The 144,179-nt window shown below is 46.2% G+C and overlaps 1 protein-coding gene across 5 annotated transcripts; it reads right to left on the bottom strand.

Annotated features, from left to right (window-relative positions):
• Positions 1-82,691: 82,691 nt before the first annotated feature.
• On the bottom strand, positions 82,692-126,931 carry XPNPEP1 (X-prolyl aminopeptidase 1). 5 transcript variants are annotated; one of them, XM_073354424.1, is made up of 21 exons: positions 126,846-126,931; positions 122,580-122,679; positions 118,697-118,821; positions 113,344-113,407; positions 111,528-111,632; positions 111,111-111,203; positions 110,570-110,713; positions 109,997-110,092; positions 107,548-107,629; positions 105,869-106,079; positions 100,212-100,301; positions 96,011-96,061; positions 94,428-94,486; positions 93,470-93,547; positions 92,506-92,577; positions 90,032-90,092; positions 87,903-87,972; positions 86,021-86,194; positions 85,017-85,093; positions 84,013-84,111; positions 82,692-83,244 (listed from the first exon to the last, which is right to left on the bottom strand). In XM_073354424.1, the coding sequence occupies exons 3-21, from the start codon at positions 118,811-118,813 to the stop codon at positions 83,116-83,118; spliced, it is 1,872 nt and encodes a 623-aa protein (XP_073210525.1). In that variant the 5' UTR covers positions 118,814-118,821; positions 122,580-122,679; positions 126,846-126,931; the 3' UTR covers positions 82,692-83,115. The 5 variants fall into 5 exon arrangements, with proteins under 5 accessions (XP_073210525.1, XP_073210527.1, XP_073210526.1 ...); XM_073354426.1 differs by lacking the exon at positions 126,846-126,931 and adding an exon at positions 126,766-126,787; XM_073354425.1 differs by lacking the exon at positions 126,846-126,931 and adding an exon at positions 126,367-126,494.
• Between the last annotated feature and the right edge of the window lie 17,248 nt (positions 126,932-144,179).

The raw sequence follows: 144,179 nt of genomic DNA, 5'->3' as shown, positions 1-144,179 counted from the left end.
TAGGGCAGGAAGCGGGTGCTTCAAGGCAACACCATGTTTATTCCTCTGAAGTCTGGAGTGTCTTTAGTACCCAGGAAAGTGAAGGACTAATAGCACCAACTACAGCCGGAGGTAGTGTGGACAAGCACTATACAAGCTGACTCTGTATAACTTACCAGTGCACTTCAATCCTTATTTGCGCCATCCATCGTTCTACCTTGGAAACTTGCTGTCTGAAAACTCGGGTCAGTTATGCCACTCTGACACCGTGGTTTTGCAACACGCATAAATGGAAGGGCTAGGGTGAGATCACCTAATTTGTTTCCCAAATCTGACCCCCAGATCTTTGAAAATACAGCAAGATTATCACTGTGCCCTATACTCACCATTTGAAGTCTAATGCTCCACATATAACTTTTGCATTCCAGAGTGCATTTAGTTGACATACAGAATATATTTATTTTACCACAGTGAATAATCAACTGAAAAGCTCACTTTCATTAGCTCTGTCTGTCCATTGTTGGCTTATTTCCTGAAGTTTCCGTACAACATCTGCAAAAGTAATAAACTAATTATGGAAGCCATCTGGAACAAGAACGGAGTGGAATAATTATTTTTTTTAAAAAGCCTTCTCTGAATAACTGGTGCCATAATAGATGGGATGTCAGAAGAACAAAGATGATAACAAACCCAGGATCCTTAAGGAGGGACGCAAGGAGATTTACATCAAGAAAAATTATGAATGCTCATTAGCAGATATCATAGAATCATAGAATATCAGGGTTGGAAGGGACCTCAGGAGGTCATCTAGTCCCACCCCCTGCTCAAAGCAAGACCAATCCCCAACTAAATCATCCCAGCCAGGGCTTTGTCAATCCTGACCTTAAAAACTTCTAAGGAAGGAGATTCCACCACCTCCCTAGGTAACGCATTCCAGTGTTTCACCACCCTCCTAGTGAAAAAGGTTTTCCTAATATCCAACCTAAACCTCCCCCACTGCAACTTGAGACCATTACTCCTTGTTCTGTCATCTGCTACCACTGAGAACAGTCTAGAGCTATCCTCTTTGGAACCCCCTTTCAGGTAGTTGAATGCAGCTATCAAATCCCCCCTCATTCTTCTCTTCCGTAGACTAAACAATCCCAGTTCCCTCCGCCTCTCCTCATAAGTCATGTGTTCCAGTCCCCTAATCATTTTTGTTGCCCTCCGCTGGACTCTTTCCAATTTTTCCACATCCTTCTTTTAGTGTGGGGCCCAAAACTGGACACAGTACTCCAGATGAGGCCACACCAATGTCAAATAGAGGGGAACGATCACGTCCCTCGATGTGCTGGCAATGCCCCTACGTATACATCCCAAAATGCCATTGGCCTTCTTGGCAACAAGGGCACACTGCTGACTCATATCCAGCTTCTCATCCACTGTAACCCCTAGGTCCTTTTCTGCCAAACTGCTGTCTAGCCACTCGGTCCCTAGTCTGTACTGGTGCATGCGATTCTTCCATCCTAAGTGCAGGACTCTGCACTTGTCCTTGTTGAACCTCATCAGATTTCTTTTGGCCCAATCCTCTAATTTGTCTAGGGCCCTTTGTATCCTATCCCTACCCTCCAGTGTATCTACCTCTCCTCCCAGTTTAGTGTCATCTGCAAGTATGCAGATATGTGGTGGAGAGGCATTATGATCCATTTTTGAAACAGTATAGGCACTGAAGTGGAAGTTCTACCTGAGATGGAAAGCTGCTACTCTTTCATCACATATAGCCCAGCAAGCAACATAGAGTGGGAGCAAATGTTGCTTCACCCAGCTTCCCAGAATTCTCTACATCACAGTGCACTTGGACTAAATGGGAATGGGCACCTTGGGATAGGATGGATGGAAAGATCAACAACAGTCTCTTCCTGATCCCCCTACACTTGTATACCTATTGTTTATTATGTGTATTATGGTTGCAGCTGCAGGCCCCAAAAGAGATCAGGACACCATTGTGGTAGGTGCTGTACCCAAATATTGTAAGAGACAGTTCCTACCCCTCAAAGCTAAAAAGGTGGTTGGGACTCTTCTGTAGGAATGATTTTTCCAATGGAAAATGCAATTTCTGCAACATCAACATTTTTCCTGGGAAAATCTTGATTTTGCTGAAAAATTATTATTTTTCTGTCAGAAAAATCAAAATGATATTTCATTTTGGGTTGGTTCGACCCCTGTCAGAATATTGGCTTAGTTTCAAATCAGTTCCGTAAAACATTAATTGCATTTTTCTACCATGGCACATTGCCTTATGGGAGTTGTAGTTCTGGCTCACAGTCTCTCCTAGTGCTCAGGCTTCCTAGAGGACTACATATCTGATTGAGCTTCATGGTGCATCATGGGAGTCACATGACTCTGGGTGTATTAAGGGAGATGTATTCCAGCCAGGCAGCCTGGCCACTAGGGCGGAATGGCGTCTTCTGGCTCCCGAGCTACAAATTCCATGAGGCAAACAAACCATCTTGGGTTATTTCAACAAACTGAAATGAAACATTTCAGTTTTGTGGATGTTGAAATGTTTTGTTTGAATTGAAAATATCTCCGTGAAATGTTCTGATATGGCCAAATGAAACTTTTTCAAAATATCCATTACGTGGAAAATTTCAAAATGCCTGTCTGGGAACAAAAACAAATGTTGACAAATCAGAATTTTCTGCAGGATGGATTCTGACTTTCACTCAGCCCTAATAAATACCATGATGATAGCACCTTAGAAGTATGATACTTAGATTGATTGCAAGCATTACGTATTTCACCACCATCCACATACACTTGGATACCTTAGAAGTATGACAGATTGCCAATGATCTCTCCCTGATCACCTTATACTGTCCTCAGCATTCTAAATGCTCTGGGACTTGCTATTTAAGAGACTGTAAGTACCTGGGGTGGGAGAGGCAATCAACAAAGGTGCTGTAACTGAAGCCCCTTAGTATAAATAAGAGGCTGCTGTTGGCAACACATGTTCTTGAAGGACCCTTGATTCTGGGATTCTGCCAAAGATCATAACTCCTAACCTTCAGGACATGACACAAGCCTTAGATATCCCCCACACTTTCTGATAAGTGTTGGGTTGGAGACTGATAGGACTTGAAGGGGGTTATAGTTTTTTCTGCTATTATTTATTATTCTGGGGTGGTTATTTTGATGGCAAGATTCCTGACTGGTTTATTTGCTTAGCATGTGGCTGGTTTGTAATGGTGTTTTGAGGATTGCTCCCATTTCATTTTTGAACAGCAGCTTGAGCATGCATTTGTGTGCATAAACCTTTGGTGTAATAGTGCACAGCAATCTGGCCCTAAATATTATCACCACACTGGATTTTTTTTCCAATGGTCCAATGAGGTGATTAGTGGTACTCATGTATCCATTTCAGGGAAACAAATATGCACCTGCAAGTAACATGGATCTATCAAAACATGGAGGTCTTTCCACAATGTAGCTCAGGGAATTGCACACATCTTGAGAGATCTGAGCCATTATATAAGAACGGCCATACTAGGTCAGACCAATGGTCCCTCTAGCTCAACAATGGCTATGTCAGATGCTTCTGAGGGAATGAACAGAACAGGGCAATTATCAAGTGATCTTGTTGTTCAGTCCCAGCTTAGACTGGAGCCAGAGGCTTAGACTGGGGCACGGGGTTGCACCCCTGGCCATCTTGGCTACAGCCATTGATGGACCAATCCTCCATAAACTTTATCTCATTCTTTTTTGAACCCAGTTATACTTTTGGCACTCACAACATCCCCTGGCAATGAGTTCCACAGATTGACTAGGTGTTGTGTGAAGAAGTACTTCCTTATGTTTTTTTTAAACCTGCTGCCTATTAATTTAATTGGGTACCTCTCGGTTCTTGTATTATGTGAAGGGGTAAATAACATTTCCTTATTCACTGTCTCCACACCATTCACAATTTTGTAGCCCTATATCATATCCCCCCTTAGCTGTCTCTTTTCGAAGCTGAAAAGTCCTAGTCATTTTAAGCTGTCCTCATCTCGCTGGCTGGGATGATTTAGTTGGGATTGGTCCTGCTTTGAGCAGGGGGTTGGACTAGATGACCTCCTGAAGTCTCTTCCAACCCTAATCTTCTATGATTCTATGATTTGATATGGAAGCTGTTCCATACCCCTAATCATTTTGTTTTGTATTTCAGCCAGATGTCAAAGCCATTACTTCTCACTGCTATTTGATTACCCTCTATTCTTAACATATATCATAATGCAGAGTATCACTCAGCTGTGGTTCTCCCTCTTATTAGACCTGTTTTAGTATCACTGCTACTAGAAGTCAGCTAGACTTTCAGCCTTACCTGACAATCTCCCTTGGAGTCATCATAAAGGGAGATGTAAGGAGGTTCATAAAAGAGACCGTGATTGACTTTAAGCATCCTTGGAATTCTCTACATCAAGTTCAGGATACTTCACACTCATGCACGATGATACAGTGCTTCACTTTGGTAGGATCCTGAAGTTACCCCATATCATAGCTCTCTGAACTGCCTTACTTTTACCACCTCTGCTGGAAAATTTTGTGTTAAAATGCCTTAAGAAAGGGTGTCCCTCCAAACTTGGAGGCTTTTATTTAGCCACCAAAATCAGTGGCCTGATTTTTTTTCAGGGATGGTGGTGAGTTCTGGTGGGCACATTGTTGGGCCGGGACTAAGAAGAGCTGGGTTCTAATCCCAGCACTGCCACTAATCAGATGTGTGAATTTGGGCAAATCCCTGTGCTTCACTGTTTCCCTTCCTACTATTTGTTTGCCTTATCTACTTGGACTGTATGCTCTTCAGGGTGCAGGCTGTCCCTCAGTATGTGTTTGTACAGTTATGTACGTAGGATTTGTAGATGCTCTGCTAATCATGCCACTGATTGAGGTGGCTAAATTCAGATTTGGGTGCCTCAGGCTTGAAAACTTTGGCCCCTAACCACCATCTAAAGAGGTGAATGAGCAAGCTGGCCACAATGTCATACATGTGAAGGGATAAGCCAAGGTGGGGATGAAATTAGAAGGTAGAAATATTTGTGGGTAACAAATCAGGGTGTAGAAGGAAGGTCAGTCCTGTGCTAAAGTAGGGGACTGGGTGTGAGGGTCTGTTCTCAGCTCTGTCATTGACTCACTAGATGACTCTGGGCAAGTCAGTTAATCTATCTAGACCTCAGTTTCCCCACCTATAAACTGGGGAATAATAGCACCAATCTCACAGGGGAAGGAGGTGAGAATGAATGAACTAACGTTTGTGAAATGACTTGAGAGCCAGGCACTGTAGGAATGCCCCATATTTGCTGTTACAGTAGCATGATAACAAAGAGCCCTCCCATTGCTTCATCACTGGAGCTCTGGGCTAGCCCCTGAAACTCTTCTGCAACTTGACTAGGAAGATCAATATTTCAAAAGCTTCTAATTGAACAGGAAAACAAATATGCCAGCCATTTTTTGTCATAAGACTCACTTCAGAAGCGTAAATGATAGATGCAGCCTGGAAGGCATTATCATAATTATCCCTCCAAATAAATTTTTCAGAAATGAAGTTGAGATGCGGAAAACACATTCAGTGCTGAGCTACTTGCTAACCACATTAATATGTATTATCCCTATTGCAATGGACTGATATACTTTAGACGAAAAAGACCATGACCAGGTGAAGGAGGCATGGAGCTACCTCAAGCACAAGGAAAATATGGAATTAGCAATGCTCTTTGCTCTGTGCACCAAGCACATAGTTCCACAATAAATATCTATGTGAGCCCATACAGCCAGCAACTCCCACAGGAAGTTTCAGCAGATGAAGTAAGCAATTGGTCCAGCTATCAATGAACAGCAGATGTTTGTTGGTGTATCGGACAGGTAGTTCTTAATTCCCAGAGCAAAATGATCCAGTGGAGCTGAAAAGAGCAGCAAATGATCAGCTGCCTTTGTCAAGTCATTCTGAAACAGTGTTGTAACAGTGTGTTGAAGCAGATTCCGCCTTGGTGCTGCAACGCGAGGCCTGTAATTCACTTAGGCTATGTCTATACTACAGAGCTTACAGCTGTAACACTGCAGCTACACCTCTTTGAGGTCTCCTGTGTAGCCGCTCTATGCCGGCGGGCGAGAGCTCTCCTGTCGGCATAATTAAACCACCCCCAATGAGCGGCAGTAGCTATGTCGGCTTGAGAGCAACTCCCGCCAACGTAATGCTGTTCACACCAGCATGAACTGAAACATGTCGGTCGTGGGGGGGGGAGGGTGTCACACCCTGACCGACCGAAGTTTTATCGACAAAAGTGCTAGTGTAGACAAAGCCTCCGTGCTTGGGGAGGAGCCTTCACAGAAAGGGATTTTTATTTTTGTAATGGCAAAATTGTTTTGCTAGAGATGGGCCAGAGCTGTATTACTCTGACCAACCCAAGTGTGCAACTTTCCCACTGTATCTCTGGTATGGGATCAGATCATTATAGGGGCAGCTGTGAAGCAGGATCCAAATCCTGATGTGATTTTTCCCCATTGCTTTGTGGGGTGGTTGGCTCTGGGGTTTTGCTTGGGTACCAAATGCAGTTTGGGAATTACATTACTTATTGCAGGAGATCATTTTCTCAGCCAGCTTTACTCTAAGGTTTGGGGCAGGGTATTTGCCATTAATTTTTTTTTCCAGAAATTGATTTTTCTACCAAAAAAATAAAAGCTGAAAAAATGGAAAATAACTTTTTTCCTTGAAAATGTATATTAAAAAAGGTTATTTTTCATCAAGAAATCGGAAAATATTCCCCCGATCTTATTTATGAGTCCTCCAGACTAAGCAACTCCTTGATGGTCCCTTTTGCGTTGGATTTCAGTGTAGATTTATTTCAAGAAAAGTGTGTTGAATAAATTACTGCACATCTACCAATGTGATATATGCCATCATGTGCCAGCAATGCCCCTCTGCCATGTACATTGGGCAAACTGGATGGTCTCTACGTAAAAGAATAAATGGACACAAATCAGATGTCAAGAATTATAACATTCATAAACCAGTCGGAGAACACTTCAATCTCTCTGGTCACTCGATTTCTGATCTCAAAGTGACTATCCTTCAACAAAAAAACTTCAAAAACAGACTCCAACGAGAGACTGCTGAATTGGAATTAATTTGCAAATTGGATACAATTAACTTAGGCTTGAATAGACACTGGGAATGGTTGATTCATTATAAAAAGTAACCTATTTCCCCTTGCTTATTCCTTTCCCCCGCAACTGTTCCTCAGACGTTCTTGTTAAACCCTGGATTTGTGCTGGAAATGGCCCACCTTGATTATCATACACATTGTAAGGAGAGTGATCACTTTAGATAAGCTATTACCAGCAGGAGAGTGGGGTGGGGGAAGAGAATCATTTTTTCATGGTCTGTGTGTATAAAAACATCTTCTGTATTTTCCACAGTATGCATCCGATGAAGTGAGCTGTAGCTCACAAAAGCTTGTGCTCAAATAAATTGGTTAGTCTCTAAGGTGCCACAAGTTCTCCTTTTCTAGTTACTAATTAGTCACTCAACTCTACAAATAAATGCACAAGCACCTATTTGTATAGACACATATTAGGGCTTCCAATATATTTATTATATCACCATTCTATTTAAGCATAACCCATCTAGTGACGTTTTGCCACCTGCCATAAAATATCCAAGTATGTTACCATTTTCCTTAGTTATACAGTGCTTTTTTTTCCCTCATCACTCATATAAAAACTGGTATGATAGAAAGGAGGATTGTGAGATGTAACATAAAAGCAAAGGCCGATAAACTCTTCTATTCCATACAAGTTGTATTTATCTCAAATAGAAAAATAATGTCACCCACTTCTCTGCATTTTACTGTTTGTATATAGCCCTTCCAAGCAGCAATCTATCATCAGGGGTGAGAGTCTGATGTTAATTCCCATGGTTGCTCAGTACTCATTTTTGAATAAATCTTCCATCGCCTTTTTATCACTTACACAGCAAAGGTGAAACAGGGAATAATACAAGCTAAATAAACATACAAGAGGACATCAGATAACCCTGGAGAGAACTGGACAAATGAGTTTTCCTGTGAATAGTTGTGGTTGGTTTGTTTGTTTGTCTGAAGACTGGGTTCTTCTTTTTTCCTCTTTTATCTCAGAAAAATATATACCATTTTATGCTGCCAGCAGCCAGTCACAAAGCAAAACTGAAAATTAAAAACAAGGACACAACTGCTAAGAAGCTCGTTGTTTGGAGCCTTCAAAGGTCCTATTAAATTGTTTGACATTCCTCCTCTGCCTTACAGGAGGAAGTAAGAATTAAGTCTCTCCCCCAGCCCAATGAAAGCATTGTAAGTTGTCCTTCCAGTCCTGAAAATAGGATGGCATGATTATCATTATCAAGGTGGAAATTAAGAGTTAATCTTCTAGCAGTTCCGGGTTCTTCTTCACTGCATGGTTCTTGCCCCCTCATAACCTTCTTGCTTTGTAGAACAGAATGGTTTTCTTAACTTACATTCCTCACGCTTGATAACCAGTTTGTACTGCATTTTGGCCCCAGATTCCCAAGTTCTGTCAAGATGCACTTGGTACAATTCCAGCAGGGGGAGTGAGCACGGGTGAGTCTGATCTATTTTTATGGACCCTTAATCTTGGGACCAGCTGTGGCCAGCTGAATCTTCTGTGTAAGTGTTGGGGGGTGCCTGTGTGCCCCAGGCCAGCAGTACCGCCGGTGGCAAGTGTCCAGGGCTGCTCTGCCCAGCTCAGTCTTGGGATCCCCCCTGGCTTCCTCCTAGATTCATCTCTGGAGCCCCTTGCCCGGTGACAACGAGGCGTCGCCCTGGGCTCCCACGGTCAAAGGGCTTCCAGTGGCCTGTCTAGGAGGTTCAGGCCCAGGGGGTTGGAGTTCTGGCAGCTTCTCAGCACAGGCTGCTGCACACAACAGCTCCCCTCCTCAGTCAGCCCTGGCTGAGTTGAGCTGCACCCTTTGAATGCTCCCACCACTGGGAGCATGCCCAGCCAAGGCGAGGGGGCATGGCTCCTCCTGGGTCCAGAGCTGCTCCTTAACCCTCGCCTCACCAGTGTGGGGTCGATACACCCTGTCACATACCCTCCCCCTCAGGTTAGGACCCGGCAGTGCTCCATCCTCCGGTTCTCTCCCTCCCACTCATGATAAGAAATCGGCATTGATGTGTGCCTTCCCTAGGCATGGGAGTATTTGAAAATCATATGGTTGCAGGGAGAGTGATTCCAGCCCTCAAGGAGGCAGCAGGGGTGCTGGAACCATTTTTAGAGTGGGGGGGGGTGAGAGACATTGAACCAAACTGTCAACCCTGGATATAATGGAAACCACTTCAAGGCAGGGGATGCTGCAGCACCCCCTGCACTCCTAGTCCCAGCACCTATGGGAGGCAGGACTGACAGCAAACCTGGTCTGCTTTGGTTTCTGGGGGATGGTTGCTGCTCCTGGGCTTCAGGATCTCCCCAAACCATCTCCAGTCCTGCCCCAGGATTACAGAGTAGGCTAGGGTGATTACCAGGCACATGGCATGTTTTCGCATGGTCCTCCACTTTGAGCTGTATCTTGGCAGCCAGGTAAGGCCATAAATCCCTGTGGATACATTGGAGGTAGGTGGGGGCCCCCTGCCATATCCAGGGACTCCACCAGATACGTCCGGACAATAGTCTGGCTGCCCTTGGAGTCCACTAGGCCCGTTACCTGGGTGCTCTTGACCCACACTGGGAGCAGTAGCTTGGCCAGGCCCCATTTCTGAGTTTAGGGGCCTGTAGTCCATGGCTACAGTTCATAAGGGACGCTCCCACCTGAAATGCCCCTCCCGTCCAAGCTCGAAGCATTGGTCCATCAGAGTCCCATCAGCAGACTATTTCCTTGGATGGTGGGACTTCCAGTGGTATGTATTCCTCTCCTCAGTGTTCTTGGTCTCCCGCTTCGTATCACGTCGGTACTCAGGTTCTTCCCTTTGGCTGGGGATACTTCCCACAGAGTTGGTCAGATCAGTGGTCCCCATTCTTCTTTCCTCACCCAGCCTCAGCTGCAATTCTGGACCTTACTTCTGGAGCTTTCTGGTCTCAGTGCCTGAGGAGCCAGGTCCTCAGCAGCCATGTAATCCTGCATGAGCGACACTGCCTCTGACAGGTTCAACAGCCACTGGTGCTTCACCCACTCCCTTCCTCTGGCTGGGAGAATCTGGATGAACAGTTCTAGCACAGTCCTCTCTACTACTGTACCCCAGTCTGTCTCTCGTGGTTTAGCCAGTGTCAGCAGTGGTCCCACAGACATTGGGTTATCACTCGAGGCTGGACTCCATGTAGACACTCCTCCTGAGGAAACTTCTATCAGAACATCTCGAGGCTTATGGCCAGGTGGTCAAGTTTGGCCATAGCCATGAATTTTTGGTGTGGGTCTATTTCCTTTTCTTCTAAAGGCAAACCTTGTCTTGGACAACCCTTTGAACTATGAAAATCAGAAACAAATGCTCCTGAAATCTCTCTCTCATCCCCAGAAATGGCCCCACCAATGCAAGCCTGACTAAGCAACAAATGAACTTGAATACTATTGCCTTTTTAAGAGCATAAGAATGGCCATACTGGGTCAGACCAAAGGTCCATCCAGCCCAGTATCCTGTCTGCCGACTGTGGCCAATGCTAGGTGCCCCAGAGGGAGTGAACCTAACAGGTAATGATCAAGTGATCTCTCTCCTGCCATCCATCTCCACCCTCTGACAAACAGAGGATTGGGAGACCATTCCTTACCAATCCTGGCTAATAGCCATTAATGGACTTAACCTCCATGAATTTATCCAGTTCTTTTTTAAACCCAGTTATAGTCCTAGCCTTCACAATCTCCTCAGGCAAGGAGTTCCACAGGTTGACTATGCACTGCGTGAAGAAGAACTTCCTTTTATTTGTTTTAAACCTGCTGCCCATTAATTTCATTTGGTGGCCCCTAGTTCTTATATTATGGGAGCAAGTAAATAACTTTTCCTTATTCACTTTCTCCACACCAGTCATGATTTCATATACCTCTATTGATATGCCTCTATAGATATATGTATATATATTGGTATATTTTATATACCTCTATTGATATATATATTGATATATTAGTTGTTATCTCTGTTTAAAGGAGAGAAACCCATGCCTTGCCAGCTACTAAGTTAGCTAATGCCACTCTAACATAGCATGGCTAAACTTCCTTTTAAGCATTTTTGCTATGTGTTAATGCGTGCAGATTCAGCAATTTGTCTAAGTAGTTTCTCTCTGTTGTATTTAGCACTGCAGATTTCCCCCTGGGCTGCTGGTCTTATCTGACTAATTGACTTTGGCTAATGGTCCAGTGGCTTAGCCTCTGACTTCTGCATCATAAGTGGGGCAATCAGTAAGTTAGAGAGCAACAAGTTAGCTTCCATGGCAGAACCAAATAAAGCTGCCAAAGCAATTCATATTGAGCTGACTAAGAAGAATTTTTAATTTCCCTAACACAAGAGACTTCAGAGGGACTTTAACACTTTAGACCCCAGTCCTAAACCACCTCTCCTAGGATCAGATTAAAGCAATATCGTGCCCTAGGCATATTATTATGTTCACAGCATCCACACAAGGAAGTTAGATACAAACATTAATATACCTGCTGGAAGGTTGCTAGGTATCACTATATTGCGTATGATTTGGAACAATAACACACCAGAACCCAAAAAAAAGAGAGAGAAAGCAGTCTGCTCCTAAAGCAGAGAGTACAACTCACTTTCTAGGTTTCAGAGTAGCAGCCGTGTTAGTCTGTATCTGCAAAAAGAAAAGGAGTACTTGTGGCACCTTAGAGACTAACCAATTTATTTGAGCATAAGCTTTCGTGAGCTACAGCTCACTTCATCGGATGCATTCTAGGGTGGCTCTTTTCAAAATGACTCTGCTGAAGCTCTCTTTGCTATAGAGTCCCCTAGCCCTCAAGCTGGACCAGGGACTCCCCCACCCCCGACAAACACTCTTAATGTGCTACACTGCAATTCCAACACTCCACGATGCACCATGACCCTGCCTCTTCCATTTACAATGGCAATCTCCCTTGTCCCTACTCACCTCCATGACAAGCAGGGACAGTGGTCCCCTTCTCCCCCAAGGGTGACAGCAGAGTCCACTTCCTCTCAGGAGCAGCCAGTGGTCTCCTCTCCCAACTAGAAATACTAGCTGGCAGCAACCTCACCCCCTTATTCACCCCAGTAGCCATGGTGCAATTGGTTGGCTTAGGGGTGGGGGTTGGGCCTGCTGCATTGTTCTCAATCTGCCACACACATAACTCTGTGCTGGCAGGGATCCCCAGAGCATTGGTCTTGGTGTTAATACCCATGAAAATTCATGGAGCAGTCCACCCCTCTCAGAGATATTGTATCAAGTTGCCTTCAAACTCAGGCAAATATTGCAGCTTTGGATGCATTCAGGTCACACTTTCAAGACTGTCTTCATGCCCATGCAGTTGAACCAATGAAAGTCACTCTTTCCTTTAGGAGCTGTTCCACTTTGTATAAATACTTAGTCATTGAGCCAAAGAGAAACTCTTCTAGGATGTAGGAAATTCCCTAATTTGAAGCAGGGCTTTGAACCTGTGTCTCCCATATCCCAGAATAGTGTCCTAATCTATCATGGACCTGAGAAACCTTCCCGATTACACCAATACATTTCCATGAAAAGTTTTGGTGTCGATGAATCAGAACATTTTGTCAGAAAATTCCCATTCAGTGTTCTCATCTAGCGCATGAGAGATGAGAAAATAATCAGGATAGTTCGTGTAATATAGACTAAAAAATTCATCAGAGAGTGTGTGTGTGTGTGTGTGTGTTAGACTCCATTTCCGTCCATGAAAGTGGGGTGGTTAAAACCAAGCATGCCTTTTAGAAAGCATTCTTCATGCAGGCTAATATTCCTTAATTTATGCAAAATATACATTACAGGGAGGGAAAACAAAAATAAGGATCAAGAAAAAATATCAAGGCAAAAGGAAGAAAAGGGGCAGAGCTTTCTTGGTTTGTTCCATCTAATCTTTAGAGATTATTTTTCTTCTAGATTAAAATAATTTTCTGACTACATGTCCTAAACAAACAGCTCCAGATTTCAAAACGTGTCCACTTAGAGCGGTAGCCTGAATGTTAGAGCTGCAAAGTTCAGAACCAATTCCAAATTCCCCAGAAGCCAACACATTAAGAGCTGGAGCTTTGGTTTGGGTTCATCCGTGCTTCCTGTCTACCTATGAATTTTAGGGCTTGTGTACTGGGCTCCAGGACTGCAGGGAAATTAATATGTATTTACTAAAAGTGTGAAGTTGAAGTGAATTGGTTAAATTGCATTAAATCCCTGTGTGGATGCTGTTGTTCAGAATTCAAGTGACCTTAATTCAGTTTAGCTTAATTCACTTTAGAAGTCACCACTTTCCTGGATGTAGCCATGTAGACAAGCCCTTAGCATTTTATATTGCTGCCCATCACTGTAGTATCTTCTATACAAAATGTATAGAAATGTATCATGTTTCCTAGTACATAGAATGACTCCATTGACTTGAATAGTCTTTGGTTCAGGCTCCTAATTTCGGGTATAACTCCATTCATCTCAGGGAATGAATTTGGCTCTTTGAGTTTAATAGTCCACTCCTCTTATCCAAGACCTTCCTCCAAATGATGCTTCTTTGCAAGCCCATGGCACTTGAATATATATGTTCCAGGCTGATGGGGAAAATGCCAGGATAAGATGGAAATCTTAAACTCTCAGCCATCCGGCATGACTGACCCAAGATTTTTTAAATGTGTCCTTGCAAAACTTTACTTCTGGAGTAAAGAGAATTCACCCTGGTCTGTCTTGAATCACGGACTAGCTTTGTGCTGAAATCTATTAACCAATAGGACAAGGACATTGCTTTCCTTCCACTGTTAGCAGAATAGTCCCCAAACTAGTCTGCTTAGTGTAAGGAAGGTGAGGAGCAAGATCTCCTCATTACTCTTGGAGATTGGCCAGGAGGCTGGTTTCTCCAGATGAGAGCTGGGGCACACTGATGGTTTGCAGTGGGAGAAATATGCACTCCCACTACCTGAGCTGTACCTGTTTTGGGAATAAACAGAGAAATCTGGGCGCTCAGACTGTCACCATTATTACTATTTACATTACAGTAGTGGCTAGCCACCTCAAATGTAACTGGGACCCCATTAGGCCGGAAGCTGCAAAGATAAGAGAGAGTCCCTGAGCTTGCATTCTAACAGACAAGACATATAAAAGGGAGCCTGATTATCCCCCTTTTACAGATGGGAAACTCTCTGTGACTCAGTTCAAATGACTTGCCCAAGGTAACCCAGAAAAATCACTGGCAGAGCCAAGAGGTGAATCACAATCTCCTGAGTCTCAGTCCAGTGTCTTAACCACAAGACCATCCTTCCTTTCACGTTTCATTTTGATTCCGCTAAATAGGTTGACTGTGTCCCCAAAGTCCAGAATCTTTTGATGTGTACATTGAGATTTCTTGGGCCAAATTCATCTTTGGTGTAACTCCATAAAGGGATGAATTTAGACTCTGGGGTTTTCCTTACATAAGAATGGCCATAGTGGGTGAAACCGATGGTCCATTTAGCCCAGCATCCTGTCTTCCAAGAGTGGCCTATGCCAGATGCTGCAAAAGAAATGAACAGAACGGGGCAATGTATTGAGTGATCCATTCCTTGTCGTCCAGTCCCAACTTCTGGCAGTCAGAGGTTTAGGGACATCCAAAGCATGGCATTGCATCCCTGACCATCTTGACTAATAGCCAGCAATGGACCTATCCTCCATGAATTTATCTAATTCTTTTCTGAACCCAGTTATACTTTTGGCCTTCACAACATCCCTCGCTTGGAGAAGAAACTCAATGAAGAGATGAGCAAAGAGAGGGCTTGCTTCCCAGCAGTCTTTGCACGCTTCCTAGCTCAACTTCCAATAACAGCAACAGAAAAACAGACTTTGACTTTTTGTATTCTAAGCACTGAAGTTAAAGAAGCAGGGCCAGATCCTCAACTGGTGTAAATCCATGTGGCTTGACTGAAATCATTGGGGATATACTGATTTACACCAGCCAATGATTTGACCTTCAGTGTATCAAAAGGAACCGTAATAGAGAGAGTTTTCTTCGGTGTTACTTCCTCCCCTCTTATGATCCCTTACAAGAAAAGCAGAAGCTGCACTGAGCCCTAAGGAACATTTGAGACTGCACCTTTCATGTCTCTCAAACTGAAAAGTTTTAGCACTTTGTTGTCTGAAGCTGTAAGTTAAGCTGTGCACAAATGCTCCTACTATAAGTAAAAAACGATATGCAAATGACTTCCTTCAACTGCTGCAAGGCTTGGGATTCTTTCTTTTGCCCCCTCTGGCTGAAAGGAACATGCTACCGCTCATTCATCTGTTGCTTTTGAACTCAAAACCAGGATCTCTGTGTGAAAATCTTTCCCCATTAGATGAGATGTTAACACTCAAGCAGGAGCAAACTTTAAAGTACTGGTCTTTGCTTCGTTTGGTAGGAATTTTGAAAGCTTGAATTGTACAGGTCTACTGATTCCTAGGGTGCTCACTAGGGGAAATCTCTATCAGAACAAAATATTTTCCCAGTGTAACTACGAAAAGCTATTTTTTTCCTTTGCGTAACACAAAGATTTTTCTGCCCATGCCAAATAGATGTGTACTGTACATGAAGCACACTCCACAGCACTGAAAGGTCTCTAGCAACATACTAAGTGCTAATGTCACCACAGCTCAGCTCTTTGGTGTGGTCGGTGAGAAATGGGGGAGTTGGTTGGTTGTCAAGACCAGTCCCTAGTAATGCTGAGACTCCTGATCTCGGAGGAAGTTCTGATTGATTCCAGACTTTGCAGTTGGATCTGTCTGGGTGGGTTGTCCACATCCCAAAAAGCGTCTCTCCTTTGGGATCCTTATAGACATTCTCAGCTGATAAATCAAGAACTAAGGAGACCACAGATACTGAATCCCTTCTTAGACAAGTTAAAAGAAGATTATTCTTTTCTATCAGGTTTACTTCGCACTGCCAGCTACCTTGGGCAAACCCAGTGAACCAATTTTTTTGACCTCCGGGCCTGATCTTCAAGCCTAGAATGCATGTGTCAGAGCCTCAGCAGGCATAAATTGGGGGTAGCTTCATTGAAGTCAATGGAACTATGTGGACATATACCAGCTTAGGATCTGGCCTCATTTTTATCAGAGCTCAGTTTGATCCAGAGGCTGTGGCAACATACCTGTCACAGGGTGACTGGCCCTTGTAAATAAAGTAGGTAAATAAAGTAGGTCCCAATAAAGCAGGTGGCTGGCCCCTGTTAATAAAGTAGGCCAGCAGAGCCAGCAGGCCAGTAGACTGTTAGAGGGCTTATTCCTTCACCTTCTTACTTCCGTGGTCCTTCTCGCATGAACAGAGAGCAACAATACCCGAAGTCCAAAGGTGCAAACAGTTCAATGTTTATTGGGGTGAACTTCCAGCAAGCATGATTCCAGTTTCCTTCCTTAGTGTCCCCCTTCCCAGCTCTGATGCCACAGAGCCTTGCCTGTGTCCCTGTTCCCATTCCCACCCTTAGCGAAACATAATTCCAATTCCCCCATTCCCTGTTCCCATTCCCCTATCTACTTCCTGATTGACTGCAGCCTATATAGTAAAACTTGAGTTCTGCTTAGCTATACCTTAACCAATCATTTTACTAAAATTTAACTAACCAATCCTACCATATTGTAACATGATTATCTAACCAATTATATCCCACCACCTTAATTAGTTTACACCCAGCAAAATTAATTATACAGCAGACAGAAACAATCACAGAACCAGACAGAGATTATACACACAAACAACAGGGAAGTGGAGACTACAATGATAGAACAAAGAAATGAGGATTTCACACTCCTGCTATTGATAATTGAGTTCTTGCCAGACAGGATGCTATCAAACTAAGTTTTCTTTAAATCTTCTAGGCTCTTCCCTTTCTCTGGAGGTGATTGGCATTGTCAGGACAGGATTGTATTCCTAAAGGCCCAATAGCACCTTCTTTCAGTGTGACTGGTGAGGACGTGACCCTTCGCTTCCCTGCTTATGGCTGCCTCTGCTGCTTAGTCAAAGGCCTTAGCCTACAAACAGGGCCTCAGACTGTCACAGTAAGAGAAGGCCCTTACACCGGCAGACAGTGATTTTGATTCTTTCTTTTATACCTCTATAACTAGCTAAGTGATAAGAATACACCTAAATTCTTAAAGTATAGGCTTTTACAGACAGGCCTGAATATCTATATCCTAACATAGGCCGGCAGGGTCAGTAGGCCAGTCCCTGTAAATAAAGTAGGTAAATAAAGTAGGTCCAAATAGAGCAGGTGCTCCCATTTGGCCAATTAAGAGGGTGTGGCAGCACCTGAGGCTATAAAGGATCGGGAAGACCTGGTGAAAGTTAATCAGGAAAAGTCAGGAGACTGAAGGAAGTCTCTGGGGAAAGCTGCACAGAGCAGAAAGCTTGCTGTAGGTCCTCCTGGGAAATGGGGAGGAAATAGTGGAGAGGCTAGCCTGCTACCTTGTAAGATCCAGAACTAGTGATAAGAGGTTGAACAGGACAGAGGGCTAGTAAGCCAGTGGATGGGGCTAGCTGGGGCCTACTGAGGAATGCTGAGGCTATGCAGGAGAGCCAGGGTGGGGCGAGAGTTGGCGGAGCTGTATTGCCTGGATTATGGTGTCTGAGATTGGTTATGTGCACAGGGTTTTCTTCTATAATAAATTAACTCCACACAGGCTATTTGCACTAAGATAGACAGTTGGGACGGTTTCAGGGAACTCTGAAAGGAGAAACTGAGGCAAATGTGACTGTCATTCGGCAGCCTGCCTCAGAAGTGTGCTCCAGGCAGGGGCCACCCTATGAGAGTGCCATTCCTGGCTGTTAAGTGCACTGATTGGCACTCAGCTTGCTGATCCTGAAGGCAACTTCAGAGATCTGATTTTAAAAGCAGTTTGGAAGGGATTGAAACCTCCCTGCCTCAGGGTACAAGCCAATCTCTAACTGGGGTTAGGGAGAAATGTTCTAGAGGGGGAGGTCCTCCCTTAATTGCCCACTTCAGGGTTTCTTGCACCTTCCTCTGACACAGCTGCTACTGGTGTGATCCAGTATGGCAGTGCCTAGGCTCCTTATGCCACAACCTGTCTCACCAATAGCCAAGAGGAGAGAGAAGTCAAGTAACCTCCTTCACCCAGCCGTTGAGAGGGGGAGAACTAAATAGCCAAGTTCTGGGATTTGGGAAGGGGCTATGCCGTAACAAAAGGAATGTGGCTTTGCGGGAAGGGCCAGCAGCAGTGTTTAGTTTCCTTTTCAGCCTGCCTGAAGTTGGCAACCCTAGGAACCAATTAAAACCAATTGCCTTCATTCATTTGGGAGTTTGCCAGAATAAGGACTTCGGAATAAGGATATTAAAGGTTCTACAGGCAGAGGGATGATATATGTGTCACATCCAGAACACACGATGGCGTAGTAAAGTCAAAAAGTTTCCTTGGCATTTGTTTGGAATGGCCTATATAGCTCAGCAGTGTCTCGTGACCAGTCCCAAACTCATGGTGATAAATGCTGGGATTTCCAGAGGAAACCTATGGGAATTAGGCACTGGAATCCCATGAACTTTCAATGAGAATGGGATATCTAGCTCCTTTTAAAGTCTCATCCAAAACCGCTATGCCACACGACAATGTCAGGCACTCTAGAGCAGGACATGAGCTTTTCTCACCCAAGGCCTCTAAAGGCTGTAAAACAGGGCAGCATGTGTGGGGACCAAATGGACCCTGATGGGCTCATATCAGGAAGCCATGGAGCATAACCCATGGAAAGATTTTGCTGTTACTTACCAGCCAGGGCCAACTTAGCTTTCAAGAGCTGCTACGAGTGCAGCTAAGTCCCAGTGGTACCCACGGTATTCTTATTTGTGTTAAAGGGATGGCCTGTCAATTTTCCCCCTTTGAAGTCTCTACTGGGTTTGGTCTTTACTGCTTCAGAAGGAGAAACTCACATGCTTAGAGAAGGGAGCCTCATTCTACTTCATGGTGTGGACCATATCCTGATAGATAGATTGGCCAAAGGACCCCATCCCCTCTTGATCCCATAGATCAGCTCCCCTCCCATTTGCTACTACATCATGGCCTCACAGCAACAGCAGCCATTGCTTACACGGAACTATTGTAATAGGAAAGTGTTTCAGGTATATAATGCCTTTGGATACAATACAGCAGCTGGAAATGTGAAGATGGGGAGCCAGCATCCTGGCACAGATTCACAGATCAACAGCACGTGCTCCACAGCCCACTGTTTAAAAACCACTGACCTATAGAGGAAATACAGCCAGACAGAGAGAAAAGGTGTTACAGGAGTGCTGTGCCAAAAGAGACATACGAGTTTTTACTGGTGTATGTAGATAGTTAATAGGGTACATCTACTGGTGCATAAGAACACGTAGAATTGTTCTTAGGTTAATAGGCTCTTTCCAGTTGTTGTTGTTTATGCAGGTGAATGGCTTCCTGAGTCTAGCTCTTAAAAATGGAACAGATTCTTACCGTCATTGTTCATTTGATTGGGGTCAGATCCATGCGTTCACAGAGGGATGGTTGCCCTGCGTTGCTCACTGATCAAAGACCTTGCACCATTTACACCTATTTAAAAACGCCAGTCTATCTGAAGCATGCGCTCCCTATCAGGAACACGTGCTGTTGGATGGCAATCCCCTTGTTCAGTCGTCACAGTTGCAGCACTGGCTCTCAGCCAAACAGTAGCAGCAAAGCTAAGTGACCTAGATGGTCCTTGTTCTATAGTCCACCCCAACAAGTTTGCTGCTCCTCAGAGCTTCTGAAGACAAAATCTCACTGCTCCAGTAAACCCAGAAACTGGAATAATTATTAGCACTGCCAGTGTCGGGAACTTTTCACCAAACTAAAGAAGACGGAAAAGAAACCATCGGAAGATCAGAGCTTGAATGTCATTTACACCAGCGTAAACCTGATGTAACCCCATTGAGTTCAGCAGGGTTACTCCTGACGTTCTCCTCTCCCACTCAGAGGAGAAGTTGCATGTATATTTATTATCTCACAAAAGGGAATAAATGAGGCAGACAATAAAGTAGCACTTTTTATCCCCCCAGCCAAAAAGTATTGGTGACATACATATCTAGAAGCCTCCAAGGGCCCAAATTACCATCATGCCTTCTGCAGCTGACTTTCCCCATTGATCAAGCTTGTCTAGTTCCATTTATATTAGCTGGCCTACTTTTCAGTTCCCTTCCTGAAAGGGATACAAAATCCTTTGGAAAACCCAACCCAACCAAAGCCTAACTACACTCAGGAATGCTTTATACAGAATAAATCATTTCTGAACTCTTTGTAACTCCATTAAGGGGAAGCCCCAAGGACAGAACTGTCTCATATTCCCCCATTTTACAATGGGGAAATAAATACTTACCTACCTCTCAGGATGTGGGGGGAAGGAACAGGTTCTTAGGCAAGACCAGTGATGTTTGTTGGTAAACCCCTTTGAAATCTCTGGCTGAAAGGCACTGTCAAGAGTTTTGGGAGGGATTTTCAGTGATGCTGACTTCGGTGGGAGCAGAGTTAGGCCAAGACTTGGTGCTTCTGGAAAACTCACCTTACAATGTGTATTGGAACATTTGCTCTGTGTGCACACCCAGACCGCCTCGGCATGCGTGAGCATGATGGGTTGACTTTTATAGGAGGGTTGGAGGGACTACATAGAAGGGGCCTGCGATGCAGAGAGCAACATGTCCACTACCTGGTGCAAACCTCTCCTGTCTAAACCCAAACTAAATTCATTCAGAGCCAGATTACGCTACCCTTACTCACATTTAGTAGTACCATGCTCCATGAATAGATCTACTGAATTTCCTTTGTCTAAAAAATCAGTTATCTTCTCAAGGAAGGAGATCAGGTTGGACTGGCATTATCTACCTTTTGTAAAACCATTTTGTATTTATCCCAACTACCGTTTACTTCTAGCTCCTTAAATACGTTCTCTCCTCTTTCATAATGTTTACTCTCGGGCCTTTTTTTCCTTTGAAACATGGAGGATGTCACATACTGCATCTTAACAAAACACATCTTGATGTCCTATTTTTCTTTTCTTTTTTTTAAGTAGAGCTTCAGAGTACTTTAATGTCCCCATTTACTGCACTTTTTATTGAATACAGAAATCTATAGTATACCACTGGTCAATAAAGAGCTGTTTATGGAAAGCAAAAGCTTCTCACAGATGCTACAAACAAAAAAAAGGGAATAATTAATACATGGTGAACAATGGCCACTGGGCTGTAACTAATAAGGAGAATGTATCATCTGCTAGAAGAAAGGTTTCATTTCACACCTGCCTTGAGGGCCTGGTGATATTTCTCCTGCTGTCGGCAAATACTGGCCATATTTATACATTATGAAATGGCTGTTTTATCTAAGCATGGAAAACTCTTTTGGCCTCTCTTGAAAGTTAGTTATTGCTTGCATAGTGCATCTGTGCCAGTATCATTTGAGCAATAGCGTTATCTTCTTTCTGCTGCCCACAGGTTCCAGGGGATTCGGAGTCCTCACTTAAATTACCCTCCTCCCCCCATGTCTAAAATTTATTTGCATATTTTGTAACAGATTTATGGCCACTTAGGACGCCACGATCATCTTCTGGCCCATCAAGACTTAGATCTTTCTGCTTTGTAAAGCACAGGCCTTCTCCTACTTAACTTAAAGGACAACAGCTCCTGGCACACAGCTGAGCAGTCCTGGTTCCATCCAGCAGAGGGCAGTGGTGCACATCAGCACGGACTGGTATGTTACGGGTGGAATTTTCAGACGCTCTCAGCACCGGTCTAACTCTGCTTCCATTGGAATCCGCGGTAAAATCCCATCCTATGATGTCCAGCTCCACTGCCGTTACAGAAGTGGATCCGAAAACCTGTGGAAATCAAGGGGAAGGGTGATAGGGGCTAAGGAGCTACGCTCAGGCTCCTGCTCTCTCCTTAGCTCGGCCCCGCTCTGTCTGACCCAGGCAATTCCAGCTCACACCGAGGTCGGGAACACCCTCCGACCCCCCCACCCCGGCCTTCTGACTCCCTCATTAGCCTGCCTGTCCTGTCTATCAGGCTGACCTGGAGCACTGGCCTCTCCCGGTTGTTCCTGGGGACTGTCAGACTCAGGGTCATGATTTCCCATCGCCCCTTCCCCTTTCTTTTGGTACTGGGAGCTAGCCAACCAAAAAAAACCCACTGAGTTTTAGTAAGGACCCAATAGTCCCCTTACATAAAAGCAAAGCTTTAAAAAACCCAGTGTTGGTACAAGCTTGCCACGTCTCGGCATGGCTGGCAAGACTGGTTACAAGGTTACAAGGATTTTTAATGATGTGTTTGCATAGGTATTAAGCAGGCTGAGGTCTCATATACCAAACCAAACCATGTTTCAAACTGTTTAATGTCGGACAGTGACAGGGGCCTGGTAAGACCTTGGACTCTTTGGGTCGGTGACAGCTCACCATCTCTAACACCTTTTTCACTGAGGTTGTTGCAGCATTGGGAAGACCTCAGGCTTTACTGAAGCTAATTAAATAGCTTCTGAGGGGGATTCTGACACTGGAATGGTAATTGTGGGGCTAATTAGGCAATTGGCTCAGTAATTGGGAGGATATATTTGGCAGGAACTGGGAAACAAGGGAGTCAGGGAGAGGAAAGAAAGCTGTGTGGAAGTCTCCACCTGCTATATACCTATGATTTCCCCTATTATGCTTTGAAACTGAAGATTAAATGCACACGTGGTGAAAAGGAAAGGGCCTACGTGTGTTTGTAGCTAGGGGACCACAAGAACAAATGAGGCAGCGGTGCTCACAGGGTAGGTGAAGGGCCCCTTTATTCCATCAAAATTAATACAGTAGGCCCCAATCAGGGTTGGAGCCCCATTGTGCTAGGAACTGGAAAAACACGAAGCCAAAAATTAGCATCTACCCCAAAGAGTTTACAATCTGATTTTTTAAATATCAGATGGAAGCAAAACAAGCCAACGCACGGGCTTTGGAGCCCAAGGCTCTGAGTTTAGAAGGCTGGTTTCAAATTCTTTGCCTTGATGATCAGATTCTAAGGATAAGGTAGGAATGTGAGACTTCGCTTGCTGGGATATGTGAACCCTATGAAATTACCCCCAAAGTAACTATAATAGGCTATTGATCATTTCAAGGTTAATTATGATAGCTCTTTGGGGGAATGGTATTCAAAATGTACGCTGAACAAAACTTCAAAAGAGTAAAGGAGAAAACAAGCAATGGACAAAGCATTTTGACATAGACAGGATGTGTGTGTGTGTGTGTGTGTGCCCGGGTGTGATAACACCCCTCCAAGAAGGATTATCTCATCCCAGCTAAGAGAGGTGGTTGTGTTTATAAAGCTGAGTGTGATCAGAGAAGTGAGATGTCAGAATTAGCTCAATAATTAAATCTGTGGTCAGTGACATCTCTTTTGAAAGACTACTGCTCATTAGACTTTTTCAGATCACTTGCATTAAAATGACAGCATTTTAACATCAAAGTCCGAATGATTCACACCCATCCCCTGCTTTTCTTTGGCCTGTTAGTTTTTATTTTAACCCTCAGCATTGTAGCAGGTTAGCTAGTAGCAGACAAAGGGATGTTCCATCCTCAAACCCACTCCTTAAAATTGAAGTGACATGAAGAAAGACATCAGTAGGTAAACCAACTGACACTTAATCTATGTGTGGTTTAATCTATACACACGCTTCACCAACATGCTTAAATGAAAAATAATTCATGGCAATTTACATTTACAACTTTTTCTGAGATTGCTTTGTCTTTTAACTAATGCTCTTGGACAGCAGCATTGTTGAATTTCATAAAGCAGGGCTGATAGACAGTCTGAGTAACTAAAGAACTGAGGCTTCTTGCTGTACAAAATGAGACCGGGGAGATTTTGTTAGATGAGCAATCGACTGTGGGAATGCTGATAGCAACACTACTAATTTTAAGGCTTAGTCTACACTTAAAATTTAGATTAACATAGCTACATTGCTGAGGGGTGTGAAATAGTCACACCCCGAGCACCGAAGCTAATCTAACCTAAGGTCTGGCGTCTAGACGCAGATAGGTCAACAGAAGAATGCTCAAAAATAATTCCTGATGCTTCCTTTTCAGTGTGTGCATAGTTGCTTTCTGCTTCATTTGAAGCAAAGTCAATTGGCTTCTCTTCTGGACATACTGTGAGAGATAACTCATCCTATCCCAAACATTGAGGCATCATGCAGGCAAATCAAGATCAAAGTGGGTTAATGCCTCTGAGGCCAAATTAAGTAACAAGTCCTTACCCTTTTGAAAAGCTTTGTCATATAGATCTGTCTAAATCCAGGTTTTTCCTTGCCCTACATTATGAAGTGGATTCAGTCTGGTAGCCAGATGAGGAACAAAGGATTCAGAGTGGTTCTGTAATCCCAGGAGAGAATGGAACTTACTTAGTTTTTCTGGGAGGCACTGGAATGTCCATTGGGCCTTGACCTGTACTGGTGCCTTGTGAAGAACTTTGGTATTAATTACATGGTTCATGTCCCCTAAGGACTACTGGAAGAGTGTGGAGAAAGCACATCACAATGAGAAATATAGGACAGAGTGAAAGAGAGCATGAGCCATAGAAAAGACATGAATAAGGTGTTTTTAAGTGTCTAAAAGCCCTAGAGAATTTGCAGCAAGGAGGACAGCAAAGCATCTGAAAGTTGGGAGTGGAAATCTGTATCAGTTCTAACAATGAGGAGTCCTTGTGGCACCTTAGAGACTGACAAATTTATTTGGGCATAAGCTTTTGGGCATAGCACTGCCGCCCCTCCCCACACACACTTGGTAAGGCAACTCCAATCTTTTCATATGCTGTGTATTTATACCTAGGGCACAGGTGGACAAACTACGGCCCGCAGGCCACATCTGGCCCATGAGACCATCCTGCCCGGCCCCTGAGCTCCCGGCTGGGGAGGTTAGCCCCCGGCCCTTCCCCCGCTGTTCCCCCTCCCCCGCAGCTATGCTGCCGCATTGGCAGCTCTGGGCAGTGGGACTGCGCGCTCATGCAGGGCAGCGCAGCAGCATGTCTGGCTCTGGCCAGGCGGCACAATTGCCAGACGTGCTGCTCTGAGTGGCATGATAAGGAGGCCGGGGCTGAGGGGTTGGATAAGGGGCAGAGGGTCCCTGGGGGCAGTCAGGGGACAGGGAGCAGGGGGTGGTTGGATGGGGAAGAGATTTGGGAGGGAAGTGGGGGGTTTTAGATAGGGGGTGAGGTCCCAGGGGGCAGTTAGGGGCAGGGGTCCCGGGAGGGGGCAGTCAGGGGACAAGGAGCAGGTGGCGGGGTTTGGATGGGTCGGGAGGGGGTGGTCAGGGGACAAGGAGCAGGGGGGTTGGATGGGTGGGGGATTCTGAGGGGGACAGTCAGGGGATGGGAAGTGGGAGGAGTCCAGTAGGGGGCAGGGGCCAGGCTGTTTGGGGAGGCACAGCCTTCCCTACCCAGCCCTCCATACAGTTTCACACCCCGATGTGGCCCTCGGGCCAAAAAGTTTGCCCACCCCCGTCCTAGGGAGATGGTTAGCACCCTCAGTGGGAAGCGAGAGCTCTGAGGATCAGGCAAGACTGATCCCACACCACAGCCATTTTCTATCACATATTTATAAAATTTTAAGGCCAGAAGGACCATTATGATCATTGTTTGACCTCCTGCACAGCACAGGTCAGAGAACTTAACTCAGTGATTCCTGCCTGGGTAAACTGGAGCATACCTTTAAGAAAGGGTTCAGAGTAGCAGCCGGGTTAGTCTGTATTCGCAAAAAGAAAAGGAGGACTTGTGGCACCTTAGCAACTAACAAATTTATTTGAGCATAAGCTTTTGTGAGCTACAGCTCACTTCGTTGGATGCATTCAGTAGCCACTGAACGCATCCGATGAAGTGAGCACTGAATGCATCCGATGAAGTGAGCACTGAATGCATCCGATGAAGTGAGCTGTAGCTCACGAAAGCTTATGCTCAAATAAATTTGTTAGTCTCTAAGGTGCCACAAGTACTCCTTACCTTTAAGAAAGGCATTCAGTCGTGATTTAAAAACTCAGCGTGATGGAGATTTATCTTGCTATTAACTTTCACAATTTCTCATTTCTATGGCAGCTAAATGTTTGTTTCCATGCAAACTGAGAAGCAGGCCTCTTGAAATGGAAAGATGCATATATATAAAAGCATAAATCATGACAACTCATATTTAATATCCTTTTGAATCTCTTACACTAATCTAGATGGGGGTGTAACCATTTTAGATCATTATCTAGCTGTGAGATGTTCTTTTTAATCTTAACAATCATATTTATGAAACGCATAAACATATACTTGTCCATATATCTGAACCAGTCATGTAAGATGGTCTAATGGCCATGTTTAGAATGAGACGTAGTTGTCTGCTGTATCTAGGCTATAATTTCCAAACTACTATTTTATTCTGACTGTGTTTATAGGAAGGCTAAAAACAATAAACTCTGGCCCATTTTTGATGAGCTTATCTTTAAAAAAGTAGGAATGCTTTAAATGTGCTTTTGACTCAAAAATCACTAGGAAGACCTGACTGGTAATATTCTAAATATAATTCCTGGACCAAAAATATTAAGATAAAGAGTACATATAAATAACTTAAGAATAAAGCCATTAGAAGAACAAACAATATAAATACCCATTAAAACGCAGGAAATTCAGAGTGAAAGTTAAATTTAAAAGAATCTCAAACTTATGAAGTGATGACAATGCACAGTGAAGGCTTCTAAACAACCTTAATTCTGATGCCATGGCAATACCAGCTACTTATCTTTCCTTCTTTGTTCCTTTCAGACCCACCTTGCAGACACAAGAGTACATTATTATACATAGGTTGCAGTCTTGTTCTAAATTACTGCAAGATAAGCATTGGGAAGCCTTAATGGAAATGTATCAGGGCATGTGGATGTGGTAAGAGAAGAGGCATCTTCAAGCCAAAAGGAATGGAAAAACATGATGGGTATGAAATGATGAGCTAGATGCATATGGGTCAAAGTGGTGGTCTCCCACTGCTCTGCCATGGTGACAGAGTAATACATGGAAGGATGAATGCATAGCGTTGGGATTTAAGAACTCCTGAGTCCTAACCACATCTGTGCCCTGAGTAGCTGTCTGTTAACTTTCTGCCTCAGTTTCCACATCGGTAAAATAACGATAATAATACTTTGAAGGGTTGTTGTGAGCATTATGGGTCTCCTACTCATGTCATGGAGACTTCTCCTAAAGCTCAGATGTGTTAAGCTTTCAGGGGCATCTTTTAGCAACCTTTACCTTACTATCTGACCTTTTGCTGGCTACCACCCCCATAGAATTACTGCAAAGGGATCTCAGATTGGGTTTGTTTGAGATGTATTTGCTAACGTTTTTCTGCGCACCTTCAAAATACATGGTGAATTTGCACAGTGTGTCAAACTGTCATGAAACGACCATTTGGAAGAAGCTGCAAATTTAAGCAGCAAATGAAAAGTTGTTGATTTCCACTGATCATTTGAGAAGGTTTGTGGAGGTTCAAAGACACATGGGGGGCTCACTGGGGGAAACTCAGCACTGAGAATGAATCCCCATCAAAGGAACAGAGCTGTTAAAAAGGTGCATTCTCCTTGCACCACACCATAAAACCCGCTAAAAGGATGGGGGGAGAAGGTGTTAAGCCTTCTAATGCACCAAGATAAAGTGTAAAATGAAATTGAGAAGCCATTTGGAAAAGAATAGATCTATTCAGTGAAGACATTTTGTCAGCACTCTATCAAAATGCCTTTCCTGAGACAGCAGGGCCCTGGGAAATGGAGACCCTTAAAAGGGATATAGACCATTTAGCAGAGTAAAATGTTGGATTATTCATTTAACAGGATTTCACTACACAGAGAAAGCAATATGCATTTACAAAACTAGAGGGTGACTAAGCAACTGATCCAAAGCCCACTGAAGTCAATGGAAAGATTCCTACTTATTTTACTGGGTTTGGGAGTGGGCCCTAAGAAAGTAGTAATAATGACTGACATTTATGCAGCGCCATTCCATTCATAAATTGTAGGGCTGATCTGGCCAGATTCTGAGCAACCTCAATCCCCATTGAATTCAACAGGCCCTTATATACATGTTTCAAGTCACTTATCTCTGCAATGCAGCCTGCTCTGTGGTGCAAGGTAGCTTCTTTTAACCCGCATAGTTGCGGTGGTGCAAAACTATTCAGGGCAGAAAGTGCCGTCAAACACTTGATTGCAAAGAGACAGAAAATCATCTTACCCAGTTGGAAACTAGCCAGGATATTAAAATCCCCTGGGCTTGCAAAAAGACACCTGGGATTTTTAATGACCCCAGGTGTTAGAACAAATGCAAAGAAAGGGTGGTGTCTCCCTAGCATGCCCTACCCAACTGGGACATTGAATACTGATTCAGAGGGCAGCATACAGCCCGTTCAGTCACCAGCCCCACTGCTGCCTACAGCACCCGAGTGCTTCTTGGGAGTCTCCCTGGCTGAGCTGGTTCAATCCTGTTTAGTTTGTGAAATCTGATGGGATCACAGCCCAAGGTCTTACAGCTGCATATAAGAAGCAAAACTTTTGAAGACATTGATCCCTGGAACAGACGGCGCCCACTATATCATGTCATTCCACAGAACTGTCTAAATAGATGACTTCAAAGGATCAATACTAGTAACAGATACAGAGCTGGGGGAAAGGACAGTTTAGAAGCAACAAGCTTATTCTGCCTCAAGGCTCTGATTTGTGCTGTTGATGTCCTTGCTGCTTTCGTTAGACATAAGTGCTGCAGATATTTTACCTGAATAGAAAATTTAGGTGAACCTAAATGATATGAATAGATTTCAACAGCAATTCTAATCTCCACCCCCATTTAATTAAACGCTATCTGTCTCTATCCCCACACTGCTTCATCAGCACACAGTCTTGAACCCAAGATATTCAACTCCAATAGCCTTTACCACTTGAGCTAAAGGAGCAGATCTGATAGCAGTTAGCATTAGTAGGCTTTTATCCCCTCTGTGGGCCACACTGGAAAGAGATACAACACATTTTGCCAGTGTTACCTACTTCGAGAACACCCCCATCTAAGCCCTGAGGGCCTTGATTTCAATGGGCTTGAGATCAGGCTGTAATGCAGTAATTTAGATGTACCAGAAGACATCATAGTAGATGTTCATACGCCTCTTCTCTCCCATGAAGAAGATCCTCCTCCTTGCAGCCTTGTAAAATCTATATGCTGCTAATAATTGAGTCATTAAGAAAGACCATCCAGGCATGCATCTGATGAAGTGGGTTTTAGCCCACGAAAGCTTATGCCCAAATAAATGTGTTAGTCTCTAAGGTGCCACAAGTACTCCTGTTCTTTTTGCGGATACAGACTAACATGGCTGCTACTCTGAAACCTGTCATCCAGCTGTTGAGTCTGTGTCGGAAAGCACTGGAAAACACCATGCTGAGAGTAACTGCTGATTCACTTAAGTGCTACAATGACCTGTGTGTTACCTTCTACTATGAAAAATTCTGGTATGCAAAGCAGGAAAAGAGGAAGAAACCTTCCTAGAAGGAAAGGACAGGACACTGAGGAAAGGACCAGAACTAATAGGCTTAAATTGCAGAAAGGGAGATTTTTGTTAGACTTCCTAACCATCAGGGTAGGTAAGCACCAGAACAAATTACCGGGGGAGGGAGTTGTAGAATCTCCGATGCTGGAGGTTTTTAAGAACAGGCTAGACAAACACCTGTCAGGGATGATCTAGAATCTAGACTCTAGATAATACTTAGTCCTGCCTCAGTGCAGGGGACTGGACTAGATAACTGTCAAGATCCCTTCCAGTCCTAGATTTTTATGAAACAAACATCCTTGAGCCTAATAATCACCTCCCCAGCTGCACCCGCAGGGGAACATAATTAAAGCCATAAAATATTCAAAACTGATTTCTGCGTTTTCAAGCTACACTGGGAACATAATTGATGCGGGTTGCCATCAGCTGCACAGGAAGGGAATTCTCTCTGTAAAAGCTGTCCTCGTGGTGATGGCTATTGAACTCCTCCTCTCCAACCCCGGGTGCACTGAATGTGAATTCTCCAATACAGTTGCCCAAGAGCAGCTCTGTATGATGGTCTAACCAGTCCCAGCATCCATGGTAGTCAGTGAAACTAACTGCTCAGCACCTCCAGGGATCAGTCCTTTTAATCAGTATCACTTTCACCTTTAAGGTTTGAATGGAGCAGTTCCCCTGCAAGCTCTGGGACCTCCTTTTGTCCTCCCTTTCAACAGCTTTATTCAGCACATTGATACATTCTTTCTTTCAAAGCCCTCCCTATGTTAGATCACATTTGTTTGCAGGCAGAGCGCACTGAGACAGCCGCAGCTGGGATCCCTTGATAGAAAAAGGATCAAATGAAAAGTTTCTGTAGCTCACAGGCAAAGAATCATTTTCAAACACTGAGCATCAGAAAACAGAAAAGCAAGGACTTAAATTGGGTGATCACAGCGGCTTTCTGCTGTGCTTTACCTGGGTTTTTTTTATTTTTCAATCCTGTTTTTCCCCCCAGTGCTTTTTGTAGTACTAAAGAAAAATAATTAGAGGACACAATGTCCCTGGGACAGGCTAAATGGGGTGAGTGGGGTCATTCAAACACCCTCTATAGCTTTGTACTACAGCAAACTCGAAAAGGGGCCAAAAATTGGGAACTGGTTGCAAAAAGCATTCGGACCCATTAAACCCCAAATCTTGTTCCCCCTTAGGAAAGGCCTAGTAGCTGAATGCAAACTAGAACTCTCCAGCCTGCCTCCCCCAGTACCTCACCCACATGGCAACGGGTGCGGTCCACTGTAATAATATAGGGGGCTTTAAGTGGTAGGATTGTTCTTCTTTTAATACAAGTTCCAAAGAGACATTTAAGAGAACATGTCAGGATGTGGACTACAGCTTCTCTCAGGTTTTCTGGGCTGGAGGAAGCAGAACTTGTCTGCATATGCAAGCATAAAACTACAGACTTCCTCCTCAGCTGGTGTCAATGTTCTGTAGCTCCACTGAAGTCAATGGGATTATGCCAGTTTGCAGCAGTACCAAGGACTACTAGATGTGATCAACTGGGTGGTTTGCATCAGTTGAAATCTTTACCAGTGCAGGTGACAATGCAACACAGGTAACCTAATTTGGATCGCTGGCCGATCTCGAACGCAATTGTATTTAGAAGATAATTCCAAGGTTTACAGGCTGTTCACAAGTTCCCAGCACCTCCCTTCGTGCTGCAAAGTTTGGGCAACTTCAGGTTGGAGGGGAGATGGGTATTGTGGGCTGGCACAGGTCTTCCTACAGGGGGCACTGTGTTGAACCAACTGGCACTGGTGTCCTTCAGACACGCAGCCATCCCTGACGCCACCACCGTGGGGAGAGGATTCTGGCGTAATGACCTCGTTTCCACTCATTCAATGCGTGAGTCATTTCGAGTTCATCATGTTCCTGTTAAGAGCAACACTGGTGTCCTGATAAATACATGGTACGGCAAGATGTATAGGGCCCCCAGTGAAAAGCCATTAGGCAGTGTTCGTTTGAACAGTGCTGTAAGCTGTACAGTAAATGGAGAGCATCCAGTACTCACAGATCAGCCTTGAGAAGAGACAAACATTTAGACTTTTTAGAGCTCCGATTTTTCTTTCCCCCCGTTTCTACCTCCCCCCATTCCTGCCTCTGCAGTGACAGCTCTGCAAGGACTCACTTTGTCTTATTTCAGGTAATGTTTTCATAACTGGCATTTTCCTTGCAAATTCCAAGCAGGCACTTTCTCATGTGCACTGGTCTGTTAAAAAAGGGGGGGGATGGGCGGGGGGGAGCTGCTCTAGGGCTCCATGCTACAACACCAACAAAAAATAGCACCTCCCAAGGTCTTGTTGATCAAAGTTCTTTGTCGGGAGATACAGAACTTTGCCGAGAGCTCGGAGCCTTCTTATAACCCCACCAGGCACCTCAGGAAAGGCGGGCTTTGGTGTAAAGATCAGATGTGAATGAAAGCTGTAATAATCTGTCAGAGCCATGATTTTCTCTGTGGAGTCTCCAGTTTTGCTATGCTGAAGCTCCCCATGCCAGGAAAGTAATTCCAGGCTGGTGGGGCCACCTGCTAACATCCCAATATCAGGACCAGGGGCTGCACATCTTCATATGTAGAACAGAAGAACCATCCATTCCACTGCAGGAACTGCTGGTTGAAATTGTACAGCGTGTGTTCTGCAGGTTGTCAGGCTGGCCGGTTATAGTGAACTCTTGCGAATCGATGAGCCGTCATCACACCCCATTGTCGGGGACATCTTCTCCTCCCACCACTCGTGTCAGGACCAGTGGGTCTCAATGCCATTCTGCCCCAATGTCAGGGCTGCGACTACATCTCAGCCCCTGTGTCAGGCTAGTGGTAGAATGGGTCTGACAGCCTCTGCCTCTGCCCACCAGGGACCTGGCATGAATATCTATGATCTGGAAAAAAATATAAAATCATTGCTGGTAAATTTTGCAGGGGACACTAACATTGGTGGAGTCTGTAGGTAAGACAAGGGCAGGTCAGTTCTATAGAGCAACCAGGATTGCATGGTAAGCGGTGTTTGAGTACAGTGAAATGCAAGGTCATACATACGCTGGTCATACGCTGGAAGATAGAGGTAAGGTCCAGAGCGACAGAGACAAATTGGAGGATTGGGCCAAAAGAAATCTGATGAGGTTCAACAAGGACAAGTGCAGAGTCCTGCACTTAGGACGGAAGAATCCCATGCACCGCTACAGGCTGGGGACCGACTGGCTCAGCAGCGGTTCTGCAGAAAAGGACCTGGGGATTACAGTGGATGAGAAGCTGGACATGAGTCAGCAGTGTGCCCTCGTTGCCAAGAAGGCTAACAGTATATTGGGCTACATTGCCAGCAGATCGAGGCAAGTGATTATTCCTCTCTATTCGGCACTGGTGAGCCCACATCTGGAATATTGCATCCAGTTTTTTGCCCCCCCACCCACCCAATACACACACACAGAAAGGATGTGGAGAAATTGGAGCGAGTCCCGTGGAGGGCAACGAAAATAATCAAGGGGCTCAGGCACATGACTTACGAGGAGAGGCTGAGGGAACTGGGCTTGTTTAGTCTACAGAAGAGAAGAATGAGGGGGGATTTGATAGCTGCTTTCACCTACCTGAAGGGGGGTTCCAAAGAGGATGGAACGAGGCTGTTCTCAGTGGTGGCAGATGACAGAACAAGGAGTAATGGTCTCAAGTTGCAGTGGGGAAGGTCTAGGTTGGATATCAGGAAACACTATTTCACTAGAAGGGTGGTGAAACATTGGAATGGGTTACCAAGCAAGGTGGTGGAATCTCCATCCTTGGAGGTTTTTAAGGCCTGGCTTGACAAAGCCCTGGCTGGGATGATTTAGTTGGGGATTGGTCCTGCTTTGAGCAGGGGATTGGACTAGATGACCTCCTGAGGTCTCTTCCAACCCTAATCTTCTATGATTCTATGATCTAGGACCCAAAAATGTGGGCCAAACCTGCAGGATGGGGAACAGTATTTTGGAAAACCATGACCCAGCAAGGGGCTTAGGAGTTCTGAAGACTAATCAGCTGGACAGGAACTCACACTGTGATACAGTGGATAAGAGAGCAAATGTGAGCCTTGTACAGTCTGGAGTCACTCGGGTGGCCTATCCACTAGACCTTGCTGCCTCTCACTAGAGCATTCTAACAGGTCAAGCTACATTTAGCTTTCTGGCCCTTCGAACGATTCCTTTAGCACTCCTTTGCACAGCACATCAAATGAGCCCCCCTGCTTTGAAGCCATGATCTGAATGAGAAAGAAAAAAAATCCACCCAGCAAACATCTTGGTTTTGAAAGCCAAAAGCTGTTCTGAATAAAAAATTCATTAATCATCATTGCCCTGTCACCTTATAAATCCATCATCAATTAAGCTTGTAAATTAGTGTACCTTAAAGGACAGGTCAGATCAAAGATATGATGAACCCAGCCTCGGCTGGTCACCTATGAAATGTGAAATCAATATATATATGGCAATCAATATATATATATATGGCAATAATTATGCAACTCATTTTCAGGTATAAATAATTCAACAGGGATGAGATGCAAAACACAGCAGTGCGAGCCATCCTTTGTTTTAACTAATGATAAGGTATGATTCGTCTCTTCCTTTGAATACCAGTAGCACCCAAATTAACCTTTTAAGACAACTTTGGAAAAAGATCTCTTCACAGCAAATCCCCATTTCCAGCTGACATTTGTTTCTTTTTATCTATACATTTGTCTGATTAAGAAGATATACTGCCAGTTTAATTTTCACAAACTCTTAACATCAATGGGGATGCATTCAGCAAACCAAACGAGGATTTATTAAGATAATAATGCAGGCACTTCATAAAAATTTAAATGCCTGCTTCAGAGCATGCCTGACATGGAAATAAGAAGCCAGGGAAATCTCGTAAACTGGGGATATCTGCAAGATTCTCACAGCCTTTGCGAGCCCTTTGCCTTCATGTATGGGCAGGTGTGTGTGTTTCCCCCACATCTGATTGTGTTCCCCATCATGAGGCCTCAGCAGGAGTCAAGAGATGTGCTGGCTTTGCACCTTTTCAAGCACCGGGATGGACTGGTTCAAATTAATTGACTCATTTACAGGGGCCTCGGCAAGGGGAGAAAGTAGATTAGGTTCCCTCACTTGTGCTGCCTCGCCTGTTTATAACAACATAGTTAATCAAAACAAGAGGAGCAGAAGAGCTTTTCTTTGGCCAGGACGGCAGGAAAGAGAGAGATGCCTTAATTGACCCCCTCCGGAGACAGAGTGAAAAGATTTCAGAAGGAGCCTGAATTTTTAACATGGGAGCCCATTTTTCTTTTTAAACTCCAGGTTAGAGATCAAAGGAAGAGAGCTGGTGCCCGGTGACCAGATGTCACAGGTGCAGTTGGCATGCTGCCTCCTTCCCTGAATCATTTAAGAAGCACAATGTGGATATTAATACATTAGAGTAATGCCTGGGAATAATCCCTTAAAGCCCCATGATCCAAAAAAATTTCGCTGCCAGTTAAAGATTTTTGAGTCTAGGGTATAATGTGCTAAACAACGCATAGGATGAAAGAGAAGTCTGAGCTGCTCTACAGCTAAGCCTCATTTGGTTACAGCACCTTCAGAAGGGATGCCGTGCAGAATTCAAATATTCCCATGTCAGCCATGATAACACTACAGTGGCTTTTGCCATCTGGTGGCTAGAACTGAGGAGTGGATTCTTATAAGGCCTTTGCACGTGAGCCTGGTAGGTACTGACGGCACTGGACTCCATCCATCTTATTCCCCTTGGGCTAGGAGACAGCTGGGGGCTGGGGGGGGTTGCATTAAATAAAACACCAGATAAGTAAAATAACCTCACTACAGTAAGATGATTAAAAATTGCTTGAGACTTTTGGAAAAGGGGTAGACGGGAAAGATTGTCTATTGGTATTTAACAGCATTGTCCCAAATACTGGTTCGGTGCCAGAGACTTGACGGGCTAATGGGCTGTGATAGGCACAGTTTGAGCTGGTCAAAATGTGGCTGGATTTTGTAATCTCAATGATATTCCAAAATGAGGAGGGAAAAAACAGGGGGCAAGTTGGAAAACAATTTACAAATATTTCGTCCATGGTTGTCGACCAACCAGGAAGCGGTTCAAAATCCTGCAAATTAAAAAAAAAATGTGCGGGGGTGGGGGGGACGGACAATGTGGAGAATTGCAAAATACTTTCACCCAAAAATGGTTTTTACTTTGTATTCAACCAGCTATAAACACAACCAGTGGGGGAGAGAATGAGAGGGACACAGATCCCGCAAGTTCTTGCTAGCCATTTGATGGCCCCTATAACAGAGTGGTCTGCCCCCTGAAGGGCATGCTGTCTCTCAGCCCCAGCTGGGAATGGGTCAGGTGATGCCTATAAAGAGCTGAGAGAGCTCAGTCGGAGGAGAGTTGCAGGAAGCAGCCTGGCTACCATGACAGGCTGTGGAGGGAAGGGAAAGGCCACGGCAAAAGCCATCATCCCTGCAGCCTGCTGAGGTCCAGGAAATAGCTTTGTTTTGGTGTTGCCTTGTAAAGGAAGGTCCAGAACAGACTCTGGATTTAGTGTTGAATCCTTCCTGGGCTAGGGAGACAGGCCAGCAACCCGGTGGCCTCCTCAGCACACATCCAGGATTCATCCATTTTTCCACTCTTGATCCACTTCCCTTTTCCAGTTTTTTAATGTAGTTACTTTGCTAGCCTGCTACACTATGGGAAATCTTCCCCATCAGGGCATAGCCCTGCAGACTTTAATAGCAAGTCATTATTCAACAGGATTTTTCAGCCAACCCATATAATTGTGTAACAGGCATATAATTCCCTGTTAAACTCTATAGTCTTGCTTACAGGGCTGTGGAAAAGAGACGTTTCTTTCACAGCCTACAGGGGGGGTTGTTTGTTGGTTGAGTAATTCCTACCACACACTTTTTGTAATATTTAATATTCAATTTAATATTGAGTTCTCCAGTCCTTTTCTATAAGAGATGTTCCTGAGTTTTGATAAGCCTTCATTAAGAGCAAACAAAGACCATGTTGCCTTACATGACCACAATTTCTCATAAAAGTTGGAAGAGATAGTACCACCCATTACTTTTTTGGTAGCCATCCCAGAATGAGCCCTTTAAAGTGAGGGCTTTTTTTAAATCAGAACCTCATTAGAAGTTCCAATAGAGAACTGCTGAATCGATCCTGCTATCTATTAGATTCAATAGTCTTTTATCTGACAGACAGTTCTAGTTATCTCTAACAAACCACATTTCCCCCGCTACTTATCATCTCAGCCTGCATGTCGCTGCCTTCAATCAGCAAAAACGATGCCATTAGAAAGCAGCTCTAAACGGTGCTACCACTGCTATGATAATGATAAAGCAGCCGCAGTCACAGGAGATGAAGGAGAAACAAATGCCAACAGTCGACGGCTGTAGGTTTGCCCAGATGTAATAATCATAAGCATTTGAAAGACATCAAAAGGAAAGCAAGCCCGAGACTAACTGATGCTGCACAGTTGGACCCAGAATGTTGACGGGTCCGTTGATATTTGACGCCTGCTACTGATCAGCGTGAAACGTGGTCTCAGCTGAAAGAGGTGCCTGCATCAGTGGAAACTTCAGAGAGGGAACGTTGGTGTTGAAATGTATTTCACTGGCAATGGTAGGAGATGTTGTCTTAACGGCCCTGGAGATGGAAGTCCTCTGTTTATGCACAGGATAGTCCCAGCACAGGTTGGAAAAGGGGAAGCTACTCATATACTCACCCCGCATCCTCAGGACCTGACCAGGAGGAAGAATGTACTGGAGGTTGCTCAGCTTCAAGCTGGAGGCTGGTAGCATCCAAAACTAGGTAGGCAGGACTGATACGTCAGAGATAGTTGACAGCAGCAAGGGAAGAAGGCCACTGTGTCTGACTCAATACAAATTAGCACTAAGCAATGCCTGCCCTGAGTAACCTACACTGTTCACCCCTTCCTTTATACTAAGAGGCAGGGTATTCTAGTGGGTAGGGTGAGGACTGGGAGTCAGGAGACCTGGACTCTAGTCCCAGGTGTGCCTGTGACCTTGAGCAAGTCACCTCATCTCTCTGTGCCTCTTTCCCTTTGTCTGTCTTGCCTGTTTGGACTGGCAGTTCTTCAGGGCAGTAGCTGTCTATTACTATGTAACTATGACCTCTATTCCCATACTACACTGACATAGTGCCTAGTCCAGTGGTGTCCTGACCTAGTGGGATTAACAGCTGGAAGTTGAAGCTAGACAAATTCAGACTGGAAATAAGGTGTAAAATTTTAACAGTCAGGGTAATTAACCATTGGAACTATTTACCAAGGGTCGTGGCGGATTCTCCATCTCATTATCATCATCATGTTCCTATTACACCTCTGGCGATAAGGGCCGTGACAAAGCTCCTCCACTCCTGTCTGTTTCTGGCAAGTCTTTCAGTGGTTCCCCAGCTGTGCCCCAGGTTTTTCAGCTCGGCTTCCACAGCTCTTCACCTTGTTGCTTTCGAGCAGCCTCGTTTTCGCTTGCCTTCAGGCGTCCATCTTATTGCTACTCTGGTGATGGAATCAGTTTCCATCCGAAGCACATGACCCATCCCTCTCCAACACCTCCTGGCAATGATGGTGCTCAGATCCTCTTGGCTGCACTGTGTCAATAGATCTTGGTTGGAGATTGTTCTGGGCCAAAAGATACAGAGGATTTTTCTGAGGCAGGTTGTATGGAATGAAGACAGTTTGGACTCGTCATACTTCCTCATTCCGCAGCATTCTGCACTATAAAGTAGTGTTGAAAGTATGCAGCTCTGATACATCTTGATAAATCTCAAAATACATCAAGACTGGATGTATTTTCTAAAAGATCTGGTCTAATTCAAACAGAAATTATTTCGGGGAAGTTCTACGGCCAGTGACATACAGGAGGTCAGACTAGATGATCACAGTGGTCCCTTCTGCCCGTAGAATCTATTAATCTCTCACTATAATAAAGATAATAATAGTTCTGTAGGAAAAGAAGAAGAAACTGCAATGGGAGTTGTAACTGAGGCAAGAAGGCAGGCATTAGGGCAAGCCCTAAAGTTCCCTCTCCTCCTTAAAGTACCCAATATAAAACCCCGTTAAGATGCATGCTTAGCTGTCTAAGTCAGGGGTTCTCCAAATTTTTTTTCTGGGCACCCTTTGAAAATATTTCAGGCTGTGACGACCCCCCCCTAAAAAAAGTGAGAGCAAATTATTGTACGTACTCATGGGAGCACTAAAGGAAGCATGTAATCATTATCCCTGCAGTCAAAGGCACTGAAGCCTTTCCAAGAGTGTAAAGGAACAGTTTTCAGGAATAAATATGTGGACATTTAAGAAACATGTTTTCTGGGAAAAAAATAGACAAAAGGATACCGTTTGGGGAGCTGGAAGCCTTTTCCAGTGATTGCGCAATGATCATAACATTGTCCAATTTGTGGGAATAATTATAGCATTGTCAAGGATTGTGGCTTTATACACACCTATGTACAAACAAGTAACTGGACCCTTACAGCAAGAGGTGCTGCTGTTTTGAAACACGCCATTTTTTCAATCGCAGCTCCAAGGAACTGAGGCAGACCCTTAAACCATCCTCCACATTCGCTCTCCGGCTGCCCAGCTCTGAGCAGCAGCACAGAAGTAAGGGTGACAATACCATACCAGGCCACCCTTATTTCTCCACTGCCATCAGACCTGAGCGCCCAGCCAGCAGCCACTCCCTACAGTTGCCTTTCGACCCCCTTTTGGGTCCGGGACCCCCAGTTTGAGAAATGCTGAAGTAACCACGACTTGTGTTAATTCCTTTCCTCCCTTCCTTCACCTACCACCTTTACTATTTTTATTTGCTTGCTGCACCATGTCTCCATTTAGATTGCATGCTCTTTGGGGCAGGGCGTGTCTTCTCTACGGCTTAACACATGTAATCATGTCTCCTTCTAGTGGCTGGCCCCAGGGAAGATGTGCCTCTTGCTTGCTAATGGCTAGCTGAGTTGTTTCTTTAGTGAAGTAATAGGGCTTCAGCTTGTGATCCTGAAGGTCTCAAGTTTTATTCCTGTTGATGACCAAGGTGTGTGGAAGTATGTGGCCGTTTTAAAGAGGAAGGTAACAAACTGTTCTCCTTGTCTACTTAAAGTAGGACAAGAAGTAATGGGATTAATCTGCAGCTAGAAAGATTTAGGTTAGATAGTAGGAAAAACTTTCTAACTATAAGGATTATGGTCTGGAATAGGCTCCCAAGGGAGGTTGTGGAATCCGCATCACTGGAAACTTTTAAGAACAAGTTGGACAAACACTTGTCAGGGATGGTCTAGGTCTACTTGGTCCTGCCTCGGAGCAGGGAACTGGACTTCATAATCTCTCGAGGTCCCAAGACCTGTGTGACTGAGGCTGTGTCAACCCTGTGCACTGACTCATGTTGCTAGCAGTTAATTTAGTTCAAGTGCAAAAGCCAAAGCTAGGTAGCAACAGCTGAGGAAAGTAATTGAGTCGTGTAATGTCAATGACCCCACTGAGCTAGTTTTTAACAGAAGACACTGCAAAATGAAGTCTTAGCACCTAGGGCCATACAGGGAGCATCATGGAAAAACCATAACCCGGTGCTGTTATTTTGGGTATTGTATTTTAAGTTACTACTAAACTAGTGTGAGAGGAGTGATGTGACAAGGACTTGAATGTACAGGGTGTCCAATAGGGTTTGAGGTTTATCCCTTCTTTCCTTGCATCAGGTACTGATCCTTCCCAGGCAGACAGGATGCCAGACTAGATGAGCTGATGGTTCAAACCAGGATGAAAAGTCAACATTAAGTAATTAAATTTGTACCTGTTATATGTGAGTTTCTATGGCAACAAACATATAGGGCCTGAGTCCCTTTTCCACCACTCTGGCAATGGTACAGAGATTTACAGAGGGCCACGCAAGGCCCCTTTGCATTAGCAGAGCAGTGTAAATGGGGTGGTGGGGCCAATGCAAATCCAAGCTGGGTATCTGTAGGATATAAGTGAGTTCCTTACAATTTCTTAAAGAAACACCCTCCTTCCTTGATCCCTCTAAATGCATCCAACAATGCAGCTGAAAAGCATCTGCCTGGCTCGTTGCTCTGAGTCCATCACCCCTCCGGTAGCTCCCCATGCCTCACGGCACCAAACACAAATGATGCCTCTTCCCTTCCAAGGCAGAGAAGGGCTTGGATTCTCATTGACCCTCCCCCGCCCCCCTTTACAGCTCTGTGCCAATGTAAAGGGGCCTTCAAGTGGGGGTGACTTGAGTGACCCACTTTAAACCTCCTTAGCATGGCCAGAGTGATACAGAGCTGACGATGCCCACCTCCACTCCAGCAGCAATGCCCGCCTTTATTGGGCGCGAGTCACATTTTCCAACAATCACCTCCCTGTTTTCTCCCAAGACCCGCCCCTCCCTCTTATGCATCGAAGCCGGACCCAGTTCAAAACCCACAAAGCCACTCCTTAGAACTCACTTCTGCCAAGGCCTCTGAAACACTGGACAATGGCCAAGCAGCTGGTACGAGCTCTGCTTGCACTGATCATAAACGCCTCCCCTCGGACTCGCCATCTATCCACATTTTTGGTCTCTTCCCCTGGACCATAAGCTCTTCGGAGCAAGGGCCACTGTCACTGGGGCAGCTGCCTCCTGAACACCCCCTAGGGGCTAGAGGTCATTCTGCAGAGCCCTGCCAATAACCTCTCCCTCAGAGGGCTCTGTACACAAACTCACCGACTTTTCTGATCCATTCACCACCCCTTCTCAGGGGTCCAAGTTCAGTCACAGAAATAAAGCTCCAAAACAAAATGCAGAGTCTCAAACTACAGACCATCAGTTTTACCCTCTTGTTGGGTCACTCACAGACTTTTCCTCCTTGGGTTATCTGCAGGGAAATCCCTCATCCTAGGGCTTTCTGTTGGAGCCTGCTGGAATTCACCCTACTCCCAGGCCTTCTTGCCTGAGAGTTTTCCTGCTTTGGCAGGCGACTCCCAGGCCCTGCTTGGCTGGAGTCTCAGGTTTCTGGCTCTGGCCTCCAGCGTACCCTCTGGTATCAAGCTCTTCCCTGTAGGAGCCTTTCTTATTACCTGACGTTTCATCCATCTGTCCGTCAGTCCAGTCCCCCCTTACTGCAGCCACCTGCTGCCCTTTAGAAGGAATTTTCCTGACTCAGGTGGGACTTGTCCTGTAATCAAGGTTGGCTCAGCCCAAGGCTCCACATCCCAGGGGCAAGCCAACCTGTTAGAGCCATCTTTTCATTACATGTGTTTACAGTGCCAAGCACAATAAGGTTGTAATCCGTGACTGGGGTTTCTAGCCATTGCTGCAATGCAAATCACTATAATAAACATCCCTGGGTACACCCTCAGCTGGAGGGATGGAGATATGACAATTCACACCAGCCAAGGATCTGTCCTCCAGCTTCCCAGGTCTGCCACTCACATCCTGGAGTGAGAGGTGGCCAGCCAGGGGGCAACAGAATGCCTCCAGGAGTGCTTGAAGGGCCCTGTGGAGAGCATTGAATAGTGCATAGGCGCCTACTCCATGCGTGCTCTGGGGCTGGAGCTCCCACAGGGGAAAAATGGTGGGTGCTGAGCACCCACCGGCAGCCCCCCATCAGCCACTCCTCCCTCCCCTGGCACCTCCTGTCTGCCGGCGACCCCACTGATCAGCACCTCCCCCTCCCTCTCCCTGCCTCCCACCTGCCATGATCAGCTGTTTCGCGGCATGCAGGAGGCTCTGGGGAGGAGAGAGGAGGAGTGAGGACACGGTGTGCTTGGGGGAGGGGGCAGAATAGGGTGGGAAGAGGTGGGGTGGGGGCAGGAAGAGGTGGGGACTTGGGGGAAGAGGTGGAGTGGGGCGGGGTCTGGGGCAGAGCCGGGGGCACACTGGAAAGTCGGTGCCTATGTAAGTGGCAACTCTCCTTCCATCCCACAACCAACCTTCACATGCCAATAAGAGGGATAGTACCATGCCCTCAACCTGTCTGATTTTGCCCAGCTTGACTTCTTTACATGGGAAGGAAAACTAACCCAGCCTTCCTTTAATTTTGGAGAAATCATTCGGCTCTGAGTAGGAAGGATTTTCTCCCAAACTGACTGCTTCAATTTGTCACCCCAGCTATTTCACATCTCTAAGCTGAAATGCAAATGCAAGGTATTACCATTGCTATAAGTAGCATGTGCACAGCGAGCTAACAAATAGCTTTTATATTTTTAAACTATGGCTTTGAAGGATGCAATGACCTCAGGGTCGTCCCAAAGGAGCCATCTTAGCCTCCATTGCCATTGGATGAACAGAGCGTCTAGCTGGTGATCAGCATACATATTCACGGCCAACATGAAGCATTCTTGTGACAAAGCTTGAACTTGTCACACGGCGAAATGGAGGTTATTCTGGCATCAGTTGCGCCTGTTAAGCAGATCCACAAAGGGTCAAAGCAACCAATCCTGTGACAGGCGGAATTTTCACGGCGGTACAATTCTGATGGAAAGTTCAAGCTGTGCTGATGAATCAAACTTTACCTTGTTATGTAGCCCAGGGAGACGGCCCGGAGTGTGGTCTAGAGCAGTGGTTCTCAAAGCCAGTCCACTGCTTGTTCAGGGAAAGCCCCTGGCGGGCCGGACCGGTTTGTTTACCTGCCGTGTCCGCAGGTTCGGCCGATCGCGGCTTCCACTGGCCGTGGTTCGCCGCTCCAGGCCAATGGGGGCTGCGGGAAGCGGCGCGGGCCAAGGGACGTGCTGGCCGCCCTTCCCGCAGCCCCCTTTGGCCTGGAGCGGCAAACCTCGGCCAGTGGGAGCCACGATCGGCCGAACCTGCGGACGCGGCAGGTAAACAAACCGGTCCGGCCCGCCAGGGGCTTTCCCTGAACAATCGGCGGACTGGCTTTGAGAACCACTGGTCTATAATACAACTTGTGGGCGGCCTCCTCTTCAATCTAGCAGAGAGCTTCTGGAGCAAAAGTGTCAAAATCCGTATGAAACCAGAGTGAGATCAAAATCAGGCCCAAAATAGTGGGGGAGTGAACCAGATGGGATGAAATGACAGACACATTTGAGGTGCAATGTTTGGTTCTAGATCCCGATCCAAATGTAAACCACGCCAAAGTTCAGGGCTGGTTAGAACTGAGGTTGTGTTTGGCTTGAGCCCTGAGTTGAAATGTTTGGATTGGATCTGGACCAGGATCCGAACCTCCCCAAACTGCCATTCTCTGTAGTACCCAGCATGCGCTGGGAGTATCTGAGGAGGAACAGTTTGCAGCTGTGATCCTGGCAGTGTACTATAACCCAGTCTCAGGGCTGCTCTAAACAGCTCCAGGCTGGGTATGGCTCTTAAGAGGCCAGTGCACCAACTGCAGATTACCAAAGTGCAGTTGGCTCTGGAAGCAACCATCCTACCCATGCCTTGCCCCCTGCCCAGGGACCATGAGGGGATGGGCGGAAGCTGGCTATGTCGACTCTGTGCCCCTGTAATGGGGTCTCACCGCATCCCGCTGGGTTCAGCCTCCTGGTCTCGCTCCCCAATGAGTCAGGACCACTTCAAGCTGGTGCAACACCCGTGCTCTTTATTCCTGTGTCTGGTCCCCACCACCAAACTCCAGCTATGTACAGATTATTTACAGGTTTGGCCTAGCACAGGCCTCAGTGGCAACAGAGTCGCAGGCTTCTGTCCAGCCTACTCTTCCCCTGGGTCTCCGCCCAGCCCCCTCACCCCCAGTCTCCACCCCACCCACCCCCAGACTCATTTTCTCCCAAACTTTTAGCCCCCGTTAACAAGGCTGGCAGGTGTGGCCAGTTTCCAGGCCCATCTTAGCTAGTGGCCCAGCCCCAACCCATTTCCCCTGGTTGGGGCTGGAGTGGCAGGAGCCGATTAGGGCTTCCCCTGCAGTGCCCTGCCACAGCCCCCCAGGGATTCGCTTACACCAGGGAGAACCCCATCTGGGGAGATCTACCAGCTTTCTGACCCCATTGTCCTAGCAGAGTGGTGCAAAGGGCTTGGAGAGAGAACGGAGTCCTCAATGTTTGGCTCCATTGTTCTAGTTTGGGCCCATTTCTAGAAAAGATTGTTCGAAAACTCAGCAACCTGCAGCAGAACTTTGGCCCCAGACTCAAACTGAGTCAAAGGTCGAACCCTGGCTGAGATTCAGAACACATGGGTCTCATCTGCCACCTCTCCTATGACTCTGCACGTTTGGGTCCCAGCCAGCATCGTAAGCAAAAGTATTTCCAGCCTGATTGGAAGCAGCAAGTGCTGGAAACTCGTCAGAAGGCTTATCCATGTAATGCCTGTCACAGGGTGCCATCCTGGAGTCTCACCACACAGTCCCTGCCATGCCTTGGACTGTGTGGTGAGACCCCAGGATGGCACCTGGGGTTGGCGTGCCCCATTGCCTTTAAAGGGGACAGACCACTCCATCAGACACCTTTGAGGGTATTTTGCTTCAATCAGTCCTCTTAAAATATACTGCTATGGGCCAACTAGTAACATGCAAAGAAGTGAAATTCTCCAAATAAATGAGTACTTATGAGTTAGTCACACAGCCAAAGACATAAGATTGGTTTTACTGGAGGAATTAATGAGTAAATTATGAATAGTCTCGTCACATAATCCCCAGCTGTTGTCTGTACAGCGCCTTGCACTAAGAGGCCCTGATGTGCAGCTGGAGACTCAATGCAGGGAGGCTGATTGTGTGGAATAAAATATGAAAAGTATAAGAAAGGGATCTAGTCTCATCTCGGAAAAAGCCTGATCTGTACACTGGATAGTCCACAGAGTAGCCTTGTCTGTATACTGAGTAGTCCAGTCAGAGCACCCTTTATGCTCATCTAGTGGGCACCACACCTTGCGGAAGGAAATGAAAACACATTTGTTTCTTCGTAGAGTTTTAAATCGTAACATTGGTATCTGCACTATGAACGAATGATGCAACACCCCGACGGACCCGATGGGGCAAAGTAGCAAAGAAACTAATATTCCACGACAGGACATGTCTGGAACAGAACACTTTTTAGAGAACCAATATTTTGGGTGTGAATGTTCTGACTCAAGTCCAGGGGGCTAAGCATGTGGTAAGAAACCTGCAGTCTCTGGAAGGGCCTGATCCAAAGCCCACTGAAGTCAATGGAAAAACTCCAGTTGATTTAACTAGGCTTTGGGTTCAGCCCCAGTCCTCTCTGACATGTTAATAATTGTAACTTCTAGACTACAGGAGCCTGGCTGTGTCCATGGATGTAACAACCACTGTTTAGTTGAACTGCTTCCTTCCTTTTGTTTCTACTAATTTATTATCACCTTTGTCAAAAAAAAATCCATGGGGCTTTTTTAAAATGTATTTCTCTTGTGGTTAGCCGCTGCTGTGGGACCTTTCTAATCCTTGAAATTCGCCCTAGGGTGAGCAGCGGGTCATTATACACAGAGGTGCAGCGTTTGCATTCGCTGCAGAGAGGGGAGGTGTCTCCACGGGCTCTGTAAAAGTGGAGCTGCCTCTTCTTTCAAGATTAACCAGTCCATCCCACCGCTGGCGGGAGCACTGGAAGAAAAACTACCTGCTGAGCAAGTGGGAGGTTTTTTTAAATAAGTTTGCCAGGATCACGTGCAAAGCACTGGATACAAATTTTGCATTTAAAGTAAAGCCAGGCCAAGAATGTTGGATTTTACTTCCCAAAAACCACCATCCCTCTTTTGCCTCGAGGAAGCTGCTTCCATTGGAAAATGGGGCTTCGTATAGCATGAAGCTGAGCCTGGCAAATTAAGATTGAATGACCCCAGAACTGATAAATAAGTGATCTAAGTGAAAGGGCATCCTTCAAAAAATTAACCTGATAGAACGGAGGCCATGAACTGGTGGGCATCTGGAGAGGTTTGAAGGGTATGCAGGAGTCCTGATGTGTCCCACCAAATTCTCCACCCATCCACTGATTTGTGGCTTCTGTTCCATCCGGTTTTTTGCGGGGTGCCTATGCACAATAGCCAGAACATTCCAGTATGAATTTAGTACTTCCTCGCGTTCATTTTTATTGTGTATCAGCAGAACCTCTGAAAGTGGAAAACAATAAACACGGATGTGTCCAGCACAATGTAACCTTTCCACCCCTCTGAATAATAAGGGAAGAGTTGTCCTCAGGCTAGAATCTTGCATTATCCTTCTGTCAAAAACTGTGTTTGATTATTATTTTTTAACTCCGTGGGATGGGATATATAAACCTGTCCTAGTCTGGAAGGGGTTAACTTGCAGCCAGCCCCTCCCTGGGTGCACTAACTGTTAGGCCTCGGTGCAGGATTGTAAAAAGAGGAAGCCCAGCATTTGGGAGGAGGAAGGGGAGAAGAGTAGATGGGCTTCTCCAGAGATGAGCTGAAAGCCTGCCTGAGCCCCTGAGTTAGGGGAAGAGTGTGGCAGCCCCTGGGCTGTGGGCTTGATTGAAGCACAGAACCCTGTAGTTAGACAGGAGGACAGTCTATAGCAGCACCAGCATACCTGGGAGAAGGTAGTGGCCAGTTGAGCCCAGCCAGGCAGCTGGTTTGATTGTGTACAATACATTTCTGTTGGACTTTGGCAAAGGACTCCGGCACCAGAAGAGGCTGAACTCCGCAGAGGGGTGTGTCTGGAGGGCCAGGTCACGTCTATGCCGGAGTAGGCCACAGATCAGTGGGGGAAACTGAGGCAGAGTTGCTGTATCATTACATCTGGCCACAAGGGGGCATCCTGGCACAGCAACTTTGCTACACCCCACTAGAGCAGAACAGAAACGGGCTCTGCTAACTGAGAGCAGAAGTTCTGTCAAACACTATTTCAAGAAGGGAAGTATAAACTTTCCAGCAGCAAAAGGGCAATGGAGGGATAGAGCTAGCAACCCAGTGGCTGAGTTCAGATGTCTCACTCCCTAGCTGAGCAGTTTATTTAGAGGATCAGTGACAGATGGGGGCCTCCTGAGGGGATCTTGGTCTATTATTGGAGTTGGGAGTCCCAGTTTATGGTAGTTGTTATAATCACTTCAAAAGTATTTACAAACACAGGCCACAACTTTTAAAATTTGCTTGTTGAACATTAGGCTCCTAAATCCATATTTAGGCACCTAACAAAGTGGTCTAATTTTTAGAACTGCTGACACCCTAAACACTGGTTGAAATCAAGGAGGAGCTTTGGGTTCTCCACAGGTTCTCCACAGTTTCAGGTTCTCCACAGCCCTGGAGATGAGGCCACTTACTTAAGTCTTTTCAATAGCAATTTAAGGCCAAGGTCAAGGGGTCTGATTTTCAGAGAGCAGAAAATAGGCCCCTTTCAGGGATCGCAATGTGTATGCCCAAAAATTTGAGGCATCAAATCACTGGTCATTTCTGAGAATCTTGGCTGTTAGGAGCTTTCAGTTCCCGATTTTGGAAGAGATACCCTTTAGTGAGGCACCGCTTAGGGAAATAAAGTACCTTACGCAGGGTCTCTCCATGCCCAAGCAGTGCCACCCCCATCTGTCTGCTAGTTTTAGCAGTGTCATGTCCGGCTTCCTCCCCGCTGCTGCAGCCTTTCAGTGTGGTGGTAGCTATATGCCGCAGTGACCAATGTGGCTGCCTTTCACTGCAGCGCGCAGCGTCTGTACCCTGCACGCCATCACACGTGTAGACGCCACCTCGGGCACAATGCAGCTCTGAATAATCAGAAGCAAATTTTAGTCACTGCTACACGTCCGCTTCGGATCAAGCGACTGGAGAAGGAAGCAGCCACGCTGCTCTATCGACATCTTCCTGCCCGGCCAGGGTCTTCCGTCTGCTCACGTGTTGCTGTCCTTATTTTTCAACCCAAGGGGGTTTTCCAAGAAGCGTAACAAAGGATTTGCACTCGGATTCGTAAAGGCCCCTCAGTCTTAATCGCATCCCGTGGATAATCAGGAGCAGAGTGCATTTGTTACCATTGCAGGGCTGCAGGTGAATGTTGATATGAAGGAAGGAGCAGATGGCTGGTATAGGGAGGTCCCCTTGTGGTCATAAGTAAAATACATAAATCTGAGAAATGCTAGAAAGAGTTTCGCAAAAAGAAAAGGAGTACTTGTGGCACCTTAGACACTAACAAATTAAAAAAAAATTATTCATGAAGTTGAAAGCGTTTGTGGTTTCTCTCCTTCCAGCAGGAGAAAATTCAACTCCTTGCAATATATACGGTGGAGCTTAGAGAGGCTTCCCACCCTGTTATTAACTGTTTGAGTGCTGCCCAAGAGGCCCAGATATAGTCAGGGTTTGCTCACTTTGCCACTGAGCACATCAAAGTGATGGCGTCTAGCAAAGGTGACAGATACATTGCATCACTCAGTGACAAAGGCTGGAGCATGGCCGGTGTCATTCCCGAGGAGGAAGAGATTCTTCAAGTTACAGCAGCTGTAGCAGCTTAAGGAGTGGAACAGAATCTGATATGGATAATATAACCCTTCATTTTCTCCTGGACACTTAAATTCACTGCTGTGGGGATGGGCATATAAGAAACTGATTGATTTGATTAGATGGGTAGAAACCAAATCATCAGCTCTGGAAAGCCCTGAGCTGGATTTGCAATTCCCAATACTTCTGCCATAGAAACATCTCCATGGATGTAGCATGGCAGGGTGTCACGGTTGTACACCAAGAAAACGGGATGGGGGGAGCGTTCCTGAACCCTGGCTCTCGGGCAGCCAGAGAGCTACCATAAAAGGGCAACTGAGGATCCCCCCTATTGCCGAGATATTGCTCATGTGATACTCTAGGGTAGGATTCGTATTGGTCGTGGCAACGTAGGATTCCATACTGGCTGATTGTCAGCCCATGTTTACATCCAATGCCCTAGCTCCAGTAGGGCTAGTCTCTGATCCTTGAGTGGAAGAGGGGAAAGAAGCAAACAAAAATAATGTGGCTACTTAGTTTTACTGCAATGGAAAGAGAGAAGGTGAAATTATTTCTTGGCCACTGCAAGCCATCAGTTAATGCCCACACTTGGGGTTACATCCTCTTTAGTGCAGCATCCTAGCTGGCATAGCGACACGTGTTATAAAATATTCTTTATCACCCCTTTGAAAATAAAAATCCAGCCACAGGATTAGTTTCAATTGTCACCATAATGTTATATTGAGGTTATGTTTGTTTCACTTCATGTAACAAACTGTCCTACAGTATGGTATGGATGTAGCTGGCCACGTATGGCTTCCTCCGAGATCATGCCTTTCTACAGCCCCCAAGTGGCAGAAATAGCACACAGCAACTCAACCGCATGAGACAAAAATGCAATGCAAACAAAATTGGGCCTGATTCTCCACTCCCACTGATGTAAACCAGAAGTGATTCCATTGAGCCCGGTGGCATGATATGTGGTACACCTAGTGAAACTTAGAAGGGGGTCTAGCCTGTTTTTCTTTCTAAAAATGAGCTGAGGAGACTGAAAGAGATGTGCCATGATGAGCCAGGAAAATTATCTTTGCTTGCACGTGGGGGCAAGACTGCATTTGTCAAGGCCAGAGAGGAGGCAGCTGCAGGAGTCAATATGGGAGATGATGAGGGCCTGGATGAGAGATTTGGTTGCAGGGATGGCAAGGAAAGATCAAATCTTAGAGATGATTTGCAGGAAGAAAAAGAGGAGGATTGACACGCAGCCTGGATGTGAGGACCTAGGAAGAGGGCGGAGTCCAAAACAATGTCCAGATTACAGACCTAAGTGACAGTCAGGATGGTGGTGGTATCACAGATGGGGGAGGGCTCATATGGTGGGGTGTGGAGATTCAGAGCTGTGTTTTGGTCACGGTGAGTTTAAACTGATGGCTGGACATCCAGAAGAAGATGTCAGAGAAACCGGCTGTGATTCTAGTCAGAACAGAAGCAGACAAGTCTGGAGTAGCAAGGTAGAACGGGGCAGGTTTGGCAGAGAGATGATAGCTGAACTCGTATTTGCAAATGAGATCAGCCACCAGGAAAGTTTTAAAGGGAGTCCATGTCTGCAGGCCCTCTGGCAACAAATATCAGACACATTAAAATCTCACATATGTTTTCTAGTCTGTCTATTCTTCTTGCTGCTGTTTGAGGGCATGGTGCTGGCAATCTGTGTTAGTCACTGTCAAAACAACATCTTTACCCCAGAAGCAGATGGGCTTTTTGTCCCCAGTTCTCCATACACATAGAGAAAACCTGTATTCCAAGTCAGCTCAAATGACTCTTTCCCCCACTTTGTGTGTCTGTTCTCTGTTTGGCGGCATGCCCCATAGGAAAGGGACCTTGGCATCATTCATTTGAAAAGTGCCTTGTGTGCTCTACATACAAATAACACATTAATAATAATCAATCACAGGATCCACCCTGAGAACTTTCTTTCTCTCTGTTATTTACTGTAAAAAGGGGTCACTCGTAGTTACACAAACAGAAAGATGGTTGAGACGGTGAACTGGGCACTTGCTCATTTCTGCTCCTCTCTCTCTCTCTCTCTCTCTCAGGCAGAAAAAAGAAATATTAAAAAGCAATTAGGCTGCAATTTGTTCCCGTTTCCCTTTACTTCCTTTACATTAAGGCATCTGCCCTCCGCTGTCCTGCAAGCTCCACACCGTCAGAGTTCCACTTGCCAACTTGATTATTGCAAAGTAACAACTAGGCTTTGCCCACGCACAGTACCCTGGTCCTAAAGCCTCAAAGTGCTCCCTATGCAAATCTAATGCCCGTTGAAGTAAAGGGAAACACTTCATTAGTGTAGACTCAGTCCCTACTGAGAACAGATCCAGTCTCTGTGATCCTAGTTCGTGGGCCCACGGAATGTAAAGGAGAAGCTTCCATTAAAAACCCAAACAAGCGTCTAGCCCCGGGGTCACAACCCTTCAGCCGTGGTGTTCCGTGTCTTCTTTTACCCACTCGAATTTAAGGTTTTGCATGGCAGTAATACATTTTAACGTTTTTAGAAGGTCTCTTTCTATACGTCTATAATATCTAACTAAACTATTGTCGTATGTAAAGTAAATAAGGTTTTTAAAATGTTTAAGAAGCTTCATTTAAAATTAAATTAAAATGCAGAGCCCCCTGGACTGGTGGCCAGGACCTGGGCAGTGTGAGTGCCACTGAAAATCAGCTCATGTGCCGCCTTTGGCATGCGTGCCCTAGGTTGCCTACCCCTGGTCAAGCCCTTTTCCTTGCAAGGAGCCTTGAAGATGTAACCAGTGCAAACCTAGCACTAGGGCCAGTCACTGATTATTTTTTTCTTAGCGATTCCAGGTTCTTCACAGTCCCTTCACAGCCCAGCTGGGCCATACAGAACCAGAACTGCTTGGCTGTGAGTCATAGGCCCTATACTGTCAATGCTCAAGTAGCAGGGTCCTGTGCTTTTGGAGCAGCAGGATCTGAGCTGGATCCCTGCTACCACCATGAAACCCCAAGTGGCTGTGGCATGCAGAGTCCCTTTACATTCCTGATTTGGACCTTGACTCAGGAAAGTGTCCCCACCCAGCACTTAAGTCAAGAGGCAGTGGGACTTAAGCCCTGGACTTTGGAACAACCAAAATATAGAATATAAATAGAAATAGAATCTGATCCAAAACTCAATGAAGACCATGGAAATGCTCCCATTAACTTGGAACAAGCCTATACCCGCTCCCCAAAGCAGCCATTCCAGGTTTCCTACAAGACACCCCACATAAGGGGATGGGTTTTTTGTTCTTAGTCTGAAGAAGTTGCAGAGATCAGAAACGCTGCAGATACGTAAGCCAAGAATAGACGCTTGATGAGACAAACACTTCTGACGAGCCCTTGAGGAACAACGCAACGTCCAATGAACGGCTCACAAATTGAAGAGGGTGTTGAAACTGGAAATGTGTGTCTAGACCAAACTACAGTACATGAAAAAAACTCCATCTCTATCCTTCAGGGGCTAATGGAGCTTTTATTGCCGGCGACGCCAAACACAAAGGAAATGTGATACTCAAAAAGCCTTCCTGTCAATTGTTGTTTCACCAATTACTTCTGAATACAATCATAACCACTCTGCTGTAACACAGCTGCCAGGCTGCATGAAATACTCATGGAGGTCAACAGGAGAGAGGCACTTAAAAGCAAGACTCCGAGATGCCAGTTCTTCCTCCCCTCAACTGAAGGATCAATTCAATAAGGCTTGTCAGGAAGGAACATCCTCCCACAATGCGACAGAGGAGGTCTCACAGCCTGGTCAGAGACATAGCAGGATTTCTGTTGGTGGGAAAGGGGGAAAGGGAGGAAATGGAAGACTTTGAAAGTCATGATTTCTTGGGTGAGCAGGAAGTTTTATGAGGCATGGGAAGAGCAATGCAGCTCCACTGTTAACTCTTTTGTGTCAGTGAATATGGAAGTTAGTTGTCTCTCATGGTAAGATAATGAGCAATTTGGGGCAGGGACCATTTCTGCTTTATATGCACCTAACACAATGGGGCCCAGACCCCTGCCTATGGCCTCTATGTTTTACTGTGATACAAATAATATACTCTTTCTCTTAACATACATGCAACATGCCTCAGGTGCACGTGACCAGGATTCATCACCGAATTTGGTCCGCTGGTTGGATCATTAGCATCCCCGGCTGGGGCTGGGTACTGATGAGGAGTGCAATATGAACACCGATCCATGCCCCCCAGTACTATAATAATAATAAATAATAATTAGTCAGGAATGTGGCCTTCTTAAAGGGTAGATCTAGATGGCACTTGAGCTGCAGGAAGGCCATGTCCTTTTGGGATTTCCCATCATGATAATAAGGGGTCTGTTATAATACACACCACTGAGAGTTATAAATGCCTTGAATGGTTAGTTGGATGGATGGATGGCTCCAACTATTCATTCACCCCGCCATCCATTACAATCCCCAGATTGGCATGCATCCTTTCCCTGCTAGGCACAAATTTTCAAAAGAGCTCAGCTCCCATTGAGGCACCTAGGTGAGGGCCAGATCCTCAAAAGTGGTGACACTGATGACCAGATTTTCAAAAAAGCTCCGCACCCAAATTATGACCTAAATCGAAGATGTGCAACACTGAAGGGTGATCCCCAAATCTCCTGGCACCTCAGCACATCAGCAAGTTTCCCACAGAGACGCCATTCCATATTGTGCCTGCAACATCTTGAGTCAGGGTCGGTGCTGCTAAGTGCCAAATTTGACCTGTTTCAGAGTAACAGCCGTGTTAGTCTGTATTCGCAAAAAGAAAAGGAGTACTTGTGGCACCTTAGAGACTAACCAATTTATTTGAGCAGAAGCTTTCGTGAACTACAGCTCACTTCATCGGATGCATACAGCCTTGGAGTTGCTCATGCCAAGCCACTGGCCAGGTAGCCTGGACATGAGGCGGGAGCAGGGCCTTGTCAGATGCTCATCAGTATGCTCCTGGAAGTTGGTTTGCAGATGAAGTGAGCTGTTGCTCACAAAAGCTTACGCTCAAATAAATTGGTTAGTCTCTAAGGTGCCACAAGTCCTCCTTTTCTTTTTGCAAATTTGACCTGGAGATTCTCAACGGTAAAATAATAATAATTCCAAACATAACAAATACGTTAAGGGCACAGCAAGACTGCATGGTTTAAGTGCCTCAAAATCAGACAAAATCAGGGTTGGCGGCACAACCTCAACTCTGCCCCCTTGTGCATGCATCCCTTGATGCAGTCTTTAACTAAATTAGCATACTATTTATCAAATAACATCATTTAATATGGGGGCGTCAACAACTTTAGGGGTTTGCATACTGGGTAGCGTCTTGTAGTATTTTTTTCTTTCCCTTATACTCCCACAGTTTTCATTGTCTCAATGGGCTAGTTTATCTTTATCAGATGGGCGCTTTTATATAATAAGTTATCTTCTCTCTACTTTAAAAACTTTCCCCGCAGCTATGCACTGGGGACCTAAACTACCTTTGCATTTCCCATATTCTGTGGCTGTGCAGAGCCCCCAGTACATGGTAGAGCAGTCTTGGGGCTGCTCTCACTTATGCTCTGCTTCTCATAGTCCCCTATGAGCCCTGGGAAGCAGAGAATACTGTAGTGCAATGCACTCCATCCATGTCCTTGTCATGCCCCTGATTCTCGCCGCTCCCCCCAGGGGTACTGTGTAGAGTTGATGTAGAGCTCTTATTCCAGTCCTGCCCCAAGTAGGGAGGCCCATAAGCACAAGCTGTTCTCAAAGGGCTGTTTTCTCCCATTTATGGCACTTATACACTGCCGGAGTGGGATAAAGGGACCCTTGTGTAGCTGCGAATCAAACCCAATGTTTAGTCCACATTGCAAGAACATTTTATTGTGCATTATTCTTGTAAAAGATTTTCATGGATTCTGCTTGGATGTCAAACATAAAGCTGTGCTAGAAGATACTATGTATGTGTATCCAAGGTCATAGGGGAAACGTATGATACTATAATGGATTATTTGAGAAACAGTAGGTGATCATGTAGTTAAAGACTGCTTGTGCAACCTTAGCGCAATTATTTCCTGATTTCTTGACCAGGAAACTTCAGTGTTAGAATCATAGAAGATTAGGGTTGGAAGAGACCTCAGGAGGTCATCTAGTCCAACCCCCTGCTCAAAGCAGGACCAACACCAACTAAATCTCTTAACATGCCTTTGTACAGAATTTCCTAGGTTTTATTAGCAAAGAAAGCAAGAAAACAAGCTTCACTCTGCTCCGCTGCCTGGCAAAAAAACTGGAGTTAGTCTCAGGCCCCTTGTGCATGAAACCCAAAATTGCATTGGCCTTTGTTCCAGCCACCTCATGTCTAATTTGCTGTCTGCTGTCAACCTTAGGTCTCTTTCTGCCTATGTTTCTCCCTTCTGATGGTTGGGCCCTTGACCAAACAAACTCTACCCTTCAAGGTTCGCTCCTCCATACTAGGGTGTCACCTAATGAGTATGGCATTAGCCTGGAACTCAAGAGACCAGGACTCTATTTGAGGCTCTGCTGCTGGGTGACTCTGAGCATGTTGCTTCACCTCCCCGCTCTAAAACGGTGCTAATGATCGTGGCCTCTTTTATAAAATGCTTTGAGGCCTGCTGATGAAAAGCGCCGTATAAGAGCTTGGACTTACTACTAGCACCTTGTTCACTTGCACCTGATCTTCAGGACCCTTGGTGGCATTTTATTCCCCATCGTTCTGCGCGCTCACTTGTGGCTGCAGGCTGATGAGCCCGGGGTTCTGCAGACCCTTTTGTTAGAACAGTGCACTGTAAAACTCTCTTTTGTAGCACCTGTTTATTGCAGCGCCAAGGAGGTTGGCCATAAACTTGCAATGCATCTTTTTTGAGCTTTCACCCAGCCTCTGCATTTGCATACTCCTGCTTGAATTAATCATTGTACATCAGTTTGTGTTGATTTTTCAGATCAGCACACGTAGCAATAAAAAATTAATGTAAAGTGACTATTTCCAGTCATACAGTGTATTAAAGCAGCACTCGCTGACAATTCAAAATGGGTACCGTGCACCTGCAGCACCATATTTTTTAAAGCCAGACAGATTACTATTAACATCAGGGCTCATGCTGCAAACGATCTGATTATGAAATACAGTGTCACATGACAGCTGTTAAGAACACAGAGGTCAATAGTCTTGTCCCCAGGATGGAGCAGTGCTGAGCACAAGGACGGCAGTTGTGCTTGGCCGCTGTCTCCATGGCTACACTATGATAAAAAAACCCACAGCACCAAGTTTCCGAACCCAGGTCAGCTGACTCAGGCTCACAGGACTCGGGGCTGCAGGTCTAAAATTTGCAATGTAGACATTTGGGCTGAGGGCCCAGGATCTGAGACCCTTCCACCTTGCAGAGTTTTGGCTCTTGGGCCCAAGCCCAAAGGTCTACTCTGCAACTGTTGGCCCAAGCCCAACTGTCTATACGAGGGGTCGGCAACCTTTCAGAAGTGGTGGGCCGAGTCTTCGTTTATTCACTCTAATTTAAGGTTTCGCATGCCAGTGATACATTTTAATGTTTTTAGAAGGTCTCTCTCTCTAAGTCTATATTATGTAACTAAACTATTGTTGTATGTAACGTAAACAAGGTTTTTAAAATGTTTAAGAAGCTTCATTTAAAATTCAATTAAACTGAAGCAGATCTTATCAGTTTAGTGCAGTGCTTCTTAACCTAGGGTGCACGCACCCCCTTGGGGTGTGAGATGCCCTTTCTGGGGGTGCGAGACTTGCGAGATTTTTTTAGAAGGTAAATCATCGAAAACACAAATTAATCACAGGCACATAAGTACAACTACTTTGTTTCATCAAACCTGTGTATTTATTAATATGATACATTTTTAACAATTACTGTCAGATACAAAATAAGTTTTTAAGTTTTCAAGTTTTTAAGTTAATTGAAGTGTAAGTTTTGATAAGGGGTGAGAGAACATATTTTAAGAACTCCAGACCATCAGCGGGATGAGCAGGGCCAGGTGGAGTGTATTAAATTGCTCCCCAAAGGATTGTGCTACTTACAGTGTACTACTTACTGCTGCCACTCCTGATGCTCTGAGCGGCATGGTAAGGGGACGGGGAACAGGGGTGGTTGGATAGGCGTGAGAGTCCCGGGGGGCCTGTCAGGGGTCAGGGGTGTGGATAGGGATGGGGCAGTCAGGGGACAGGGAGCAGGGGAGCTTGGATGGAGGGTTTCCAGGGGGACAGATAGGGGTGGGGTATCCAGGGAGGAGGTGGTCAGGGGACAAGGAGCAGGGTGGGTTGGATGGGTTACAGGTTATGGGGTGGCAGTTGGGGGGACGGGAAGTGGGCTGGCTGTTTGGGGAGGCACAGCCTTCCCTGCCCCAGTGTAGTGTATTAAATTTCTCCCCGTAGAAATGTGCTACTTACGATGTACTACTTACCGCTGCCAGTCCTGGTGCTTCGCAAGAAGCACATTCCTATGGGGAGAAATTTAATACACTACACCGGAGGACATAACCCCAGCCCGCAGCCTGCCTGGGGTTCCGTCTGCCAGCTCCTGCCAGCCGGGGTCCTGCCCGCCAGCCCCGCTCAGCCCGCTGCTTGCCCGGGGTCCCGCCTGCCGGCCCCGCTCAGCCCGCTGCCTGCCCGGGGTTCTGACAACTGGCTCCTGCCAGCCGGGGTCCCGCCTGCCGGCCCCGCTCAGCCCGCTGCCTGCCCGGGGTTCCGTCCACCCAGGCTGGTACGCGTGCTCGCAAGTTGCTGACCCCTGATCTATTCCACTCAGCCTGAGCCCCATGAGACAGAGTCAGCTGACCCAGGTCAGCTGTGGGCCTTTTATTGCAGTGTAATCATACCATAGGTGGCCAATGGAAGGTTGCTTATGCCCTCATGAATTGTAGCCAGGGCTAAATACAATCTGACCGTACTAGGGAAGCTGTAGCCAAGTGCCTGATCTGCGGTGATGAAGACCTTGCTTATGCCCATGAGACACACCCATGCTTTGCCCCTATATTGTCCTGCCCTCTTACAGTTAAAGGAATGGGTCATCAAGCACTTGAGACGTACTTTCATTGCTGAGAAATACGCCATGTACATAAACTTCCTGTTCCCATGCATACCCTCACGCTGGGGCGCGGCAGCCATGACCTCCCTGCCAAGTACAACACGAGATCTTCCGAAGGACAGGCCTCAGGCATTTGCTAAATAAAGAAATCAAGGTGTGTGAAACCTGGCCACTAAGCCAGGCTGGGTAGGTTCTCTGTTGATAAGAATTTCAATGCGCCTGTGCGTCTTTGTGGCATGACAGGCCTGACACCAGCCTGAATACAGAGCTACATAATCTGCTTCATGATATGTCCATAGGAAAATAAAATCCTTCCCTGGCCGTTCCTGCCCCTGTGTCAGTAATAAAGCCCATTCTCACAAGTGCCTGGTGGTCCTTTACCTGTGATGGTTCCAGGGAAGGGAGATCTGCAAATGACTGGCGTTTCGGGTTAGCTCTCGGCCAAGGACAGTCTGGAGTTACCGAGTCAGACTGCCTCACCCCCAGCCCAAAGCCATTAGTGTGCATCGGATGGCTTTTGTCTGGGGGGGTTCATAATGGCTTGCAATGCCATGAAAATGCAGAGTGTATATGTATATGTATACATGCCATTTCTGTGGTTAATGTCAGAAGTCTTTGGCCCTGTGTCTTAGACCCAGACTTAGTGCCTGAGCCGTCCAGGTTAGCTCCTCCCAACTCTCCTCTGGCACCTGTGTGACTCCACGGGCCTTGCTGACCCTCAGAAGCGGGCCCCAGCAGGACTTTGGGTTCATCCGCTTCACAATAGAAAACGCAGGGAGCAGGTAGGCACAACTGACAGAGTCTCACCGTGAGATGCCAGGGTCGAGCTGTGTGGGGCACCAGGACAGGAATAACAGAGAGCCTGCCATGTCCCAAATGCCCTGGGCAAGATGGATGGCATGAGTGTTTTAGCAGAGGTTGTGCTGGCAGAATTAAGGCCGAATGGCAGCACGGGGGGAGGCCCAAGGGCTGGAGCAGCAGAAGGTGCTGTAGATCAGGGCTGAGTGGAGCAAAGGGTGATGGAAGAGTATCTGTGCTGGGCAAGGGAGCATACGTGGTACCAGCCAGCACTAAGCCTGGCTCAGACCAGTGCTAGACCTTCTTACTTGGGTGCTAAATTCACCCAAACAACAGCACAAAACCCTCAGTCCACAATGTGCCAAATGAACTGAATGGAAATTCAGATCTCTCCGACCTCTAGCTACAGAGGAGGAGGAACTCTTACCTAGTGGTTAGAGCCCAGGATGGGAAGCAAGGCAGTTGGGGTGGGGGGGGTCTATTCCCAGCTCTGCCACTGACTCACCGTGTGAGCTTGGACCAGTTATTTCACTTCTTTGTGCCTCAGTTTCCCTATATGCAAAAGGGAGCTTGTAACAGAGTGGCTTTCCCAGGAGCTGGACTGCCTGACATTAAGCCAGCCCTGATTACAGGCTAAGCCCCACCTGAGAAAGTAAATTCCCTATAAAGGGCAGCAGGTAGCTGGCTAAGGAGGGATCTGAGACTGCCAGAGGCAGGAAGCCTGACAAATCTCTCCATGTAGGGCCGCCTGGGGGAGACTCTGCCCCAAGAAGGAGGGGAAAGTGTGACAGACGGCCCCTCAGGAGGAGAGGGCTTGCCTGGCTGAAACTGGGATAAAGACTGTCTGAGATGTATTCTCTGTTCTAAGATCTAGTGTTATGTTGGACCATTGGCTGAGAGACAGAACTGGGGTCGGGGCCTGGAGGGCCAGTGTATACCCGGAAGACTAAACAAAGAGGATCCTTTGTGGGGATTGTTTTGAACTTCTTTTGAATTGGGTGGGTTCCTAAAGGGCCCTAAAGAGGGGGAAACAGAGGCTTTGCTGCAGCATGACCTCTATCTACAAGGGTGGTCTCAGGATGCAGCTGTCCCTATGACAGGGCTGTGAATACATCCCTCTCACAGAGCTGTTTGACTGTCTGGTATGGTTTATGCTGTAGAGCAGACGTGCCAAGCAGGATTCTAGGAGCAGTTATTTTTGTGCTTGGGGAATAAACAATAACCTTACCTTAAGCAGACCCTAAGTTGAAGACGAGCTGTGTTTTCAGCAATGGCCCTGCTACCAATACCTGTCAGTTCAGCTCTGTAACAGAACAGGGGGCAATGCAGTTCGGCTAACCAGCAAGAGCGCACACCTAACCTGGAAAAACACTTCTATCACATCACGTGGACTTGTAAGGCAGTCAGGTGCAATTATCGGTGGCCTTAAAGTAAAGGGGTTATAAAGCTTCAAAGCCAGGGGTTATTTGTATTATCAAGCGGAAAGTGGCTCTCCTTACCCCTCAAGATCAACCGAAGATGGTAACATCCCCTGACATTTCCAACCCAGGCGGCAAACCCCATCCCACTGCATTGCCATAATCTCAATGGGAGGTGAGAAAAGCTCGCATTACCGGAGCTAGGTCAGCATTAGCAAGGATGGGATGCAGCCTCCCAGCCAAAAAGAGATGCTGGACGGTGGTTCTCATGGATGCCACTGTAGATATGAGCATTGGCAAGGAGTCCTAAACGGCAGACTGCAGTCATGTGTCTTTGTCCAAGAATTGTTCCACTGGATTAGACCACTGGCACACCTAGGCTGTATCCTGTCTCCAGAAATATCCAACACCTACTTATCCAGAGGGAAATGGAGCCAAGTGTTTCAACTGGTACCTGGATACCTGAGTGCTGTGTGTCGTTAGAGTCAGTGAGTCTGGACACAAGGGAACATTGGCTAAAGCTAACTCAGGATTTATCTGTCACTACTGTGTGGTTGCAACACTGGCCTGGGATGTAGAAGAGCTGGGTTCAGTTCCCTGCTCTGTGCTAGACTTTCCCATGTGAGCTTGGGCAAGCCCCTTAGGACAAGTCTACACTAAAAAATTAAATCAACCTAATGTACATCAGCATAAAGCCGCTGTAGTAATTGCATTGCTTGTGTGTGTCTACCCTATGCTCCATGTATCAGCAGTACGCATCCTCACCAAGGGCACTTGCACTGATTGAACTGTGAGTGTGGGGCATTGTGGGATGGCTTCTGAAAGCCAGCAACAGTCCATGTAAGCAATGCGGTGTCTACACTGACACTGTGTCAACCTCACTACATCAACATATACTCTATGCCTCTCATGGAAGTGAAGTTATTAAGTCGGTGCAGCAGGCGAGTTACATCAGCGGGAGCAAAATGTTAGTGTCGAAATTTACAGAGTTAGGCCAACATAAGCTGTCTTGCATCAACCTAACTCTGTAGCATAGACCAGGGCTTAATCTCTCCCTGTACCTCCATTCCTACCCATTTAATGGAGATAATAATACTTCCCAATCTCACAGAGTGTTAGGAGCTGCTCAGTGATGGATGCTGCATAGATTCCTAGATAGATATTGTGTTCTATACATGTAAGGTCAAGCCTCATTGCTAGTGAAGACACTCAGTACTGCTAGACATAGCTAGAAAGATAAATAAAGGTGATAACCTGCAATGGCTCATCTAGCTAACTAGAAAATATTGGGGCAAAGAGGAAAGGATCCCTTCCTGACCCTGCATAATCAGTGTATGCCCTGAAGCATGACACTGGAACACCCTTATTTTAGCAAAACTCCTGTACAAATGTCAAAAGAATACAAGCTTCCCAGAAGATCTTGATCAGCTCCTATTCTGATTGGCCTAAAATCAAGGCAGGTGCCAGAAGGGGTGAAGTCAATGGAGCTGGTCCAGTGCTTTTGCTAAGATGATGCCCTTTGTTTTGGCATGCAAACCTGGAGCACAGCAGAGTAGGATGAGTAAACTCACCAGGCAATTTACTAAGCAATAAATAAATGCCAAATTAAAAATCCTACCTGCATGTCCCAGCCTGCAGGCCATCTGATTAACACCCACCCCTGCCCCCTATTTGCATAAGAATGGATATGGAATACAAAACAGGGATGCTGGGGACTGGAGCAAGGTGCCTGTGGAGTGAGTGAAGCCTGAAGAGTCCCGCTGCACTGATCTCTTGCTTCCTGAAGGCTAAAAGAAAAGGAATAATGCATATTCCACATGCCCCCCACCTCCACTCCAAAAACACCCCTCTCATGTTTTCAGTTTGCATAATATCAATAAAAGCAACAGCGTTCTCTCTTCCCAGGGGGGCTTTCGCGAAGCCACAGTCGCAGAACCGTTACCATGCAGCCGCTCGTCTGTGGGGGCACATTGGCAGAACGGATGGCTCCTTGGGATGCACACATCAAAGACACCATGCAGCGCTATTAGCCGATGTGAGAAAAGAGAAAAAAAGCCGAGCCTGTGTTCTTAAAAAACAGATCTTTTGTTCCTCATGATCTGTTTGCTCAGCCTTCTGTAAGCTGGACCACCTGGAGCTGGGATTTCATCCGGGTGGTGCCGGCTAAGCAGAGCTCCTCTGGGCACTGTTACAGGATGGAAGACCTCCAGTGAGCAGCAAGTGGGGGGTGTTAAAGCGGTCGGTGGTGCTCTTTCCTCTGAGCTGGATGGGGTTGGTGTCTGATGATATGCAGGAGGTCAGAATAGCTGATCTGGTGGCCCCTTCTGGCTTTAAACACTGTGTGGTTCATTCCACCGCACGCAGTCAGTGTGTCCTGGCCCGATTCCATTTGGTTCATTACATTCCAGCCCTAGTTCCAACTGGATGCAGTATTCTGCATCACTTCCTGTCCTAAACTGCTGTGTAGTTGTGGAGGGCAGTTCTAGTGGTTGCCACCACCCGCCCCAGCTATGGCCGTGTGTGAGGGTCAGTGCAGAAAGGTGAGATTTCCTGCACCCCTTTGGAAAGGTTGGAGCCGTGTATCTATGCCCGGTAATATATGATGCTATCGGCTAAGAAACAGCAAATGGCTGGTTGTGTTTTAAAGCAGTAGGTTTGCAATGGACTAGCTGCAGTCAGCCAGTGGACACATCACACTTGTCTTGCATCTGCCAGCCAGGGTTCAGCCACGGCTCCCAGCAGCATTTCTTCAGTTAACCGACTCTGTCCTCTCCCCACCGCGCCCACCCCTCACGCCATCTCTTGCTGAGTTTGTAGCCTGCGCTCGGGTCCGCATCAGCACATGACACAGACCTTTCGTGACCCTTGCTGTTGGCAGGCAGTGACTTAAAGAGACCCATGGCCAACTCAAGCATGTAGCTTTCTGTGCTGCAACTCACTCCGCTATACAGCGCAACTGGGCAAACCAACCTCCGGAAGAACATTAAAGCAGCCTGTACAGCCCATCATCGGTTAGGAAGGTGAGTGACAGAGAAATTCTGGGTGCAAAGCACCCTACAATGCCATAACATTTTTGGAATAGCTTATAAGTGAACTGCAGCTCCATGAGCTCAGCTACTTATCTGAACACAGCAGTCCATTTTGATCATCCCTTTCACTGTTAACCCCCTGTATCAACGCTGCTCTCCCTGCAAAGACTATGCACACACTGGCTTTCTGTGGGTTATTGCTCAGTGAATGGAAATGAGCTGGGGCAAGACACAGGTCTCTGCTCACCTGCAGAGTGGAGGCGGGGCAAAGGGTCTCTCAGACCTGGCAGGTTTTCTTTCAGCCAGCTGGAGGGTACAGTTCCTGTGTGGACCCTCATTTCCTGTCCAACGGTAACACTTTTATTTTGTAGACTGGAAATGTCGCCATTTTCCCTTTTGAAGATGCAGCCTCACCCTAGATGGCACCTTTCTGCCCGGCATCTCAAATAATGAAGTAAGCTGCTTGTCAGACCAGTGAGAAAAACAGGTGGGGGTGTTGATCCCCATTTCACAGATGGGTAAACTGAGGCGTAGAGCAGTTACATTACAAATCAGTGACAGAAACAAAATCTGGCTTCCCCATCCCGTTCATTCTAACCACTACACAACTGTCCCACCACTAAACAGTGAATGAATTACCTAAAATAATCTTCTCTCTGTCTGATGTTACCAAGAAGGTTACTGAAGACCAAACCACATTCTAGTTAGTGTGATACCAAACCACTGACTGAAGGCTTCAGATCACTGCATGGAATCCTGGATTGTCCAATGTTACCTTTAGTGCATGTCTTAACTCACTCGTTTGGGGGGTTACTCCGTGAGCGAGGAGTAGATAGCGAGTGTAGAGGAGAACAAATACCAGTGCTTTCCCCAAGGCACATGATGTTCTTTTATTTTTGTCTAGTTGCCCAATAGCAATTGGTGTCTCTCTGGGGACCAAGCCAAACGTGGAAGTGGAGGTTTGGTGGATGCAGCATCGCCTTGTGGCATATTTTCTCCTTATATCCCTCTGACAGACCCTCCTTTGGTACCAGGCAGGGATGGAGCTCTCAGCATCGCCGGGCACATGGTGATGTTTGGGATCAGACAAGGTCGCGACAACATTTAGTGCAAAACATTCCCCCTTCATTGTGCAGTGAGTCACTCAGAGGACCACAGTCTGCTAGAGAGCCAAGTAGCCCCCTGGCCAGCCACACTAAGCCAGCGGCCAGCGGGATTCAAAGCACTGGCATTCACACAACGGGCGAGAGAGCTATAGCCCTGCAGACCGTCTCCCTCAGGGATCAGCAAGTCCCTTCATGCGGTACTGGAAAAAGCAGGACAAGCAGCAAGCCCACCGGCTTCTCTGCCCAGAACTGAGATAAAGGAGCTACAAGGTTGGCTGGCATTAAGCTTTCCTCATGGGCATGTACCACCTTCAGCCTCAAACATGCCTGTTAACAGGGAACAGAGCCACCTAAAGGCCTGGCCACCAGTAGGTGGAAATAAGCACGTAACTCACATGCCGTATGAAGCATTCCACCATGCGGTGCTACAACAGCACAGGGCTTGTTGGGAACAAAGTCCTCTCGGGACTTTGCTATCGCTACCAATTTTACGTGAAAGGCGCTCCGCTACTAAAGGGATGGGCAGCGGCGTCAACCCCGACGACAGACAGACCGCCACGGAGTGAGCCACGGAGTTTCTGCAGGACCCAGACCTCCCTACGTGGCTGGTGGGTAACCCAGCAGGAGTTAGTGCTCCTTGGAGCAGCATTCCCCCCCTTTGGGTACCCATGAGACACAGAGTGGGGAGCACAGCACAGAAAAGAGCTATTCCCTGGCCCTAACTCCCAGCCCCCACACCCAAGACTCTGTGGGATGTGACCAAACCGCGGCTCTTTTACAGTTAAAGTGCGACTCACGGAGCCCCTCATGCCCATTCCCCACGCCCCACATTCTCCGCCTACCAGGTTGGTGGGGGAGCTCAGGGCTTCTGCCCTGAGCATGGTGGTGGGGCTAAGGGCTTCTGCCCAGAGTGGAGGGGGAACTAGGGACTTCAGCCCTCTGTGGGAGGTGCCTGCCTGGGCTCAGAGCTTTAGCTCCGCAGGGCACATATGCTGGGGCTGGAGGCTTCAGCGGGAGTGGGCTGAAGCCCCAAGCCCCAGCAGGTGCCTGCCACGGGCTGAAGCCCCAAGACCCGCCCCTCCCAGCAGGCAGAAGACTATATCCCCATCACCCTGCTGCAGGGCTGAAGCCCCAAGCCCCAGCAAGTGCGCTTGGCTCTCGGACTTCTGGAGATTATTGTATGCGGCTCAGAGGATCAGTAGTTTGGCCACCCCTGGTATAGAGGCTCCCACAGGATCAAGAGTCCAGTGGTTGCCACACAGCTCCTTCCTTCTTTCCGCACCCTGCTGTGGGTTCAGCCGGAGTACCCTCCTCTTGGGGGTGCATAACAACCCATCTTGGGCCAATGGTGGGATTCAAACCTGGCCCTTCAGCGCTAAAAGCGCAAGCCTGTATCACTCAAGCTAACAGACAAAGTCTCCTGGGGGCTGGCTGTAGTACACTTACCAACCTCCCCGTGGACCAGCCACTCAAGGGAAACAAAGGCCTGCACTTCCTAGAAGTGGGTTGGAGGGTGTGTTACTGTGTTACTCTACTAATTAATGTGAGAGAAGGACTAATGCATCTCTAGCGGCTGGGGGCATGTAGTGCTGGCCCCCAGGAGCACAGAGTTCAGTCAGTTTATTCCCTGCTTCCAGGAGAATTCTTCTGGACACGTACCTGGCATAACAGAAGCAATCAGAAGGGAAACAACAGATAGAGCCAAACCAGAAAGCAGCACATCCTGTTCCCATTTCAGACCAGATTGTTTTCAGATCTGTCTCCTGGCCTCTGCAAGGGAAAACTGGGCCATCAGAGAGCGTGGAGCCAGGCAACTCCAGTCCCCCTCGTGAAATCAGATAGGTCAGGAGCAAAGGGAAAGGGATGAGGTTACACTCTGAACTGCCTTCTGCTTTTGGTAGGTACGTGGGATTGGTATTGAGGGCTGACCAGCAAAGCGTGGCAGGGAATCCACCTTCCCACCTGAGCTCCAGATGAAAGGAAGTTGTTGGAAGGTGGCCAGGGTATCCCGCCAGAGCCAGATGTGGCTTTAGGAGAGAGCTAAGTTCTCTTCCTGGCTCTGGCTCTGATATGCTGGGTGACCTTTTACAAGTCACTTTGTCTCTGTTTCCCTTCCTATATCTCATCCATTCAAACTATAAGCCCCCCAGGGCCTAGACGGTTTCTCGCTATGGCTCCGTACAGTGCCTAGTGCGAGAGGGCCTTGGTCTCGGTTGGAGTAGCTGTAACAGAAAAACTAATAATAATGCTTGATCAAAGGTGTCCAGTTTTCTTTTTAGAAAAGCTATTTTGTATATTTGAGAATGAACATTGGTATTTTCCATGCTGACCGCCCGATACCTAGAACGACCTAAGGCTGATCTTCAGAAGAATAAGTGTGCATCTAATCAGAATGCAAAATTACCCCAATTGTGTGTGTGTCACCTCAGGAGTTGTGCATGCACACAACTAATTTGTGGCACAGCTGGTCCTTTGCAGGCGTGGTTGCTCTGATGGCCTGAGCAATTATAATGGACATGTATTTGTGCACCTAACCTTCCAAAAATCAGCCCCTCTGTCAGGGGCGGCTCTACCACTTTTGCCGCCACAAGCCGTCGCCGCCGAAAGGCCGCGGCCACAATTGCGGCAGAGCTGCCGCCGAATTGCCGCCACAGGACACAGACTGCCGCCCCATTCTAAACGCCGCCCCAAGGCCCTGCCCTCTGTGCCCCTCGTATGGAACAGGTTACAGCAGTGACACAAGGGGAATGGAAGGAGTCTAAATTCTCTTCTCATCTCGCTCAGCAAGTCTGTCTTTTATTCCTGCTGCTTTCAAGATGATGGAGGGTCACTGGGTTTTGTTAGCATGGAAACTTATTCACCTTCCAGTGCATAAACAACACACTCCACCTCCCACCAGACATCTTGGAAGAGCTGTTTTCTGAAGTGATCCCTTAAGCACATGCACTTGGATTTCAAGTGTCCTCTGACTGGCCAGCTCTTCCTTTGTGTGGAAAGGCTGTATTATCCTTGCTTCCAGCCAAAACAAACTCAAGCTTATTTTTCTGTCGCTGGGGATTTAGTTACAGTCTTTTGGAAGAATAAATTAAAAAGGGGCGGGGGGGAGATCTGTTAGTCTTGGAACCTCTCACTAGCTGCGTGAGAAGGGAAGTCCTGCCTGCCTGTTACCACGACAATGAGGAGTGTGTCAGGGTTTCCAATATAAACACAATTTTCCCAGGATTGTAACACTGGCTGCTGGCCCCCAAAGGGCCAGTGTGAACAAGTCCCAGTATGTTCAAAGAGCTCCCAAGCACCTATCCTCCCTCCAGCTTCTCCACCTCCTTTCCTCTTCCCAAACCAACTTCATCTAGCTTCATTACTGATTACCCTAGACCTCAGTTCCACCTGTTCCTCTCTAGCCTTCAGCACCTTTTCTACAACCAGCCCCACCCACTCCATAGCGATATTTCCCCAGGAAACTGTTCCAACGTCAGACACCCTCTCCTCTGGACTCCGTTTGTCCCATGTCTTCTACGGATAATACTCTCAGAAATCATAGGCCTTGGAGCTTGGCAGAGATGAAAAGAGCAGGGAGCTCCCATAGAGATGTCCAGAACAGCTGATATGGATTTACAGACAGAGCAGATGATGGGGAAGGGCCTAGACTGAGGATTAGGAAAAGAGAGGATATTTTATTGTTTTAATTATATTGGTGGTTTGTAGTATGCTAACCCTGAGATCAGGATCCCATTGAGCTAGACAATGTGCAGATCGTGAGGGTCACTCCCTGCCCTGAAAGTTCTCCGTCTAAGTCAGGGAGATTTCTATTTCTATTTCGGCTCTTGTACCACGTTCGGTCAACACCGTAGTACTGAGCACCTTCTATTGGTGCATTGACATCGTGATTAAGTAACTCGCTTAAGAGAGTCGGTGGTGGAGCCCACAGAACCCAGGACTCCTATGGCCTCATCGGGTGCTTTAACCACAAGATCCCCATCCTGCCTCCCAAATCTTAAATGAGGTTCAAGATTTGGACTTGTGCCTTTATTTCATACAATAAAGATCTAATAAATGAGCCACTCCAGGGGTTTCCAGACATGAGCTTGATCCATTCATTTCCCAAGAATTTTTTTAAGAGAGTAGTACAAGAACCAATGACATTTGGAAGCCACAGATCTAGCCTATCTCCTCCAACCAGAATAGGATCATTCCCTAGTGTTTGTTTACTAGTGTTTTATCCAGACCGATTTTAAATGAGCTAAGGAGTGGGGCTGCCACTACTTTCCTATCCCGATCCTCAGCTCCCTAGTTTATAGCTTGCCTGTAAACGTGCACTTGGAGCTGAAACTTGGCAGATGCAGGGGAAAGTTCTTATCTCAATGCCTGGGGGAGTTACACAAGTCAATCCTGCGGCACTGAGATGAGAAAAGCACACCCTAGAGAAATGAATAATTGAAGGCAGACCCTAAATATTAATAAGATACAAGGAGAAGTGGATACTTTCTTTAGCTTTGCACTTAACCGAGCTGACTGCCTGGATTGTAAGGGAGACACGCCCACTAGATGAGCTCTATAAACCTGCCCTGAAAAATGTGTGCGCTCTCAACAACCACTGCTTCACTAATTTTCTATTCAAACCTCAACAGCAACGCTGATGCTTGACAGTGAAACGTGATCCCAATCCAAATGGCAGCTCAGGACGCTCTCTGCATCCCCTGCCGCACACAAAACACAGACCAATCAGTGTTGGTGAAAGGAAGCTAGAAACTTTAGCAGAGAGTCTGGGACGTGGAAGCCACAATGCTAGATGCAGTGAAATTCAGCCACTTGGCATCTGCAGCAAAGCTGTTTATCGTGGCATCCTTATGAAAAACCACTCAGTTCATTTGTATAACCAAAGAGATGTGGACTACACAGATGCTGCTGCTGGGGGTAATTAAGAGGGAGCTGAGGGGATGCTGCGTGTTATTATTAAGTGCCCACAATTTAACTCCTCCAGTCTCCATCTCTAGAGAGTGTGAAGACAAAATTAATCCAATGGGTCATCTCATGGCATCAGTTTTTAAGCAGGCTTCCCTTTGCAATTGATTGCATGATAGGGCCCAAAGTGGGTGTGTAACCCAGAACTGGGAGAATGTGGGTCTTTATTTTCCCCAAGTGGCTGGTCCACCTAACTGGTCTAGGTGTCTGCTTCAGATTCTAGTTTAGGGCATTTATTGTTTTAGCTCAAACCAGAGCAGTATCTGCTTTTGGTTCTGAAAGCACAGGGTTCAGATGCCACTGTCAGCCAAATCTGGGTTGGTTACATGTACAATGAGCCTGCTTATTGTTAAAACAGTATTTCAAACTCTCTGCAAAGTAACCCAGCCTGAGACCACTCAACCACTCAGTCTGCACAGTAAAAGGGGACACAGTCAAAAGAAAAATCACTTGTTGAAACAAAAAATTCCTCCTCTGCATTTTAACAGCACTTTAGACCATTAATATGAAAGAAATCGTTTTTATAAAAGCTAGTTTTCTTTATAATCCCTGTATGCTGTTTGTTTACTATTTGTATTTCATCCTGTTGGTACCATGACACCAGGCGAGTCAATTTCATCTCTCTCTACATTCAGGCTGACTTCCTATTTAACATCTATTAACGGCATGGTCCAACAGACAGAGCACTGAGCTAGGAGTCAGGACATCTGAGGTCTAATCTTGACACTGCTACTGACCTGCTGTGTGACCCTGTGTAAGTCACTCCATTTCTCTTTGCCTCTGTTTCTTCTTCCACCATGTCTCTGCATGTAGATTGTCAGCTCTTCAGGGCAGGGACTGTCTGTTACTGTGTGTTTATACGGCACTTATAAGACAGTGCTGATCTCAGCTGAAGTTTCTATGTATGTTTGTAATGCTAATAAGAATTAGAATATAGTGTTCTTGGGGCAGGGTTTCCAGCTTTAGAGGGGAATCTTTACTCAGATAAAGTAAGAAAGGTTACCACTGTTATTTTTATTACTACACCTCTATTCACATCTGCTTAAGGAGCTTCCATGAACAGGGGTTACACCTGGACTCTCCAGCTCCGAAGCAGAGACTTTCACCACTTGAACAAAGGGAGTAATTCTACTAGCTGGTAGCCGTAGTCATTTCTTATCATCTATGTTGACCGAGAACTAGCTGGGGCTTCAGCACACTTGGCCAGCATGTTACATTTAGTTTTCTATCATCCTGATGCGGGAAAAGAAGAAAAATTATATTTGTGGCCTAAACAGTGTTGAGTATCACTTTAATAAGTAACTCCCTTCAAACTCTCAGCAATGGCAGACACCCTGTAGAACAGAAACTGTTAGGTCAAGCTGAACCAGGCCAATTCTGCCTCTGCAGAGTCTGACGTTTCTGTACAGTGATGTGGGCTGTAGCTCGGTGAACTAGGCCTGGACCTGACCCACGGCCTAAGGTTTTGCAGAAGGTCGAGCATTTTCTTATTAAATTCATACGTTGGGTGTGGAGAGATCAGCAAGTTTTGCATTGGCCGCCGCCTCGCAACGTGATTAATCGGAAAGGCCTCACTCCAGGGGGATCGGTGCAGCAGGAGTCCAGCTGGAAGAACGGCTGGCAGTTTGCGCAAATCACACTAAACCGAGATCCATCTGCCTACAGCTGCTCCCTCTGTCATTCAGAGCGGTCAGCCCTATGGGGCTCCTATAACAACAGTGTAGGAGGGATGACAGGTAGAGTGGAAACAGGCCATGAAGGGCCTGTCCATTACTTAGCCCCCTCACGAGGGTCTGCCCATCTCCCTACTCATTCACCCCCGTTTCCCATAATCCCACAGTCAGTCCCCAATCCCACAAGACCTCTGGCAGAGTCCAGAACGACTGACAACATTGTGGCTTCTGAGGCAGTCAGCGTACTGCCCTTGGTGCAGGTGAGAAGGGAGGGAGTCCGCCGAGGCTATGTGATCTCCAAGTCCTTGTTTGGTGAACAGCAGGACTGGGGAGAAACTGGCTACTGCCCTGCCCGCCGTGCTTCTGGCAGTAGCTACTACTGCGGCTGCAGAGTCTCTTCAGCATGCTGGGCCCATCTCTCCTCAGAGAATTCCAGAGAGAGATTCTGACCACATGGTCCTCCTGGGAAGGGAACAGCTATTCGTGCAAGTGCCCTCAAAGTCCTAGCTCCATAGCTTAACCCACCACCACTCCTCCTAGCAGCTACTGCCGCTGAGTCTTGCCTTCCTGGAGGACACTGGGTTGTAACTGATTAGCTAGGTTCATCCAAATCAAACACACAACACCCACCTGTTCAATAACAGTTGAACATACCTATAGACCTGTGTTACATTTCTTCTTCCAAGAAGCTAATTCAAGTCTCAAAGCTGCATCTTATCTGTAATTACAACTTGGCTAGTGAACCGCATATTCATAAGCAGTACTGCACTCAAACTGAGATTATTTTCACACAAGTTCTTGATTTCTGCACCTGCAACTTTAAGGAAAACTAAATATCACAAGTCCTGTGATGAAATCAGGAGAGCTGGAAACCTCAGAAGGCAAGAAGTAGGTAGGAGCTCACATTTGTTTTCCAACAGACACCCCAGTTACATTTCACATGTACAGTCAGGTTACAGACTTGTGGACATGTAGCTCGTTAGTTTTACAGCCATGTGCTGTACATTTTGTATAAGGCTTTCATTCAGCTAACCTCCTTCTGCTCCATGGAGAGGAACAACGGCAGATCTTAGACCCTTGGGTGGATAGATAGCCATGCACAGATTTCACTTCATTCGGCACTGAAAAGCAGCCACCTCTGCAGTGGAACATGACAGCTATTTATTGGTAGCAGCACAACAATATACAGTGACCACAAGGGAGCACTTTTATTAGGCAACATACTGTCTTGAGACCACTCTAAAATATCCCCACCCGTACTCTATTCTGATCTGCTCCTTTGCTATTAAAAGACCATCCCTATTGAGGAACCAATTTTGCTGGGCCCATGCCAGGTTAGTTAAGACAGTTTATGTGTTATATACTCACACACACACAAAGAGTCTTTCTCAGCATGTGCTGATTGTTTCCACATATATACAGAGGCCTCCTTGGCTGGACCATGGACTTTTTACCAGGGCTAGGATCACCTTCTACCTTGTATCTTGTCCAAGCTTGGATGAGCCATTTCCAGTATCCTGCAGGGGACACTTGTGAAACATAAAGTATACCACGATTAACATCAGGGCTGGTGCAATCTTGTTGTGTTAGGCCTTTTGTATCCTGAATGTCAGAGGGTGGACTAGTTAGTTCCCTTTAAGAGGGAATGGTCCAGCCCACCTGTGCCTCATTAATTGCCTTGTGATGAGGCCTCCTAGAGGCCAGATGATCTCTGTAAAGAGTCAGAGGGGAAGCTGTAGCAAAGGGAGCTACAGAAAGCAGAAGGCTGCAGGAGAGTTTGAGTCTTCACGGCCCAGAAGACTCCAGCCAGGTAGGGCAGGGAGTGGCTGGCCAAACGCAGGGAGGAATCCCCAGGACAGCTTTTGGTTTGAAGTCTACAAATACTTTTGATGCAGAAGGGAAATGTTTTAAGGACTCTGGGCTGATGGAATTTATTGAAGGAATCCTGAATAGGGACAGCTGAGGCAGGGAGCCACCCCAGCCACTGTTACCCTGTTACAACAATGTTCCAAGGTCCTGGAGTGAAACCGCATTGTAGTGTGAGGGTAGGTTAGGACATCATGGCCCAGATATACAATGTGCGGCCCAGTCCCACAACACCCCCCTTACCCAGCACGGTGCTCACTACCATGAGACTTCAGTGGTACTGTGAAAAGCAGGACATGTCTGTAGGACTGGGCAGCTGGGCCCATAGAGAGGGAGCACGCCTAAGAGTTCACTTGATACTAATGACTGCCAGCAAATCCCCTGAAAGCGGATCCGTGCTCTAGGATTTAAGGTAGTAAAACACATTTCAACAGCTGACCTACTTTCTTATCAAAGGCCATCTGCAGTTAACATTGAAACAAAGAGCGCCATCTGCTGACTAAATTACTTCATTATCTAGTTCAGATCTAGGCGAGAGTTCTGGCTATTTATAAAGCGTGATTCAGAAATCATTGTGCTCTGTCACATTTTTTTAAAAAATTCCATTTGCTAGTTTCATTTCTGGAGTAATTCAAACATCAGAAGGATCTTGGGCTATAGAATATTTAGGGAGTTATAGTGTTAGATGCTTTGCCTTTTTAAGCAAATGGGGAAGGCATGGCTCACAGATGAGTGAATTGAGACTGCGGATATTTTTCTCTCCTTGGGTTGAGAATGATTGTATAGCTTCTGTGTTCATTTTAAACAGATCACTTGACTGAAGTTCCAATTTTTTAATGGAGTAAGATTGCGAAGTCCAACGCTAACTCAGAAAATCAAATCAGCACAAAGGTTCCTCCAAAAACAAATATTTGTTTATTTTTGTTCTTCTGTAACATGAGTGAGGTGAGTGTTGTCATAGAATATCAGGGTTGGGAGGGATCTCAGGAGGCCATCTAATCCAATCTCCTGCTCAAAGCAGGACCAACACCAATTAAATCATCCCAGCCAGGCCTTTGTCAAGCCTGACCTTAAAAACCTCAAAGGAAGGAGATTCCACCACCTCCCTAGGTAACCCATTCCAGTGCTTTACCACCCTCCTAGTGAAAAATTTTTTCCTAATATCCAACCTAAATCTCCCCCACTGCAACTTGAGACTATTAATCCTTGTTCTGTCATCTGCTACCACTGAGAACAGTCTAGATCCATCCTCTTTGGAACCCCCTTTCAGGTAGTTGAAAACTGCTATCAAATCTCCCCTCATTTTTCTCTTCTGCAGACTAAATAATCCCAGTTCCCTCAGCCTCTCTTCATAAATCAGGTGCTCCAGCCCCCTAGTCATTTTTGTTGCCCTCCGCTGGACTCTTTCCAATTTTTCCACATCCTTCTTGTAGTGTAGGGCCCAAAACTGGACACAATACTCCACATGAGGCCTCACCAATGCCGAATAGAGGAGAATGATCACGTCCCTCAATCTGCTGGCAATGCTCCTACTTACACAGCCCAAAATACCATTAGCCTTCTTGACAACAAGGGCACACTGTTGACTCATATCCAGCTTCTTGTCCACTGTAACCCCCAGGTCCTTTTCTGCAGAACTGCTGCTTAGCCAGTCAATCCCCAGCCTGTAGCAGTGCCTAGGATTCTTCCGTCCTAAGTGCAGGAGTCTGCACTTGTCTTTGTTGAACCTCATCAGATTTCTTTTGGCCCAATCCTCTAATTTGTCTAGGTTGTCATAAAGTTACAGGTCCTTATATTCTGGTTTTTTACATGTACATGGTTGTAACACAAGAAAATGGTTTACAAGCTCAAGCCTTGTCTATACCATGGTTTAGCCCTGATTTCAGTCATCGGTGATCAGCTACTTGTGTAACTGCTTCAGTTCAGACCCCTAATGTAAAGATAAGTTTCCTCTGCCAGAGCCCAGGGGAATTGCCACCATTATACATCGCAGTGTTCCTTGTCTACACTTGTGTTGTGCCCCTTTGCAGCGCCCCCAGCTGCCGAAATCTGAGCTAATCTACACCACCGACAAGGCCAAAGCCACACTTCTGGTTCCATCAAGTGGGTGAGGAGGCCTGGGACTGTCTTTCAAAAGTCATTCTATCAGCACCTTGCCATCACCATGCATTACAAGTGCCTGGCTAGACATAGACTGCGTCCCTGCAGTATCGATCATTACTGATGTCTCAGTGCAGTCACACAGTATGTCCTTACCAAGCCATAGCCGTGTACGTAAGCTCGTTGGTGAACTGCATACATGTAATATTATAACACTTAGGCAAGCTCCTTGTGTTTGTACAGCACCTAGCACCATGGGATCCTGGTCCATGATCAATAAATAAAAATAATAAGGATCAAAATTGACCTTTGGCTCCAAAAAAAACCCACAGTCCTTTAACCAAATGAGATAAGGTTGCAGCTCTACTCAACTTTTAATGGGGGCGCTGACAGCCTGAAGACGAGCTCTGTGTAAGCTTGAAACCTTGTCTCTCTAACCAACAGAAGTTGGCCCACAAATAGATATTACCTCCCCCTCACCTGGTCTCTCTAATATCCTGGGACTGACACAGCTACACCTACCCTGCATAGCCACACTTTTGCCATTCCATTCAACAGAGAGGAATGGTGCACATGACTAAACACACACACACACCCCAGTTCATTGCAATGTCCTAGATATCACCATATCCCAACCGCCAATTAAAGTCTTAATTCTTCATTAACATGCCTGTGATGTGACCTTGATTTTTCCCATCTACAATGTTTTGGGTTTTTTTCAAAATCCTTAACAATTTTCCCTACAGTTCTTCACTGTGCATCGTACAGTCCTGGCCCTTTAAAATTCCTTTCATCTTGCAGGGTGAATTCCACTGAATAACACTGAGTTCCTGTAAAAACAGGAGGCATTTTAAAGAGCCAGGACTGCATTAAACTCTTGCCTCCTAGACTACGATAAAATGAGTCCTTGTTTTTATGCCTAAATTTGCAGGAGAGAAATGTCTTGGCTGGTTTTTATCTGTGTGCATCTGCTGCATGCCAAATTTAGAATAATTTTAACAAGCTGGATAGAAGAAAACAAATGGTTCTTGATCTGAGCAGCCTGCTGTTCTTGCGGGCATCCCCAGAGAAGACGGAAAGCCGAGAAAATAGCTCCTTATTTTAATTGTTGCATTAAAATCCTTCCAGGCCAGTACACAACTGTTAATAGGCAACTTAATTAAACATCAACACAATTCATTTTTATGCCCTCTTGTTTCATTTTTCTCTTATTACTACAGTAACTTCTATTAAAACCAGAGCCATGGGGAGTTTTGTCCTTATCATGTAAAACACGCTTAGGAGCTACCAGTGGGCATCTTCATTTAAGTATCTCAGCAGATTCCCCAGCCTCTTCATGCCCTGAGAGCAAGGAAATGTGCCTGATCTCATACACAGCACTACACGGTGTTGCCCTTAGACCCCCCAGAAGCCTATCACATCCCTTTGTTGCCGTCTGCATAGAAAGGCATTAGAGGAGATTACATTAGAGTAGGAAGGATGAGCTCATGGAAAGAACCCTGGTCCAGGCCTCAAGAGAGTTGGGTTCAATTCCTGGCTCAGCTGCAGACTCACTGTATGGCTCTGATCAAGTCACCCTATGCTTCGGTTCCCTGTTTGTAAGATGGAGGTAATGGTCTTGGTGGGGGAATTGTGAGGATAAACATCCATTAATGATTATGAGGTGCTCATGTACTATAGTGAATGGGGCCATGTAAGCACCAAGCTGGAATGTACCACTGCTCATTATACTGAGTTCATTAGGGCATTTAAATAAAAAAAACTGAAACCACCCTGCTCAAGTCTACAGCTCTCCTGTTATCCACTGGTGCCCCACTCTCCCAGTTCCATGGAAACCCTGTGCATCAGCACCTCCTCATTCAACCCCCTGCTAACAACCCCTGGGATGCTTTAAAAACAGTCCCTGTGGTATGCCCTGTATATGGGAAGCCCCTGACAGCTCCATGTAATTTAGAGAAGGAATTTGCCCGATATGAAGGCAACAAGTTATGATCACCTTTGGGCTAGTCCCTATAAGAGGTTCACTAATCAGTAAACTGGTCAGGCAGAGCAACTACTGTATATAAAGTGGGGAAGCCAGCCTCTCCATCGTTCCTGTTCTCTGGGATGCTGCCATTTTGTAGCGTGGCTCTCCAACTGTATAGGGTGTTCTCAGCTAATTTATCTTTTTCAGCCTAAATGCCAAACTGACTTAGGTGGATTTGCCAAGGTGCTCCTAAATCCCACTATTCTTGGACGCATTTGGTTTTTTGAGGCCTGGTCTGCTTAAATCAAAAGTAGGGCCAGTTGCTGCCTTGGGAAGTGACAGATTTAATAGTCACGTGAGCAAATATTGGCGTTTCCATTGCAGACGAGTAATGAGCCATTTAAGCTCCAAAACAACTGAATTTCGCCACTGCCAGGGACACTCAAGATGAGAGTGAGCAGAGGGCAGGATTTCATAGGAGACAGCTACTCAAACACTTACAGGCTGTCGGAGCTCTCTGCCTGTGATAAATGAACACGAAGCTTCCGACTCAAGGAGAAATGGTCTATTTGTCTGGAAAACCTTGGCTAGCGATGGGCATGCTGCCACTATTCAGTGCCCAAGCTCCGGTCATGATTTTTGATTGAGGATTTTCCTAGGGGAAAAATAAGCACCGGCTCCTCGTGTAACATTTTTACGGGAAGGGCAACAAAAAACTTGACAGCCCCCAAATGCAGTTGGAGAATGCCTCCAGCTTGCTAATATTCTTACTATTCCAGTCGCAATACTTGTATGCACAGGGCACCAGCGTCTCAGATGATGTGAACTGGGATTGCCCCATTGAGATGGTGTTGCCCCAGTTCACGTCATCTGAGGTGCTGGCCCCAAAAGCTTGAGCCGTACGGTGCGATCAGTGGCTAAGCAAAACTACCCACTGACTTCAATGGGTGTGACACTGAGATCCCCTCAATGCCAGCTGGCAGAGCGTCCCCCCGCCCCAGTACTGTAACTCACATCAGGCCCAACACACTCATAGCCCCAACGCGCTGTTGTCATCATATGTAGCTCCAAGGTGTCATGTAAGGTACCGTGTGTAAACTGGGGACACGCTGGTCCCAGACATCGTTGTGTTCTATATGTGCTGGTTGTGTACAAAGACCTATAGATGTGTGCTGGAAATGGGTTTGAGCAGCGGTGCATAAAGCCAGCCGGCCCTAGACAAAGGAAGGTGTATTTACCTGTCCAACCAGCTTGACTACTGGCAGAGGACAATGAAAGTGCCTTTACGTAAAGCCATCAAGCTAAACACATGGGGAAGATGCTGGCTAATATACTGGTTGTGTACTAGTTATAGTGATGAATTAGAAAAGCTAATTAACACTCCATAGCTTGGCAGGGTTCTGTCTCGTGATGAGACCCAGCAGTATTCGAGTTATGACGAGGACCCCGTGTGCACAAGAGAGACAATCACACTTAGGAAAGGTGTTCTGGCCTTGTAATAGTTTTATTATCACAGGTAGCAAAAGCACAAACATACCTACCCAGAAACGTAGACAGATAATACAGAATGGTCAAAATGTCCCTCAGCTGAGCATCCGTGTACTCATACCATCCCTTGTGGAAAAACCTGATGTGTTAATCATCGTTCTCATGACCACCAGTGGTTGGCATCCTGGCGTCTCCCCAGGCACGCAGGCTAGGACACAGCTTTTATAATGTGTTACACTGACCCCCCCCCCCCCCCGTGCCAAATGCATAGTCAGCAGGGGATTCAGCCCCTTTTCCTTTTCTGCATTTCATCACCCTTGTGTTGGGCTGACCCTCTCCCATAGGTAAGGATACGATTCTGTCATGGAGGTCAAGGAGTCCGTGCCTTTCCAGGCCCTCCACGACTTCTTCTGGGGCAGGGCGGGAGCAGCTGTCAGCCCTGGGGGCCGCCAGAGCACTGGACCCAGGGCTGAAGCAGCAGCTGGGGTTGGGTCAGCACTCCTTGGGCTGGAGCAGCAGTGGCCAGCCTCCGCCCTAGGAGCTGCAAGCCCCCGGCAGGGCTCTATTTGTTTCCCCCCCATTCCCAGGCTATTTTTAGTCAAAACTGGGGACAAATTACAGGCTTCTGTGAATTTTTGTTTATTGCCCACGACCTGTCCCTGACTTCTACTAAAAATACCCATGACAGAATCTTAACCTTACCCACAGGTCACTGGGCCTTTCACCTCAAGCTTATTAGCATATACGGCAGTTAGTTACTATGGCAAGCTTGGGGTCAGACATCTGCTGAGGTTCCTAACTTAACTCAGCTGAAGCTGATACCAAATGACAACTTGTGGTTACTGGTCAGCCATTTAGCAACACTGACTTATAACCTCACGGCATGCTCTAGAGTCATACATGAGTGACTCATGTCAAGTCATTAGGCCTTTGTCCTTAGTTTGGCTAAGCTATTGTCTTTACAGGCTTGGGACCCATAGGCTTTTTGCATTACTGCCTTAATCTGTACCTATAACTTACCTATTTATACCTATAGGCTACAGCGACGACAGCTTAACACTCACTCTAGGGGACAGAATCTGCACCCTAGGAAGCCTTACTGACACTTGCAGCAGAGACATTCGATTTTGGGTAAAATAAGGGGAACAAAAGGACCTTTTAGTTATGCAGCACTGAGGGGACACTGAGCCTATGAAAGTTGGATCCCCTAGTCTGGCGAGCTAGGGATACTTTTAACTTGATGTCAGTAAGAAAACTCTTTAGGCAAAGATTGTAACTTTCTAAGATAAAATTTTAGTCACTAGAGAGTGTGCTTTGGTTGATTTTTAACCATACCTGTCTTTTTTTCTTGCTTAGTATCACCTAAATCTCTGTTCTTTGTTAACAAACTGATTCTTGTTTTATTACACAACATTGAGACGGTTTTGTATTAGAACATGCAAGCCTTCAGCGAACCTTATAGGCTGACGAGTGCTCGGTCTCTTTGGATGCAGCAAACTTAATCATCATTTCTGTGCACAGCCAGTGAGAAGGACTAGACGCAGCAGGGAGATGTCTCTGGGGAACTCTGGCTCACTGATTGTTACTGGGAAGGCCACCTTTAGACTGACAGAGTCTTGAAGAATTTGCTGGCAAGGCAGACAGGAACCTGACTTAGAGCTTAGCAGCAACAAAGCGCTCCCTTGAGATGGCAGAGGGGTAACACAGAGGCCCACAGTTCTGGGTGTCCTGAGATTGATGTCACAGCGGGGAGTCAATATAATGATATAATCAGAACAGCAGGTTTATTCCCTCCATAACTCTTGCAGTAACATGCTTGACTATAACAGAAGTTGGCCTTGTGGCATGATCTTAAATGATCATATGCCCAACGTGGTAGAAAATGCATTCAGAAATAGAGCTGGTTGAAAATTTGCCCTCAAATTTTTCTACCAAAATTAGCCTTTTTCGTACCTCCCCAAGGAAAATTTCCATGTGAAATTTTCTCTTTTGGGGAAGTTTTTTGATAGACAAACAAAACTATTTAATTGTTTTTCAGAGTTTGGGGGAGGGTTCTTGCCTTTTCTCTTCCTTCCCTCTGTTTCCCACTCCCTGCTCTTCCTTTTTTCCCCCTTTTACATTGTGACACTGAAAAAGGGGGGGAGGAGCAGAAACTGAAAAGCAAAAACCAGAAAAAAATTTAATTTTTGAGTTTTCTCTGAAAACTGGGGAGAAATTGTGGGAACTTTAAGGAAAAAACCCTGAAGTATTTAAAAATTTCCCCATGAAAAGCCAATTGGCATTTTTCTGCCAGCTCCAGCTAGAAGACTTCACTTCTCCCTGCTGTCCCCTACTTTTGGTATCTAACAGCAACCATGCAAGAGGGACAACTTCCCATCAATGCAGGACAGGGGACATGCCTCACTCTTGGCTACTATATTTGACCTTTGGTAGTCTGCTATCAGGGCTCCTGTGTCTGTCTTTCTATTCGTGGAGCATGAGACAAAGTAAAGAAGAAGAGTGTGATCAATTGAAGCCAAGGAGTTGGCAGGAAGTAGCTAATGCAGATTGGAATCTGAGCACGACTCCAAGGCCTTGAACTGCCTTATTTTTGGGAGGTTTAACAATTACAGGTGCCTAGGATCTTCATTTTACATCTCAGTCTTTAGTCATTCAGCAGCAGCCTGTCTCCATACATGATACCTAATTCAGCTAGCAAGGTCATTGCTTTCCACAGCTGGGATTTCCCTAGAAGTGTCTCATCCAACTATTGACCCTGCTTAGTTTCTGAGATCAGACAAGATCACAACACGAGGCAGTATGGCTGCAGGCATAGAACAGGTACCTCTCTCATCATTCATTCCCAGCTGTGCACAAGTTAATTTGGATGGCAATTAACACAGATTCGTCTCCATGTGATGATTTGTTGAGAAAGCACTTGTATGAACTTTGAACATGTCATATCACATGTCAGGTATTTGGCAAAGAAGCACCCAGTAAAGGCAAGCAAGACATTTCTCACCCAGGATTATAATGCCACTAAAACTGTGCACACAAGAAAAAAATAACACTGATTTGCACTGAAATATTATCACAACCTTACAGGGACACAATCAAGATAAAAGTAATACTTGAAAAAAAAAACCACACATCTAAGTTTTTATGCCTTGGATAAAGTGAATTTGAAAAAGCCAGCCACTCAGATTTTTAATGTTTTTCACTTTGGGTTTTTTCCTCAGCTTGGATTGTGTAATGATGAGATTGGTTGGTTTCATTGCCTATTTCTAGTCAGTTTCACTTGCAGGTTCTCAGGCACCTGCACCTCATTTGGGTTTCCAGCACTGCTGAGGAATATTTAAACAAACTTATGTCATTTAATGTGGCTTAATTACTGTTTTCACTTTTTAAAAAATTACAGAAATACATTTGAGCTACAAGGGCTTGGCAGCATCTCGTCATCATCAGACCTACGGCTTGGCTGGAAAAACTCTTGGTTTTCCTGCAGTTTCTAAGAGGTTTCAGAATTTGTTTCCAGCGAGAGGCTGGACTGTTAATTCAAGTGCTTTAGTGAAGATCGTGTGACAATATCATTACACATTATGAGCCTAACTCTGCTTTCGTTGCAAAAAACACTGAGCGATGGGATTTTTTTCTCCATCACTGAGGCAGGGTGCAGGGCACTTGTGCATAATGTTTATTTGCAGTCTATTGTTTAGCCACTAGATGTCTGTGTGTTGTACTGAGATCCAGACAGAGCAAGTCCCTGGTAAACAAAGGCAGACTGAGCTGGAACTTGAGCTATGAACACAACGCATTGTGAAAGCCTGTTTGGTTCGTGTCCACCTTAGCTGTTTGCTTTAAACACCTACCACAGGAAGGGCTATGATTCCATGACACTGTACTCTTATATACTGCATGGATTGGCACCATATAAGTAGACAGACCAATACTATAGCCTACGAGCAGGCGGTTCAGCTGTGGCCTTTTGCATTCACACACCTCCATAGGGTTTTGTTTGCAATGCTGTGCAGAGATCTGCCACAAAGTAGAATACTCCTATGATGTTTCTTAACACCTGCCCCAACTCCAAGGGAAAGGTATGTCTATGTATTTCAAGCCAGGTGTGCCCGTGGTGGGTGAGGACTGGGGTTGGCTCTGAGTTTAACGGCCAATTAAATCCGTTACATCACTGACAGACCAGGGAGACTGAAGGCAACAGACCAAAGCAGGGCTCTGAAGCTTTTATTAGCTGATCAGAAACACAGGCTCATAAGCATAACAGTTAACATCAGCAGTGTATTGGCAACTGGAACCCAAGAATGTAAAACCACTGGGTTTTCACAGTGATAAATCAAATGTATAAAACACTCCAGTTATTGTCTCCTCGAGTGATTGTTTCAGCAAGGCCCAGATTGCAAAAGCAGAAGACTTCACTTTTGAGATTTGCTCATTATCAGACAATTTGTTCACAGATGGAACGCTCCTGTCCCCCCACAAAAGAAAAGCTAAACAAAAAGCCCCCTTCCCTCCCCTATTTCCAAATGGTTCTCAAAGGCTCTTCCTCAATCCACATTCATTTTTCAAAATGAGGGACGGGGGAATAGAGGATTTTACGGTTGAATGATTCTGTCACTATGTAAAAAGTTGGTTTTAATGCATTTTTGTGATGGGCTCTGTCTCCCTGATGAGCCATTGGAGAGCCTCGTGTCGTCCTTGGCTCTTCAGTTCTGCCCCAATCACCTCCCTGCATTTCCGGTGGTAATCGTTCACCCAGTCGCACTAGAGAAAGGGACAGGAGCAACGTTTAATGCAAATCAAGAAGAGGGGAAGCGGAGGTTGATCTGTTCATCCTGCACTTTGCATGGGCAACATCGTCAGCTCTCAGTGGGGAACTGACCGGGTCATGAGAGCAGAAGGGAAAAGGGCCAGGCCCATATATTCAGGAATGGCTTGTAATTGTGGGTGTCAAAACTGAGGCACCTAGGACCTGATTTTCAGAGGTGCTGATGCTCTTTGCCTTCAGTTGGATCCGTGGCTATTTTAGCATCTCTAAAAATGGGTGTCTCCAACAAAGTCAGTGGCCACTTTTTAATACTTGGGCCTGAGAGCCCTGGAGTTATTACATACACTGCCCTGAATGGGACTATACACCTAGATATGGGCTACCATTTTGGGCCTGACAGCCAATGAAGATACTGCATGCAACATGCATGCAGAAAAGGGAACGTGGGTGGGGCTATTGGTCAGGAGAGGGTAGGAAGGAAGAGGAGAGAAGGCAAGTATTGGAAAAGAGATGGGGAGGGCTACTCTAGGTGGGGGGGGTCAACATTATAGAAGGGCTGAAGCAAAGGAAATGAAGTAGGTAGCAACATGATAGGGCTGGTAGCGTAGGGAATAAGAGGAGAGTCAAGCAGAGATTAGTTTAGGTGAGCTGCCAAAGTGAAATCACCGCCAGCAGGAAGGTAGTCTACTGAGAGATGAAGGGGAGATAAGGATCCTTTGGCCCTTTAGAATGAGTCCACTCCTCTCCATCACTACTTCCCTTACCTCTTTTTGTGTCAGTAAAGGGACACTGATCATTTTAGTCTGGATCGGAACCAGGGTTAGCGGCTCAAAAGTCAGGCTCCCTCTGTTACAGAAGTTGTACTGCAAAGGAACGAGGAAAGACATCCTTAGTCATTGGAAACTGCTCCAGCTGGATAGGAGTGTTCTGTACAACATGTGCAACCCCGGTGATTGGCATGGCTTACGCATGGTTCAGAAGGGAAAACATTTGGCTGGCGTTCCAAATGTGGGAGGGCCTGACGTAAAGTCCACTGAAGTCAATGGAAGTCTACATTTGGGCTTCAGATCAGATCCCTGAAGCCCAAATCTGAGATCGTCTTGTAGAGGGGCAGCTACCTGGAATTGCTTATTTTGGCATTCTAGTGACATTTCACCCTAAGAGATTTAGCAGACAATTAAATGTTCCTTTTTGAAAGCACCTGTGTTTAATGAACGCATAATCCCCCCAACCAGGCAGGTGTGGGTGTTGAAGCCGACTATATTGGCTCTACTCCAGCTGGAGACCCTGCCATGCCTAGGAAAATCCAGCTGCGGAGAGACCCATTAGCTTTACAACCCCGCAGTGACACAAAGAGGCTGGAATGCAGAGACTCAAGCCCTGGATCTCTAGAGCAGAGAGAGGACACTTAGGAGGATTCTGCTGCACAGATTTTAACCTTGCCTGATCTTTTCTAGTGAGCTGTGCAGATCACAGCAGCACCAGCATTGTCCTCATTATATCTGTTTACAAGAAGAGACTGGGACTCAGTCTCCTTTCAGAGAAAAGTCCTCATACGTTTTCCCTGAGTGAAACATTTGCAAGTGCAGTAACCCAGCCCCGTGGGAAAACTAGACCTGTGGGTACCACTGCCTGCAATATTGACCTGCTTCCATGCTTCCAGTTCCAGGCTTTTCATTCAAAATCCATGAGAGATTCGTGTTTTTACAACCACCAGCTCACCGAGAAATGATAAGGTGCTTCTTGAGCACGCTCAGAAGTCACTCACCTTGGTTTTGGCAGGGACCACAAGTACCACATTTTCTATGCGGATCCCAAAAGACTCATCTTCATAATACCCAGGCTCTGCAGAGACAGACAATAATCAGTCAATTCCCTGCCGGATAGCACAGCCGCTTATCACAACAGGTGAATTTCCTCCTGGGGCTTTAGTTCATCTGCATAGCTAAATAGTCTGGACATCTGGCACCCACGGAGGGGAACAAATTTCCCATTCCGTCTAATCTGCATGCCCAGCCCAAGCAAGGTGACAGGCTGCCCCAGTTTAGGGAGTCACCTTCCAACCTCAAGAAAAGAATACAAAGTGTGTCACATCTGTTTAAATCACCGGAATTCTGCCAACGCTACTCATCCAGTTACCACACGCCAAAACATCCCAGTCTGTTTTAAGGGGTGCCCATTGTACACAGTGCCTCCATGTAAGGATCTCAACTTCACAAACTTGAATGAATTTAGTCTCACAAACCCCCCACCCCTGCCCCCATACACAGGGTAGCTAAGTATTATTATCCCCATATTTTCCCACGGAGGAAACTGAGGCATAGAAAGGTTAAACAATTGCCCCAAGGACACACAGACAGTCCGTGGATTAGGTCCTACAAGTTCTGCTGCCCATTCCTATGTGGTCACTATAAGACCATCCTTCCACTGAAGAATGGGAAAATATGTCTGAGGCTCTGGTTTGCCTCTCAACCTGCTTTGCCAGCAATAGTTCCATTGACTTTAACAGTTACATTGGTGTAAACCAGGAGAAAGTGAGAGCAGAATCAGGCCTGTAGTATCACAATAGAAAGATGGCGTCTTAAGACACCTGACTCCAGGTATAATGGGATTTGGTCTCTCTCTAGATATCTTAAACAAGGAATTACTTGGCAAATGGAAAGGCAGGAAACATCCCCCCACCCTCATTGCTTTTCAGATTTGTTCCCTAAGCAACTTGTTAACACAGCGGTCTTCATCTGACTACAGAATATAGTCAAGGACACTAAATACCATCAGAAATGATCATGCCAGCTTCTAGGGGTTCATCAGCAAAGGTTTTGTAGCTGATGCCACACGGACCCTCGTGCACATTAAGGAAACACCCAACTCCATGTCCTGTGCCATGAAGATAATCCAAACCACAGTCCCACAATGCAGAGCGGGCAAAGGAATCCAGAAGGTGACCTGCAAGCCAGCGAAAGAGAGACATTTAGAGAGGGCTCCAGCTGCACAAAGTCAGTCTTTGACGATCGCACCTGCAGATCTTACCACAGGACACCATAGCATAAATGAAAGAGAGAACCAAGTCACCGGCTTGGTGCAAGTTATAAAACAGACCTGTAATGGGGTATAGTGGCTCTTTAAGGAAAAAGAGGAATAGGGGTCCAGGCTATCCCGTTCCAAATACAGTAGACTCAACCAAACAAAGACCCTGTGGGACAGCAAAGGCTGATGTGAGGAGAGAGGAAATGGTCCTGGAGGAAGACTGAGTCTTGGGGAGAAGAGATGACTATTTACTTAAGAGCCCGAGGTGAGCTTTTACTGGCAGGGTTGGGTAAGGCTCCCCTTTCTCCCAGTCAATCAGTCACCCAACCAATCAAGACAAAAACCCTGGAGAGGGAGACAAAATGTTCCCTGTTCTCATTATGCAGAGGTGACAATACAAAGGGCATGTCTGCCATAGACCTTCAATACTGGGAGGAAAAGGGGTGACCCGGAGTGCCCTTCCCAGGCTTGGGAAGATAGCTAGAAACTACCCCCAAAAGAACACTGGGAGGAAGGACTTTTGCAATCAAGGCTTTTTGCATTTGAGGTAATTTAATTGTGAAAGATCTTTGCGGCCAGCCCAGTGGGAGCTGGACCAGGTATATATAAAGGGCCTACTGTGAACTAGGAGAGAGTGTCTCAGGGCAGTGAGACCATCACTCACAGCATCAAGGGTAGCAAGCCAAGTCTCTTCCCAGCTACAGAATTCCAGGGTCAACATCCTCTGGCCTTTCAGAACAGTGTCTGCCTCATAAAAACAACCCGCACCAGCCCCTGGCTCTCTCAGTAGAGTATCCAGAGATTGAATGCCCCTGCAGAATGCTCATCCACGGAGGTGGTTGCTGTAGGTATACTGGAGGCAAAAGAATTGGGGATGGGATTAAGAGGACAAAATGGCCTTCCCTCACCCTGGTACACACATGCCTAATAGTTCCCTAGAGCACCAGAATCTGGGGCTTGACTGCCCAATGTCAGCATCCAGGTGTGAAAATCTGGCCTGTATTTGCAATACATCAGAAATGCAAACTGAGCCTAACTGAAAAAGAGACATCTTTGTTGAGTATCTTATGTGAGACAGAACAACACTGCAAGGAACTGGCTGCTATGTGTGTGTGCCACTGCCCTCTACAGGATGGAATCAGAATATCTTATTTGTGTGTCATTGGCCCTATACTGCTAACACCCACAAGAGATTCTCCTTTAGCTTGCGATGAACACCTCTGCTTTTGATGCAGGCGATCTGAGATCTCTGCTTGCTCAGGCTGTGGCCACGTTATACAGTACCCAGACAACTGTAAAGTTCTAGGTGGCCAGTGATTTGTTGCTATCCAACTCAGCAATAAAAATATTACACCCGTGGAACTAGAGTGAGAGAGAGATACAAATTCCCTTCACTCCAGTCCAAGAGTTTCATTGCCAAATGGTGTTAAAGGAGCTAGATCAATAAATATGATGCAATGTATGGTTATACAAAGAAACAGAATTAAAGACAAAACTTCCATGTCTGCCGACTTCATTTGTATCTGTCAAGCATAATATTCTTGTAAATGGTCACATGATTCTCTAAACACCTCAGTTGTCTGAGCCATCTGCTGCAGAACGAAGTGAGACAAAGCAAGCAACCAACCTTTGGTTCCGTTAGGGAAGATGGCTGCACTCACAGCGATATGACCTTTCAGGACGTAGGTGAAGCATTCCTGCCAATGAAAAGCACTGAGTAACGTGAAGATAAAAAGCAACCTCCTTCTTCGCTTTGAAAACAGGATTGCATGTTCTAGGTCAGCAGAGCGTTACAGAGGCTCAGCTAAGACCCATAAAATAGGTGATGCTAAAGCAAAGCATGAGAACAAAGATACAGACTGAGAGGATCAATAATGACGAGGGCCCTACCAAATTTATGGTCCATTTTTGTAAATAGCACGGACATCGCATTTTCAAAATCTTAAATTTCACAGTGTTGTAACAAATATAAAATGGCAAATGTAAATGTAAAATATAAACATGTAAAGCCGTTAAGACTCAGGGTTTCTCAGACGGAGAGTCCCAACCCAAAAGAGGGTCACAAGACTATTGTGGTGGGATTGCAGTATTGCCGACCTTACTTCCGCGCTGACCCCCTCTTGGGTCAAGACCTCCAGTTTCAGAAATACTGTGTACTTTTGTATACTTTTACCCTATACAAAAGACCAGATTTCACGGGAGAAATCCGATTTCACGGTCCGTGACGCATTTTTCACGACCGTGAATTTCGTAGGGCCCTAATAATGACTGGACTGAAGCCTTCCAAACTGAATGCCAGGTGGACACCAGTCTTACGAACCACCAGTTATACAAACCGTTTTTCCCAACAGCAGGCAAAAAATAAATCTCATAACAGAAAATGATGTCCAAGAACAAGTCGACATCCCTTGACAGTCCTATGCCTTCAGCATGTTGGAAATAGCTTTCTAGTGGCTTGAAAGGCAAGATGCGATGCATTGCACCCATATGGCAATTTATGCACCGTACCCACAGTAATTTTAAGATGTTCTATTTTTATGAACTTTTTGATTATATGAACGCCTCAATAGTTCATAAAACAGGAGCTCTACTGAAAGTACCTAGACAGACAGGCCTGGTATAAATGCAAAATTGCATTCATTTTAACTAACGATGGGATTTTAAACAGATTTAGTGGCATCGCTGAAATCCCAGTGTGAATTCTCTGATATCAGTTTAAAACTGGCTATAACAGCGTATGCCAGTTTGAAACCAATATAAGAGCCTCTGCAATGGGGGACCCAAGCCTCCGTGGATGGCAGGAAGGGGTTAATGAGTTCCAGAAAACTTAGGCAGCCCAAATGGAGACAACTGGGGCAGGAGTCAGGCTTCCAGGGAGGGGTTTAGAGCCAGGCTCAGCTGGGGAAGGAACAGGCAGAGAGAGAGAGCAGATGTGGGACAGAAGGCTGGCTAAGGCCAGGCACTTGTACCTAGAGCTGTCTCCCCGGGGACTTAGGTAGGCTTACCTACACTGCTCAGGGGCGTGGATTTTTCACACCTCTGAGCGACGTCGTTATATAGACCAGGCCTAAATCTCTGCACCCCAGAAGGTGCTGGAGGCTAGGCGGAGCAGGGGAAGCCCAGCTGGGAACCTGAGGCTGCGTGGCTACTGTGCCACATAATGCTGAAAGGGGGTGCTCTGCTGAGGATGTGCTGTAACAGCATCCACACAAAGCTGATTTTTAAACCGATGTAAGTGAAACCAGTGCGACTCCTTTGTTAGACAAGCCCTTGATGCCCTGCCTTACCATGTGAGCTTTGTGATGGTGGCTCGGTTACCCAGCAAGGTGGTTTGAGCTTTCGGCACATTGCCACTGAACTTTTCCGGGGGAAGCCGGATCGTTTTCCAGGTGGGAAGTGTGGATTCTGAGATGGGGAAGGTGCTATTCTTTATATTTTCTTAGGTTACATTTTGGAGCTCTGAATCCTGACAGCTTCCTTTTTAACCAGGGATTGTTTCGGGAGAGTCCTCTGGCCTATACAGGAGGTCAGATGAGATGATCACAATGGTGCTTTCGGGCCTTGGAATCTAATAATCCTCACTGATTTTTTTAGCAAATGGATGGTACCAAGTGAGCTACTTCGATTCCACAGTCAGTAGGTAGCTTTCTACCACTTGTATCATTTTTACCTTTTTCTTTTTCCTCAAAAAGTAACGATCATTAAAATCTCTCTAATGCCCTGAGCCTGCTCTCGAAACACAAGATGTCCAATTACCTTTTCGTAAGCCGACGGAGTGCCGAAATGCATGGTCCGAGTCACATCCGTCGTACCATCCCTTTGAAACAAGAGCAAATGAAGTCACAGAACGCAAGCTCAAATGGAGAGAATACATCTTACCCCAACAATAAAGCTGCAATGCTAGTCACTTCCAGTAACTGAATCAAAGTGTTCTACACCCCGATTTATGCAGGAGGTCACACTAGATGATCAAGGGTGGTTTTGAAGCAGACTAAATCCACAACTGCATGCAAAAACAGATGCATAAGTGATAGCTAATGGCTTCAAAAAGACACGTAAATCCCCTTTAACCACGGGATAAATACTCGGAAGAGAGTAATGATTGGGGCTGCCCAGTTTGAGACCCTCAAATGACCCTGATCTTTCAGAAAGCACTGAAGTCCTGCTCTCTGAAAATGAGACCCCATAAGGTATCTCCAGTTTGGCATTCAACCCCAAGTCACTAGTTATTTCTGAACTGTCAATCCGTACGCATACATTTGACCCTGGCCCACACAGGTCGGACTCCTAAAACATTCAGAATTTAACTCCTCAGCAGTGGCAAACTCAGCATCTCTGCCCCCATACCGTGAGAAATACCATCAATGTCTAACTCATAGTTTATTCAAGGGGCTGCTTTACACTGTGACACTAAAGGAATTTTTAATTAGTCTGCTGCGGGGGCGGGGGGAAGAGAAGAACTTGTAAAAATCATATCAAAGTATGTTCACGTGCTTCCTTTTCAAAGCCCTTTATAAATGACTGCTAACAATAGCCAAAGCGCCAAAGAGACAATTCCTCTCAAAGGAGAGATCAGGTCCACCCCACTCCCTTGCTGAACAAAGCGCCTTTAATGTATTTAGTTAGGGCTTGTGAAAGATCCTGGTGTAACAGCCACAGAGCCGTAGGCCACCAATTTGATCTATCAAACAAGTACAGCATACACTAAGCTTCCCCAGCAGTATGGCTCATACCTTAGCTACCTCTAGGGATCAGACAGGAATTCAATCTCCATGACTCCATGGGTCATCGAGAGGCAAACACTAGGTTTCAAAGTGAATACACAATAGTACTCCCTTGTCCCGGACACAGCCCTCTGTTGGCATCATCTTAACAGTGGGCAGCATGGTTACTTGCCCAGCATGTCCTTACTCTGTTGCGCAGGCTATCTGCATCACTAGTTGAAGTGTAGGGGCAGGTGGGCAGGGCTGTAACCCCACCCTCCCACGCATGGGAGTGGGGAATGGACAGGGATTTGATTCTGCTCCCAGGGCACCAGCTAGCTGAGCTGAGACAGCTTGGAGGGCGAAGTAACCTGCTGCTGGCCAAGAGCATTAGTAGATGACATCCTCGTTGGGCCTACGGGAGAATCAAAGATTAGTTGTAACTATGAGTCACATCTCCCTCCCTGGTCTGCTCCTGACCTGGCACAGCCAGCTTGTTCAGGCACCATCCTACCTTTCAACTGCAAGATCTTCTGGGCAGGGAATCCCTCTTTGTCCATTCTTGTGATGGGGTACATAAATCCCACATGGACTGGGGAGGGTTAACGAGCTGTGGCGAGCACAATCGGCTCGACCTGGGCTGCAGAAAGGGGCTGGAAAGGGGAGAGCTTGCTCGGTTGCTGCTGGCTAGGAGAGAGGGCAGTCCAGCCACTCTCACCTGGGGAGAGGAGTCTACTGAAGCCAAGAACTGAGTGGGGCTGTGGCCAGTCAGAACCTCCCTGGAGAGAAGGCAGGCCAGACATTGCACTGTTTGGGTTCATCAGGGACCTGCCGATGGTTGTTAAGCTAGGCCAGGGCAGAGGTGCCCCATCTGAGGGGAAGGGCGGGGTCTGAAAGCTGAGCCCAGAGGTCAGGTGGATGGATAACCTCAGGGGGGCTCCCAGCTGGGATTCTAACTCCTTTGGGGAATGTGACATTAAACTCTGCTATCCAGAAAGGAAGGGGAGGGCTGAACTTTCACAGTGACCCAGCCAGAGGGCCGAGCCATAAGCCACCAGAGCATCAGGGACACGGAGGCAGAGCGTCAGCAGCACTGGGCCCAGCTGTGACGTGGTGCCCAGGGGGCGGCAACCTGATGACAGTTTTGTAAACTGTCATATCAGTGAGCCCTAATACTGATAACAGCCCATTGAAACCTTTGCCCCTTTACGAATGCCAGCAAAGCCACCTATTCCTGTCACAGTCCAGTGACCCCAGCTAAAGTCAAAGTGTGTGGCCTAGAAACGATTTTATTTTTAAACATTCTTGTGCAATTTCCCACCAACTGCTATGCTCAGGACACAGAGACAAGACCTGCATGACAGGTGTTCTTTAAAAATAAGAGCTCATCAAGTTGTTTAGTCAGCACCAAATCTAGCCCTTTAGAAGCTTCACCAAAGCAATGGAGATTCCCGCCCTACAGATTACACCCTAAAAGTTTTTTTATTCTACTTGAAACAAGAATTACAGCAACCCTCTTCCACTTACTTGTACTGAGCGCCAGAATCCAGGAGGTAGATCTCATTCCCAGACAAAGCCCTGTTGGTCTCCGGAACCGGCCTATTGAATTAAATGAAAAATTGTTTGTTCTGTCATTTTAACACTTCCGTCCCAATGCAGCTGTTGAATGACAACAGCAAGCGCCAGTTCAGATCGGTCGGCTCCAACTTCTTCCCTGAATGCTGGAATTTGCACAGCACCTGAGCCGTGGGATGTGGATGAGTGTATTCCTCCTCTCTGCCCATTCTTCAACATACGCCCCCGGGCCCCATTTCAGCACAGTTCCCCTGCCTCCCCCATTCCTTCCCCTCTTCAGAAGGAAGAAGTTCCTAGACACTTCAGGTAACCCATCTCCCCACGCTCCTGAATGAACCACACACACACACCCCTTCTTCCCTGTCTGCCATCAGGAGCCATCCCGTGCTGCAAAATAACTAGCAGTTTCCTCATAACACAAGAAATCAGGAGGAGGCAGCCAGGATGGGCCAACCCATTCTCCCCTCAGAAGAAACTCTGCAGACCGAGGTTTGGGAGATGCTATGGTGGAAGCAGAGAACCTCTTCACTGCCCCAGCACAGCCATGACGACTGATCCAGGCTCTGGGTTAAATTATCGATTGCCTTCACCTCCAATTCCAATTCAAACACTGGAGTGGAGTCACCTGTGTAGGCTGAACCAGCCACCACAGGGGATGGTCCTCTGCTGGCCATGAAGTCCTGGTACAACATTGGCATCAAAGCGTCAGCATCCCAAGTGGTGCACTGGGATCCGTATCTGCTGGGGAAGGAAGCTGGGCCAATATAAAGCAAAAAGGTGAGCGAAAGGGATATATTTTTCCTTGTCTGAACCAAATAATCTCAGTCTTCTGTCCTCGGCTGTAGCTCCGTGGGGAAGCAATGCAGACTATTGTATATGCATTTGCTGAAGAGCACAGGGGCTGCGCTTCTCTTACTTGTAATGAATGATGGCGCCGTTTGGACCCGTGCTCGAAATTGTAGCAAAGCTCAAGTCGACAAAACCGTTCTGTTGGCTGAAAGGAAACACCGTGAACACGCACATGTGAGTGAGAGACACGCACCAGAGCAGGTGGGTGTCACCAGCACAGCTCAGATAATAAAACAGTCTCTAGTTAGCCTCCCAACCTCTTCCCTGCCTCCATTTCACCTCACCCAAACCCTTCCACTCCACAGAAAGATCAGTTCAGTCCCGCAGCCATCAGGACAAGCTTAGAGGTGGATCTAGCATGAGACAGGAGTCAAGTACGTTCAGCCCTAACCTCCCATCTAGCTGGAGTCCTGCCTTCTCCCAAATCGCCTGGCCTCCACACTTTCTAGGGAGCCAACATCCTCACCAGCTCCAAATCTCTGCCCTCAGACACCACACCTGCTTCTTACTCGTTATTTATTTTCAGACATTTGTATAGCACCATCCCTGCAGTATCCAAGCACCTTGCAGACATTAATGGCCCCGATTCTCCACTATGCTCATCTTGCTTATGAGGCACAACTTGATCTTAGGAGCATGGAGAATCCAGCCCTAATGAATTTCCCTTGACAACTACCCTGTGAATTGGGGAAGCATCATCTTCTCCATCTTGCAACTTCACAAGAGCCTCCTGCCTCCCCATGCAAGTGTCATGATCAGCCCGCCAAAGGGAGAAGCCAGTAACCAGCAGCAGAGGAAGGCCAGGAGAGGTGGCGAATGGGAACCAGCAAGACAAGAGTTGCTCCTCCCAAGAGATCCTAACCCAGCAGACACAAACCCTCTTTTTCTAGTGCCCAAATACAACCCTAGGAAAGCGGCTTGTTCTCAGATAACATGCATCAGGGAAAGGGTAAATTAACACAGAATATGAATCAAAAAGCCACCCAGAAAACGCCCTGATGGAGGTTTTGGTTTTATTTTTTTACCTGCGAAACTCCTCTGCTTTGTCCGCAGCCGATATTTCAGTAACAGATCCCTTCATAACCTAATGGACAAGATCTGAGCTAAGTTATCAGGCCAACCATAGGCCCCGACTCAGTGGGTGCTCCAGGGCTGAAGGACCCACAGAAAAAAAAAAAAAAACAGTGGGTGCTCAGCACCCATCGGAGCCCCGCAGATCAGCTCCTCCCACCTGCCAGCAGCCCTGCCAATCAGCTCATCCCCCTCCCTCCCAGCACTTCCCGCCCGCCACGATCAGCTGTTCAGTGGCATGCAGGAGGCACTGGGGACAGGAGGGGGAGGAGCAGGGCCAGGAAGAGGCGGGGTGGAGGTGGGGTCTTGGGGGAAGGGGCGGAGCAGGGATCAAGCACCTCCCAGGAACTGGAGAAGTTGGCGCCTCGGAAGCCAACTAGCAAAGGACACCAGTAAGCTGTGAAAGAGGCTCTATCTTTAGCCTTTACACAACCTTATCTTACAGGGACATTCACATTTTGGAGTTTTATTTCACTGTCCCCCTGCAGTGATAGAAACCCAAACTCAGCAGCATTGTGTTAAGAGTGCCAGAGCCAGGAAGTGAAACTGACCAGTGCAGAATCAGAGCGTTTTAGGCCCCAGATGTGCAAACAGCTACTGCAGCACGTCTTGACTTCAATGAGACTATGCATAGGAATAATGCCACACATGGCAGCAGCCCTTTCCGGGATCGGACACTCTGCTGAAAAGTACAAATTCAGAACAAATAATGGTGAAAATCAAACCAGATTTAACCAGTTCTTTCCATTTCCAGAATCTGTATTTTTAGCACTAATACTTATTTGCATCTAAGGTGCTAATAAAACACATATGGAAATATTATTAAAACATACAATACTTATATATAAAAGCTACCCATGCTCAGATAGTGCCCTTAGAAACAGATCTCAAAGCACTTCACAAAAAATAAGATCACTTTTATTTTAACCATTTTGGTGAGGGGGAAATGGAGACACAGATGCAGTGATTTGCCGAAGGTCGCACAGTGGGCAAATGGCAGAGCAGGAAACCAGTCACATGACCTAGGGCCAGGTTTATAAAGGTCCTTCGGTATCTAAAGATGCAGAGAGGCACCTAGTAGGATTCACAAAAGCACCCAAACAGGTTAAGTCAGTGGGACTTAGACACCTAAACTGCCCTAGCCACTGGGCAATACAGATTATCTTCAGCATGTCTCTGTAGCACTGCATGGTAACATACAACACTATTCTACGATCTACTACACCAAGTCAGCAGGCGGATAGTACCTCCAATATTAGACCTGGACAGATCCTTCCTCACCCCCTCAGGCAAGTTTGCCTAATCTGCCTTTTGACCACATTTAATAAATGTGAGCATGATTCACAAAGCTCATTCCTTTGATGGAAACCAGAATCCAAACCACAGCCTCAAAATCAGAGAAAAACGGGTGCTTTTTCTTCCTCTCCTAGCAGAACTGATCAAGAGAATATTCAGAGTATTGAAAAGCTTATGCTAATGAAAAATGTTATTATGCAATAAAATCTCTACATTAAAACATGAAAAATCAATACTATACCTCTTTCTCTAGCCAATTAAAGAGCTCACACAGAGCGACAGCATCTTTAATCTATATTAAAATGGGTAAAAAAGAAAAAGTAATTGAGTGCACGTAAGATTTATAAAGCTGCAATGGAAACAGTCTTTTTTATTCAAAGACAAGCAGATATTAACACAGGGCACACTGGCAGGGAGATGAGGTAAGACAGCTAAGCAGTCTGTCTAGCCTCTAACTTCTCTGATTAATGCAAGCACCAGAAATTCATTCATAGATTCCAAGGCCAGAAGAGACCACTGTGATTATCTAGTCTGACCTCCTGTATAACACAGGCCATTGAGCTTCCCCAAAATAATTCCTAGAGCAGATCTTGTAGAAAACCATCCAATCTTGATTTGAAAATTGTCAGCAATGAAAAATCCACCATGATCCTTGGTAAATTGTTCCAATGGTTAATTACGCACTCTGTTAAAAATTTACACCTTGTTTCCAGTCTGAATTTTAAAGCCATTGGAACACGTTATACCTTTCTCTGTCAGACTGAAGAGCCCATTATGTTGTTGTTAAGCTAAACAGACGGAGCTTCCTGAGTCTATTGCAGTAAGGCATATTTTCTAATCCTTTAATCAGTCTCATGGCTCTTCTCTGAACCCTCTCCAATTTCTCAAAATCCTTCTTGAACTGTGGATACAGTATTCCAGCAGCGGTCACACCAATGCCAAATGCAGAGAGAAAATAACCTCTCTACACCCACTCAAGATTCCCCTGTTTATGCATCCCAGGATCATATTACCCTTTTTGGCCACAGCATTGCATTGGGTGCTTAGGTTCAGTTTATTACTCACCACAACCCCCAAATCTTTTTCAGAGTCATTTGTTCCGAGGATAGAGTTCCCCGTCCTGTAAATATGGCTTACATTCTTTGATCCTAGATGTATACATTTACATTCAGCCATATTACAATGCATATTGTTTGCTTGTGCCCAGTTTCCCAAGTGATCCAGATCACTCTGTATCAGTGACCTGTCCTCTTCATTATTTACCACGCCCCCAATTTTTGGGTCATCTGCAAATTTTATCAGTGCTGATTTTATGTTTTCTTCCAAGTCATTAAAAAAAATGTAAATTGCAGAGGGCCAAGAACTGATCCCTATAGGACCACACTAGAAACACACCCCTTTGTCAATGATTCCCCATTTACAATTACATTTTGAGACTTATCAGTTAGCCAACTTTTAATCCTTTTAATAAGTACCTTATTAATTGTATATTTTTCTAGTTTTTTAATCAAAATATCATGTGGTACCAAGTTAAACGCCTTACAGGTGTCTAAGTACATTACATCTACTCTATTATTTTTATCAACCAAAATTGTAATCTCATCAAAAAAATGATAAGTTAAACAGGATCTATTTTGCATAAATGCATGTTGATTGGCATTAATTATGTTATTCTCCCTTAATTCTCTATTAATTGAGTCCCATATCAGCCACTCTAGTATCTTGCCCGGGATCGATGTCAGACTGACAGGCCTATAATTACCCAGGTTTTAAAATATTGGCACATTAGCTTTCTCACAGTCTTCTGGAACTTCTCCAGTGTTCCAAGACTTATTGAAAATCAACATTAATGGTCCAGTGAGCTCCTCAGGCAGCTCTTCCAAAACTCTTGGATGCTAGACAGCCAGACCTGCTGATTTAAAAATATCTAACTTTATTAGCTACTGTTTAACATCCTCCTAAGATATTAGTGTAATGGAAAGCGTGTTATCATATAATATGACTACAACATCTTTTTATTTTAAGTATAGTATAGAAATACTTATTGAGCACATCTAACTTTTCTGCATGATTATAATAATTCTACCATTTTTTCCAATATTGGACCAATACAATTGATAGGATTATTTTTGTTTCTAATGTAATTAAACTCATTATTATTGTCCTTAATTCTGCTGGCCACAGGTGTCTCTTTTGTATCCCATTGCTCCCCTTATCAATTTTCTATAATTCCTAGCTTCTGATTTATAATCATTACTATCAACTTCCTCTTTATTCCATTGTTACATATTATTTTTTGTATAGCTGCCTTCACTTCCCCTCTAAACCAGGTCAAATTTTTAACCAATACAACCTTCTTCCTCAATTGTGGCTTTTTGGGCATCTGGCAAAGTGGTTCTTAAACAATTCACAATTATAATTCACATTTTTCTGATTACATTCTTTGATTAAATGTGCCAGATCAGTAAAATAAACGTTAATAAAGCTTTGCAGCTGGATAGGGTCTTATTGCCAAGGATTGTGAAGCCTTTGGCAAATACTACCTATGCCTTGCAACATGCGTGCTGTGAAGTATGGGCCTGAGTATATTTATCCCCATTTTCTGATAGGTAAGATGAGGCACAGAGAGATGAAGTGATACATGCAAGACTAGCAAGAGGAGTCAGCGGCAATGATGTGACTAGAACACAGGTGTTCTTGGTCTCGTGCCCCTGCTCTAGATGCTCCTTTATTGTTCTCTTTTGATGTTCGGGTATGTGTCACCCCACTCCTGCTCTTCCCATTGAAGTGACTGCATTCTGAGTCCCTTTGCAACCACCCTGGATAGTTTATCAGTAGCAAGGATATAACAGAGGACCTCTGGATCTAAAATGGTCTTCTGTTGCCTGAGAGCAAGGAGTCACATGCTGTAGCTCAAAGGCAGTAGCAGATTCATAAACCTGCATAGATGGATTAGCCACTGGAGGGGGATCGAGAGCCATTTTGTGTTAGCAGGTTCCACATAGAATCATAGAATCATAGAATATCAGGGTTGGAAGGGACCTCAGGAGGTCATCTAGTCCAACCCCCTGCTCAAAGCAGGGCCAATCCCCAAAATGTTTACATGGCCTGCTTCTGTCAGGTGTTGAGCACCCCTTCTGAGCTGAGAGATGAGGGCTCCCCACTGCTCAGGAAGATATTAGCACCTTGACAGACCAAACCCATGAAGAGTTTCATTGGAATACTATACCCTGTTTGCAAATGTGAAATATATGTGAAGGCCATGGGACTGCCGGGCAGTGTGTACAGCAAGCATTGCTATGTCTGGAGGGTGCCTAGCACATTGTGGACACTGCTGGAAATCAGAATAATACAATGGGCAAGGATGCTCCAGCTTGGGGTCCCGGAGCCCAAAGTGGCATAAAATAAAGTAGATTGATGCCCGATGCCTGATGGTTATAGATGAAAGGGCGAACTGGAGAAACAAGAGCCCATGATTTTCCAAAGCAGCTCCAGCGATTTTAAGGGCCCAGCATGAGACACCTTAAAGGGGGCCTCATTTTTTCCAACGCGGGGAACCCAGCACTTTCGGACCATCAGACCCATTTCAGGTGCGTCAACTTGGCCACCCAAAAATGGAGGCATCCAAAATGATTAGTCCCTTATAAAACTCTCAGCCAGGGTATTCACTACTATGGTTTAGGGGTATACTTTTGGTTCCTTATTTCTACCCCATGATATTAGTAGTTCGTGGTTATACAGCAGCAGTCCCTTAAGACCCCAATACAGATCAGGACCACATTGCCCTGGCATAGTATAGACCTAGCAAAGGGACAATCTCTGCTTTGCAGGGCTCACCTGCTAAATATGGGTTTGGAACGCTGTATATTTCCCGCTGAGAACATGTATGGTGACTAACACCACTATACATGTTATTCATAGCTTTAAAGTCTTCACTGGGGCTTTAAATGTGGTGGGAAGGCTTGTGTGTTATAGCGAGCTATCCCGGTGGGGATTTCAACACTTGGTAGGGTCCCCCAGGCCAAAGGGAAGGGAGCAGACATCAAGCAGTGGACTGCTCTTCCAGGCTGGGGGTTGGGCAATCAGCCAACACCCGGTCCTTGTAAAAAGTTAGGGTATAGAAATGCACCAAGGCAACCATTGCAGCAAAGAGCATGATAGAAAGGGATGGAAAAGCCTTGTTTGTGCCCCAAGCAATGTCTGAGAGCACAGGAAGGATTCAGAAATCTTTAAAGGGAGCGCCAAATAGGCAGAAGACCCAGTTAATAGCAGCAGGTGTGTGACAGAAGGTCTGCTTAGGAAAGAATCGGGAAACATCCAAAGTATTATTTGCTTCTTAATCCGAGACATGAGACCAATTGAAACACTCCCCCAACCCTGAAAAGGAAACATAATCCCCAGCTCTGGGAGATTATCTGAAATGCACTCGGTGCGTCACTTACATGTGCTCGTCTCATGCCTTCTGCTTCGACTGTGTTCTTCACGGCTTTCGCGATGCATATGGGCGTATACGGGGTGAGGTAGCGGTGAGCCTAGAGCACAGAGGCAGGGGTTACATCCTAATTATACAAACTGCACGATCTTGCATGTTGAACATCTTGGACTTTCGCATCACCGCAGTTTGTACTTCCACAACAGCCTTCGGCGAACGGTCTTGTTCTGTGCCGACTGCTGCTGGTTTGCTAGGCGCTGGCCAGAACACAGCAGAGGAATGGTCCCTGTTCTGAGTTTACCGCCTTCATTATAACTCAGGGAACGAACTAAGAGCCATGACGGTCACATGCAGTATGTCAGAACGGTTAGCCTTGAGCTGCACACTGGAAAACTAAGGCACAAAGAGGTTTAGGCCCAAATTTTCAACGATCGCCTATAATCTGGGGTGCGCCAGTTGAGACAGGTAGGAGTTGATTTTCAGAGGGGCTGAGCACTCGCTGCTCTAACTGAAGTCTATGGTGAGTTGTATTTCCTAAAAATCAGGCCCTAACAGTTCGACTCTCTGGTCATGTGCCATAAAATGGCCTTAAAGCAGACAGAGGTGGCCACTGGAGAATCCCCCTTGGGCAGAACTTTCCACTGGCATAAGACTGATGGAGGTGGCTCCATCACCTCCTAGCCCAGCCGCCACCCATCCTCAGAGAAAGGGAAGGGGAAGGCATGTTGAGGGAGACTAGAAGAGAGAGGGGGTTAGGGTTGCCAATTTTGGTTGGGCATATTCCTGGAGATTTCATCGCAACATCATGTTTAACTCAAGATTAATCTTTGATACCTGGAGACGGTAGGACAGTCCTGTAGGGTTGGCAACCCCAGAGGTGGTGTGGCAGAGGAGAGCTCTGTTTTGATCAATCCTCCACTGGCACAACGACCCCAAGGGACTTTACACCAATGCCAAGTAAAGACGGCCCCTCTGCAGATCTCACTTGTGCCAGGGCCAGATGGCTCTGAATCAGGGATCCACAACCAGTTCCCTCCCACTGCTAGTATCCACTGTGTCAGATCTATGCTTGGACATAGTAGAAAATAAGAGTCTAGCTGGGCACCCGGGACTAATGGAGCCTTTAAAAAATTCTGACTTGCGTGAAGTCTCACAGCAAGCCAGTAGCAGAGCTAAGAATAAAACCCAGGTCTCCTGACTCCCAGTCCTCTGCTCTGACCACTAGATGATTTACCATTTCCGAACACTTTACAGTAGCAGGAGAACGACTGCTGCATTCTGAGGAAATAAAGTGCCGAATGCTCCTCTGAAATTACATTTATCAGTCAGAAGAGTCTCCAATCTATGCAGTACATCAGCTGACATTTTTAGATATGTCGTCGGGGTATATTTATCTTCCTGTAAAAGTATATTTATGCACGTTTGCAAGCAAATCAATACAGGGTTTGCAGGGTCTTTGTTATATACTATGTTGGCCTCTGGCCTACACCAGCAATATGTGGCTTTGATAGAGGAGCGGGATAAATCTACACAGTGAGCTTTACCGTACCCTTGCTTGGACGTTCGGCTGATATAAGTCATATAGGACTGGGACTCAGGAGGCCTGGTTTCTATGGCCAGTTCTGCCAGACACCTGAAGACTGACCTTGAGCAAGTCACTTAACTCTTTTTCCCCTTCCCACTCTTTGCCTGTACGCTCTTCAGGGCAGGGGCTGTCTCTCACTATACGTTTGCGCTGCACCTGATCTCAGCTGAGGCCTCTAGGCGCTAAGATAATGTAAGTTAATAATCAAGAATAATCATCCTAAATTACTTATTACGGGCCAGAGCCTGAGCTGTATAAAGGACCATAACTGCACTGCCTTTCCAACAGGGGGCTGTCCCCTTTAAGTGTAGTACAGATTAGGGTTCAGCCAACCCCTGTTCCAAGGCATGTCCCTTTAAGGTTCCTGGGATTTTGGAGTGGACAAAGGCCTATGGAAGGGCAGAGGCAGAGGAGAGAGGTGGTTTGTCCTACGGGAACAGCTAATGCTAGGCGAAAACCCAGGATACTGTTTCTTTAAGGGACCAGGACCCTTGTAGTGCAGGGTGGGGCAAGGATCCCCTCTCTCCCAGCCAACCAGGACGAGCCCTGGGAAGGAGGGCAGCATATATATGCTGCCTCCTCTCTGATAACAAGGGAGACACCGGCAGGGGAACCAGGGCTGCCTACTGACCGCTTCCAACCCAGTGAGAAAAAGAGCTAAGTAAAAAAGGGGCCAGCTGGTTTAAGGCTGCAGCTGACTGGAATAAGAACAGCCCTGAGAAGGGATGCTGTGGGACTCCTCAGAAGCCTGCCTGAACGATCACCCAGGCCCCAGAAGGAGGGCTATGGGACTCCTGACCAAAGAAGAAGAGGGATGGGCCCAAAGGAGTTAAAGTCTCTGTATTTGGAAGAGAAGGAATGAAGGCCCCATGAAAAGGCCTGCATACTGTGGCCTGAGTCTCAGTCACTGCAAAGAACTAAAGGGGGAAACTGAAGGCAAGCTGCCTGCAGGGCCATGCCAGGCCCTGGGGAGGTGCTCTGGGATGGCACCCTGCTACAGATTTCAACTGAGCTATTTCAATTTATCCATGCTGAGGTTCTGCTTCCCTATTTGGCAGAAGATATTTTCACTGAAATCAACAGAGCTACCCTGGTTTGCCCCAGGTGAAGTGTTGACCCCTTGCTTCTCATGCCCAAAATGAATAGCCCCAATTATTCTAAGATGAGGTGTTGGAGTGAGTTTTAGTACTTTGCAGCAGTTTTTCAGGGCAGCAGCAACAGGCGCAGAACAATGCATCTGATGCTGTCGGGAGGCCAGGTTTGACTAAGGAAAGAGGCAGAGAGATTTATCTGGGTTACACATGTTCTACATCCCGATGATTTGTTTTTGTATCAGGCAAAGCACACATGTTTTCTAAGAGTTGGCAGAAAGATACAAAGAGCTCCATCATATATCGAAGAGATTTGTTGCTGTGTAAATGATAAAGCTTTACAATCTCCCCATCTGTCCTAATGCACAAGGAGCAGAGAGGCAGCCAACATACATAATCAAACGTCATTGTTAGAGAAAAAATAATACACAGTACCTGTTCTCTTGGCCACGGTAACTGGCATGTTGAACAGGGCAGATATTAGCTTGTCTATATAACTAAATAGACAACAGGGGGATATATAAACGGCCTTTGCAGCTGGAGAGGTTTCTTTCGGAAGACATAAAACCTAGGCCGTTCTTAAAAATCCCATGGCACTTTTTGCAGGAAAAGGGCCTTCAACCCTGGTCTCTCAGCCAAACTGCAACTTTAAGCCCTACCCTGCAAATGTTCATTACACTGAGTAGTCCCTTTAGAGTCACTAGGAACTACCCACAGCAGAGAGTGACTGCAGGACAAGGATTAAAAATGACCTCCACCCAAAATGGTAGTTATTGAGCACAACGGCTCAGTGACACAGTGGTCAGTGTAGAGCTGCCTTGTAGATTATCCCGTGGGATTAGTTACAGGAAGGGGGTGGCTAGGACCTAGACGACTATACTTAAAATCAAGTGATTATGCTGGTGAACGATGCCCAGCGTAGGGCCCACCTCAGTGATTCTGAGCACCTCTCTAGCCACACAACAGCGACAGCTTCCCTGACCAGTCTGCTGCTGTGTCCCAAGCCTGTTCTGAAGTGCTGGGAAACAAGGGGAGTTTTACCATTGACTTCAATGGGAGCAGAGAGAGGCCAGCACGGAGCACTTCCGAAAACCCCACCCCAGGTTTCACCCAGGCCCTCCACGAGTGACCCTTCCACCCAGCTGATTATTCTAGCACCTCTTAATCTGACGTGGACAGGGCCACAGCCTGCCCCAGTGACAGCCTTAATAAGGGACAGCATGAGAACGGTCGTTTTAAAGGAACGCAAAGGCTGGGATGGGATGGCAATGGAGACTTTTCCACTCTTGGTCACGAGCACAAATCCATAATGGCTCCTCACTGTTGCCATTAGTGGCTGTTTGGTGGCCTATGTGCAGTGAGCTGCGGGTGTCTTCTAGTACTGATGGGCAAGAGCCTACATGGCAAATTGCCCTTCCCCATAGGCACCCTTGCTTGCAGACTCAGGAAAGGGGACCAAGGATTTCTTGGGCCTGTAGAGGACTGAAGTACCCTCTGACAGGTTTGAAACACCTCCAAAGGGTGGAGTGGAGGAAGCTGCCCTAGCTCTGTGGAAATGTAGGTGCTCAGCCTCTCTGAAGATCCAGGTCCTAGATGTCCTATATTGGTATCTGTCACCATCATGAAAATTACTCTTCTTTAAATCTTCACCCAGTAGCTTAGGCCCCAAAGGTCCCTTACTGTAATTAATCCAACCAGGTAAAGCTACAAAACACATCCCATTCTATTGCTGATTCATGTGTTCTCCCGAGCTTTTTACATCCACTCTTTGTACTGGTTGGTTATGACATCTGTGACAAGGTCCTTCAGCTGAGGTCCAGCTGAACTGGGGCAGAGTGCAACCACTTCTCCTCTGCGAACGAGAAGCTAGAACCATTGTGACTGCATTAATACATCTGGTCCTCCTAACCCCATCCCACATGGCACGTTCAGATTTGGAAATTGCCCAAAAGTTCTTGCTCTCAACAACAGTGCTGAGTGTAATGTTTACTTACAGTGTATTATTTAGCCATTAGATGTCTCTCTGTGGTGGAGTTCCAGAGTGTGCACAGACTCTGGTGAACAAGGGAGACACAGCTGGAACTCAAGATGTGTGGAAGCCTGTTAATTTGTCTGTAGTTATAGCTTTTTTTCATAGATTCCAAGGCCAGAAGGAACCACTGTGATCATCTAGTCTGACCTCCTGTATAACACAGTCCATAGAACTTCCCAAAAATAATCTCTAGAGCATATTTTAGGTATGTTTGCTTTGAATAAGTGCTTCCTGTTTAGAAAGGACTGTTATACTCTGTATCAGAACAGTGGGCAGTGTGGGATAGGGCCTTCTTAAGGAGTCCCAGAAAACACATTTACAAGCACAATACTGAGGTGTATCAAGTACAAAGGAAACAAAACAATTCTGATATCAACAGTGTCCCTGTGCAGTCATGCTAACCCATCACAGGGATAAGCAGCCATTTCATGCAATCTGCGTCCTCATAATATTCCTCGCCGAGTGGACACAAATGTGGTCTACCTTGGCTCTTGCATCTCCTGACTATCTGCTTTTTGCCCCTCTACCACAAGCCACTGAAACAAATAAGGGGAGCCATCTTCAGATCCTCCCACCAAGCACAGCCCTCCCCACCCCCCGGGTTCTATCTACACCTGAATAATTGGGTGTATTTAATCTATGCCATGCATGGGACATGCTCAAGATCCATGCGCAGTGACCCTAGTTTACACATATCTCCCCAACCCTCTGCCTCCCCTGTTCTTGTCTTACCCTGAATCTGAGAATTCTTAGCGTAAATCGGCTTAACAAGCTGGAATGTTTGCCCTGAGGACAGCTACCCCCCCATTAAACAACCCTCTGATAGTCTGGCATTCTCGTCAAAGCCACCCTGCAGCACCCAGCACTGATGGGAAGCTGAGCAGGTGCCCTAATTAAAAACACTCATCACAGGACTGGGTTTGAAGGAGGAGTCCTTTTCCCTGCCAGGACACACCAACCTTGGGGACGGCCTCCGTCAGGGCATAGCTGGCTTTGTCACTGAGCCACACTTTCTCCTTGGGGGAGAGACCCACACAGATGGCCTGCAGCTCCGTCAGGACAGATTCGTACGGCACCACCTGGATTTTAAACTCAGCCTCCAGGGCGGAATCAAGCAGCAGATGTTCCCTCGTGGACGGGTCTGCCATGCGGTCACCACTGATAAACAGCCTGCAGAAATGTATCAGCAGAGAGCACGTGGGTGTGACTTGTGTTTCCGCCTGATGGAAGTGGGAAGGGGTGGAAATCACACTGTTCTAATCATGTTTAGAGAGAGGATATTATTAAGAACAACACTGTGCACTGATCCAGACCATTTTATCCAAGGATCTCCCTGCATTGAAATTAAGCCTCACAACCACCCTGGGAGGTAGTTATCCTCAGTTATACAGAAGGGGGCATGTCATCACTAAGGCTACAATTTGGTCACGGAAGTCACGGAATCCGTGACTTCCAACCACCTCCGCGACTTCAGCCTGTGGTACTCGGGAGCTGCAGGGTCCCCTGCCACCTCTGGCAGCCCCCAGAGCTCCAAGTTGCTGTAAGTGGTGGGGGTACCCCACAGCTCCCATCCCTCACAGGGCCCCCCAGAGCCACAGACAGCAGGGGTACCCCGCAACCCTCCAGCTGCTGCAGGCACTGGGTGTACCCCGCGGCTCCCGTCCCCTGCAAGTGGTAGGGGACCCCCTGAGCTGCATGCAGCAGGAGGACCCCACAATCCCCTAGCTGCTGCAGGTGGCGGGTAGCCCCGCAGCTCCCAGCCATGGGTGGCAGGGGACCCTGGAGCTCCAACACCCAACCTCCGGTGGGGCCTCCGGAGCTCCTAGCCACTGCACAGCTGCCCCGCTGCAGGTGGGGTGGGGACCCACAGATCCCCATTTTGTCCTAGATATTTTTAGTAAAAGTCAGGGACAGGTCACGGCTTCTGTGAATTTTTCTTTATTGCCCGTGACCTGTCCGTGACTTTTACTAAAAATATCCATGACAAATATTACCCTTAGTCATCACACAGCTGAGAACAGAACTCCCAGGCCTGTGTTCTACCCACTGGGTCACACACATTTGGCTAGTACCTTCATGTGCCTCGATTCTTGTACCCTACCAAAGCTTGTTGCACTAAACAAAAAGAGAAGGATCTTTGGCACCCAAAGCCCCAAAATCCCAGAGCACAGCAGCAACTGTCACTTGTGGTTTTGAAGTGAATCTTCAGCTAAGTTAACCCCTCAAAAATCCCTCAATGGATAAAGTTCTCCAGCGTCTGCCCCACTGCTGATGCAAATTCATCAGCAGCTCCGTATAGCACCTTTGGTACAAAGATCTCAAAGCATTTTACACGGTCCCAGTTTTACAAAGGGGCAAACTGAAGCACGGAGAGGTGAAAGGACTTGCCCAAGGTCACACAGTAGCAGAGCTGGGAAAGAACCGAAAGCTCTTGACTCCACCACTACAATGATGAGAGCGGGGGGGAGAGAAATGGATTATCATGGAATACCAAAATGCTAGGAAGGGACATTAATATGGTCGAGGTACATGCAGTTTAAAAGGACACAAACAACGCAAGAGCCAGTCTCTGGCAGGAAACACGCCTGGAAAGTCGGTGCAACACTTGGTAACTATAAAGAAGGGGCAAGGTAAAGACCTGATTGTGTCGGTTCCTATGACAGCGTAAGCAAAAAATACTGGATTGTATTCAACGTCTGAGCCTCGGAGGTTCAACAGCCCTAGGAAAGAAAAGAGAGCCCAGAATCACAGTCTTGTTTCATCATTTAAATTCAACAGTATTAGAAAAGAAAAACAAAACCAAATTCAGTTGGCTCGAAAGCAGGTTCACACAAGGGCTTTAAGCCAGAGTCCAGCTGTTGCAATTCCCCAGAGCTTTACTGGCAGTAATTTGCTTTCTCCACAAGATGGCACCAAACCTGTGAGTACTCAATGGTGCCAGAAAAATCTCTTCGGGCTCGGGCTCCGTAGCTAGACTGCCGTGGGGACGCCAGAATGGCAAGGCAGTGACTTTCCCAGTCAGGCAGCGGGACAGCAGATCAGCCCTCGCTCTCCAGAGAGTGCTCAAGTTTTCGTACTTTGCTCTCACAGAGCCCTGTCAGCCATGGGACCCCCGGGGGAAGAGAGGCACAGAGAAGCTAAGGCCAAAACATTACAAAACGGCCTTTGGTTGTGGCTCCTCGGCTCGCGGCCTTGCTTGTCAAACGCGCAGGTCGCTTGCAACTCAGGGCGACGCCAAGCGGCGCGGCGGGCGCTGGGCCTCTCTGAGCGCCGGGTTTCAGGGGTCAAGCTGAGCCCCCCGAAACCCAGGGACTCACTCTTGGAAACGTTCGGGTGGAAGAGAGGCTCCCGGTGACGCGGCGAGCCAGCCGGCGGAGGTGGAAGAGCGACCTGCAGTGCCGGCATCTCAGTCTGGGGCTGGGTCCACTGGGCCATGCGACATCAGGCAAGACAGTCGCAGGGTATGTGCATACTTCCTGGGAAAGACCCTGCTTCTCCCAAGCTACAAAGACCCATACGGGGCTTCCAGGAAGGGGCTGTAGAAATCTGCCTGCTGAGCAAAATTAGGGTCTCCATACCGTGGCCTCCTCTTCAACCCTCCCTCCAGATGCCCTTTCAGCTTTTAATAGAGCAACATCTAGTGGCTAAATATAAGATGAAAGGGTTTTTCCTTCTATAGTAAAGGAAAGGGGCACCAGATGTACACCTAGCAATAAGCATCTCTCTCGCTGTCCTTAGCCCCTCCTCAGCCCTTTGTTCATGGTCACCCCTTGCACTGGTAGGTGTACTTAGACTGTAACCACCTGAGAGCCGGGAACGAGCATTGTGTCTGTAAAGTGGCGTGCACGCCTTGGTGTCTGTACAGATAAGGACAGAAGGCCGCCATCTCTGCTAATGCAGGTCTCGCCAGAGAAGAGTCCCCGCTTGCTGCTATTGGATGTATTCCTTTCGTGAAACGGGAAGCTCTGCGCTTGGTTTCACAATTCTAGGAGTGAATACAAAGGGCCCTGACTATGCCACGTTGCTGGCGCCAAGTTACTGATTTCCAAACTGAAGCTGGGAATTTACACTCTGGAGCAGGTGATGCGGATTCTACAGCCTATCCTAATCACACACCCAAGCCTGGCCTGCTCTCCTACACAGGCGCAGCCCCACTGATGCAGCACCTCTGGTATGGTCAACAATGGGTCATCTGGACCTACTCTGAGGTTTCGAGCAACCCAGATAATATCTATCTTGAGCCAGACCAACAGCGCCCTGGGGCCATTCCATTAGCTCTCGCCTGACCTGCACCCACCCTGGGAATGCCTACTATGCTGGGGCAGGAGGCCAGAATCACAGGGCTTAGAGCTGGCTACATTGTTTTTGCTACTTGGCGACTCCCCTGCGGGTTGTTTAAGCTCCTTGGCTGCCTGTCCAGTGCAAATGGGAACAGGTGGGGACTAGGATGAGGTCCATTGCAGTCTTGTTTTACGACGGGAGTTTGCAGACTGTAGGGGAAAGGAGATCGGGGGGCTCCTTTTAATAAGTATGAAAACTAGAACTAGGCTTGTGGAAATCACGAGCACATACACGTACGTGCTTAGAAACCACAAATGCTGCATATGAAACGGTGTTGTGTCTATTTGTGTACCCAGAGCCACATACAGTGATGCAAGGCTTCACAGCTTAAAACAACCTTCAGCTTCCTGGAGCTGGGGGTGTAAGGATATTATATGCTAGAACATTTCGTCTGTCAATTCTTTCCTCAAGCTGCCTCGGTTTTATACACCGCCTTCCTTTTCCTTCTCTTCCGCTGTTTTTCAAGTGTGGTGATTTGTTGTATACATTGGGCCTAAATCTGGTCTATTGCTCTGGATTTACACAGGTGTAAATGAGACCAAAATCTGGCTCTTAGTAAAGAATGGAGACTGCTCCTGACCCTGTCCCATAGCTGCTTCTGATACAAGTTAATCAACTTATAATAAACCCCTCGGGTGTACCACGTGCCTCTTGGCATGGGGTAGATTTCCCATTTCCCAGGCACGAGAGAAAGTTCTGTTGTACTGACAGGGAGATCTGACAACTCACCCAGCCAGGATACTTACAAGCTACCTCATCCAGGGCTGTAACCACAAACCAGAGGACTTTTCTCTCAACCATTTTTGCACGCAGAGCTGCAATCTTCTCTTTCCAGCCAATCCCTGTGAAATACAATACATTTGCTGACTGTGGATGGGTTTGATTCTTTAGTTGCAATTGCTATCACCGCCTAATTTAGTGACTAACAGCAGAGACGTACAGCCATGAAGCCCTAATGTAATGAGGCTAGAATTTCCTTGAAGCCAAACACGCAATCTCTGGCTTGTCTTCCTTACTGCTCCTTTATGACATACACCACCAGCTTCAAGCTTTTTCTCCTTTTTCCAGGAACATACATCTGTGTATTTATTACAAACCCATCACTGTAGTATCTAGGCACAATCAATGCTTATATCTGGTTTCCAAAACAAAAAAATCATTGAAGAGAATAAGCAGAGGCTAATTAGATCCTTAATTTAATCAAACAGCACATAATGCTGGGCTGCAGTTATATTTCTCCTGTTACTATGTTAGGGAAAGGAAGAAAGAAGAGAGGCATGAAAACGAATCCACTCAATTCAGGACCGAATCCCACTAACCTGTGTAACTCAGGTCCAGGGTCATTAGAGGTTTGCAGGGTCGCTGGGGGCGATCTACCCAGATTGCATCGATCAGGTTCTCTTTGACTGGCACAAGAACATGGCCGGCACTTTTCAGTGCTTTAGACATCCTCTTCCATTGATCTGCCGAAGGGGAGAGAGCTAAGAGCACTGGCCACAAATGTCTGAAACACAGGAATTCCCTCTGTGCTGGGGATGCTGGCAAAGTCTAAGCTTTCTTCTCCACCCCTGCCCCTTTCCACTTGGTCTCAAAGATGGGAAGGAGAAGAAGAAAAAAAGCAACATCCAGATGTAACAAGCCGTACTGACACACCGACAGAGGTATCACAGTCACCAGTGGGAAATGAACCAGAGATCTACAGCACCAAAAGCACAGGACTCTAATGCTTGAGCTAAAGAGGAACTCTCTTAGCCGTGTAGCAGTAATAGGCTGTAACATGGAAAGCCCATTTGAAACAGCGTGGCAATTTGGGTAGGCAGAATCTCATCACCCAACCTGCAAAGCATTAAATAAACTAACCAGCTGGAATAATGAAAGGGTCCACTCCAACTTTCGAGCCCTCTGGGAGCACACTCACTAGCCAGTCCTCCTGAGTTGGCGTATCCTTCAGACCTGGATGTGGAAAAGGAGTAAAATGTAGTTCCAAGAGCAAAGAAAAAAACATGCAGAAGAGGTTTCACACAGACCCTTAAATTACAGCACACACTAACATATAAGTCACACTCAAACGCAAGTGCCCTGACGTATCTTAAAGCAGCAGCATCTTGTGCAGATGCCGATCCTCCTATTCCTTTTTGGTTTTCCTTTTAAAAGGCACTATAGTGATCTTAGTTCATTCCCATGGCAGTCAATTAACCTGAGTGCATAGAGCACTCCCATACCCTGCTATTTAGTTCTCTGTATATTATTGGAGCAATATCTTGGGCGGCCACCCACCCATTTTCATGAGTGTCCAGTTGCTGTCCATTTGCTGTGCTGCCTGCAGGAAGTAGCGTCCATCCGTCCACATAGCTGCTTTTTGCTCGGTTATAATGGCAGTACCTGGCCAGGAAGCAAAAGGGATAAGTAGGTTTGTGGTTCATCGGAACACAGAGAGGCAGATACAGAGGTATTGGATGCATCACAGTTACATGGACTACACAGGGTTTGGCTGAAATGTACACAGATGCCGGACAGTCTGTATGAAGGCTCAGGTCACAGTTCTAACGTCACTTGGGTGTTAATGGAGATACTAATTGTTCCCCACAACTAAGAGGCAAACTCCTTTGCAGTTCTGGCCAGGCCATTCTACACCAGGAACCAGGTTTGCTGAACTTGCTTTTAAATCTCCTCAGACAAATTCAGTTTAAACACAGCTCAGCCAGTCAGCGTGAAGGAGCTGAAGCCTGGCTTACAAATTATCATTACTAGAGAAACACCCAGAAGCCCCAACTGAGACCAGGGCCCCATTGCACTGGGAACTGCACAACAGAGCCAGTCCCTGCCCCAAGGAGTTTACAATCTAAACAGAAAAGACAGAGTCAGAGAAGGGAAGCATTATTATCCCCGTTTTACAGTGGGAAACTGAGGCACACCGGCCCTGGTTCAGCCAGCTACATAAGCAATGGAAACTGACATCAATGGGACTACTCACATGGTTAAGTTAGGCATGTGCTTACGTAACTTGCTGACTCAGGACCAGAGGGATCTAATGATTTGCCCAAGGCCACCCAGGGTGTCTTTGGCAGAGCCAAGAATTGAACCCAGATCTCCTGAGTCCCAGTGTCATACCACATGACCTATTTTCTCTCTTACAATGACTGTGATCTATCTTACTGCAGCACAGCTCACAAACTCCGGTTCAGCCTCATCTCCACTGGCCAAACACACGCTGACGCTGTCGGAGCCAGAACCCATTTAAAAACAGAGCTTGTATTCAGCAAACACCGCTTGAGCCCAAGCCTGGGCAAATCCTGCCAAGGTCTGACGGTGGAACCACCGCCCTTCTGACCGCAGGGTGAGGCGCCAGGCTGAAGAAAGGAAGGCTGGAATGCAGGATTCGTGTTCTAGAACAGCGCTGCTCTGCATTTCCGTATAGAGTGTTTTCCACAGGAGGCTCTCAAGGCACTTTACAGCAATTGACCCACGAAGCCTCACAGCATCCGCTGTGGAAGTCAGTATTTGACATTAACCCTGATTTCCAGGTGGGAGATGGGAGGCATAGGAAGGCTGAGTGACTCGTCCGCAATTTCACAGCAAGTACATTGCAGAGCCTGGGATAGAAATCTGCCTTCCCAACTTCCAGTCCTCTGCTTCAGCCAAAAGAACATCCCGTGCCTCTGTGAGATAAGCAAACTTTTCCATAAACTCAGCTTCACAGTTCAGTATTTTTGGCACTGGCTTCATTCTAAGATGATTGAAAGCGGCTGACAAACATTGTTTACCATTAATCCCAGCTCTGTTGGGCAACGTACAATCTGTTCATAGTGGCCTCACGTTAGACAACATAAAAGCAGGCTGCGAGCACCGCATTAAACAGTTAACAGGATTTTGCTTTATGGGAGGTTTGTTCAGGGGTCAGTCATTTGTGAAAGCCCGTTTCTACATCGATCTTACATAATTTTCAGCTGGCAGCCACCACATAATTCTGCAGATGCTGAAATGGGAAGGGAACAGTCCAAACATTTTGGTTAGGTTTCTCGTTCCATCCAGCATACATGTTGTGAATCAGATCACTTCTTTTCAGGGGAAATATGCGTTCAGACAACAGTACCTGCAGAGCCATCAAATCCAGAGATGAATGCCCGTCTGCAATCACAGGGCGCGATGTTCTCACTCTGGAATACAGAAGACGCAGCTAATTATTTACATCAGCAACAACAAAAGCAACTGATGACAAGTACATTGAAAAGCTTTGTTTCTCTTGAAGGACGCTGTCAAGTGTTTAAAAATTGTTCCTTTGGGACATTTAAGTATATGTGATTATTTTGTATTTATATCTGCTTGTTTTTTTAAACCTCCAGAACTTTTCTCCCACCAACTTCTGTAAACAGTGAAGTGCTGCAATTTGCTGATATTTATTTCACACTCAGCCTCTCATTTGGCAACAAACAGATCCTGCCTTTGAAGCTGCAAAGTGAGAAGAAGAGAACACACAGGCATTCCTTGATCTTGGAAACTAAAGTATACGGTCCATTAAATCTTTAAATGCCACGATATTTATTGATGTCCTCCAACTGGAGTTTACAAGAAGCCCATTTAGAATTTCTCCTCTACAACAATGCCATTAAAAAGGAGACTGTCAAGGTTGTTAGGCCATAAAACTTTTAAGCCTTTAGGAGATTTTGTAATTAGATACCAAGTCTTTTACTTCTACTTTACCTGTTCAAATCCAGCCCAGGTCAGACGTAACCAGAAGTTATTGGTTACCACTGGATGAGTGCTTACTTCCCTATGTGAAACAATTGGGAGGGGGAAGGGAGAGAGATGGGTAACTTCTGTCAAGATCAAAGTGTCCATATCATAAAACCATCTTAATTAGCATTTTTGTTGTCAATCTCAACAAAAACCCTAAATGACTGAATAGGCTGGGGACACAGAAACTCCCAACGTCCACAATCTGTTGCCAAAAATGGAAGAAGAAAAATTGTTAACCAAGGTGTCCCTGCATTTTAAAATGGCCAACACGCCCTGTTCTGGGATCTTGTTCAACCAAGATCGAAGGTCAGGATTGCTAAACTTGCCTCTAATTATCAGCATAAGTCAGCAAATCAGCTTAATCCTGGCCAGCCTAAATAGCCTTGGCTCAACAGAGTACCAGTCAAATGATCCAAGAAAAAAGTCTGCAAATCAGCATGGGATTATTCCCTGCCTCCTTGATTCTGCTGCAGCATTGAACAGCCATGAACAAATCAGAAACACTGTAGGGTTATTGTCAAACTAAATGTCATGGGCCCGATCCTCTATTGTGTCTAGCTTCCAGAGCGTGCAGCAGAATGGAAGGTGATCAGTGAGCTGGCTGGAATCTGCCCATATGTTTATTTTTTTTAAATCCTGTACTATGCTTCAAACATTAGTTATTAAACAGAAAAAAAAATTTTTAAATCTGGATATATTCCTCTCTATTCATATGAGGCAGCTCCAAAACCACCTGAGTGATTTAGGAGCATTCATCCCCTTACTTGCAGTGCTTTTAAGTCAGACACACTTCTGAAGATCCCACCCATTTTTAGTTTACTTCTCTTCCCTTTCTCTCAGCTCCCACAATGAGGAAAGACGTGAGTCTGTTTCACTTACATGGGCAGGTATTATCTAGTTAATTTCACTTTCAGGGTCTTACCCACTAACATAAGACTGCAATGTCTGGGTGACAAACACAACAGAGATTTAATGGCTTTATAAAAAACAACAGTGATTTTTCTAACACCCCTCACCCATGGGAATATTTCTCTTGGTCTTAGCTTTGGTAAAACCTTATTTAAAAAAATAAGAATCTTAATTTGAGGAAAAAATCTTCCCTGACAGCATCCCATACAGGGAAACATGCAGGAAACATTTAAAGCGGGGGAGAGTTGAAACTAAGCAAAGGGATAGAAGGGCCTTAAAGTACAATTAGTGGCTTTGAGCAGCATGGGAAGGAAGATGACTTAAGCAAAAGCCCTTTGTAGCTATCTATTTAGGTTCTTACAGAGCCACATCATCACAGTATCTGAGCAGCAGTTCATCTCCTGTTCCGTACAGCAATCCCTACTGTGCTAAGATTACCCAGTGTTTTGTGATAATCATACATGTGCTAAAATTAGCACTGTGCACCTGTGAATTCTGAGCCACTGCACGGTCGAAACAACCCATCTAATTGGAGCTCCTCTTGCAACTGGACTGGATTTTATCCCCGCGCAGACCCTAAAGCTGCTCCCCACCACATCTGCTGGGCTGCTGTCCAAACCTGTGGAATTTTAGGGCCCCATCCTGCAAGCCCTCAATCAAGTGAGCCTTCTTTGCTTAACTTCTTTGAAGTTAATGGTATTACTCACCTGAATAAATGTTTGCAAGGTCGGGCCCTTTAACACTCAGATCTATTGTGCTGAGTGCATTCAGCAGCACTGCAGGTGCATTCCAGCTGTAACGTACAGCAGCAATTAGGTGGGTGGCCCACTGGTTTTACAGGGGTGACCTTGATCCTCTGAGCATTTCAAACAAACCCTGCCACTTACTTGGCAGGTGCATCAGGACCCACATCAGTAATAATACCTGCACTGGTCAGAGCTGGAATAGGTCAGGTGGATGCTGTGTAAAATTCCTCTCCTCCATTGCTCCACAATTCTGCCCATTCATCAGTCCTAAACAACCACACATGCTGTTCCAGTCCGGAGCAGAGGGTGGCGATCCAGTCAACCCAAATGTGCGGGTATGAGCTGGGCAGACATTTACTAGCTGTGGGAGACCCCTCTGAAGTGATTGGACCTCACTGTGCTACCTTGCTCACAAGATGCCCTTCCATTCCCTCTGACTTCCTACCACTGGTTTAGGGATACAAATCAGGCTCAGTGTATAATACACTGTAGGAAATCAATGTAAGTAGCGCAGCCATTATTCAGCACTGGCTAAAACAGACACCGATCCAGGATATTGGCAGTCTCTGGAAAGGATATAAATTGGATTCCGAGATTCTAGGAAAAGATGGTTCTGTTTAAGAGCTCTGCAATGTGATGCTGTTGTGAAAAAGGCAAATATCATTCTGGGATGTATTAACAGGAGTACTGTGTGTAAAATACAGGAGGTAACTGTGCTCTATTCAGCACTGGTGAGGCCTCAGCTGGAGTACTGTGTCCAGTTTTGGGCACCACGCTTTAAGAAAGAGGTGAGTAAACTGAAGACAGCCCAAAAGAGCAATAAATGTTATAACAGGTTTGGAAAATATGACTTACAAGGAAAGGTTGAAAGAACTGGGCAAGTTTAGTCTAGAGAAGAAAAAGCTGAGTGGAGATTGGATAACAATCTTCAAATACGTAAAAGATTTTTATAAAGAGGATGGTTATCAATAGTTCACCAAGTCCACGGAGGGTAGGACAAGAAATAATCAGCTTAGTTTGCTGCAAAGGAGATTTAGGTTCAATATTAAAAAAATGCTTTCTAACTATGAAATAGTTAAGCACTGGAACAGGCTGTGGAATCCCTGGTGTTGGACGTTTTTAAGCATAGGTTAGACAAACACGTCAGGGGTAGTCTAGGGGGGACCAGTGCAGGTGGATGGACTTGAGGTTCCTTCCAGCCCTCTGTTTATATGCTTCTGTGCTTCTAGGTCTATGGAACTGAAAGGACAAATAAACCTGGAAAGCTAGGGATTCTGATTAGGTCTATAATACAATGGGGAAAAAGAAAACATTTTAGCCTTGGTAGGGAACCTGACATTAAAAGCCCTGCAGGGATCTTAGAGCTTACATGGACGAGTTGCTGCAACCTACTGAGAGACCTCGATTCACATTAATGCCCAGGAGAGTTAGGGCACTCAGCATGTCACAGTATCAGGGCCCTAAAACGTCAGCAAAATGCAGGTACTTTGAGCAACCAAGAAATGGAATAAAATTCCCCCCCATCTTAGGCCTTGTCCGAATTACTGATTTCCTTCTATTTCAGTCACTGGTGGTGCTGCACAAGTGTGAGTCCCGAATGTAGAAAAGCAAAGCTAGTAGTTGCATGGATGTTGTGAACCCCTGCTTAATGTCAGGATATACCGTGCTGTTGGAAATTGCACCTTATGGTGGTTTACCTGGTCTATCCTGGGGGTTTGTACTGGTGAAGCTCACCAATGGCTGAAATTGGGGCAATTCCCCACTGCTGACAAGACCTTGGCAGAGGCAACCCACCATGACACATGTGAGTCATGAAGCTGTATAATTAGCCATTTTCATTAATCAATTCCATTCAGACTGTTTCATTCTCTGTAGAAACCTGATGAACTTGCCCAACAGGAAGCAGGGATGCAGGGTTGTTTGCATTTCTGCATTCACTGTAGCAAAGACCAAAAGAGAAGGAAAAAAAAAAATCTGGAATCCTGCAGGTCACATTCCTTAACTCACGTGACCACAGTTCCAGGGTAGCAAAATGTAACTGGAGTTACATGCGGACAGAGAGGTAGCTTCAGGCACGAACGGCACAAACTGTAGCAGCTGCAGGGGAGCCCCTCACCCACCGCACAGAACTGAGGAGCTGATCTATTTGAAGGGAAACGTGTGAAGCGCGTTTTCCCAGGGCACGGCCACGTTCACCACTGCCTTGCACCTTGTGTCGTCACGTGCACCTGTGCAAAAAGGGTGTGAAACACTCTGATGTGGGAGCATTTCACACCCACTTTGCACAGGGGTAAATTCCAACCCCAACTGTGGGAAGGTGAGAGAGGTCAGGCCCTCTATTTTTGAAAATGGCTGAGGGAAGACGATCCCCTCTGTCCCCCAGGAACTCTGACATTCTCTAAGCAGAGCTTGCGTGAAGACTGAGGATACCGCCTACACACATTTATGCAGGCAAGAGGGGGTTCAACATTTTAAAGTTGCCTTGGGCTAAACAACTACAACAGATCAAGACAATCTTAATATTCTGGAGAGAGCCAATTATTCCAGCAACCATGATAATTAAACACCCATGCAGCGGGCCCCAGGGTCACCTTCTCTGACTGGCGCAGAGAGGAGTAACTCTGGGCACACAGGGATCCCAGGTCTGCAGATGGGAGGGGACCGGGGCCTCTGCAGCATGCTGCCCTCCCCACGGCCACCCCAGAAGCCCCTCCATGTGAGAGCTGCAGGTTAGGGCTCCCTAGCTCTGGAAAATATACTAGAAGGCCCAGGATGGGAGCAGCCATTTCTCTGGTACTCTTCCCTCTGTAGGCCATGGGCTTCCCTGGAGAAAGTAGAACCAGCAATGTTGACTTCCTACAGAAAAATAAACACTGACCATCAGAAAAAAAGACTCTAGAAACCCCATCTACAGCACCCCTTTGCATCATTCCCCAGCTCACCAAGCTTTTATATTGCAATTATTGAAACAAGCAAACCAAAAAGTAACCATAGCCATCTATGGACTTCTACTTTTCTTCTAGAAGGAAACATCCTTAATACTGAAATCTCTACCTGGTGTGCATCTCCAGATGGCACAATATAGGCTTGGATGGGCTCTGTGACATACTTGGAGGTCTTCATCACCTGTCGCAGCTGCCTGAGCAGCTCTGTAGTAATCTTGGGACTCATATTCCTACCTGCAATACAAATTCAGCACCCTGTGTTAGTATGTCTACACCAGCCCCTGTGGATTGTCAGGGCCTGATCCATTTCCCATTGAACTCAGTGGCAAAACTTTGGTGTCAACAGGGCAAGGATAAGGCCCCAGAATTCTGGTTTCCAGCTTCTTGCCCTCTTGTTTTCCTTGTTGTTTCCCATTTTGGTTCTTTGGCCAATGTTAAGGCTGAGAGATGAGGCTTAATCCATTAGGGCAGATCTTGCAAACACTTGTGCAAATTTTTTCTCACATCATTAAGTTACTCATGGGTAATTGTGCGATACACTGGCCTAGCATGTATGATCTGCACGCCTAGGGGCTGGCACCAACCCCTTTTTAGCTTCTCCTTTAGCTCCGGTGGTAGACTTCTGCAGTTCTGATGTCAAAGTTTCCAGGTTCAATTCCCATTGTGGGTCGTGGTGTCTGCATGCAGCCACGGTTTGTTACACATGCAGGAATGAGCCCTTAGTCCTTACCTCACCTTGCTGTGCACAGACACTGTAGTTTATATTCTCCAGGAGCACTGACTGCCCTGAGCTGCTCTGCCCATTAGCTACATCCATACCCTTAAAAGTGCAGTTTTCTGGCTTGAGCTGCAGCGCAGTGGTGATCGTCACAGTTTGCATGGCATTGGACAGTGAAGGAAATCCTGTCTAGTCTTTCCTTAACCAGATGCATAGTGGCTGCTATACAAGGTCTCAAATGGGGATAACAGGACAAGAAAGGGGCAAAGGGGGGGATGGGAGACGATGTCTTGACGGTCCCAGTCAAGAAGCAGATGAGGGTATAGACCATTCAATATGAAAAGGTTATCCACCAAGGCACTCACATTGGTGCATTATTTACCCTCACATTCTATTTCGGGCATCCCAATTAAAGGACATTTTGAAAAGAAGATTTATCATCCAATAAACGAATAGCTCAGGATTTCTTTTACCGCGGGCACCCATCCCTTCTGGCCCAGAAGGCCCCATTGCCAACTTGTCTTGAGCATTTGTCATGCAGTGAATCCCCACCTGTTTTATTGTGTTAGCAAAAACAAACATAGCTCAGGCAGAAGTTACGGGCTTGATGCCGAGATTAGTGGGTGAGGTTCCCTGGCCTGGCTAAGGCAAAAGGTGAGACCCGGTGATCATAAGGGTCCTTTCTGGCCTTGAAACCTGTGGGCAGGTCCACACTATAGGCTTGCATCGGTGCTACTGCAGCACTTCTGGTGAAGAGCTCTCCCGTCAGCTTAATAAGTCCACCTCCACGAGAGGCAGTAGCTACGTGGGCAGGAGGTAGGGTTTCCAATTTTCTAATCACAGAAAACTGAACACCCTTGCCCCGCCCCAAGGCCTGCTCCCCGCTCACTCCATCCCTCTGTGACTCGCTCTCCCCCACCTTCACTCACTTGCTCATTTTCACCAGGCTGAGGCAGGGGGTTGGGGTGCGGTCGGGGATGTGGGCTCTGGGCTGGGGCCAAGGATGAGGGGTTTGAGGTGTGGTAGGGGGCTCCGGTGATGGGGCAGGGGTTTGGGAGGGGGTGAGGGCTCCAGTCGGGGGTGCAGGCTCTGGGGTGGGGCCAGGGATAAGGGGTTTGGGATGCAAGAGGGGGCTCCAGGCTGGGGCTGAGGGGTTCAGAGTGTGGGAGGGGACTCAGAGCTGGGGTAAGGGGTTGGGGCGCAGTGGGGAGAGAGGTGTGGGCTCCGGGACGGAGTTTGGGTACAGGAGGGGCCTCAGGGCTGGGGCACGGGGTTAGGAGGGGGTGAGCCCAGCGTTTACCTCAGGTGGCTCCTGGGAAGCAGTGTCATGTCCCTCCAGCTCAGGGGTGGCCAGGTGGCTCTGTGTGCTGCCCCCGCCCACAGGCACAACCCTCAGCTCCCACTGGCCATGGTTCCCAACCAATGGGAGCTGCGGAGCCAGCGCTCAGGGAAGGGTCAGCACGCAGAACCCGTGACCATCCCCGAGCCGGAGGGACATGTCGCTGTTTCCAAGGACCTGCGCAGAGTCAGGTAGGGACTCGCCTACCAGCCCCACTGCACCACCTAACTGGACTTTTAACGGCCCAATCAGCGGTGCTGACCAGAGCTGCTAGGGTCCCTTTTCGACCAGGTGTTCTGGTCGAAAACCAGACAATGGCAACCCAAGTGGGAGAAGCTCTCCGACTGACATAGCTTTGTCTACACAGGGCAGGGGGTTAAGGTTGGTATAACTACATTGCTTCGAGGTGTGGATTTTTTACACCACTGAGCAACATAGTTATACTGAAGTAAGTGGGTAGTGTAGACCCGACCTATGAAACAGACACAGACATAGAATTCTGCATAGGACATTTCTGTCTCGAACTTCAGTTAGTTCACACAGTGCATCTCCCTAGGGCTGGTAGTGGAAAATAATGGCACACAAGAGATGGGTCTTAGTTAGTCACAGTTTTGTCTACCCGATCTATTTTTAAAAGTCCCAAACACTTATTATTTTAATGTACAATTTCTACTGCAGTAGCACTTAGAAGCCCCAGCTGATTTCAGGGACCCATGCTTGTCACTGCACAAACACATAAGAGGAGATAGTCCCTGCCCTAAAGAGCTTACAGGCTGCATAGAAAGACAGAGGAAAAAAAGGGTGGGAGAAATAAAATAGTATCATCTCCACTTTAGAGAGAGAGATTTGAGATTCAGTGATTTACCAAAGATCACACAGGAAGTCTGTGGCTGAGTCAGGACTTGACCCAAGAACTTCTGAACTCACTCCAACATCTTAATCACATGATCATCCTTCCTCTCCTAACCAATGGGGACAAGCCACATGTGGTCCTTGTGAGCTGTTCTTCTGCCTGTCTGCAGCAGAGCATAGTATTTTTATTTTACAAATATATTTCTGAAGGAAAAAGGAGAAAACAAACCCCAAATGCTAATATGCACCATGGGTGAAATCCTGGTCCCAACAAAGCCAATGGCAAAAACCCCATTGACTTTCAATGGGGCCAGGATTTCACCCTCTAGCTATTTCCACAGCAAGCTTCCAAAGCTATATACTGTTTCTACGCGGTGGTGTACAGTGATCTTATTCTGATCACTCTTTTCTGTCTCATGTAATGAGCTGATCATTTCCCTTCACTGATGATAGATGTCCACAAGAAGACAGAAACAATCTGACGGTCAGTTAGAAAAAGAAAGAAAACCCTTCCCTTAACTCGTAAGCACACAGTTCCCTTTCTAGGCATGTGCTTTGTCCCCACGAGCCTGAAATAGAAACTGATGTGGTACACTGATTACAGAAGCAAAGAACAAGGCTTTGATTAACTGTTAATGAATCCCCCAAGTGACAAGCGAAAGATTCTGAAGAAGGCAGGAAGGACTGTCCCCAAGCACGACCCTAATAAAGTCTGCACTGCAATATTAGAAACTCTGAGATCTATTAGCAGTGAAACCCATATTAAGGATGCCATCAGTAACTCCTGCTTTCTAAGTAACTATTTTAAAGTATCCCCAAGGTTTCCCGTAGAATTCTTTTCTTTGTTTCCTTGGGGGGTCACTTAACCTGGTCACTCTATTTTTAAGAGCATAGCTGACCTTTCCCCTCAGCAGTAAATATAATCATGTGTTAAGTTAAAATCACTTCTCTATAATTATTTACTCACTCAGTGATTAAAACCAAGCAGCACTGAAATTAAAGTAACTGTCCCACTAGTGAAAGATGCAACCGAATCCTCCGCCTTGACATTTCAAAGCCATCAAATAACTGTAGCCACATTACCTGCTTTCTGTAGCTTTCCCCTCAAGTTCTGATTCCTCTTGCCTTTGATGGAACAAATACCAGTTGGCCCTTTGATCTCCCTTAATAAGCTCAGCGTTGCCTGAGAAAGCAAAGGGCAAACATTAATTGTCTTCCAGACTTTGGCCACAGTAAACTTTCTTATCCCACAATGCATAGCTTTGAAGGCAAGAATGTTACAGTACAGGAAACTTCCACCTAAGATTCTAGACCAGAGATGCTCATACTGTGGTCCATGCACACTGGTGGTCTGCATAGCACTTAATGGTGGTCCATGGACAGTTGGAAGCTCAGAAGATGCATCCTCTTTACATCCAGCTTCTATTATACTGCAAGAAAAGCAGCTAAAAAATACATTAAGACTGGGATTTTCAAAGAAGTTTAGTGAAACAAAGACACGCAACACCCACTGAATTTCAGTCTCAGCTTCAACACTTTTTTCAATACTCCTTTTCTCCACGTAAGTAACTGCTGTAGTTATTACGTAGATGTTATGGGATTGTGAGGAAGGAAGGAAGTTCACATCCGTGACACGTGAGTTCTATTAAGATGGTCTCAACCCTATGAAAAGTACGACATACCCTGTGCTAGCTCTCTCATACTTCTTTTGTGTTAATCTGTTGATGGATACACTGTACAGTATACTGCTGGGGCAGCATGTAATGTCAGTGACCCCACAGATAATGTATTCAGTCATCAAGCTATAATAGTTTAATCGTCGGCATTCATATAGAGCTTTACACATTCAAAGCATTGCATAGACATTAAGCTTCACAGCAAGCCCATGAGGTAGATTAGTGTTCCCTTCCCCGTTTTACAGTGGAGAAACGGAGGCAGAGTTGCAGTAACATCAGTAGGGCCAGTCAGCGAGTCAGTGGCAGTCAGGACTAGATCTCAGGACTTCCTAGTGCCCAATGCAGTGTGCATTCTTCTAATTTAAATAATCAAATAGACAAACCTCTTTTATGAAAATACTAAGCCGGCATCTCTAATCTATGCTCAGCAGCAGATTTCTCTTTATGAAGCCTGCTCTTGTTTAGAACGTGTGTGTAGACATGCACTGACAGCTTAAACATACAAAGCAAGTTTCTATGCAGAAAAATAGCAGATCCGATGCTTGTCTTCTATGGAGGGTTATATCATACAGCTTTATTTTGGAAATAACTCATTTTGGATGAAAGAAACAAAAAAAATTGGGACAAATCATATTTTCCTGTCATAAAAGATTTTAGTCTAATATTATCCTTGGTCAAGTCATCTATAGACTTTTCCTATCTTAAGCCCATTCTGTCAACTGACAGCACCAGGACACTATTCATAAAATGAGAGACAAGATAACTTAACCTACCACATTAAGCAGGTAATGTTTGAATTGCAATCTTGCATGTCTAGCCCCAATATATGGGTTATGTAATAAATCTAATATTACTGAAGATTTGTTTTTCATTTCTATTCAGAAATTCTGATTTACCAAGTATTTTCTGTGTGCAAGACAAAACGTAACAGTATCTGTTTGCACAAATGCATATGACACAGCAGGAAGTTCTGTCACTGTGGCTCTGATCCTGTAGACATTTTGTGCAGGCTCAACTTTAAACATGCAAGTAATTTCACTGAAGTCAGTGACTGCTCACAGGCTTAATGTTGAGCCCATGAGTAAAGGTTTGTAGAAGCAGAGGATAAGTTCATGTGTCTACGGGATAGCACATAGGTTAGAGGTGAGCCTAAATTTTCAAAAGTGATAAGTGATTCTGGGGTGCCCTGCTTAAGACCCCTTACAGGGGACAGATTTTCAGAAAGCACTGACCACCAGCCCTCAGGCTTCTTTAGACCATCTCAAGCAGGGGCACTGGAACTAGGGGCTCAGCACTTCCCTCCACCCTGGCTTGAAGTAATAATAGCAACCAAATGCAGGGCTTCCAAGCACCCCCTCTGTAAAATTGTTCCAGCCCCCCCCCGATCCCAAGTTGTGCACCCAAAAATTTAGGCACCCCAAAACCAAAAGAGTGAATTTGTGTGGGGGGGTGGAGGGTGAGAAAACCTGGATTTGTGCTGGAAATGGCCCACCTGATGATCACTTTAGATAAGCTATTACCAGCAGGACAGTGGGGTGGGAGGAGGTATTGTTTCATATTCTCTGTGTGTATATAAAGCCTGCTGCAGTTTCCACGATATGCATCTGAGGAAGTGAGCTGTAGCTCACGAAAGCTTATGCTCTAATAAATTGGTTAGTCTCTAAGGTGCCACAAGTACTCCTTTTCTTTTTCCAAAACCACTAGTCACTTTTGAAAATGTACACCATGCTATTTACCTTTTATTATTGTTTTATGCCAATGACTATGAAATTAAAAATAAATGACAGCCTGCGTTTACCAGTTTAAAAACTATATTTTTTTTCTGAGTAGCAATATTCTGTTAATGAATAGCTGTGAGTAGCTGGGACATGGAAGAGGGTTAGGATTGTTGATAAGACATGGTATAATCTGTGGGTTATAAAAAAATGAAATGCACACAAAATATTGACGTTCACATTCTAAGGCAGACACTGTCTAAAAATAATAATTCTGGGACTATTACCATTGTCAGTTCAAATGGTGTATTTATTCCATGCCCTAGATGAGGGGTGGGCAAACTACAACCCGCGAGACAGATCCAGCCCATCAGGGCTTTGGATCCGGCCTGCGGGACTGCTACTCCCATAGCGCCGCGGGCCCCGAGCTGCTCGCGGAAGCGGCCAGCACCATGTCCCTGAGGCCCCTGGGGGAGGAGGGGCAGAGGGCTCCGTGCACTGCTGTCGCCTGCGGGTACCTGCCCCGAAGCTCCCATTTGCCGCAGTTCCCCACTCCGCACACTGCCCTCACCTGCGGGTACACCCCCAATGGGAGCTGCAGAAGGTGTACCTGCAGGCCCTCTGCCCTGTTTCCCCCAGACCCCAGTGCATGTTGCTGCCAACCCGGAGCCGCTCCAGGTAAACGGCGCCGGGCTGGAGCCCGCACCCCTCCCGCATCCTAACCCCATGCTCTGAGCCCCCTCTCACACTCCGCACCCCTCCTGCATCCCAACTCCTTGCCCTGAGCACCTTCCTGCACACTGCACCCCGTCCCACACCCTGCATTCCCTCCTGTACCCCAATCCCCTGCCCCAGACCTACATTCATGACCCCGCATGCAATTTCCCCACCCAAGTGTGGCCCTCGGGCCAAAAAGTTTGCCCACCCCTGCCCTAGATATTCTGTCTTTTTGTTCTGTGTACAGCCTTGCTCCATGACTGGGGTTCCGAGGCATTATGGCAATACAAATAGTAAATAAATAATAATAATTAATAATTCACACCACATTCATCCTCATGATAGCTGAGCCTCAGGGACAGTGTTTGTCATAATCTAAATGGAAGGCTGCTATTCTTCCATGGGGGCAGGACATACCTGGGATCTGCACTGACTATAGCCCTTTAGAGAAACTCGATATCTAGCACTAAGCTTACAAAATATATATATCAGCGATGTGTGGTCACTGGTGCCAGATTGCCCAACTACACCTAAAACATACTTTCATACCGCTACGCACACGTGCTGTCTAAAACTTTGGTATTACAAGGGGCTATATATTAATAAAATGTAGCAATCTAAAACCCCTTGTCTGGTCTACAGAACGTTGCTAAACCAAAAAAAAAAAAAAAAAAAGGCTAGAGCTGAAACTGGCAACGTTACCAGCAACTGTTACAACCCTCCCCTCCCCATATAAACCCTATACACAGAGGGTGTCCAGACTTCCCAAGGCACAGCGTCTGCTTTCTTTAGCCCCGCAGGATCTGACTCCCATCCATCAAGACTTCATGCTTCGGCTCCGCATTCCTGTTCCTCGGTGTCTGGGCAAACGAGCCTGAAATGCAGCACGCTGAAGTAGGCTCTGTTTGGGCAAGACCCCCAGAAGCCGGATTTATCTAGCCAGCCGGGCAAACCCGACAAGCCGAAAACACCCCCCCCCTTCCCTTCCCTTCCCTTCCCTTCCCTAGGGCAGCACCCCTGGGGCTTTTTGCACACATCGCCCTGCACGGGGTCTTGTCTGATTGTTACCTTTGACACCCTATTTAGCACCATCAGGTTCTCTCCCCCCCTGCCCTGCCCTGCCCTGCCCTGCCCTGCCCTCTCAGCTCCCCCTCTGTGCACCTGGCGGAGGGCTTCAGACGGTGCCCTGCCCCCTGCGTGCACAGGATGCGGCGGGGCTTTGCGCCCCGCAATTGCCCCACCTGAGATTGCCGCCGCCGCCGCTTCCCGGAGGCTGCCCCTGCAAAATTGACGTCCCCGCCCACGTGGGCAGCCCGGGCGGAAGCCAGGGGTGGAGCGAGCCCCTTGCCGTGACGTCACCGGAGCCGCCGCCGCCGCTTGCTCCCCGCTGCTGACGTCAGGAGGCGTCAGGCCGGCTCGCGTTCATTGGCGGCCCGAAAGCTGCCGGCGGGAGGCGGGGCGCGTGGGCTCGCTGCTTGCACGAAACAGCGTTGGCGAGGCCCCCCCTGGGCGGTGCATGGCGGCTGTCTCTCTCTCTCTCTCTCTCTGTCTCTCTCTCTAGAAAGAGCAGCAGGGCTGTTCCAAGGAGACCGGTCGATTTAGGGCCAGCAGCCGTCCCTGTTGGCACTTTACATTATTTTCATGCATGCAGCTAGTCCTGGGCGGAGAGAAAAATAGTGGCTGTGAGTTCATCTGGGGTCCCCTCTCAAATCCAAGAATATCACGAACATTCATTTTCCGTAAAGATGTCCAGTTCTGCCAAGCTTAGTGTTGCAGCAATCCACGGAGAAAGTGCTGTGAGCAATGGTTGCAGGGATGGATTAAGGTCAAAGCAGAGTCACCATCATTTGGGGGGGGCTATTAGAAAGACTGGCAGACCATCCTCCCGGAAAGCCCTTCCTTCTACCCCTTGTCTCCTGCCGCCTCTTCAGCTTCCTTCCCCCATGCAGCTTCTCCCAGCCTGCGCCTTGAATTTCTCTTGAGCCCTTGTGCCTCCATCCTGTAATTTCTTGGAGCCTGGAGGCCCTGTGCTCACTGAACTGCAGTGTTGTGTGTGAAGGACTGGGAACTGGGTTTCTAACTGATTTATGGCTGAATTCATGTCCCTATACCATACCTCATGTCCAGGTCCCAAAGTTCCTACCTTAGGGCTCTTTGTACTCAACGTGAATATTCACTTGCTTAAAGACATATGCTCGGGTAATTTGCTGGATCAGGACCAGAATGCTGTCAGCCACTTGCAGGATTGCGCACCTATTCACAAAGTGCAAGGGACATGTCCCCTAAAGTCACTGTGGGTTGAGAGCTCAGCACCTTGCTAGATTGATGCCTAAATCAATCCTGGCCATCCATGTCAGAGTTTCCAGGGTTTCCCATCTGGATTTTAACAGGACAACCTCATGCTTGGGTCTTCAACTCACTTAGGGGACCTCTGAAGTACCATCCTCTCGCTGTGTGTTGTGAATAGACCACATTACGATGGCTGGGTTTTGTCCCATTAGAGAGTAGGAACTCTAAGTCAAGTGCTGGCTGGAAAGTAAGCGAAGAGTACACATTCTGGCCTTGATCCTATGTAGTGGATAAGATCAGTAGGGACCGACTGGATCTAGAACCTAGGGTTAGCTGAATTCTCCCTCTCCCTCAGCCTGATCTCCCTAGCGATTGTTTCATGGGGATGCGAATGGCTGGGGAACACACCGCAGCTGTTGTTAACAAAAGCCACAACAAACAAACAAACTTTCAGCTTCTCTTCGTTCCCTTTCACTTGAGTTCAACAGTGACAACCTGTCTTCTTACCAGAAGCTCCTCATCCCCGTCCTCTGTGCTTCCCTTTAGTTGCACACAGTTAGCATGTTTTTAACGAGACACCTGCAAGCATCTCTGTGCCACACCGGAGGGTTTAACCCGTTGTTTGCATACTGCTGAATAAACTACATCATTGCAGCCACGGCCTGGTGGAGTGAGCATGCACACTTGAGATGGAGAGCACACCCTGGCTGTGCTGTTGTTTACCTGTACCATGGAGAGCCATGCTCAGGAGCAGTTAGGGGAATGCTGATACACAGGCTGCATGGGCCCATAACAGCCACTGCTAACTTCATCATTTCTGAGTCTCAGGAAACAATGCTTACTGCCTTGTCTGTGGCATCTTTCTGGCAGCCAGATAACAATACCTAGTTCCCATACAGCACTTTCATCAGTAGCTCTCAAAGCACTTTAAACATGCAAGTAATTCCACTGAAGTCAATACCAATAAGTCTCGAGCCACACTGACTTCGTGGGGGTGTCCCCAATGCTTTCTCAGTAGGCGCTCAATCCTGCCAGTTCCTGAGAGCATCCTGGTCCCGATCCAGCAAAGCACCTAGCTTTAACCAATAAGGGATCAGTATCATTCTCCCCATTTGTAAAATGGGGATGCTAAGGCACAGAGAGGGAAGTGACTTGCCCAGGGTCACCCAGTAGGCTTGTGGCAGAGCCAGGAATAGAACCCAGGTCACCAGAAACCCCATCAAGTGCTCTATCCACTACTAGGCCATGCTGCCTTTACCACCCTGATGTGTTGGGGCCACGCAGCTGCTTTGACTTTATTAGACAGGCAGAAGGAAGGGGTGAGGGAGGACAAAGAGCCATGGGGAGGGGAGATGAATAGCAAGAACCTCCTAGTATGGGGGAAGCAGAGGAGGTGGATTGATGAAATTGGTGCCCCATGGCTGTTCACCCCTCTCTTCTAAATCTGTCAGCCCATGACAGGCTACTGTGTCTACTCTCTGCCTTTCCTCTCATCTCCTCCCTCTGTTGCAGTCCTATAAACAGAGGTAAGGCTTATGGGTTAACAAGCTAGGTCAAGCCTTTCTGTACCAGTCCCCTCACTTAATGAGAACCTTTAAGGGACTTTAACTCAAGGTCACTACCATTGCGTCCCCAGCTATTTTGCCTACTGGGCCTGTGAACAGCGCAATGATGGCATTCATGACAAATCAGTTATTTATCCCTCTGGCCTTTTGCTACATTCTCTCCTTCCTCCCATCCATCCTCCTCCTCTTCCTCCCATCCACCCTCCTTTTCTTGTCTTAGCTCATATGCAGAATTGCATTTTGAGTGGTTCAGACTACAGCTACTCAGAAGATTTCCAGCTGAATAGTTTTCTGTTGGAAAATGCCAGTTCAGAGACATGCAGATTCCCCAGGCAGGGAACCTCCAAGCTCTGACGGTCCAACACATCCCAGCTCAAATCAGGGCTCTCAGGGTTTCAATGACAGCCAGTCCCCTGGCAGTGCAGTAGGGATCAAAGCAGGGCTGTTTGATCTTCAGGCGGGTTGATGAGTCTCATCCGTTTGGGTTGTTTTCCTAAATGTGGTTTTGGAACTCCCATTCTGCATGGCATTTTGAAATCTCAAGTTTTTATTTCAACACAGAATGACATGTTTTTGACATTTCAGCATTTCCGGCAGAACAGGAATTCCAGCTACTGACCAGCCCTAGTTAAAACATCTGAACACTGTAAAATATGTTTTACTTCACAAGCACAGCTAGCGTGTAAGGATCATACCTTTATTTTCTACATTCCGCGTCCTGGAATCTCTAAGGAATGTTGCCTTTTGCAGTGTCAGGTACCTGTTTTTGTGTTCTGCTCAGGGCAAAGGAGACACATGCTGTGTGCTCTTGTAGCCATCCTCCTGAGCTGGAGGGCACAGAAAGAAATAACTGCATCCACCTTCTCCACCCTACAGGATCATAACACTGGGCCACACGTTAGCAGAGTAACCAGAATTATCAGACAAGCCCAGCCTAAATTCTGGAAACACTGCTAGTATGATGTTGATTTCCTTGACCATTGGCTGCAGGAGAATCAATCTCCAAGTAACCCACCAAGTGCAGCTAGCCACCTAATTGGGCAGAAAGGGAGTGAGACCAGCAGAATAAGGACAATGGACTTCAAAAAAGCAGACTTTGACAAACTCAGAGAAATGGTAAGTAAGGTACCATGGGAAGAAAATCTAAGAGAAAAGGGAGTTCATGAGAGCTGGCAGTTTCTCAAGGAGCCAATGTTAAAGGCAAAGGAAAGAGGAGAAGAACAGTAAGAGGCCAATATGCTTCCATCAGGAGCTCTTTAATTACAAGAAAATCAAAAAGAAATCCTACAAAAAAATCAAAACATGGACAAGTTGCTAAGGAGAAGTACAGAAGAATAGCAAAGGCATGTAAGACAAAATCAGAAAGATTAAGGCACAAAATTAGTTACACCTAGCCAGGGATATAAAACAATTAGAAGAGGTTCTTTAAATACATTACGAGCAAGAGAAAGATGAGAGAAAGTGTAAGTCCTCTATTTAGGAAGCAAGGAGAACTACTAACTGACAACATCAAGGAGGCGGAGATATTTAATGCCTGTTTTGCATCAGTCTTCACTAAAAAGATTAACAGCGAACAGATGCTCAACACAGTTAATATTAACAATAAGGGGGAAGGCACTCAAACCGGAGTAGGGAAAGAACAGGTTAAAGAATATGTAAATAAGTTGGATGTATTCACGGGGGCACAGCCTGATGAAATTCATCCAAGGGTACTTAAGGAACTAGCTGAAACAATCTCCAAACCATTAGCAATTATCTTTTGAGAACTCATGGAGGATGAGTGAGGTCTCAGAGGGCTAAAGAAGTGCAAACAAAGTACCTGTCTTTAAAAAGCGGAACAACAAGGACCCAAGGAATTATAGATCAGTCAGTAACTTCGATACCAGGAAAGACACTGGAACAAATAAGTAATCAATCAATTTGTAAGCACGTAGAGGATAATAGGGTTATAAATAATAGCCAGCCTCATTACTATGAGGTGGTGCACAACTGGTTGAAAGACCATGCTCAAAGAGTAGTTATCTATAGTTCACTGTCAAACTGGAAGGGCGTATCTAGTGGGATCCTGCCAGGGCCAGTCCTGGGCCCAGTACTATTCAATACTTTCATTAATCATTTGGATAATGGAATGGAGAGTATGCTTGTAAAATTTGCAGATGATACCAAGCTGGGAAGGGTTGCCAAACTTTGGATGACAGGATTAGAATTCAAAACAACCTTGAGAATTGGAGAATTCATCTGAAATCAACAAGATGAAATTCAATAAATACAAGTGCAAAGTGCTACACTTTGGATGGAAAAAATCATATGCACAGCTACAAAATGGTGAATAACTGGCAAGGTGGTAGTACTGAACAGGAATTGGGGGTTATAATGGGTCACATATAGTGGAATATGAGTCAACAATGTGATGCAATTGTGGAAAAGGACTGAGAATATCTGGGGCGTATTAACAGGAAAGTCATATGTAAGGCCCCTCTGCCATGTACATTGGCCATACTGGACAATCTCTACACAAAAGAATAAATGGACACAAATCAGACGTCAAGAATTATAATGTTCAAAAACCAGTCTGAGAACACATCAACCTCCCTGGACACTCAATTACAGACCTAAAAGTGACAATTCAACAAAAAAAACTTCATAAATAGACTCCAACAAGAAACTGCAGAACTGGATTTAATTTGCAAACTGGACACCATCAAATTAGGCCTGAATAAAGACTGGGAGTGGATGGGTCATTACACAAACTAAAAACTGTTTCCCCTTGCTAATTTTTCACCTTACTGTTACTCACACCTTCTTGTCAACAGTTTGAAATGGGCCATCCTGATTACCACTACAAAAGTGATTTTTCCTCCTGCTGATAATAGCCCACTTTAATTGATTTGTCTCATTAGAGTTGGTAAGGCAACCCCCATCTTTTCATGTTCTGTGTGTATATATCGTCCTACTGTATTTTCCACTCCATGCATCTGATGAAGTGGGTTTTAGCCCACAAAAGCTTATGCCCAAATAAATTTGTTAGTCTCTAAGGTGACACAAGTACTCCTCATTCTTTTTGCTGATACAGACTAACACGACTACCACTCTGAAACCTGTACTCTAGTCTAGTATTCCTTAAATTTCTTCTGTATATCAAGACACATGTTCTCTTGTGGACACGTCCCTTTCCAGTCCTCCTCACTGCACACTATTCTTCTCAATCCCAATCTCACAATTCCCTGAGGCAAATACAGTATTTGATTATTACATGAAAAAATTATTAAGGAGACAAGGTGAAAATAAACTCACTTTCATGCAACAGGAGTGACTGAATCCCACTTCCCTCCTCTGCCATTTTGTATCTCTCCTGTATCCTTCCTCTCAGTCTTCTCATTTATTAGGACTGAGTCTCCCTTCGTTACCTGCCATTTTCTTTGTTCTCATGTCTCTAGGATTCCAGGTCAGCTTGCAATTTGGTCCTGTCCCCCTGTATGTTTCTATCTCTTCTAGTGATGCTGTCACCTGCGAATTTGATCGTGGCTGAGATTACACAAAGGGAACATCTTGCGAAGATATGAAAGGATTGTGCAATGTGTCTTTCTCTTCAGATGGTCCAAAAAGCCTCTGATAAATCTAGAAGATCCCTGAGTATGTTACAACTAGCAGGAAATAGAATTCTTTGAAGGCTGATGTATGCTTCCCCAGGCGACAGGCAGTTCTGCAGATCACCTGGCACTGTTTTGCAGGCCACACCCTGAGGGCCTCTGCTTCTATCCCTGGTTCCTTTGGTTCACTTCACTGTGAGCATTCTAAAGCTCTTGATGAGGATTCACAGCAGCTTGTCAAACTGTAGCAAATCGGCCTGAGTCTCCCTTCATTTGCCCTGCTTTTACCTCAGCATAGCTCATTTGACTTCAGCGGTGTTGCTCCTAATTTTAGCCAGTGTCAAGTGAGAGGAGAATGAGGCCCCATGTTGTCCCTATGGATGGCAGATGATTTCTGTACGTTGTGGTGACTTAAATTGATTCCTTCTGTAATGAGGGTCCCTCATGGAGTTTAGCTGCAGCATAACCTCATTCTTGGGCTCTAGCTCAGCACAGCTACCAAAATATGTCACCATTCCATTGCTTCACTTAGTTCCTCAGCAGAAAAGTCACTGTCCACTTTTCTGGGTAAATTATCAATTTTCAGTTTCTATTTTTTCTGGATTTGTATAGCATAATAAGGACAGGATCAATTATTATGAAATCTGATCCCTTTCCCCCAATTGCTCCTGAGTGGAAATGCTGTCTGCCAAGTTACTTTGCCACTGGCAAATTTTTACAGGTGCATTATAACTTAAACCCCACTGCTGAGCTGACCATTGCTACAGAATTTTGAAGAGCAAGGCTACAAATTAAGGGAAAAGTTCTGGTTTTCAGTTGCTTCCAGGCTGTAGTAAGTTTGCTGTAGACTGGGTCTCTCCAGGGGACTCTCCAGAGTGGCTCACACAGGGTAATATGATAAAGTGGCCTGTGGAACTTTAACTATCGGGGAACAACACAGTAGATCTGCATGTTTTCATTGAGAATGAACTCGGCCTATGAGTAATTTCTGTTCATCCAGCCTGGAAGATAAGAGTACAAGTGACTATTATGGTTGTGCAAACATAGGGCCTGATCCCAAGCCTCTGAAGTCAGTGGGAGAAAAGGAGTCTTTCTACTGACAGCTCTGGGCTTTGGGTCAAACCTTTAAGTTGTATTAAAGAAAGTATATACATTTGCCTACAAACTGGGTGCCACCCTCAGGCTTTTGGAATGTTGCTCATGAGGTCTTCCTTGTTGCAGAATCTAGGCAACTTTGATGTATTCTTACCTAAAGACAAATAAGAAGAAGTCAAGGAAAGTGTGGGCGCTTTACTGAATGAGGAAGGCAACCTAATGACAGAGGATGTGGAAAAAGCTAATGTACTCAATGCTTTTTTTTGCCTGTCTTCACAAACAAGGTCAGCTCCCAGACTGCTGCACTGGACAGCACAGCATGGGGAGGAGGTGACCAGCCCTCTGTAAAGAAAGAAGTGGTTCGGGGATATTTAGAAAAGCTGGACGAGCACAAGTCCATGGGGCCGAATGCGCTGCATCCAAGAGTGCTAAAGGAGTTGGCGGATGTGATTGCAGAGCCAATGGCCATTATCTTTGAAAACTCATGGCGATCGGGGGAGGTCCCGGACGACTAATAAAAGGCTAATGTAGTGCCCATCTTTAAAAAAGGGAAGAAGGAGGATCCTGGGAACTACAGGTCAGTCAGCCTCACCTCAGTCCCTGGAAAAATCATGGAGCAGGTCCTCAAGGAATCAATTCTGAAGCACTTAGAGGAGAGGAAAGTGATCAGGAACAGTCAGCATGGATTCATCAAGGGCAAATCATGCCTGACGAATCTAATTGCCTTCTACGATGAGATAACTGGCCCTGTGGATGAGGGGAAAGCAGTGGATGTGTTGTTCCTTGACTTTAGCAAAGCTTTTGAAACGGTCCCCCACAGTATTCTTACCAGTAAGTTAAAGAAGTATGGGCTGGATGAATGGACGATAAGGTGGATAGAAAGCTGGCTAGATTGTCGGGCTCAACGGGTAGTGATCAATGGCTCCATGTCTAGTTGGCAGCCGGTATCAAGTGGAGTGCCCCAAGGGTCGGTCCTCGGGCCGGTTTTGTTCAATATCTTCCTTAATGATCTGGAGGATGGTGTGGATTACATCCTCAGCAAGTTTGCAGATGACACTAAACTGGGAGGAGAGGTAGATACGCTGGAGGGTAGGAATACGATACAGAGGGCCCTAGACAAATTAGAGGATTGGGCCAAAAGAAATCTGATGAGGTTCAACAAGGACCAGTGCAGAGTCCTGCACTTAGGATGGAAGAATCCCATGCACCGCTACAGACTAGGGACCGAGTGGCTCGGCAGCAGTTCTGCAGAAAAGGACCTGGGGTGACAGTGGACGAGAAGCTGGATATGAGTCAACAGTGTGCCCTTGTTGCCAAGAAGGTCAATGGCATTTTGGGAGGTATATGTAGGGACATTGCCAGCAGATCGAGGGACGTGATCATTCCCCTCTATTCGACATTGGTGAGGCCTCATCTGGAGTACTGTGTCCAGTTTTGGGCCCCACACTACAAGAAGGATGTGGAAAAATTGGAAAGAGTCCAGCGGAGGGCAACAAAAATGATTAGGGGACTGGAACACATGACTTATGAGGAGAGGCTGAGGGAACTCGGATTGTTTAGTCTGCAGAAGAGAAGAATGAGGGGGGATTTGATAGCTGCTTTCAACTACCTGAAAGGGGGTTCCAAAGAGGATGGATCTCGACTGTTCTCAGCGGTAGCAGATGACAGAACGACGAGTAATGGTCTCAAGTTGCAGTGGGGGAGGTTTAGGTTGGATATTAGGAAAAACTTTTTCACTCGGAGGGTGGTGAAACACTGGAATGCGTTACCTAGGGAGGTGGTGGAATCCCCTTCCTTAGAAGTTTTTAAGGTCAGGCTTGACAAAGCCCTGGCTGGGATGATTTAGTTGGGGATTGGTCCTGCTTTGAGCAGGGGGTTGGACTAGATGACCTCCTGAAGTCCCTTCCAACCCTGATATTCTATGATTCTAAGGTTCAATTGATTATATTACATTATAAAACTGTAACGGGCAAGGACCATGTAAAGGACCACGCGCACTGAATCTTTATCGATGTGACGATATTTGATCAATACAACCTAAGCTAATAAATATACTTACTGAACAGCATTATTGTTGACAGATTTCACAAGGGCAGACTGAAGTATGGCTATGTAAATGTTTGGACTCTCCCCTACAGCGCCTCCTGCTGGTAGTCGTCAGGAATTAGCTCATCCAGCCACCGGAGCGCCCTCTGCAGGCCAGTGATCCACCTTACCACCGGCCTCTGTGTCCCTCCCAGGACCCAGTGCCCCTTTCTCTGGGGTGCTGCCCCCCTGGCAGTACTCCTACATTCTGCCTCTGGGTCTCCCCTTCCTGGGGAACCCCCAACCCACTATCCTCACCTTCCCTCAGACTGGGCTACTGCCAGTCATCACCAAGCCCCCGCTCCTGGGGCAGCCTGCAGTTTAAAGGCCACTCATCATAGGCCACTCATCATCCTTCTATTTTAGGAGCAGGGTAGCCACCCCGCTGCAGGAGAGGTGACGTGTGGGGCCCAGCGTCACACTGGAAGTTGATAGAGGAGTCAGGAATGCAACCCAAAACCCTTTACTGGCAGTGGTATGCTAAGGGACACCACTTCCTTCTTAAGCAGTGTAATGAATAAGGTGTTACACAAACTAATCAGTTATGAGGCTATAATTTAGGGCAGCGCCGTGATTCTAATCCTTTGGGTTATTAAAACGTATTTCCTGGAGTTATCCTGCATCTCTAGAAAATTCTTTTGATGTGGGTTCTTTTGCATGAACCCAGTGGGGGCAGGGCAGATGCAGCCAGCTATTTACAGCAATGAACTGGCGATGCTGATCTGCACCAGCAACTTCAGAGTTCACACTAGCTAATTATCCTTTCCTCTTTTGGAGCAGCCATTCCACATCCTGACTGCAGGCAGATTTGTACTGCATTTCACCAAACCCCTGCCATGGGAAAGTGCAGCTCCTCTGTAGCCTCATACATTAAAGGTGAGGAAGAGAGGAAAGACTGAGATGCTTGATGCCAGCCACACTGCAAGACTAAGATCTTGCTTCTCTCATTGATCTCCTTGGTTGAAGCTAATTGCTCTTCCCCAGTTTTTCTCTCCATAGTTTCCTATCTTTGCCCAGAAGGAATACATGTAATTGTAGTGCTCAGAGCTGAACAAGACCTCTTAGATCATCAGGTCTATGTCTCTGCCAGGGCAGTATATTGCTTAATGTATGTGTTTGTATCACAGAGTTTATTACACTCACCATGCAAACTATTTGCTGTGAAGGCGAATTTATTGAAAACATGACTAAACTGAGTGACAAGGGGGCCATTTTTAAAGCACATGTTATGACATTTTCAATGCACTGGAATATTCACTTAACAGCCCCAGAGATAATTTGCTGATGTTGAACTGTGCAACAGAATCCCATCAGCATCTGAAAGCATCAGCTGATCTGCATTGTAAAATGGCCTCTTTCATCTTCCTCTCACTCATAATAATGCAGGGTGAGATTTGGCATTGAGTCACAGTAAAGGGCTATTCAGCATTGCACCTTCCGGAGCTCTGTCATTGCCCTGTGGGGAAGCACATGCACCCTGAGAAACGCTCCTTTAAGGGGTTCGTCATCCTCCCCCATATGGTTGTGCAGCTCAGCAAATTGACAAGTCCAGCAGGGAGCAGAGACTTGACTTGGCCTTCTCCCTATCTGCTTAAAGGTGAGCTGTTCCCAGGGAGGGGTATTTTGGTAGCAGTCGCTGTGCTGTGATTCTGACAGACCATTACACAGACTACATAAGGTGGAGTGAGGCTGCTTATTCCTTCCCCCACGCATAGCATGGCCCCATATCTAGCCCACATTATATAAAACATACCGGCCATAAAAATATTGTTCTGGTGGGAGTTACTGGATGGCTCTGTGGTTATACACGTTCTTTTTCCGAGCATTTGACCTGGGTCCACTCTTTGAAGAAATGCTGCATTGGTGTTAGTTTTGTAATGCGGATTCTTGTACGGGGAGCTGTTGCAAACATCCAGAGTTTATTTTCGGCCTCTTTCTCTCTAACTGGAATTAATTCACGGGGCATAGGTGTTTCTTGGGATGCAGGGATTGGTGTTTGAGCAGAGATTTCTGAAAGATGGTTTTGCCTACACACTGTTCGGGACCATGTTTGTTCAGGGACTGGTGTATATAGTGTAAATAAACAAGTTGCACCACTAAAATAACCAGGTCCTGCATCACTCAGCTTTCCTCACCTCACCTCAGTCCCTGGAAAAATCATGGAGCAGGTCCTCAAGGAATCAATTCTGAAGCACTTAGAGGAGAGGAAAGTGTCCAGGAACAGTCAGCATGGATTCACCAAGGGCAAGTCATGCCTGACTAATCTAATTGCCTTCTATGACGAGATAAGTGGCCCTGTGGATGAGGGGAAAGCGGTGGACGTGTTGTTCCTTGACTTTAGCAAAGCTTTTGAAACGGTCCCCTACAGTATTCTTACCAGTAAGTTAAAGAAGTATGGGCTGGATGAATGGACGATAAGGTGGATAGAAAGCTGGCTAAATCGTCAGGCTCAACGGGTAGAGATCAATGGCTCCATGTCTAGTTGGCAGCCGGTATCAAGCGGAGTGCCCCAAGGATCGGTCCTCGGGCCAGTTTTGTTCAATATCTTCATAAATGATCTGGAGGATGGTGTGGATTGCACCCTCAGCAAGTTTGCAGATGACACTAAACTGGGAGGAGAGGTAGATACGCTGGAGGGTAGGGATAGGATACAGAGGGCCCTAGACAAATTAGAGGATTGGGCCAAAAGAAATCTGATGAGGTTCAACAAGGACCAGTGCAGAGTCCTGCACTTAGCACGGAAGAATCCCATGCACCGCTACAGACTAGGGACCTAATGGCTCAGCAGCAGTTCTGCAGAAAAGGACCTAGTGGACAAGAAGCTGGATATGAGTCAACAGTGTGCCCCTGTTGCCAAGAAGGCCAATGGCATTTTGGGATGTATATGTAGGGGCATTGCCAGCAGATCGAGGGACGTGATCGTTCCCATCTATTCGACATTGGTGAGGCCTCCTCTGGGGTACTGTGTTCAGTTTTGGGCCCCACACTACAAGAAGGATGTGGAAAAATTGGAAAATGTCCAGCGGAGGGCAACAAAAATGATTAGGGGACTGGAACACATGACTTATGAGGAGAGGCTGAGGGAACTCAGATTTTTTAATCTGCCTATTGCTTGGCAGAGGGGAGACAATAAAAATGTTCTATTGTTCTAAGAGCATGTGGTCTGCTAACTATGTATGGTGATTGTTCAAAGCGATGACAGCAAGAGAATATTAATATATTTGTTCTGTATCCGACATGGAAATTTAATGAAATATACAAATATTCTATATAATATGGATCCCACTGCCACCGTTAATTAGCTATTCTTAGGTAACTGGTGAACGGTGACAGCACATAGGATCAAAATTAACAATGCTTAAAAAGAACAAATGCAGAAATAAAGATAAAAAAAGGAAATTTATTTTCCATCTGGAATAGCGGATAGGGGAGCAGCCATAGAATTAAGTAGCCAGATTGCTCGCTGAGCTAAGGGTACTGGGCTATGCAGAAGGACTGAGAATTGATGGGCAGCTGAAAAGCCTGGAGCTCTGTACTACTGCTTTGATCTCCAGTTCTGCAACTATAAGGGTTAGAAACATGTGCTGTATATTATAAATGGAAGTTTAGTTTCTGGAGCACAATTCTAAGGCATGGGGTAGATTCTGCATCAAGTTCTGGAATAGACAGGGCCCCAGTTATCAAATTAATCAATTTAGTTCTATGTTTCCTCTGATATCACATACAAGACCATGAAATAATGAATCTGAGGTGCATGTTCTCATGGATATGGATGTGGATGTAATGAAGGGAAAGAGAGCAAATACCTGATAAACTATAAATAACATGGAAGCAGGCAGCAATCAAACCTAATGATACCGCATTTATTCTTCCAAGTTTGCAAACACTTAGACCTGCATCCACAAAAGGACTTAGGCACCTAACTCCATGAGACGGGTGAGGCTTAGGACATACTCTTCTCAACAGCATCTCCCATTGGCTGGCTTAGGTGACTCCCTACCTAGCAGGCTGGCTTTTTTGGATCCCATACTTAGGTGCATATGTCTCCCCGTTCATTGCACAGAGCCTGGGTGCCTACGCTTTGCAGATTTTTCCAGGTGCCTAAAAGTTAGACACTGTGACACTCAGCTTCGCAACTCCTGAGACCCTTTATAGATCCAGTCCTTAATACCATGCCTCTCACTAAGAAGTATAAGAAGCTATTACAAAAATGGGGCGGAAACATTTCGAGGGTATTGTCATGGAGTCCCTGGGCGATGCTCTGGAACTGCTCCCCATGAAGCCAGTCAGGACTCTGGGGAAGTCTCCTTTCTGTGAGCAGACTGTCTTCAGGACACACAGCTCACACGGCTTCCACCTTCCTGGGTCTGACCTCGGAGCATTCAGCATCCTCTGACCCTCCGTGCGTTTCCCACAGCGAGTCCGCCCAGGCGGGGTCCTGGGGAAGCCAGAGGGTCCTGCACCCCAACTTCGCAGTCAGACGTGACTCTCAGCCAGCCAGTAAAACAGAAGGTTTAATAGATGACAGGAACATGGTCTAAAACAGAGCTTGTAGGTGCAGAGAACAGGACCCCTCAGCTGCGTCCATTTTGGGGGGGGGCAGTGAGCCAGATAACCACATCTGCACTTCACTCCATGTCCCCACCCAGCCCCAAACTGAAACTCTCTCCAGCCCCTCCTCCTCTCGGCTTTGTCCCTTTCCCGGGCCAGGAGGTCACCTGATTCCTTTGTTCTCCAACCCTATAGCTCTCACCTTGCAGGGGGGAAGGCCCAGGCCATCAGTTGCCAGGAAACAGGGTGTTGGCCATACTCTGTGTCCAGACCCCTGCACACACCTGCCCTCTAGGGCTCTGCAACAATCATACACCCTTATCCCACCACCTAGATACTTAAGAACTGCATAGGGGAAACTGAGGCACCCCCACAATATTCAGAGGAAACATTAAGAACAGTCCCGCTTCGTCACATGTATAAACACAGCATTTAAATTGGATGGTATTGCTGTTTATACAATCTGCAGATCCTGTGAAGCAAAACTACAAGTAATATCAGATTTTAATTAACAAACTTGCTCTATACTGATTTTTGCTGAGTTAATCCGAATTAATGAGCCTCACAGCAGATATACTATCATCATTTTACTGATATCTCTCTAATTTAAGATGAAGGAAACTAAGTCACACTGGGAAGCATCTTAATACATTGTTTGGTGACCAATAGGTGCTCGCATTATTCTTGTTTCTTCCTGTTTAAGGTCTTGATATAATAAAAGAAAAATGCCTGGGCTTTCATTTCCCATGAAGCAGCTCAAGGAAGCAGAAGATATAAAAAAAATCAATGTTTGTAAAAGTTTCTAAATCCATTCAGGGCTGCATCCACCATTAGGTCCATTGTGTCCCAGCATATGGTCCTAAAATACCATGCCTTCTGCAGGCTTCCATGTCTGAAAGTGAGTTTTAAGTGTTTCTGATGCACTGAGTGATAATGAGGCCAATTTCCTTCCCTGCCTAGTGAAATTACTAATGACAAATTGATGTGGTTCTTTGGTTAGGATCTTGTATGTCATTTCGAGGGGACTCAACTACAGCAAACTGTATTTCATAAGAACATTTATATAAGAATCTGAAAGTATTTTGCAAATATTAATAGATTAAGCATAAAATCATCCATCTAAAATAGGTAATATTATGCCCTTTTTACAGATTGAGAAACAGAACAATAAAGTGAAATAATGTGTTTTGTCCAAGATCAAACAGGCAATATAACCTAAATCCAGCAACATAACCTAAATCCAGCAGGCCCTGATCCCTATTCCAGCCACCAGATGACAATCCCAGTACTGGATGTAGCCAACATTTTTGTCATGCAGAAAACACTTACACATGTGCTTAAACTTTAAGCAAAGTGACCAATCCCACTACCATCAACGGATCTACTCACATGGATAAAGCTAAGCATGTGCATAAGTGTTTGCAGAATCAGAGGTTCATTTAGAGCTCACACATAAGCATCAGCCAAAGGGACATGGGTGGTGGACAATGATGAACTCGACCAGGGAGGAGAGTTGGTCAGAGCTTGCTCAAATGAACACACTGGCAGGTGGCATTGCTATTTATTTTATTTGAATAATACATGGATAAATTAAATAACAGAAAGTGGAATTAGATTTCCAATTAAATTCAAAATGTTTGATATTGGGTCCTGTGCATTTAGAGTCTTTGCTCATCCTTGAACTGGCCTAATGAACTATCCGGTATGTATAATGTAAAATACTTAATAATTCATTTATCAAACAGCACTTTATATGATATTTAATCTTAATTATTAAAAATTTGAAACTGTACTTTTAAGCAGTTACTTGATCTTGACTAAAGTGACTGGGGAAATGTACCATTGAAAGAGATATTTCGTGAATGTAATCCAAAGTGTGTTGCTTTTTTAGTTTGAGCTGAATTCGTTTGAGTTGTTTTTTTCAATTCTTCTTATAAGTGTATCTGATTTTTTTTTTTAAAAGAGGGGAAGATGTAACAGAAGTCACTGGAATCAGCAGAAACTAATCTCTGTCATGTGACGGGGTTATAAACCTTTCATAATCCTGACCCATATCAGATGTTCAGAGCCTGGGAATAAAAACCAGCCTATTATCAATGCACCTGCATGTCACACCTTTATTATCACTGGAACTCCCATTTCCCTCAGCCTCACTAGTCATGTCATCACATCTACAATGTAGACCTTGATTCTGCAATCTAATCCTCACGGGTGACCCCTACCCCACTGCAGAACCCCATTGACTTTAATGAGATTCCATTCAGACATAAATTTCTGCATGCCTGGTTCAGATTGCAGGGTCAGGGCCTTAGACTCTCTGCTCTTTGAGGAAGGGGCTTTAATTCTGAATGAGAGTGTCCACATGGGGGTTTAATGCAGTTTAACTAATCCACTTTAAATTCACACCTTTAGCTCATTCAGATTAATTGTCCTGAGTGTCCCCGTGTAGACTAGCTCATAGTTTCAAGTTGTTCAACGCTGAGTGGAACAGAAACTTTAAAAACTTATTTTAAAATAGTAAATTTTTGAGTAATAAACAATAATCACTCAAAAATTTACTATATATCTCACTGCACGTTTGGGGCGGGGGGATTACCAAGCTAAGAAAGAACAAGTGTATGTTTTTCTTGAGAGTACAACCTATTCCAGCCAGCCCCGGAAACTGAAACTAAGCTTTTGTGTGATTCCCACCGTTTGTATTTGTACATTCAGGGGAGTGTTTCTAGGTGATTTTTTATTAGGAGTTGGTTCTTTTCAACTGACTACCAGATGTGGGGATTTAACTCCTAAAAAGATAATGGCAATGATTAAAACTAGAAGTTTACTGAATGCTCTGCCCAGCTCTGATTTCATATAGAACAATGACAATGCACCTCTGCTCACCTGTGTTTTGTAACTGAAATGTGAGCTTGGTGGTAATTTCTAGAACTCTTTTAGCTTTCCCAGGTTTGCCAGGACAGGAAAAGCCCACATATAATATAAGTAAAATGTTTTAAAAAGAGAACAAGGTTGTCACTGCTTCTATAATAAGCCACAGTAAGGGATAATTTGTTCAATTGTCATAAACTTAGTACTACTAGGGACGTAAATTCTTATGGATTAGATATATTGTGTCTTTAACATTTAAATACTAAGTTATGCTTATTATATAACAAAACCTTTTATTCAATCCAATCACGTCACCTTTCCTTAAGTGTTTGTTAGCACAAATGTAAATAGCCTTCAGTGACAGGCAAGCCTGTGTTTTGTCCTGCACACCTGGAAAGCATTCTTATTACATGAGGTTTCCGTACCTATTGTGGATGGAATACATAATCGGAACAGGCAGGAGAATAACAAAGTGGAGGTAGATGCAGTGTAATGGTCCAACCAGGCTCCTACCTCATGTTCAATCCTTCAA

The sequence above is a fragment of the Lepidochelys kempii genome, chromosome 7, assembly GCF_965140265.1.
Source record: "Lepidochelys kempii isolate rLepKem1 chromosome 7, rLepKem1.hap2, whole genome shotgun sequence".
In the NCBI taxonomy this organism is placed as follows: Eukaryota; Metazoa; Chordata; order Testudines; family Cheloniidae; genus Lepidochelys; species Lepidochelys kempii.
This window is presented reverse-complemented; position numbering and strand designations above follow the sequence as displayed.

What these genes read in the sequence shown, in the direction of transcription:
- XPNPEP1 (XM_073354422.1), bottom strand. Translation starts at nt 122,853, where the DNA reads ATGCAGACCACCAGTGTGCATGGACCACAGTATGAGCATCTCTGGTCT. An exon ending in CATCTGGAGATGCACACCAG is followed by an intron (nt 113,408 to 118,696) that starts GTAGAGATTTCA and finishes TCTGTATTCCAG; the next exon opens with AGTGAGAACATCGCGCCCTG. An exon ending in GGCGCCATCATTCATTACAA is followed by an intron (nt 92,578 to 93,469) that starts GTAAGAGAAGCG and finishes TTAATTCAATAG; the next exon opens with GCCGGTTCCGGAGACCAACA.